Source organism: Phoxinus phoxinus (assembly GCF_949152265.1).
Source record: "Phoxinus phoxinus genome assembly, chromosome: 1".
NCBI lineage: Eukaryota > Metazoa > Chordata > Actinopteri > Cypriniformes > Leuciscidae > Phoxinus > Phoxinus phoxinus.
Window position 1 is genome coordinate 36,026,600 of NC_136876.1, and position 114,910 is coordinate 36,141,509.

Sequence of the window (114,910 nt, forward strand, 5' to 3'; positions counted from 1 at the left end):
CAACAAAAACAAAGCGGTCTCAATTTTATAGGCTATCAGCATGCATGGCGATCATGACAGTGCACCGACAAACTCCCTGCTTCATATCATAACTAAAGCCACGATTCAACAGCCTCCTCTGGTGGATGAAACGAATCCGATGTAACGAGGATGATCTGGATGAGCAGCCTTTAGAAGTTCGATTCATTTCAGCGAATCGGTTCAAGCTGTTCAAAACAGCGATTCACTGATACATCCGACTCATCATCAACAGTGTTCACAAAGTAAATAAGTGCTAAATACTGTCTCTGTGTATTATTTGTATACTTACATGTGTCAAAAGTTTGTTGTATAGCCTATAATTTCAATGTCACAGAGACCTGACTTTGACAGAGTAAATAACGCTTTGCGAATTGGTTCGAACGATGATCGGAAATTAACTTTTTACACGGACTCATTTAACACGATAGCTAAACACCAACAGCATTAAAATAGTCTAACAAATCATACCATTTAAACACATTTTCATCTGGATGCTCATACTCCAATTTCCTGAGGAAACTGGAGGAACTGAGGAAATCAGATATGTAACGTTAACCTTATCCCGCTAAAATCAAAGAAGACCCATTGTTCCCGTAATATCTGAACAGTTATGTGTGCCTTGACGAATGTATATCTAGAGTTGAAATACGGAAAATAATGACATCAGAGCGCAGGCGCGGTGGCCAAGTGGTAAGGCGTCGGTCTCGTAAACCGAAGATCGCGGGTTCGAACCCCGTCCGTGCCTTTTAAGTCCATTACAGTCCAACAACTAGACTCAGAATGTATGACCTTGGTGAACAAAATATCTCAAAATATTGTAAAGCCCTGTTGGTTTGGCTCAAGATCTTGGGAACGAAACTCACTATCACTGTACTTCTGACTTGGTTACCTGACAATTAAGGGTAAATTGATGGAGCGCAGGTCCCTTTCAAGATTTGCTCCCATCGCTACAGAAGTTTTTTTTTTTTTTACATATTACATTTTTCCATTACAAGCAATGAACATAACAATAGTAATTTCCAACAGTATAAAAAAGATTGAACAATAGATGACGTTACACACACAACAGTCAGTGTATAACAAACTCGGCGGCGTCACTTCCGGATTGTTCGCAGAATTTGTTTTAGAGCTTCAAATGAAGCTGGAGATGACATGTGACAGACTGAAGCCATCCATTTCCTATACTTTTTTGGAGCTTTAAATTCGGCACACACACACACACACACACACACACACACACACACACACACACACTAAGAAAACTATTACGATTGTTTGCTCTTTCTTTGATGAATGCTCTTCTTCTGTAAGTCCCGTTGGATAAAAGTGTCTGCTAAAATGCACACATGTAGGCTGAATGTAGGCTAATGTCAATTATAATTGAAATGGTTCAGTTGCTGAACCTGAAATAAAAAGCGCTGTTATTACATCTGACCAGTGCCTACTCTTATAATGCAGTAAAATGTTTATTAAACAATGAAACTACATCTTGTAGTTCTGTTGAGTATGTTCAATTTTCTTTCTTTCTTAATTTTTTAAAAAAAACTTGTATAGGCCCTTTGTTATTTATTTTAAGGCATGTTGCATTATTCAACAACATACCACGTTAGAAAAAAATGTAAATGCTGAATAAAAAAAAAAATGATAAAAAATATTACAAACAGCAAGTATCCCTAATAATTCTCGTTAACATTAACAACAAATGCTTATATTATACATCATCATCAGTACCACTTGTCTGAGGAACCCGGAAGCGCGGTTGTATGTTGTGTGACGTCACTGAAATGTCATCACTGTCACGAGCTCGGCAAAAGAGGGCGACAGAGAGCAACAAAGCAGTGCACTAATCCTACAGGTTTGATTGCAGATTAATAAATCACATATATCCATGTTTTTAAAGACGTTCGTTTAAATCACGTCTGACATATTTAGGATGTTCGGCGCAGAGCAAGACGGCAATATCGCTAGCTATCAAGTTCTTCCGTTTAACTGACGTGACATCACGGTCAAAACGACACTATTAGATGGATGCTATGACGAATAGCTGACAAAACAGCGAAAAGACTCGGTCATAGCAACTCAGGGGTTTCTAAGAACGTCCCTTCCTTGTTTCTATATTTGGAAATGACTTCAAGGAAAACAGAAAGTGCCAGCTCCATATCCAGTTCCACGTGTTTGACTCCGCTCCCTTTTAAAGCAAAAGAAAAGCATCGGGCAGCATGACACTCGCATGTGAGCGATTTTACATACTGCCACCCATTGATGATCATTAGACTCGAGAATGTCCGCGCGGAATTTTGCGCACAATCGGCGTGTGTTGCTGAAAATGGCATCTCCCCCCTGCACGGCCCCTGCTTTATAGTAGCGTGAGAGCGATCTTAACATGCACAGAGTCAGTCTGCTCCTCTAGACGCTTGCTCATCTCACCAGCAGGAGCACGTATAGCGCGCACTTAAAGAAACGAGGTCTGATTCAAATCAGACAGATGTTTCTTTCAATCCCTCAGTGCTTTATTCGTTCGAGGTAAGTTTCAAGCGATATTGCATCGATATGCATTTGCGCGTGTTTTTTAATGGCAGGTGTGATCGGAATTGGGGCATCGGGCAGAATACTTATTAATTCCATTGATGATGTCATAATAGACATTCTGCTTCTAACCGTTACAATGGGGATTTGCGTTTGCATTTAAAAGGGGACAGATAGGCTAGAGATGTCGCATGTGATGTGTCTTTTTAAGCAACAGCATGACATATGTGTGCATATCGCTTCTTTTCGCGGATGTTGCTTCCCGACAGAGGCAGACAGATTGTGTCTGAGAGAGTACCTGAACTCTCCAGGGAGTCGAACACACTGTCTGGGACTCAAATGACGCCCAGTTGTCTCCTAACAAAAAGCTCTTAATAGGTCGGATAGGGTTTTAAAAAGCTTTTTAATGTTTTCCTTAAACCATATGCTTGAAAGAACTGAAGTTCATGCGATAGCTCTTGTAGCCACTGTAATTACTGCACATGTGTGTTTTTCAATTGAAGCCATGACTCAAGAAGGTCACTTGCTTGTTATTTGTGATCAAATGTCTTAAAAACAAGCCTGAAAATGTCAAATTAATAACCATGCATGGGATTTGTCATATTCCATTTAATTCGATAGTTTAGTGCTTCTTACAATAGATTTTGTTTCAAAGCAGCGCCACTGAAAAGCATGTTTCACTGATATAATCAGGAAGTACATGTATTGTTATCAGTCTGTAAGTTATGCATATGGCAGTGATGTAAGATAATATAAGTTATGTGGTTAGTATTTGTCACATCAACCAGATGATCAGAGATTGTAAGTTATAGAGAAAATTAATGCTTTAGTCTTATCGTTTAATAGTGGTGTTGTATGTGTTAAAGTTATTAGCTGTTGATGTTTGAATACACTGTAAAAAAATCCTGTAAAAATACGGGAGATTTTGTACAGTAATTTACCGTTATTCAAAAATACAGCTGAATACTGTAAATTATGCTGAATTTTACAAGCAAAATAATAACGGCAAGCTACTGTTCAGTATTACGGAATAATACAGTATTTTTTGTAGTCTGGTCACATGCTTGAGCCAGCTTGAGCCCGCTCGCTCACAACTCGGGGAAAAAACATCAGGACTCATCAATCGCCATCAACAGATGTGCATTCAAAAATGATTAACATTACATTACAGGTTTAAAATTACATTTCTTAAAAATTGTATTATGTGAGAAAGACGAGTAAGAAAACGATTATATATTCAGAAAGAGGATTTTCACTCCGTCTGTGACCCTGCCAGCACAGATCAGTGGACACCTGCATTCAGCTTTTCTCTTCGTCAATATATCAAGGTAAGTGCAAACTGATAAAAGTGTTACCCTGTGATATTGACTTGATTACCAAAACTACGTCGAAGATTGGGATATTTTACCATTTTTTTTTTTTTTTTTTTAAATGTGCTCTAAATCAAGGCTAACAGTTAGCCTATTAACTTTCTGCATCTGTTTTATGCAAAACTTTTACTATCCCTAGAGAGAGTATAGCTTAAAGATTTTCTGAGTTAATATTGTGCGATTATTTCGTAGGGGAGGTCTTTGGATTTTATTATAAAAATGATAACTTGCAACATTTGTGCTAAAACATGCAGCAACACATTTGCATATGTCAGGCACATGCGAGCTCACAGTTTTGCGCCGAATGCATCATTTAAGTGTGGTTTCTCTGAATGCACAAGAAGTTTTCAGCCTTCAAGTGTCACACATATGGCCATAGATATGGAACGAATAGGACTAAACTAGATTGTCTAGGTGATTTAACATGTCATATTGACTTGTGTAGCTATACGTGTGAGGATATCCGTGGCCTTCTTTTACATCTGAAAAGTCATTTTACTGAAGGCAAGACAGTTACATGCCCTTTCAAACAATGTGACAAAAAATGTACAGTGAAGTCTACATGCACAGCACATGTGTCAAGAAAGCATAAAGATAGCTCTAAAGAAAGTCTAGTTGACTCAATTGCACATTCAATCAGCAGTGATTGTAATGATGAGAGTGATATGCAACTTGGCAGTCCCAGTCAGGAAAGTTATGAAGAAATGGAGATCTGCCCAGAAAAAGCAGACGAAGAACAATTTCTCAAAAATATAGCATTGTTTTATCTGAAACTACAAGCTAAATTGCTCCTTCCATCATCTACAATTCAAACAATTATTGAAGACTGTCAGGAAATACATGACATAAATCAGTCACACCTAATTTCCAAACTACAAGAAAAATAGAAATCACTTGGACTTCCTGAAGGTGACATAAACACTGTGATGGATACTATGAAAAGTGAGGATCTCCACAGGGCTTGCAATACCAACAAACTCAAAACTGACCATAAGAGAAAAATGTTTTTTAAAAGTAATTTCAATTATGTTGAGCCAGTGCCCATTTGTCTCGGTAAAAATGTGCTGATGTAAGTTTTGCTTAGTATTATTTTATTTGGTTTAATATTTACTTCATGCCTGCTATGACTCTAAACATATTTTCATTACATTATGGTACACTACATACCATTTTTCTGTTCTACAGATATCTGCCACTGCAGCAGATGTTCAGCACACCCTGACCCTCCCTGCCAGCCCACGACTGATACTGCTGGGTAAGTGTCACATAAGCAAGGCATGGACTATAAAAAAATAAGACAGCTTATAACCTACTGTGTAATTGCTCTCTTTCTGTATTAACCTCATTAAAGGGTTAGTTCACTCAAAAATGAAAATGATCCAATACTTAACTCAACCCTCAAGCCATCCTAGGTCTATATATATATATATTTATAATTTATTTGGCTGAAAGAAGAAAGTCATATAGATCTAGGATAGCTTGAGAGTAAGTAAAGTATGGAAAACATTTTTGGGTGAACTAACCCTATAACTTATGTTTTGTTGTGCTCTTAGATGTAACTTGTTGTTTTAGCCTTCACAGGTCATTGGGAAAGTACTGATTTGCAGCGGTTATAATAGTGTAAATAGAGAAAAAAATATATATATACTGCTCAATTTAATTGTGTGTTTTAGCTAGTACCTTGAAAATGCATGGATAGGGCACTCATACCAATATTTGATACTGTTTCAGGACATTAACTATATTTTTTGTCTGAATCAGTTGGATGGACAACGTCACAAACAAAACAACGTCATCTGTGAAGGCATCCAACAGAATTTCATCACTGGCCTTGCAGCAGTTTTCGCCACCTACTATGTCTTCAATTTGCAGTACCAAGAAGAAGCTGCAAAAACATTGGAGTTTGTTCAAAGGTAAATCCTCTGCTTAAGTCTGTTTTATCAGCTCTGTTCAGGAATGTTAAATTGATGACTTTCTCTTGTTTTGATAGTGACTTGAAGTTTATGCTTGCACATTTATGTAGCACAAAATGTAGCACTAGGTTCAGGCAAAATGTGTTGTCATGCTGTATGTTTTGAATAGAGAGAATAATTCTCTCTCATTTCTATGTCAACAATGGAGGAAAAAACAGCGCAAGCGCATAAACACAGCGTGCATGTAAATTACAACAGTGTGAGCACCCTGACAAAGCTCGCAAGTAAAACGTAAACACAAATCCAACACTCGAGAACAAAACCTTCCTGTTAACAAATGCTATTGGCTGTTGGCCTCTTATTTTGATTAGCTGCAATTGGCTGTTGTTGTCCTTCAAAACAGAAAGCGGGATCCGGGCTGACAGACTGTAAGAAGGTACGTTTTCTTTACAACTTCATACATGTTTATCTATAGTTTGTTTACAGTATATGTAATGGGTATACAAATAATAATTTTAAATGTATGTATTATTTGGGTAGAATTAACACAAAATTTATCAATTACATATGTTTGATATTTTTTAAACTTTTTCATCAATACAATGATGTCTTTAGACCTGATTTTTCTAAAATGGCATACCCAAGTTTGCATGTATTTATTTAAATATTAAGAACATTTTTACATAATTGACTTGTGTAACATAGATAAGGTAACACAGACAACTCTTGATATTATAAAAAGCTAGACATGTAGACATTAACATTTTCCTTCAGGTCAGTTTGATCTGTTTTCAGTTGTTACATTTTACGTAAAGAAAAATAAAAACATGCACGTGTCTAGCTATTTTATTTATATTTATAGTTGTTGGTGTTACCTTATCTATGTAACACAAGTCAATTATGTAAAAATGTCCTAAATCACTTACATGCCAACTTGGGTCAGCCATTGTAGAAGAATCAGGTCAAAAGACAACCTTGTATCAATGGAAGTATTATTATTGATTAAATACATCAGACATATGTAAATGAAAATTTTGTGTTAATTCTACCCAAATTCTACATAAATTGAACAGTATAATTGTTATACCTGTTGCATATAAACACCAAAGATAAACACATGTATGAAATTCTAAAGAAAACTAACTTCTTACAGTCTGTCATCCCGGATCTTGCTTTCTGTTTTGAGGGCCAACCTCAACAGGAGGACCACATTCACGGCATACAAGCAGACAATCAAAATAAGATGAGCTCCGATTTGGCCAGCAGCCAATAGCATTTGTTAACTGGAAGGTTCGGGCTCCGGCCCCGAGTGTCAAATCTGACTTGTGTGCAAAGATTTCAGCTGTGCCCGAATGTAGAAGAGTACTTGTCCGTATGTTCAAATCTGCATGTACAATAAGAACTTGTGGGTGTGGAACCTGTCATGACTTGCGGATTTGTTATTTCTGCTCGCAACTTGTAATTATGAGCGCATCATATTTTCTGTCCTTTGAATGTTCTGCATGTTTACATTTTACGTGCCAGCTTTTCATGGTGTTCACACTGTTGAAATGCACTTGTGTGCTGTGTTTACGTGCTTGCGCTGTTAGTCCACCATTTGATGCCATACACTATTGTTGCACCAGCCATTAGTAGAGATCCATGCCACAGCTTAGTCTGAACAATCCAGTCGACTAAAATAGTTATTTGCTTTGAAGGACTTGCGTGTTTTGGAGACATAATTTTATTTTACATTTAAAATACAGTTCTGAGCTCATTTAAGGGTAGCATTACCATTTATTTTTATCTTAAAATGCTCCAACCAAAGTCATAAAAATCAATCTGCGTAAAGGGATATTACCCCAAAATTTTAATTTGGTAATTTACTCACCCTCATGTTCCTCCAAAACTGTATGAGTTTATTTTTTTTGTAAAAGAATGTTGGTAACCAACATTCTTTAACATATCTTCTTTTGTGTTCAACAGAAGAAAGAAATGATTTCTCTTTTTGATGACACAATTTAAATTTTTGGGTTAACTATCCTTTTAACACTACTGACAAATCTATATAAAGCTATCTACATTACTCTAAAATGCTCAGGTCTTCAAATGCCTCAGAAAAAACTTAAACAAATACTGCCATAATGGGTAACAACCTAGAATATTCATATTGAGAATGCAATGGGTTTTGTATGATTAAAGTTAAATTAATCTTTACTTGCCTCACTTAATGTATTATATTTCTCTGTAATTACATTGTAGACGCTTTGTAGGTGTGAACCCCGAGAGAGGAACCAAAGCAAGCCAGGCAAAGGTGGTGTCCAAGAAGACGGGGAAGCTTGTCCAGAAAAAGGCAACCACTGTGAATTTGCATGTGGCCACCCTCTTAAAAAAACTCATAGACTTCGAGTGGGGCTTTATTTAATAAGGTGAAGTCGGAGCATTGTGCTGGTGTGCCAGATGTTTACTTAATCACAGCATTGAGTTCTATAATGTTTGTGACAGTACGGAGTTCAGTAAGTATTGAGTTCTGTCATGTTTACAGTTGCAGCATTGATTTCTGCAATCAGATGTTTCTGACATCACATCATTCTGTTCTGCTCACATATGTTTATGTGAAGTCAAAGCATTGAGTTACCCAGTTTCTCTAGTGAAGCAGAAATAATTTAATTCATTGAATATTTTGTATATTGTTGCTTTAATAAAAGCATGTTTTAAGGTCATCTTTTGTTTTGAGTCACTTGTTTGCAAGCATATTTCAACGAGTTTTTAATTAATTTTAGAGTACTTAAATAGACTTTATATTAATGCAGTTTATGAAGATTACAGCAAGAACACTAATGTAAAAATAACGACCCAAACACCTGACAGTGCTGTATACTGTGCAGCCTATATTTTCTACAGCACAGTACTGTAATCTTTTTTACAGTAATAAACTGTTGTTTCAGATTACAGCATTCTACAGGTAAATCTAGCTGCCTGTAGTTTACTGTAAATTAACAGGGATTTTTTTACAGTAATAAACTGTTGTTTCAGATTACAGCAGGTCCACTGTAAAATTACAGCATTCTACAGGTAAATCTAGCTGCCTGTAGTTTACTGTAAATTAACAGGGAATTTTTTTACAGTGTATAAATGCATTGTGAATTCAGTGACGGGACTTTGAGGGCAAGATGAGTATTGATGTCAATTCAACTGGCCCGTAAAGTCCCGCTTCTGGGACACACACTCACAGCGTGACGAGTTAAAGTTATTTAAGTTATTTCTTCATCCACTGTATCAATTACAGGTTCTCAATTTAATTACATTATGTCATGTTGACATGTTTGTGCCTGATGATAGTGAGGCAAATGGTTTTATTGCATTAGTCACAAAATCAACTCTGTGTGTTTGCAAACGCACATGATCCGAAATTGCACTGTACATTGCTCTGAATTGCAATGTAATGCCGCAGGGAGAATGAGGGGCTTTTGGGGGCACTTGTGTTTCAGTTTCACCATCATAATGCCCCTAAAAATCCTTATTGCTCTTGCACTGATCACCATTTAGAAATGAGATGTTTGCATGCATATGTTGTCATAGAAAGAGTTGTGCGTTCCAAACGCCTGTTGGCCACAGAACACGTCTGCCTACACTTGTGTATGATATACATAAATGGACATTGCTAAAGCCACCTCTTCCATTCATTTGGGAATATCCCATATTATGTTTGGTGCTCAATTAGGTGGTGCTGCACCGAAAGCAGCTCACTAAATGCCTTTAGCATCTGCTCCATTTACTCAAGCAGCTGATGGTGGCAACAATCTTGTTTCATTTTCGGTCTCCATTTTCTGTCATGTTTGATCTTCTTGCTAAAACTTATAGAACGGGCCCGTCCCCCGAGGGTCGCTCAAACAGACAGAACAGTCAAGCACCAAAGGAATTTCTAAAGTCCAAGTAAATCTCTATGGAAATGATTTGTCTGTCGTAACGAAGAATGCTGCTCATGATGCTAGGAGTTTGACACTCCGCAGCATTCATTCACGTCAATCATGATTTAATTATGAGACGCTGCCCAGAGCTAATGCTGACAAAAATGAACAAATAGATAGGAGTAATGCTGGTATGTAAATAATATGGGAATTTATATGACAAGAAGCAACGACTCAGATATTTTCGTGTCAAATCAAAAGAGTGATCGTCAAAACCAAGTGTGAAAAAGCAAAAGCAACTCCCCTTTAGTGATCTTTTAGCGCACTACAAAACATATCATGCCATGTTATTATAAGAACAAGGGGTCTATTGCTAGGTGAGGGAACAGGATGTGATTCCAAGAATGTGAAGAGCCTAATGCCACATGTGAGTTGGGGATAGTTTTGTTACACTTTGCCAAACTGCAATACCTGGGAATATTAAGTAGTAAACTTTGTCTATTTTTAGTCATTTTTATTAGGATTAAATGCTTTATGGTTCATAATCACTGTATAGTAACATTACATTGCCAGGCATTTTGGCTTTAAAATCTCTGGGCATTGGGCACAAGTCCTGCTGGAATTAGCTGTGGTGCTTTCTCTGTTCTGTGGCTCTGTTACGGCTCAACTCATGGTAATAGGAGAAAGGGAGAGTTTCAGATGGGAAAGTAATTATTGACACCCCACAGAGCCAACAGTTCATCCTTCCTCACTGAACTCCCTTCACATGACAAAAGTTGTGGTGTCTGTAACCGTAATAGACTTCAGTGGCACACATTTCTGTATGTTAATGTAGATTGATAATTAGAAAGCAAACAGTGAAAGCAACAAATGATTTCCTGCTACTTTTTAGAGAATACTCTTAGAAATAAAGATTCCAAAAGGGGATTTTCACTGTGATAGCGAAATCATTTTGGGTTCCCCAAAGAACCTTTTAGTGCTAATTCCCTTTTTTTTTTTTTTTTTGTGGGACGTTTTTAAAAATCTAAAGAACCCCTTTTTTCACTAAGAACATTTTGTGTAATTTTGTTCCATGATTGATCAAAATTCTTCTTGTCACCATAAATGCCAAAAAAAATTTAAGAGTGTATTTAAACTAATAAAATCTCTTGAAATCTCTCTTAAACATAGGGTTAAATTTCTTGCAAAGTCACTTGCTCATTGTTCCTTTTGACGTCATTAAGGCCTCTGAATCAGTTTTAAAGAATGCACTGGAGAGCCATTTGTGCTGAGTTGGCAGTTCACATTAAGTCTTGCATGCAATGGTTTGGGTTGTCAAAAACCCCATGTACAATCCTGCCCTGACAAAAAGAGCTTTCACACTTCTTAAAATGGAGAATCTGTCAAAATTCCTGCAAATATGTGTTTTTCCCCCTCGCCCTCCATGTTTGTGCTTGTTTTATGTATTGTACACAAATAGAAGTTAAGCTTGTTAGCAGTAAAGTCATTGTTTCTGCATGGATCTGTCACCGCTGTCAGTTTCAATTATTTGATAAAAGTAGAAAAGTCCATTTATATCTTATTATCAACTAAGCCATTATATTAGCTTAATTTTAAAAGACCGTGAACTCATTAAAAGATCGTATCATTTGCTCAATCAAGTGAACCTCTTAAGAAGTGTTGGTTTAGAGAATAATGAACTCACAGCTTGTGCCTGTTATTCCATGAATTTATGATTTTTATTATGCTTGTTACTTTGGAAACAGGCAGCAAAAAGTGTTCCTCTCTTCTGTAATCTATCTCTCACTCTTTTGCAGGGTTATACCAAAAAAGATTTATGTTTTGTAAACATCACCTGTCTATAGTTTCAGCACTATGTAATATTTAATTTAATGGATTAAAAAAGCATATTTATTAATATGATAGACTATATAGAGTGAATGCTATTTTGAAATGTATCAATATACACTCTAATATACACGAAATTGATGCTAAATCACTTGGTGCCTTTAAGCAATTTTAGACAACTTATTTATGCTTTAAAGGATGATTTAATGATTTGCAAATGCTTCTGAGATTGTATTTTTAATGCCAGTTCATTGTGTGTTGTATTGTTTTAATGTTATATGTGGTTTGAATAACTGGGCCGCTTATCTTGGCCAGGACACTCCTGTAAAAGAGATTTTAATCTCAGTGAGGTTTTCTCCTGGCTAAATAAAGGTAAAAAAAAAAAAAAATGGTGGGTTGTTTTAACCCAATTTTGGGTCAAATATGGACAAACCCAAAAGTTGGGTTAAAAATGTAATTTAAAATTTTGTTTGTCCATATTTGACCCAAAGTTGGGTTGAAAGAATTCAGCATTTTTAGAGTGTAGTTTGTCACATCTGTTAGTTAACAGAAAACCAGACATAGAGAGGTTTGAACAAAATTAACCGAATCCATTGGGAAATAAACTTGTCTCGAAACGATGATATGAGAATGCAATTATTACATTTATTTAAAAACTAATGTAAACAACCAAATCATCAGTATGGCTCACAATAGTACTGTAAAACATTTATGTACTGTTCACACAGAACAGCATTCATGCATGCAGATTTCTTCATAAAAACAAAAAACAATAAGGAGGAAATATACACCATTAAATATGACTGTTGCACTGCTTGTAAATGCTAATAGTATATATTAAACGTCAAGATATGAACATGCAATAATTCTTCTGCTGGTGCACCAACTGGTTTGTAGAAATATACCATCCCGAGCAATGATTCTCACAGGTCTCAGCAGGGTAAGATATATAGAAAAAGCACACGTGACAAGTTGCCCTTGCGTAACGCAAGAGTTATATTTAGAAATCAGCAGAAAGTTCATCAGAGAGCATGATACATCCCCTGGAGGATATCTATATCTGAAACTGATCAATCTGCAGCTTAAGTCTTTCAATTTCAGTTTTATGTAATTTAGCTGATTATTCAGAATATGTCATGGGTGTGTGTGTTCATTTTGTCTTATTTTGTTTCCCTCTTTGGCCTGGTTGGTCGTCACCGTTGCTAGGGCAACTCATTGCACTGATGAGCTAATCAGGTCAATCGTACCAGTTTGTCATTCTTCATCACATATACTTCCAGTCATTCTATTTGCTCCTGTCCTGGCTTTTCTTTGTTTGCCCAAAGTTTGTTTCAGTTTTTTTCAGTTTTGCTTTCCTTGTTTGTGTTTTGGATTACCTGTTGCCTTCTCTGCTCCTCGATTTCTCTCTGGCTCTACCGGTCTGCAGTTTGCTTCTCCAGTCCATTGCAGTTTGCATCGTGCTGCCAAAGCCTGTTACCTCGTCATCGTTTCTCTACAATGTCTGACCATTCTGTGTTCTGTTCCCTGTGTTTAGTTTATGTTAATAAGCACCTTATTGATTGCACTTTCAATTGGATCTTGCTCGTGATTTTCCCTGACATAACGATCTGACCAGGATGGATCCAGTGAGTGCTTCTGAATTGAGAGACATTTTGCAATAACGCTCATATTGAACGCCAAGAGGAACAAATCATGGCTGCGGGTCTAACTGTTCTGGCTTTGGTAGCGCAGGTTGCCGAGTTGTCCGCCCAGTTCCAGCAACTAAAGACCGGGACTGTGAACCTGCCCACTTCGCCTAACCCACCGCCAGTTTCCCCCACTGGAGACCTCCCAGCTCATCACAGCGAACCTCGACTACCACCACCAGCAGCCTATTCTGGTGGGCCACATTCGTGCTCTCTGTTTTCTTTTCTCCAGCCATCTGCATTTCCCTCGGATGAGTCTAAAGTGGCTCTAGTTATTACACTGCTGGCTGGTTGAGCAGGTCAATGGGTAACGGGAGTGTGTGAACAGAAACATCAGTGCTGCTCCTCATTACAGTCTTTCTCAGAGGAACTCAAGATGGTTTTTGACCGCACTGTCTCCGGTAGAGAAGCGTGCTGGCAGAGCTACGCAAAGGGAATCAATCTGTGATGGATTATTCCATTGAGATTTGCATGCTGGCTGCAGAGAGCAACTGGAAAGAGGAAACACGGTGGGACATGGCCCTGCATGGGTTGTTCTAGGCAAGGATTCGCTCCAGAGACTGCGGACTCCTTTCAGCCCATCCCCAATGCTATGGTCAGCCCGACTCAGATCTGGAACCCATGCAGGTGGGTAGTCTTCAGAGTAGCCAGACTGCAATGGACTGAATCTCACCACTCCTTTTATGCTGGTCCCACAGGACATTTTTGGGACTTAACATTAATCCACTAACTCAAGATCCCCATTGTTTCTTTAATTCAACCTATTTTAGTCAATCACTACCCTCCCTATTCCATTTTACTGCGCCATGAGTCTAACCATCTCTGTCAATCATACAGAACAGGTCCGAGTTATGCTTGACTCTCCTCTTGTCCTTGTGGTTCTTGGACATCCCTGGCTCATGCTCCATATTCCTCACATAATTCTGGTCTCAGAATACTGTATTATCCTGGAGCGATTATGGTCAGGCTTCTTATCTGTTGTCTGTGTGCTCCCCTGTGTCTTGTTCTGTGTTGCAGGATGAATCTTTGGGCCTATCTGATGTGCCCAAGGAGTACCTTGACCTGAAGGTACGTCAATAACCTGTTCAGTAAGTCAAGAGCTGCTTCTCTTACGCCACACTGTCCCTATGACTGTGCTATAGACTTATTTCCAGGTATGTATCCGCCGAAGAGCAGGTTATATTCGCTCTCCACTTCAGAGAGGGAGGACATGGAGAAATATTTCTGATTCTCTGGTAGCCAAACTCATATGCCCTTCCTCTTCCCCTGCAGATCTGGGGTTCTTTTTCATGGAAAAGATGGTTGGTTCCCTGCGACCTTAAATAGACTATCGGGGGCTGAATACTTATCCTTTGCCATTGACGTCCTTGGCTTTCGAAGATGTCTGCTGTGAGTCACTTTTTTCATGAGGTTAGGCCTGGGCGATATGGGCAAAAAAAATGATCACGATAATTTTTTTATATCAGTCGATATCGATAATTATCACGATAAATGTCAAATCTTTATTTATTTCAAGTTTAAAGGCAGATTTTTGCTCCTAAGTGAAAGTTGTAGAAACCAGAGCGTTAATTGTGGTTTTAAACTACTATTTATTGTCAGAACATATCACTTGCCAAACAGGTGAACATTCACAAATCTGTCATTTTTCCTTATCAAAATAAAAAATATATTTCTTAATGTGCTCATTTTTATTTGGTAAAATGTAATATTCTGACTGTTTGAGTTTTATTAAAATGAACAATTGTCCAGCATCATGCATTTAGATCATGCATTTAGCACCTCACTATCATGGCAAAATGAAACTTTATGGTCTATGGTATTTGTATGAACAGTAGCCTAAATACATGATTAAATGCTGTAATTATATTCCATAAGTCCTTTAATACATTGTCTACATTAATAATATAATACAATTCAATATGTATAGCCCACATTTCATGGTGCAGTTAATATTACTAGGCTAACATTACAGTAAATGATGGGAAATTGTAGACTGAAAAGCCTTCTGACCGTATCGTTGCGCACAGTGTTTCTCCTGTTCGTCAGCGCTGTTTCATAAACTAGTTTAAATCACTGAGACATTTGTGTTCTTCGCTGAATTCAAGTGCTTCTCACTGGATCTCGTGACCGAGACCGATCAGAGTAAACGCATCTGCTAGTGAGCTCGTGCTGCGCTGCCGTTTGGAATTTGAGCCGAGCGGATAAACGGTCCGTGAGGCACGCGCGGTTCAAATGAGTTTCGTTCCGCTTTTGGCGTATAAATATTATCTAACATTTATCGAACTCTTGATACTGTTTTATCGAGAAAAATTATATCGCAATAATTATCGTTATCGTTTTATCGCCCAGCCCTAGGTTGGACCTTTGCAGCGCCTATAATTTGGTCTGCATCCGGGAAGGGGATGAGTGCAAAACTGCGTTTAATACGCCCAGGGCGCATTTTGAATATTTGGTTGTGCCGTTTGGGTTATCCAACGTCCAGTCTTCCAAGCACTAGTCAATGACATGCTGAGAGACATGAGCCGCTTTTCCACCGTCGGGCCGAACGGTTCTCATTGCGAAACTGTTCCATTCCGTGCTGATCCACGCAAGCAGGTACGGTGACGGTTACGAATGATTCCACTGTGGGTTCCACTGTGGGGCTGATTGCGGCCACTCTTTGGAATGTAATACAAACGCGTCAGTCGCTGCCTTGGTAACTCGACAGTTTCCTGATGATATAAGATTTAAATAGTGACTGAGTTATGGAGAATGATCAGCTATTACTTTTATTTTTATTATTGCTCACTTCACTCAAATAGCGTGTTTAACCAGCTACAGAGAAACTGGTAGCCAGGCAACAGACAAGTGACCAATCCTGAGTGGTGACATCACTTCACGGATTCTACCAACACGGTTCGGCACGGTTAGCTAACCGATTTTGCTGAGAATTCCGGGCCGAGAACGGTTTGTAATCGTGTTGTACCCGGCTCAAGTGGAAATACAACTGGAACTGTTCCTTATCATTCTAAGAACCGTTCGGCCCGGCGGTGGAAAAGTGGCTATGGTCAATCAGTTAATTTATGTCTACCTGGATGACATATTGATATTTTCTCCTTAATATTGATACTTTCTTCTTCTGACTGCCATGACATCCACAAAGACGATGTTCATTTGGTCCAGTGCAGCCAAAGCTGCCTTTTCTAACCTCAAAAGTTGTTGCCCCCTCTCATCAGTTTGTGGTGGAGGTCGACGTGTTGGTGCGGTTCTCTCAGAGACAAGGTTGCCTTGGAGACATGGTGCCATTGGTTGGAGGGCTCGGGGGGGTCTTTTATCATCTGGACGGATGACAAGAACCTTGAATGCATTAGATCTGTTAAACGCTAAAAGCAGAGGTGGGCCTTATTTTTCAGTTGTTTTAAAAAATAAGGTGGATACAGAGAATTAGAATTAGAAAAATGTTATGCCTAATAAAACTTTATAGTTTCGAAAGGGTCGTTCTCTGTTTTCTGACTTCACTAAACAGCCCAAAGCGAATACTGAAAAGACGTCTTCATTGCTGAAATGTTATCAAGAAAAATGTGGCGTTCTAATCATATGCTACCGCTACTTAGCTTTGTTATGAAAAACGATTTTGAAAATAGCGATGCTGCCATCTCACTACTGAGAAATAAAGCTAAACTAATAGCTTTTAGCAACAATGCTGGCCATATTAAAACATCTTCTCTGTTTTTAGTGTGTCTTGTTTGTTAATGGCAAGTCTAAAAGTTAGTTTGCCACCACAACAGAGATAACATGACCATAATGCAACAGTATGAAGCATTAAAGACAAGGATTTCAGAAATGTGTATCTTTTACCAAACAAAGCTATTAAAGTTGCCTTGCCATCTGGTGAGCATTTAAAAGAGATTACAGACCTGACAATGCTGGTTTTGTTGTTTTGATTTGCCAGTGGGCTCAGTAATGGATCATGCTCTTTGGCTGGCTACACCGCCTTTGTGGTTATCACGAGCCCATCACACACTGGCTACATGCTCCTGTGATACAGCTAATTGGCTTCTGACTGCTGCTGCAAACATCTTATTTCACTACAGTCAATGGCTGCAGTTTTTATTCACAGTGGAGCATTATTGCAAGATAAATATTAAAGGAATATTCCAGGTTCAGGACCATCTACAGCATTTGTGGCTGTAACAAGGTTTGTTGTTATGGGAAGAAGGAGGCGGGAACCGGCGAACATTTAAATATTTTAATAAATAAATAAACCAATACATAAATGAAAGTATAAGGCAGCAGCCCCTCGCGGACGACTGCTGGCCACACAAAACAGAAACAAAACACAACATAAAATCAGGCCTGTTCCTCTCTCGATCTTCACAGTCGTCGCTCTTTCTTTATGCCTCCGCTCCACCGTGAGAGATACGAGACCGGTGCGCCTCACTGGTGTCGTTCGTCATTAATCACGCCACCGGTCTCGCGCCGTTCTCTCGCGTCCCTCGACCTCGTCCTGCTCGCCACAGTGGCATAATAAATTCACTTCAATTTGTTCCTCCTTTTCTTATATGGCAAAAATCTGTGTCACGGTGTTATAGTGGAAGTGAATGGGGCCAAAAACATTAAAATAGAAATACCACAAGACATTAACAATTTGAGTGTTAACATAATATTAGTGAAAAAATAGCTTATTAATTTCTTCTGTGTAAATAAGTTTTATCCAATTGTATAGCTTCATTGCCATCCATAGAGGGTTTTCACTACACGTCATAAATCCGGAAGTCGGCCATTTTGGAGGGACTGAACGTAAACAATGCCACTGAACTGAATGGACTCGCAAATTTGGCTGATTATTGCTGCTGAAAAATGGTCGAGTTTTGGTCTGTACTAATCGGCCGCACCGGGAAAAAACATTTCGAGTTCAATAGACTGTCAAAAGTTAAATAGAAGAGTGCAAAAAACTAATGAAAGAAGGCGTTTGTGGTTGAGAGAGGTAACGTTACAGCATCATTGTAAGTAAAGCGTTGACTATGGCTAAAATGTTGACGTAATTAACTGTGGCTACATTCACACTGTCAGTCCAAATCCGATTATCTTGATCTAAAATTATGTCCATGTATCGCAACTGTTCAGATCCAATTTGTGTGTCCATGCATCTCTTTGGCAATAACGTTGCGTTGATGGAGGGGTTTGTATTTGCAATAGAGATGTTGTCATATTTAATTTTTACAACATGGAAATGTGTAGCCGCCGCGCTGGACTAACGTTACTGTGTCTTGAGCCTGCGGCAGAACTGTAGGAGGCTGGTATGTAAGTTACAGCTTTTTTCCGCGCTCTTGTCTGCGCCGGTTTAAAAAATAATAATTTTCTGCTCGTCCGGAACTTTGCAACAACACAGCATTGTTTCGGCAGCGACTTTCAGCATGTTCCTATAACAACGTCTGACGTTTACTTTTTACGCGGCGTGAGAGTCACATACCACGCGAAATCCGATCAGAGCGCTCAGACTGAAGCTGATGTCCTGATATGTGATTTTAATAGGATTTCAAACCACATATGGATGTAGCTTGAAACGTATTTCATGTGCTTTGTTGGACCGACAATCTGAACATAGCCTATGTCAAGATAATAAATAGAAGGAAGAATTGCAGTAAGGGCTAGAGAAGCTAGCTCGTTCGGATCTTTACCACATATTAACTTTAGTTTGTCAAAATTTCGCGCTCTTTCCTGCTTACTAAGTCCTTCTCTATATGATTTCGCAGATTCCACGTTTTTTTTCTGTGGTTTATTAGTGCAAAAATGTGTTCAGTCGTACATACACAGTGCAATCCATGCTGTTGTTTACATTCGAGTGCCTCCATAATGGCCGCGCATCCGGGTGACCGCCCAGACGTTGGTGAAAAAAATTATCTTTCAAACAGCTTTACAAGTTTTAACAGTAGAATTAAAGTAAGTGCTCTTACAAAAAGTATAACCATTACATTTAAAAGGTGCTTTTACTGCTTTCAAATTCTCAAAGAAAATTGGCTTCATTTAGACCTTCATTGTAAGAGCCTACATTTTTGCCTCTTTTTTTAAAGAAAATGATGGACGAGAGGAAATGATGGTTGTTGAATGCTGTTGATTGAGCTTAATTTGTACTGTTTCCTTTAAAGACATTTCAAAATGCAGTGGGGAAAATGGCATCCCGATTGATCTCCTCACCTCACTATATTACATAAAGAAGTACATGTCAACTGCAGTACAAGTGAAGTTATCTACTGAGAGGTGTTTTGATTCCCTTGATCTATTAAAGAGATCAGGGGGGTGGTGAGGAAAATGCTGACTGGCTCTATTGTCAACCATTGCCTTTCAAGACTCAAATTTTATGATCCATGCATCCTCTTCCTGCAGGGGTATTACCGCGTGGCAAACCATTAGTCTGCATGCTTAGTATCTGTAATGCTCCTGTTGTGCTGGAGAGGAGCGTAGCATGCTGTCATGAGTCATGGGGTCAGCGAGAAGCAAGAGAGAGACACACACACTCACACATTAGACAAAGCTGTAGCGAGCGGTCCAAGCAGTTCAGCTCTTAACTAAAACCACATGCCACCCCCTCACAGCCAAACCAAATGAATGAATGTCTATTCTGAACAAAAGCTGAGCCTAGCTTCATGCATTAAGGTGGCTGGCAGTCATCTGATATTCATTTGCTAGCATGTTTGTCTCATCTCTGCCATTTTTCTTGTCTGCGTTCGCAGCTAGGAGCTGTTGGAAGTCTTCGGGTTTCAGGGGAATCTCGCTGCGATGATTCCCAAGTGCAGTCCTTGAAGATTTACTTCCTGTGTGCTCTTGTGGCTGCTGTGTCTTGGGCCTTTTTCAAGGGGAAATGAGAAAGGAAGCCAGTGCACATGGCTTTTATTTCTGAGTCACATCCTCAGTGTTTTAGCCCACCAAATGGATTTAAAGGTTCAAAGTGAAGGACAAGATGCGCATAAATTACATGGCAGTGTGTGCAATATTTGTAAAGACATAGGGCAGTTATGGATCAGTTGTAGTGCTTCCCTGTCTTTCATTTACATGTTTATATAACAGGGCCAGTGAAGACTTTTTAGACTGAAACAGATGAGGCAGGTTAAGACTTGAGTCAATGCTCCCAGAGAAACAGCCTCTTGTTAAAAAAAAGATTCACTGTACAAGTCCAGACATTACTCTCAACAGTCAAATCAAACGAAAGAATCAATCAGATACAAGTCATTTTTACGTCTGTCTGTCTTTCTACAATGTCAGATATAGGTAATAAATGAACATTTTCTTTACAAATTTCTTTGAGTGTCTTTATGTCTTTATAAATATTTTTTTCTAATTTGCAGATTAGGGGTAAGTTGATCCATCTGGGTGTAAACTGACCATCTAAATGAATCCCATAAGGTCAAATCAAACCCATGTTACATTTTTATACTTTAACTATTTTAAAAATTACTTTAAAAATCAAATGTCCTTTTAGAAATAATATTTATTTTCTTAAAGTTAAATTAAAAACATTAAACCAACCAAATTAAGTTTCAATATCTTTAATTGTTTGAATTTCTTAAACAATATGTTGAACACCGCAAAAATTGCAACCATCCTCAAAAACAGAGTGTTTCTACAGTCAATTTTAGTCAAAAGGTTCTTGGCATTGCTAAATCACCTATATGGATCATGTCTATTTTTAGACCTGGACAAATTTCCTTTGATGTAACAGCTAAAATTTTTACTTTGACAAGCCAAAAACAGTTTTTAAAATAAATGGGTAGGTACCTTTCACTCCTCCCATGCATGCGTTTCTCCTTTTCGTCTGGTAGAAATTATTTTTTTCCAAAATACATGGTCACATGACAAGAAAAGTATAGTTGCCAAGATAAAGGGGGTGGGTCAACTTATCCACTGGCTCATCTTACCCCACTCTCCCCCAGTGTAGTTGTTTTTACAATCATTAAATATTGTAGTACAAAATATACACATTACCTCAAGCTACCTCAATCTTTTCAGTGTTTTTGTGAAAAATTTGCTTCCGAAGGCATTTGTGGCAAAAAGGCAACAATTAATTGAATAAAAGCTCATTTAGTAAATGGCTTCTCTGAGCAGTAGCATGTTGGACCAACAGCAAACCAAAACAAACGTTCATTCACACAAACCATTCTAACAGTCTTGCACTTTTAACAAAATGGATGGAAAACCCATGAAAAAAAATAAAATTATAATTGAAATGTTGACTTTACTGGCTACTGGCAAATAATCGCAGGGGGGGGGAAAGGAAAATGTTAACTAAAGTCATGAGACTACAGGTCAGCTGATACACACACCATACTCATTGGGCTGTTGCTTAGGATCTGGGACCAAAAAAAGCTAGAGATTCTTTCCCTCTGCCGGTTGCCAGGTGGGAAACAGTTAGAGGAGCTCCGAATGCTTGCTGGGTTCTCCAGAGACTTCAATTAGATCCATCTCTCAGGGTGTGAAAGCCACAGCAATATGCTATCATGTTACACCAATTAAGCTCTGGTAAACCTTATCGTGTGATCATAATGCTTTCTAGACAGCCAAAAGTAGAGTTTAAAGCCCTTTTCTGGAAGGATATGAGGAATGCTGAATTTTTTTTGAGTGTTTTTTTTTTAAAGAGTATATATCAATGCCAAGCTCCAAATAAACCCACTGATACAATTTGAGCTGTTCGAGTGCAGGTCATTAAACCTTGAGAGTAATTATATGGCTTGCTATTATGAAGGTGATCATCTAGACTGGATTACACATGGGAACTAAATTATATAGTGCTTTTCGAAGAGAAGCAATTACACCCCTGGTGAAACTGTGGTAATATTACAGCGTTTTATACCATCTTAAAGATCATGGTCACCACTCATGTCCTGTATACTGGATGTTTCTAAATGTTTCGTTTATTATCTGTTGGAAGACATTAACAAAATCTTTGTGATCTCTTGATTCCAAGTGTTCCAAGTGAAGAGAGACCTTCCTGTTTTCCTCTCAGCGGCTACAGGTTATAAAGGGTCAGATTGTAATATTTATGTAAAAAGTGATCAGTGGACTTAACTTTAAAAAAGTGATGAAACCCATTGTTATGAAACCCAATCAGTTATGTGGAATTGTCAAGTTCACATAACTTGATTATTTCAATTACGCATGGTCTATTTACTTAATTCAAAAGCACAAAGCTGCTGTGCACATCCCAAACACCCAGTTTGGGCTCAGGTGCAGGACAACTAAGTGATATAAACAAAAATAAAGAAGTGTGAAGTCCGCACACTGATATTAACTGCTTCCAAAATGGATTTTATTTTTTAAAAAAGGCAACGTTTCGATCCTCAGGTCTTCATCAGGCAAAAAAAAAATCCATTTTGGAAGCAGTTAATATCAGTGTGCATTTATTTTATGCCTGATGAAGACCTGAGGATCGAAACGTTGCCTTTTAAAAAAAAAAAAATCCATTTTGGAAGCAGTGTGCGGACTTCACACTTCTTTATTTCTATTTACTTAATTCATCACTTTTTTAAGTTACCGGTAAGTCAACTGATCACTTTATTAAATCCAGGTGAATGAGACAATTGCACAATTGTACTAATTTATGGTCATCTTTGCATGTGGCCTTTACCGTGTGTTGTTCTGTATGGGAACATATACAGAAGCCGACCAATATTTAAAAATGAAGTTTGTTGGGTTAAAAAATGTAGACTACTTTTTCTTTTTCTAATTTGATACTTTCCTATTGACATAAGTGCAACATTTCCATGGTGTTATTGAGTTATTCTGTGTGAATTTGAGGGGAACTGGCTTAATTCATGTTTTCAAAATATTTTTTTAAAGAATTTAATACCTTTATTCAGCAAAGATCCATTAAATTGATCAAAAGTGACAGTAAAGAGATTTATTGCATTACAAAATATTTCTATTTCAAATAAATGCTGTTCTTTTGAACTTTCGTCAAAAAAAATCCTGGAAAAATGTATTACGGTTTCCACAAAAATATCCAGCACAACTGTTTTCAACATTGATAATAATAATAAATGTTTCTTGAGCAGCAAATCAACATATTAGAATGATTTCTGAAGGATCATGTGACACTGAAGACTGATGCTGAAAATTCAGTTATGACATTTTAAAATATATTAACATTTATTTTAAACAAATTCAGTGTTGACATCACACACACAGGAATAAATACCATTTTAAAACATATTAACATTTATTTTAAAATGTAAAAAAAAATCATACTGACCCCAAACTTTTGAGTGGTATAGTGTAGATTCACTAAATACAAAGTGGGGACCGCATGCTGCAAAGAAAAGAACAGTTGAGAGAAAAGACGGTTTCTTTTTATCAAACATTCACTGTATTTTGAGATATTTGTGTAAATTCTATCAATATACTGACTTATATTGTGTCAGACTACAAAAAGTTATGCAAAGATGATTGATTTACAAGTGGTAAAACAAAGGTATCATGGTTCAAGCATGTTTAGATACCCCTTTCCGTCATTAGTATTATCTTTACCCGGCCAGTACAAATACATAAGTTGAAGTTACAGTTTTTTGTTTTTCAGGCTCCAGCAGCCACTATAGTGATAGATAAAGAACACCTCATGCTCAAGGAGTTAAAAAAAAAACTCAAACAAGTAAGAGCATTGTCTACAATTTCAAGATGCTCTCAGTAAAAAGCTGACATGCAGACGTGAAATTAAAACCCCTCTTCTTTCCCTCCTTCCATGTGACTAGAGAAGCATATGACTTCCATAACTTCATCTCTCATTAACCGCTGACGGCAGGACACAATTGAGTGAGTGTTTGTGGAACTTGCCCCAGATATTCAGGTCTCAGTCCCCGGCTCTGCTGTTGGGCAGATCTTCTCCTGTTTCAGAAAGCTTCACCCTGCCTGACAACAGACCGTGAGGAACTTCACATGAGAGTCCCATGTAAGGAGTGAACTATGGGATACAAAGGCCAGTTATGTCCATTTAAATCCCTTAACAAGCACCCCAACAAACAAAAAGACCATTCAGATTTACCATGCTGGTTTTATTAAATTACCTCATCTACACATGAGCCAACAATTGAGTTACTTTTGTGCAGACAGCGGAATAGAAGAAGCACTTAATATTAATCTTCATTAATATGGTTTTGTACAGCATATGAGTCAGAGAGGTATCTTTAAAAGACGATTTTCTCTATTAGCATTAAGAGCATGCATGAAAAACGACTTTAGGCTAGTCATAGTCGAGGCTTGACTGGAATCTCATTTAAAAAGCAATGTATTGTATATAATAGAATTAAAATATTGATAAGGCCTATTATGGTGTATATTTAGTTATGACGCTGATAACGATAAAACAATAAAGTGAAAAGGACCAAAATCCTTTTGTTGTCTGTGGTTTGTGTGTAAAAGAAAACTGATGCTATAGTGCCACCTAGAGGTAAGTTTCATGCGACCAATAACCATCAGTCATTGCCTGTGATTCCCTCCACTGCTCTAGTTTTTCATTCAGCTCATACATTCACACAAAAGACAACAAGCTATTAATGAACTTGATGTCATTTCTGTGTAATGCTGGGAATGAGAGCGAGGATAAGCAAAGGACGCACACCATTTATGAGGAGACTTTTAAGGACACAGGGTGGGGGAGCTAGATTTCCTCTTTGGCTTAGAAAAGACAACACAAGCTTTGCCAGCTTCGGAATTCTCATCATTCCCTGGATATTAACACATTCATCTTAAAAGAAACTGCACACCAGACCAGCTATGGTCATATTTGAAGCTCCAGCATGATCCATTCATCTTGTTCTGTAGGCCTATATGCTGGATCATGCCATAACTCTCTAACATTACACTGAACTCATATGGAGTCCAGTTTATGAGTTAAGTTAACTTTATTAACTATAGAAGTACTGGCATTGTACACCGTAATATTTTTAACTTTTACAATGTAATCCAAATAATTTCTTGTACAAAAACAAAACAAAAAACACAGACATCATGAATCAGCCTGTGAATCTCAACAATGGTGACATTTATAAAGCATGTTGCAGTGCATTCTGGGTTGCACCAATCAAAACTCATTCATGGCTCCCATCATGCATTGCTGCATGAATAAATAATGAGCTTATGATCAGAGGTTGTCACCATTGCTGAGATTCATACGCTACATCTTGATATCTGTGTGCGCCTAAAAAAAACCCACATATATATTTTTTATTATTATTGATTTGATCATTTGGATTTCATTGAAAAGGCTAATCATATTATGCAGCTAGAATTAATAAAATAAATCTAACTCATAAATTGGACTCTACATGAGCTCAGTGATTCAAGTCAATGATTGTGAAATTGTGAAACACAACCAACACCATCAGATCAACATTTCTATTTGTTCTTCTGGCTGATATAACTCATGTACAGCAGCCAAACAAAACTTAAAGTTATTAATTTAAGGGTGAAGAGCCCAACTAAAACACACACTCATCTCCATAATGGTGACTTTAATTATGGTTTTCTCCTTCAGTGATTCTGCTTGTTAACATCAGGTGTCTTTAATGTTGGCAATAACATATATTTTGTAATTTTTACTCATTTTAAATGGTTAACATTTAAGGAATTAATTTGATTAATTATTACTCAATTCTAATTTGTTAAATTTAATTAATAATATTGCTTGTAATCTGTTGCCTCATTTTAATTAATTAAATATAAATAAAATCTATGTTTTATTTTTTTACAGTGTACATAGAAGTTCTCTTAGACATAAACTGTGTTATTGCTTAATGTTAATTGCATTAATGTTAAATATGTTCCTATTTTCTATGACTTGTAATGAGAGTTTGAACATATCCAGGTCAATTATATGTTATAAGTTACATTTAAAAGTTAAGTCAGAGGTTCAGAACAATATTTTTTAAGTCCGAATGACTTTTCCAGTTGTTCATGATCTACAAAATGTATATAAACAATATATACATGTATATTAGTCACAAGTTCTACCTGATAAAGTATTTTAGGGCTTGGGATAACTAGAAAAATGCATGACTTTTCCAGGTTTAGAAATCATTAGCTCACACCTCATTTACACAGGTTTTTCAAGACAGTGGAAATCCAGGTTCTTCAAAGGAAAAAAAAAGTTGCTCAGCTGAAGTTTTGTGTGACTTTGGCTTATTTTAATGATTGTTTTGTCCATTTGAAATCATATTATGTCCCCTTTGGGAGTTTGCAGAGGACCCCTATTGGGCCCCAGTCCCCTGGTTGAGAACCACTGAATGAAGTGTTATCTGTATAACAAATCCTGCACAATCAATATCAAATCTGTGATATTTATTTATTAATTCATTTATGAAATACACTACAGGGAAGATCAGGGATATAGCTGTAACGTTAATATTGTACAACATTTATTGTTGTTCCATTTTTTTGGGTGAAGTCAACTAAAATGGCCTATCAGGTAAAATGGGCCAAATAAGGTTGTAGCGCCATATCTCTTTATTTGTTTACAGCCAATCACAATAACTGATCTTGCATTGTTGTTTCAACACTTGTTAACATGTAACAATAGTTTTAATTGGTCTGAGTTTTTTAAGGCATGCAGGGCAGTGTTACATGAAGCTTGTCAGAGAAGTTGTAAGGTAAGTGAGCCTGACATAGTATCATTCATCACTAATAAGGGTACTAAAGTAATTATAAGTACGCTTGCCAACAAAGAAAAGGTTTATGAACAATATTTTTGACATGCTCTTTCAAATAAAAAAAGAGTTTTGTAAAAAAAAAAGAGGCAATTTTAGGTAGAAAGGTCATGTTAAGCTAAAATGGGCAGATACACAAACACACACACTTTTACACAGATGTTACACAGAAATTGAGGGTGAAAATAGGTTTATATGTCTAGATATCTTTTTTTTAAATGATTGCATAGACAGTATGGCAGACAGACAAGCAAAGAAAGGAAACATATATAAGAAGAGAAGAAAAAGGGAAAGAAAGGAAGATGTCAGTGGCAAAATGGCAGAATGAGGGGTGCTACATGAAATATTAGTGGGTTTTTGTGCTTTTTTAGTCAAAGATGTTCTAATCTTTAACAAAATGTTTGACAAACATACACATACATGCACACAAAAGACACTAATGCACAGAAACACACACAACATGATCAGGTCATTTTTAATTGCATTTTTTAATGAAATATATTTGCTCAACTTTCTATTTAATGAAATACGCAGGCATGGTGTTGCTATGGCACACTAAAGACAATAGTGTCAATTTACTCTCATCATTTTAAAACAATTATACTTTTTCACAGTTAAGAAAGATATACATATAGGCCTATATTTAGGAGACCCATGCTAATTTATAAAACAAATATATCATTATATATGTAATTTACCAAAACGTGGCCCATTTTAGCTGACTTCACCATAGTTGTTTTGCTGTTGAATTTGTCTAAAAAGCCATTAAAGGTGCTATATGTAAGAATTCCCATGTATTCATCGCTTTTTTGTTGTCAATGTGTGAACAGCTTGTAACAAAACTTTAAAAAACAGGATCGCTGAGTCTCTTTAGCCTCTTTAGCACCCTCTGCTGTAAACAGACATCTGTTGAGCAGTTACCGCCAAAATGAAGAATCATCATGTGATAACTTCTAACTCTAATGAGATTGTGGAGACGTAAATTTGATTGGATTCATTCATTTATTTACAAAATAACAATTCAAAATGTATACATTAAAGGCATATTTACTTTCAAGTTGAAAATATCATTTACTTGTAAAACTAGTAGAATCTTTCAGTCGCTATAAGCCCCCGCATGCTACGCCCAGACACACACGCACACACACACACACACACACTTCTCAGCATTTCTACTCTTCTCTAGCTTTCTTCCTAATCCAGTCGTCAAATAAACCTGCATTGAGTATATAAAATACAGGTGGCTCCTCGACGTTCTGTTTGTTAAAATGTCGCTTTGGATAAAAAATTGCAAAATGCATTATGTAAAAGTGAATATCAGATTGAATTACACTGAATCTGCCCCAGATGCAATCAACTGCTTCTGTCTGTAAAGCTGTGAACCAAAAGGGTCCATACAATTGGAACATCAAAGGGACATTGTTTCTCAGGAGATGCAAAACCTGTATATGTCTTGTGTATTGAAGCTGTCTTGTGTATTGTGGGGTCTGCATGAAGAGGTCCTAACAGTACGGTACTTATTGTTTGTGACACATTTGTCTAAACTAAACCTATCCTGAGAAATACACACAACAACTAGTGTGACAACAAGCCCCGGTCGCCCCCTACAGGCCAAAATGGTGAAGTCATGACTGTAATTTGGCTTTATATATAAAGGATGAGTAAAATTGTGAATATTTTGCACATACTTTAATCCATTCACTTCTTTTGAAAGTCAACTATGCAAATATAAAATACATATATATGTAGAAAATGGAAATCCTTTTAACAATATAAATTTAAACTAATATTCATCAAACATACAATACAAGCTCTACAAGATTTTTTTGATTTTTTTACCAAATGATGTCCCGACATTAGTAAATGTTGCAGGTGGGATGAACACATCCACAGAGGAAATCCGGCCACAGAGCGTACTTTCGGTTGAACGGTGCCCTTCTGAGGCATCTGGCCGCTTCCCTGTCACATCGGCAGAGGATTTTCGCACATCTGTCATTAAGCGCGTCTGCGTTGAAGACACAAAAATGTAAATTGTTGGCTGTGTAAAATGAGTAGTTTGCATATAGAGTGAAGCAACCCATATTTTAACCATAAATTAAGCCCGTCACTTAAACAATGTCCTGTAAATCTCACGAGTGTTGCCTATTGCACATTATGGTGTTTACTGCAAGAACAAGATCTTAAAATATCCCGTGGTTTGGTTAGTCTTTTTAGCCTGAAGTGTCCCGTCTGCTATAATAAACACCCTGTATTACTACTACTTCCTCAAGCTGAAGAAAAAACAAACATTCCCACCCAGTTTCCTCTTTACTGACTTGTTCTGTGTCTCATTTAGATCCCATCTTATAATGTAAAAAGTGATTTCACTGTAAAAAAAAGAAAAAGTTTTTGCTTCACATTTTTGAGTACAATCAACTTGGATGTTTAAGTCATTTCACCTTAAATTACAATAAACTGACTTTAAAAATGAGTTGAATCTTGTAAAAGTTGCAACTTTTTTGGTGAGTTAAAGCAACATATGTTCTCCTAACTTAACTTAAACATAATTTTTACAGTGTAAAAGAATGTAAATATTGATCTAAATAGCCTATCATACCACAGTCAGCCTGCTTGTCATCGCACGTCCACTGATACCTGTCCGTTTTTGTTTGGCAGCCAGCGAATTCTGCGTCCCCGTAACAGCAGTCATGCTTGTGACAACACCTATAGAGAAGAACGCATGCCTTTAATGAAACGACACAGAGGACCGAGCCCAGTTCTGTCTGCTTTTGAATTGTTTCTTCATTATGTAACGTATAATTCAAGTAGACTTGCAGAAATACAACGTGATCTCATACACAGAGTGCCGCTGAGTATGTCGGCCAGATAAACTGCTGACTCTGTAAGATTAGATTGAACAATACCGCTGTGGAATGTGGTGCAATAATATTAGCAGGTTTGTTTATTCTTTTTCATCTCGCTGTCTACTTCCCAAAAGCAGCGAAATTGGTCTCTGCATCCGAAACTGAGGTTAAGGGAAACTGTTATTTTGTGTGTGGGAGAGCTGGGAGTATTCCTTTTTCCAGATGGAAAATGCCACAGAAATGGACACACTGTGACCAAGACGCATGGAGTGAATTTAAAAAGACGGAGCAAATCGAACCATTGCAAAGAGAAGTGCTTGCAATCACAGCTTATTTGTTGCTGGCTTTACACATATACTTGTAGGTGTCTTACCAGTCTGCTCTGTCTCTGGGCCACCCTTGACCCCCAACACCGCAGTAACATCCGTACATCACATAGGATAAAGCTGACCGTCCCGTGCTGCACTTGATGACCCCAGCTAGTTCCAGCAGACCCCTTTTACTCCTTGGAGACCTCTGCGGCTGCAGGGAAGCCATACTGACTGTAAAGAGCCAAAGCGGGAATTTATTTATTCATTCAATTTTCTAGATCCCCACATTTCTTTTACATGCATTCATTTAGCAGACACTTTTATCCAATTACTTTACAACACTTTTGACATATTATGCTGTATCCTTTTTTAATATATTGCCATATTCTGACATATAATGCTATTTGTTATGATACCACTTTTACTTTGATAGGTTAGGGTTATTATAAACAAACAGTTTAAATTCATGTAGTTTATTGTCTAGAGTTTCCCAGGGAAAGAATAGGGCCATTTTTCACCAATGCAGTGTCAGATTCCACCGATTAAGTGTTAGATTCCAGTTGTGGATTTCTTAAGTCGAAATGACCAGTGTTTCACTCTTAGTCATACGAATATTTTTATATGATCTGAATTTTTACTTTGTTTTGTCCACTCTGCATAAATACAAACATATTATGATTATATCATACTTTGTATCTTCAAAGTCATTTTACGTTTAATTTTTTTTTAATGCATTTTAAAAATACAAAAAATACTTTCATATTTTAAAAATAGCTATTAAATGCATTTGTTCAGCAATTTTATTCTTAATAATATATAGAAATAAAAATTATGTAGGCTATTATAAATTTAAATAATATATAGTTTTTCACTGATTTGAATAATAGCCTATATATTAATAACATTACTTTTTTTGTGGACACATCAATGTTTTTAGATTTGTGGAGTAAAAGTTATAGCTTTTAAAAATATCAAATTAGACCCTCGGGGTAAGATGGGCCGCCAGAATTGGCACAGAAGGCGGCAAGTGGCATGTTGTTTGTTATAGTGTCATTATTTTTAAATTGAATAATTATTGTAATTAATGGTTATTAATCAGTATTTCCATAAATTAGATGTACATTTCAGAAATCTTCACTTTCATTAAAACTTAGATAAGTAAAATCATTCAATTTGCATTCATTGTGTTGCTATTATGACATATCTTGAATTAAAATATGGGCAATTAAATATGTAAATATTCATATTCTATCACTAGAATAATTTTACCTTTCAGATTAATCTCTTTTACTAGGATTCTGCTTTGTCTGTCTTTTTTTATTAGATTATTCAGATACATTGTCAAAATTCAATTTTAAATAGAATAGTTGATTTAGTATTTTACATTAACAACTCTAACAACACAAAATATTTTTTTATAAGAATTATATCAAAAGTCATACATTCTGTAAAAGTTTGGCCAGTGGAGGCTTCTTACCCCAGTAAAATGACCTTTTTGACTAATAATTAAAAAAAAATTCTAACAACTAAATAAGCAAATATTTATATATGCATCATCATCCTGCACATGCAAAACTTATTTCTAAATATGTTATAGATTAAAAGTAAATGCACATTGTTTTTAAGGGGCATCTCTCTCACACACACACACACACACACACACACACACACACACACACACACACACACACACACACACACACACACACACACACACACACACACACACACACACACACACACACACACACACACACACACACACACACACACACTCTCTCTCTCTCTCTCTCTACAGGTGTCCAGTGCCACCCTAATCTCACTTCTTTAATAGCTAAATGACTAAATGTAGATTATATAAGAAGAAAGCAGCGTGAGAAGGAATGGTTAAATGAGATGTGAGCCTCACCTGTAAAGAGCAGGAATGTGTGATACAGCGCAGTCATTGTGCTCACAGTGGGTAATAGTCCAGTCTCTGTTCTTCAGTCTCGGATAAACAGACTTCCTCAGTGCTGGGCTTATTTTAGATGCTGAGTAATCTCAGGACATCACTCCTACTGTAATCCTCACACTCTCTCTCTCTCTCTCTCTGCTGGAGGCTGATGTTTCCTCAGGGTTAAAATTAAGTCAAAAGTTAAAGTCTGAGACTGTTGGATAATGTGCCCCCTCTGTCTGATGACTGGTTGGGTGTTCAGCTCAGTCAGGGACCGCCCTATGATGGCTGGTTGGCTTTTCCATACAAACAGCTTGAGCTGGATGAGCTGCCAAAATCATGATCGAACACGCCAGCAGCAGCAGCACGAGGCTATATTTACCTTCTCCATCTGTAAACAATCTATTCATAAACTGATTCAGGCCACAAGTCTGGATAAATGAAACAATTTTGAAAATTTGAACTCTTTAACTCAACTTAATTTTGCACATTGTGTACGTTAGTATGACTATAGGCAATGGAGGATTCTGATTGGTCAGTGGTAACAATATATTAGGGTGAATGCAGGTAATGGGCCACTTTTTGTTAAACGTGTAATTTAGATACCTATGTTTTTTTCCAAGGTCCAGCTATAATATTTAATTTGTAATACAGGTAATATAATGTGTTTTTTTGCAAGGTATATATATATATATACCAATAAACATTTTGAGATCATGCACTCCAGACAAATTTATTTTCAGGTAAAGAGGGCCATCCCTGATTTATTAAAAATGATCCTGTATCTTAATTAAAAACACATAATTCATTAACACGTATTATCAAAAAACATATTCCACAAAATATTTAACAAACCCAAAAGCATATGAGTGAAATTCATCAGTTCACTCAATGCATGTGTAAAATTCAAAGCAACTGATTGAACATTGAATGAAATCTGAATATCAGAATATTCAGAAATCAGAATATGGAAAATTTAAAATTAACTCTGCAACACCCTCTACAACACTCTGCAACAAAGAATGGGACTACAACACATGTATCAACAAATAGGCTAACACAATCTCAATTAGAGGAACATTTAAAATGGTAACAATATTGTAAAACTTATTTTCTGTCTGTTTTCTCTAAACACTTTAAATTAACTTAAATGTTTCCATATTTTAAAGTGTCATATTCTGCATCTACATTTTGCTCCTCTCATCCTTTCTTCACTCCACAGATTCAACATAATACCTTGTCTTATTTTCTGCTCTTACTTTCCTTTCTTGAATTTCCTAACGGCACAATCCTTAATTTTGTAATAATGTAAAACGCTTTTCTGAAGCATACAACCTAGGCGGAGCAATACAGCTCACCCATTGGCTGCTCTGCCAGAAAAGCACAGCCTATGCGAGGCCTTCTGCGTCACCTCCCGCCCAAACAGGCGTGGCCTAGGCCTATAAATACGAGCATAGCTGTCTAACACGCCGATTTTCTTAAATTCAACGAAGCTGCACGCATCGCTGGATTGATTCGAGCCGCCACAGCCGTTTGGAACAAGCACCTCAGCAGGACGAGCCCTTACCTGAAGCCGCTGGTCATCGCCGCCTTCAGCCGCCGTTCCCTGCTGCGCTTCTCCGGCGTGGAATATCCTTTCAGTTTTGTGTGTGTTTTGTGTGTGTGTTCGCCTACCGCGGCACACATTTTTTCCTCACAAAAGAGCAACGAGTGTCTTTTTAAAGATGTCTCGCGTTTCCTGCGGCTCCTGCCGAGCCGCGCTCATCGACGGGGACCACCACGAACTGTGTGTTTCCTGCTTGGGCGAGGAACATGCAGCTCTCGCTCTCGGTGATGGCGGCTGCCATCACTGCGACATGATGCCAATCGCGACTCTGCGGACTCGCCTTGCATCTTTCGCCGAGACTGCTCAACCGCCCCCTGTAGCGCCGCGCCGTAAGAAGCGCCGCGCTCAGCGGGTCCCGGAACCTCCCTCCACGAGGAGCTCGCCGCCGCCACCGCCGCTAGCTCCTCTCAACGTGTCGCTTGAGTCGCTCACCGACGGACAACAGCCGCAGCACGCCGCTTTGTCCGTTATGGAGGACGACCAGCAAGCCGTATCAGAGGGGGATGACGATTGCTGTTCGCTTCTCGCTTCGGAGAGCGAGGGATGGGCGAGCTCTGTGGACCTCCCCTCCCCCGCCGTTCCGGAACGTCGAGGAGGGAAGATCAGCATCGAAGCAGAGCTGATGCGTCTGCTCACACAGGCCGTATCGAGCCTCGGCCTCGAGTGGTCGACGCCCGAACAACCTGCACTCAACCGGCTGGATGGCCGCTTCCTCGCTGGAGACCGCGCTGCGCCCCCCTCCAGACACGCACCCTTTCTTCCTGAGCTTCACGAAGAGGTAGCGAAATCGTGGAAGGCGCCATTTTCAGCCAGAGTACGTACTTCTGCCTCGCCAGCATTCTCCGTAGTGGACGGTGCTCGAGACAGAGGCTACCACGCTCTCCCTCCGGTCGAGGAGGCTGTAGCGACTCACCTTTGCCCACCCTCTGCTGGACGGCGGGCTAAGGGAGTCCTACCATCTAAAGCTTGCCGCACTTCGTCAGCTCTGAACGGCCGCGTGTATTCCGCCGCCGGACAAGCTGCATCGGCGCTGCACACCATGGCGGTGCTCCAAATCCACCAGGCTAACCTCCTCTGCAAGCTAGACGAGGAAGGCCCGGGCGCGATCAGTGTTCCGGACTTACGTAGCGCCACAGACCTCGCTCTTCGCGCTACAAAGTCCGCCGCACACGCCATCGGCAGGATTATGGCCTCAGCTACTGTTTCCGAGAGACATTTGTGGCTGACTCTCTCCGAAATGGCGGAGTCGGAGCGCTCTGCGTTCCTCGACGCTCCCATTTCACCGACTGGCCTCTTCGGATCCTCCGTGAAGGACTTCGCGGACCGATTCGCCGAGGTACAGAAGACTTCGCAGGCCATGAGACATTTCCTGCCAAAGCGCTCCAGTTCCGCAACAGGCCGCCCTAAACAGCCGCCTGCCCGAACTCAGCAGCGCCCCGCGCCCGCCGCACCGGCCCAGCAGCAACAGGCCCGAGAGAGACCACGGTCTCGCTCCGCCGGACGCCGCCCGCCACCGCGTGGTCCTCGGCCCAAGATCTCACTCAAGCCCGAGGCCTCGGCGCCATCCTAGCCCTGCTAGGAAAAAGACGGTGTTCGGGTCCCGCTGCGGCCGGACTTCCACCAAAGATTTTCGCTTGTACAGCCCTAAGTTCCGTGTTTGTACCAGTGTATTTAGCAGCCAACAAACCGGCCGTAAAGCCCGTTTGCCTGCACACAAACGCCGTTTTCACGGCGACCCAGATAAATCTAAAAAAGAGTTTAATTTCTGGTGTTCCGGCCAAGGCCGATGGTGTAATGTGTGTAACTGCAATGCCCACCCAGTGCCCATTCATTCACACAAGCACAGCCCCGTTCAACACAGGGTTTGCACACATAAAATCGGCTCATGCCGGTTGTGCTTTACATGTAGTGAGCGTGCCCACTATCCAGTGCCCACAACCACTACACACTGCACGTTCCGCGGTTTCTGTAAAAACGAAACTAACGAACGGTCAGTCAGTACACGAACACAGTGTCCCCGGTGTTATAAATGTGCCCGCTACCAAGCGCCCACGTTTATTCACAAACATAACGAGCCCCGTAAGGCTCGCCCCGCGTGCTCTCTCTCAACTCAGAGAGTCGAGCGCGCGCGGGACGCATACTGTGTTAAACATGTCCCCCGCCTCAGACGCCACGGCGTCCATGTTACAGCACACGGTTGCTCTCGTGTCGCCGCCATTTCGCGACCAGGGCCCAGATTACATTCAACCCCTAGTCACACGTGCACATGCATGGGAAAGACTTCCCGGGGTCTCAGAATGGGTGCTAGAGACTATAAAAAGAGGCTATTCGCTACAGTTTCATCGACGCCCTCCCCGTTTCACGGGAAAAGTCGAAACCACGGTAAAAACAGAAGTAGCACATCTACTTCGAGCCGAAATAGCGAAGCTATTGAGCAAAGGGGCCATAGAGCCTTTATCTCAAGCTCAGAGCGAAGGGGGTCTGTACAGCAGATATTTCCTGGTACCGAAGAAAGACGGGGGTCTCAGACCCATTTTAGATCTAAGGCGTCTGAACAAAACGCTAACAAAGCGGAAGTTCAGAATGCTCACGACCAGAAAAATCCTCGCGCAAATTCGCCGAGGAGACTGGTTTATGGCGATAGATCTGAAAGACGCGTATTTTCACATACAAATTGCGTCACGTCACAGGCGATTTTTGAGATTCGCCTTCGAGGGCCGGGCATATCAGTACACAGTCCTGCCATTCGGCCTGTCTCTAGCACCTCGTACATTTACAGTGTGCATGGACGCGGCGCTGGCACCCCTGAGACTCCGAGGCGTTCGAATTCTGAACTATTTGGACGATTGGCTGATTCTAGCTCAATCGCCGTCAGAACTCGCTCACCACAAGACACTAATACTCGATCACCTCGAGTGCTTAGGTCTGAGAGTCAATTGGGAGAAAAGTTCACTGTTTCCCAGTCAAAGGATCTCCTTTTTAGGACTGGATCTGAACTCACTGTCTATGACAGCACGCCTGTCATCACAGCGCAGGCGAAATACCCTGCAAATGGCGAAATCCTTCCGCAGCGGCCACATAGTGCCGCTCAGGAGATTTCAGAAAATGCTGGGCCTCATGGCCTCAGCCTCTACAGTACTGCAGTTGGGCCTGCTGCGCATGCGCCCACTACAGTTCTGGTTGAGAACGCGCGTACCGCGCCGAGCATGGTTACACGGTCGTTATCGCCTCAAGGTCACTCAGGAATGCATTTCAGCCCTGACACCATGGAGAGCGTCAGACTGGTACCGGTCAGGTGTAAGCCTGGGGACTTCCTCGAGCCTGAAGGTGGTGTCCACGGACGCGTCCACCTCAGGCTGGGGAGCACTGCTCGACGGCAGACCGCTCTTTGGCCAATGGGCAGAGCGAGCCAAACTACCGCACATAAACTACCTGGAAATGATGGCGGTGGACTTTGCGCTGAGGCGTTTCTGTCCCCGGATAAAAGGACACCACGTCCTGGTCCGCTCGGACAACGTGTCGGTAGTAGCCTACATAAACCACCAGGGTGGCCTGAGGTCCCGAAACCTATTCAGGTTAGCGGAACGCATACTGGTGTGGGCCCAGCACAACCTGCGCTCGTTAAGAGCAATACACGTGCCAGGCCACTTGAACGTAGGCCCGGACAGACTCTCACGGAACAATGTTCCTACGGGAGAGTGGTCCCTACACACACAGACAGTGCGTCTGCTGTGGAAAAGGTTCGGCAGAGCGGAAATAGACCTGTTTGCAAACCAGGAAAACGCTCACTGCCCAGAATTCTTTTCGAAGAGCGCGAACGCGCTGGCCAGAGTCTGGCCCCGCCGTCCGCTCTATGCTTTTCCTCCTGTCTCACTCCTGCCTCAAGTGCTGGAGCGTATCAAGGAGAGCGGATGCTCGGTACTACTGGTTGCTCCATACTGGACGAATCAGACCTGGTTCCCAGCTTTGATGCGACTGAAAAGTACTGCCCCGTGGCCGATTCCAGTGAGGAGAGACCTCCTCTCACAGGCCAAGGGCGCGATTCTGCATCCTCACCCCGAGCTTTGGTCCCTACACGTATGGGCCATAAACGGGTACCCGCTAACCTCCCAAGAGGAGTGTTAGACACGATCGAGCAAGCTAGGGCTCCGTCTACTAGACGGCTCTACGCTTCCAAATGGTCGGTGTTCTCTGGATGGTGTTCAGATCAAGGTCTGTCACCACTTCAGTGTGGAGAACCGGAGATTCTCTCCTTCTTGCAAGAGCTATTGGATAAGGGAAGAACCCCATCCACGCTCAAAGTCTATGTGGCTGCCATATCAGCGTTCGTTAATCCAACGCTTGGCCGTTCACTAGGCAGGAACGACCTGGTGGTCCGCTTCCTTAGAGGCGCCAGGAGGTTAAACCCTCCAAGGCCCCCCTCAGTCCCCGTTTGGGACCTTTCTACAGTGTTGAACGCTATGAAAGGGGCCCCTTTCGAGCCTATTCACTCAGTTGACATGAAACACCTGTCCTTCAAGACCGTGTTTCTTTTGGCTCTCGCTTCAGTGAAGCGTGTGGGAGACTTGCAAGCGCTCTCAGTGAGAGCTTCTTGTATGGAGTTCGGGCCAAACGACTCTGTAGTCGTATTGAAACCGAAGCATGGGTACGTGCCTAAGTCCCTCAACACACCGTTCAGGGCTCAGGTCATCTCCCTGTCGGCCCTGCCGGCTTCAGAGGACGGAAATAGCTCCCTTTGCCCGGTCAGGGCATTAAGAGCTTACGTGTCCCGCTCCGCTGTTTTTCGACAGACGGAGCAGCTCTTTGTTTCGTTCAGCGGACGCTCCAAGGGGCGAGCCGCGACGAAACAGAGTCTGTCTCGATGGGTAGTGGACGCCATTGCGCTAGCCTACGCATCTAGAGGTTTGGAATGCCCTTTGGGCATCAGAGCACATTCCACGAGAGGCATGGCCTCTTCATGGGCTTGGTATAGCGGAATCTCGTTACAAGATATCTGTATGGCGGCAGGCTGGGCCTCCCCGTCTACATTTATTAGGTTCTATAACCTAGAGGTTCCTGCGTTGCAGGCTAAACTGCTTTCGGTCTAGAAGACTATGTATTAGTGTCCTGCCCCGCGCTGCGGCCCAGGTCACTTCAATGTTAATATGTATAAGTGTTCCTGCCCCGCTATGCGGCCCAGGTCACTTCAACGTTTAATGTGTATAAGTGTTCCTGCCCCGCGCTGCGGCCCAGGTCACTTCAATGTTTAAGCATCACTCACTGACAATGTGTCCCATGAGCATGCTATTACCCCTCATATATATCTATATTTACATATATATGCTGTTATGCCTTAAGAGGCGCTATTATAAAGGGATGATGCTAATTTAGCCGCTCTCCCTATACTTCTTGGGGTAGGCACTTGTATACCAGGGCGAGCGCGCCCTTAGGTGTCTGTGTCGGTCCAAGAGCACGCACGGCGTTTTACATGGGGTTCCCGTAGCGTTCTTCGACGCAGTACGAGAGAACTCTACGTAAGAGAACGTACTCGGTTACTAACGTAACCTCGGTTCTCTCTAGAAGTGGGAACGAGTACTGCGTCTCATGGCCGTGCGTGTCCGCGCTGCGTCGCTTCATTGACGAAAATCGGCGTGTTAGACAGCTATGCTCGTATTTATAGGCCTAGGCCACGCCTGTTTGGGCAGCGTCCTGGCCTCGCATAGGCTGTGCTTTTCTGGCAGAGCAGCCAATGGGTGAGCTGTATTGCTCCGCCTAGGTTGTATGCTTCAGAAAAGCGTTTTACATTATTACAAAATTAAGGATTAATTTTAGGCTTCAATCTCGACAAAGAAATATCTTTCCCGTAGCGTTCTTCGACGCAGTACGAGAGAACTCTACGTAAGAGAACTACTTTGTTTTTCAACGCGGAAGTGAGTTTTTTTCCTGTAAATGTGGTCCGGTAAATAACATAGTTACTTAATAGCAGATTAAATAAATGTTCAAAATACCATCTTTCTAGTAAGCATGTCATCTCATCTGTAGATCAATGTTTGAAAATGAACGCAGGAGGTGGAGAACGCAGATCACGCACGCCGCCGGCTGGTTTCGACTGTGTCCGAAAGAGGGCGCTGTAACCACCATCTTCAACTAACGTTACTAACCGAAAAAGTGAACAAGACGTCATGAAGATCACGTTGCCCAAAGAAGAGGCAGGATTGACGAACACATGAAAACATTAGCGATTGTATGGAACAGTGTCTTTCCTGCTGGTCATTTGTCTATTTAAGGTGAGTGTTGTTAAAGTAGTATTAAATAGGTTTGTCCGCCTACATACATATGCTTGGGCGGCCGCTGTTCAGCCGAGTGAGTGGGCAGAGGTGCGCGGTAAAATGCTATCATGCTAGTTTACCTAGCGACTCTTCACACAAGAGTTTGAACGACCAACCGTTTGGCTAGCACACAAGATATACGTGTTCTTAACTTTACGGGAAAAACAGGTCAGAGCTTCGGTGGTCGTTTTACAGCAAAAATACCATTTGGAATTTCCAGTTTGTGAAAAAATTTGGTCATACAATGGTTGTGTTTCAATACCGAGTGGGCTACCTATCTAGACTGTACATTTGGACGTCGATGGCGCGTTTGGAGAAACCTTATGGACCGCGGTGAAGTTAGGCGGCTCACTTGCCTTTGAGACACAGCCAAAGTTTCTTTATTGCGAGAGCTTTGTAATGAGACTTTTTATGACCTATGCGAGAAGTTTCAATGAGGTGGAATCAACCAATATCAGACGCCACTTTTCTGTGAATCCCCATTGTCTTCCGCCAAGTGGGTTAAGATTTGAGAAGTATGTTATGTTTTATACTGAATTCCTTACTGATTTTTCTTTTGAGTAAGGTGTTTGAATGAATCCTTTTGCAAAACCGGACTGAACCGAGTCAACAATCGACACATCTTTGAACTGTTAATTATATCCGTGGGTCATAGGCCGAGGACATTTCAGTTATCGCCCTAATATTTAATTTAATTTCAGCATCGTTTGTATTATTAATACACTATAGTTAGTTCTAAACGAGTTTTTATTCATGCAACTAACAATCGAAGAAAAATGCATTAAAGTTCACCCAAAAATGAATATTTTCACCTAACTTAGTTTACTCCCCCTCAAGCCATCCTAGGTGTTCATGACTTTATTTTTTCAACTGAACACAGTTATATTAAATAATATTCTGGCTCTTCCCAGCTTTGTAATGGCTTTTGAGTAGTTTTTGAATACTTCAAAAAGTGCATCATCCATCATAAAAGTAATTAATAATATGGCTCCGGTTTAATAAATGCCTTCCAAAGCAAAACGATGGGTTTTTGTCTGAAAAATATCCATATTTAAAACTTTATATATACTATAATCACTGGTTTCCGGCAACGGCTGTATGCAAGTTCATGAGAGAAGTCGAGTTCCGGTGGAAGACCTGACCATTGACCTCTGACCCGACGTAGGATGTGGACGTAGCATAAGCTTGGATGAGAATTGACAAGCGCAGAGGATAGCACATAACAAAATGCTGGTCATGAATTAGAAGTCAAAAACAAGATGTTTTAAAGAAAAATGTAGGATTACGAGGGGCTACGTCATATGTCGGGTCAGAGGTTACCCTTCCGCCAGGACTCGACTCTCGTGAATGCGTGTACAGCCATTGCCGGGAAGCCAGTGATAAATTATGGGAGAATTTTCATATTTTGGTGAACTATTCCTTTAAACAACAATGTGTGTTGTGTATATCTTTTGGAGCTTGCACATGTATAATACCTCTAAAATGCCTTTCAAGAGCTTGTTGTATGTCATGTAACTAAGCCATCGTTCAATTGCTTAATCGGTTCATTGAAACAAACTGTTCTAAAGAATCAATTTGCGCTAATAAGGCAACAATAATGTGCTGGGTGTGACTAGTGGCTCTTAACAGAGAGCAGAACGGAAATGCGTTTCCATTACTGTACTGTTGCTCTATAACAGGGATAGGCAACTTCGGTCCTGGTGGTCCACTGTCCTGCAGAGTTTAGCTTCAGCCCTGATAACTCACCTGCCTGTATCTATCGAGTAAACCTGAAAACATTGGTTGCCTTGTTCAGGTGTGTTTAATTAGGGTTGGAGCTAAACTCTGCTGGACAGTGGCCCTCCAGGACCGGTGTTGCCTATCCCTGCACTATAAGATATATTTCAATGCATGATACTACTAAAAATCAGCCTTAAATCAATGTATCTCTGTATAAAACCTTAGGTGTTGTTGACCATAGTTGAGTCCTGCATGCGTATGGGAAGATGTCAGCCACATGCCAGGACCGAAGCAGCCGGTGGCAGGACATTCAGAAAGGCCTACAATTCATTCAGTAAGTGTTTTTTGCTTAACTATTAGTATAAACCTGTGAACGTTAGAGAGCTTTGATCATGAAGAAAAAGTCTTCCGTTTTTGTTATGGAGGAAAAGCGAGAGAACTAGTTTGAGAGAGACTTCATCCACTGATGGTTATTTCTGTCCTATGAAAAGAATTTGGTTGCAAGTTCAAACAATTTATGGAATGCAAATTACACACAGCTTTATGACACCTAACCCTCACTGATTCATAATGACATGTTTTTTTTTCTCTCAGCAAATCTATCATTGCTCATGCACCTTGCACCTTTGTTTAAATGTTTTCTTTATCTTCTGCTTAATTGTAGATCTACCCTGCCTTTTCCTGGTTCTCAGGAGCAGTATGAGGTATGCGTGTCTCATTCACAGTCAATCCAGCACTGATTGCAGTTGTTTATATTAAGCATTGATTCATTCCTTTAGGTATTCATTCAGAGTTTGGTGAGGAATCTGTATGGCGAGGCAAATGATGTGTTCCTTGAAGGCGAATGGGCACGATCTGTTGAATTATACACCGAGGCCTTAAACATAGCAGAGTATGCAGAATCAGAGGACATCCTCATCCCTCAAGAGATAAAGGAGAGGCTTCATGCGAACCGTGCTGCGTCCTACTTGAACATTGTAAGAATCTGCATTCGCTTGCATGTATACACATATACAACTTTAATTAGCAAGGATTCATTAAATTGTTTGATAGTGACTGTAGTCATTTATGAAGTTACTAAAGATTTCTGTTTCAAATAAAATCTGTTCAATTGAACTTTTCTAATCATGAAAGGATTGTGAGAAAAAGTATCACTGTTTCCACAAAAATCGGTTTGAATGAGTGATTAAATGACTCGCTCATGTAGGAATCTTTTGAATGAATGATTCAATGGCAAATAAATTTAACTGTCACTTGTCGCATGTAACGACGAAATTGTAACAATGTATTTGATACATTCTTTATTTAAACCCATCAAGTTACTTTCAAAAGGTGATTTAGTCTGTTTTGATCACTACTGTAGACATCAGTGTTTATATCCTGTGTTTTTGTTGTTGTTGAGCTGTTTCATACCTATACATGATAACTGTATTCTTGATCAGTGGCAGGTCAAAGCAGATTTGAATGTTCGCTTGTCAAAGATGATCTATTAGATATAGCTGAATCGTGGGCATTTCAGAATGAGATCGCGATCTTTTAACGATGAATCATGCAGCTCTATTTCATTAGTATATAATAGTAAAATGTTTTGAATGGTAGAATACAAACAGTGTATTATTTCCATTAGTGTTTGACAACTGCTTATGCTGCAAAGATAATTGGTCCAGTTGTTTTTTTATTTTTATTGACTGTAATGTGTTTGTGGTTATTGATGCAGGGACTGCACGATCAAGCCTTAGAGGACTCTGAAAAAGCTCTTCAACTCAATGAAAGCAACTACAAAGCACTTTACCGGAAAGCTCGTTGTCTGAAAGAAATGGGAAGACATCAAGAGGCTTACGAGGCGGTTGCTAAATGCTCCATGGCAGTGCCTCAGGTCAGAGCACTTTACATTGAGGTTTTAATCAAGTCGTTTGTGTATTACTTGGTTCCTCATGTTTCATTTGCTTTACAGGACACTCATGTGATTGAAATGACCCAAGAGCTTGCCAAAATGTTGGGATTGAAAATCCGTAAGGCTTATGTGAGACTAAAGGTAAAATATAGTTTTTTTCCTGAAGGCAGGGGGGAAATGGTAACCAAAATAATCTGAGGCGTGTCTATGTTCTAGCTAATTAGGGGGGCAAATAATTTAATTGTTTAGAATTATGGTGAAAAAAATGAAAGCTCATAATCTGAAAATATTTGGCCCTGATCAGTCTTTTTTTTCTTTCTTTTGTTTTGAAATCAGCCTGCCTTAAATGTTTTGCCTGGTGCAAGTCTATCTGGTGCGGTTAATGATAAGGTAAGATGCTGAATGTGTATGTGTGTTTTTAAAATGATCAATTTCAGCAACCCTACTGAGCTGCTTTGTTTCCTATCAGCATTCTCAAAGTTCTGCCTCTGTGGAGGATATTCAAATGGGTAAGTCAGTGTATGTCATATACTGCCATTAAAAAGTTTGGGGTCAGTAAGATTTGTTTGTTAAAGAAGTTAATACTTTTATTTAGCAAGAATGCATTAAATTGATCAAAAGTGACAGACTTTATAGTGTAACAAAATATTTCGGTTTCAAATAAATGCTGCTCTTTTGAACTTTCTATTCATCAAAGAATCTTTTTCCACAAAAGTGTGGGAAAAAAACAACATACAAAAAAGTGCCATCAAAAGAATAAATTGCATTTGTAATCTTCGAAAAATTTCACTGTTGCATATTTGATCAAATAAATGCAGCCTTGGTGAGCAAAAGATAATTATTTCAAAAACATTAAAACATCTTGCATACACCAAACGGAAGTTTATATCATAAATTAGTGAATCAGTTGTAGTCGGCTCATCACTGTCTCCTTGTCTCCATAGAAGAGGGCCAGTCAATGCAGGGTATGGATGGCCCAGTACCAGTCAGCATGCCAGTGTGTTCTACTGTAAATGAGAAGGAAGAAGTCGAGTCTAAGCCTCTCGTCGGCGTCATCTCTCCACCGCTAGTCCCAGTTGAGACCCATCACCGAGAGCCTATTCATATGCCATTACATATGCCTCTGGTTAATGGAACCAGGCCCAATGACTCTTATGTATTACCAGACTCCCGCTTGGACTATGATACAGATATTATTGGGGATGATCTGGATGAGCTGTTGGACAGAGCAAGTCCTTCTAATTCTTTGGTAAGATGGAGTAACGCATTTTTGCTCAACATAAGTTTTGAGTGCATGTGAGAAGTCATGTTGATGTTTGCCTTTTTGTCCCCACTCAGGATATTCCTACAGTGGACGGACCTATTCCTTTACCGACCAGTATTTCCGTCAGTAGTTCATTACGAAGTCCTTTACTCATGCCTTCTCATCTGAGCCATTCGTTTTTGAGTATGGCTCCACAGTGCACAATAAATTTGCCCGCACCGTACCACAAGCCAATTTCATCGTATTCTCTTGGTCTGGATACGTTTTCCTCAGCGCTGGATTCATTGGATAGTTTGTCGATTTCAGATTCTCAGACAGGTGTGTTGCTCTGCTTTCTCAATTTAAAAAAGGGGTCAAAAATGACAATTTTCCCTCGCCTGCAAATGCTGAGTGAATTCAGATAATTTACCAGCCTAAATTATTTCTTACCTGCAATTGAACTGTAAACAGTCATTATAGAGTGCTGCAGGAATGAGTCAGCATTTTTGCACTTCCAGTTCTATCGTCCCAAAGTCAATGGGTGTTTGGCTAAATGCCTGAAATAAGGTCGGTTGAACGTAAGCTCAAAATATTGTCATGGCTTTTTCTACAACTAAAGTATATTAGTAATACCTCACTCAAGGTTTTAAGCTTCTGTGTCTTGAAAGTGTCTAAATGGGACTACAGGGATTGTCGTCTTGTCGGACGGTAAACATAACATCGAGCAGGTGAACTCACCTACTAACTAGTTCGCTTTTACGGCCTCGTTGGGATTATAAATGCACTCTAACAATTCTAACTCAAACTTTCAAATAACTTACCGTACTTGAGATTGAAAGAGTTGTTGGAAGCGACTGGTGTAGCCTAGTTCGTTTATAGTTTTTTACTTTAATCGATTGTATTTAAATTTCTAAATTCATAAAAGTTTGTTTGTGAAGATTATTGTGATGAACAAGTATGCAAGAATCAAGCTGATGTTGGTCACAGAGTTTATTTTCTGTAATCCTAAAAGCCAGTGGAAAAATCCAATTGACTGTCACTTGATAATCACGTCCGGATTGACCTATAAAAATGTCATCACTGCAGCACTCCATGATAGTGGAATTATTATTGAGCACATTTCCTGGTTTATTTGTAATAAGCACTGTTGATCATTGTCACTCACTGAAACTTTAATAACGCAATATTGCAGTTTCTAGTAAAGTGCTATCTTATTTAATCACTAAAGCCCATAGTTAACTTCTATTTGGTGTCCTGACAAGTGTTCATTTTGGACCCTGCTGTCAGTGTCTGCTGAAACTATTATTTATTTGTTTGTTTTTACTTATAATTTCTGATTTTCTTTTCCTGTTTTTATTTTTTTTAATCCTTATGGACCAGATAAAGTCTTTAGCCAGCATCATTTTATGTCGGTAAGAGTTGAATTTTTTTCAATATTTTCCTGAATATTCAGCTTTTTGGTTCTCTTTAGTTAATCTCCCATTATTTACTCTTTCAGATGGGAAATAGCGACATGACAGTGCCAACCATTCCACCCATTGGGATGGGTTTCAGTACATCCGATGGGACATTCGCACAGGATTATCCACCGCAGTTAGACCTTGCCAAGAACCCACTTGCTGATACACATGATTTTAAACAGGCCTGTTCATCATGCTACATTAAAACCGGTAAGCGTCAGTCATGCAGGAAGTGTTACTAGGCAGCATTTGCAGTGCATGACCTTTTAAAAATGCAAACAATGACGTTTTGCATAAGGTTTTTTTTATGATTGTATTCACAGGACCTGGAGTGCTGGATTACGCTTACCATTCAGAGGATCACAAATGCAAAAAAGATTTGCTTTTGGGTAGAACCAAACATGCAGAACTTCCAACGTGGAAGCTTATTCGCCCGAGACCCACTAAAAACCAGTACATGGGGCCTTATTATATTTGCAAAGGTGCTTGCATTGTTCTCATTTGTGGCATTATCTTGCCGTTTTGCAGATTATAAAATTTTTTTACTAACAATCCTCAAATTGTGCTTTATAGATGTGGCGATAGGACAAGAATGCCGGTATCTTGGCCACTGTACCTTTGCTTATTGCCAAGAAGAAATTGATGTGTGGACGCTAGAACGCAAAGGCTTCATCTGCAGGGATAATCTATGTGATCCTTACGGATATAGACCTAAGATCAATGTGACAGTGCCCAAAATCCTACAGGAGCACCATGGGATATTTATGTTCCTCTGTGAGGTAAAGTGTGCCATTGTAAGGCTTGCTCATTGTAGCTGTAATTATGGACTAATCCACGATACACCTGAAAGTAAGCAGACTAAAATTAATTACGTTTTTTATGTTCGAGTTCGGCCGTTCTTGTTGGAGTTTTTTTTTTTTTTTTTTTAGCAGCTGACTGTCTGTCTTTAACACACCCTCTCATTTCATCATTGAACTGGAATGACCGGTTTTCAAAAGAATGGATTTTCGGTTTCAGTGTTTGTTTTTCCATCATTGCTGAAATTTGCATTGGTTTAAACTTTGAAGGAGCTGTAAAAATAACATGTGTGACTTGGTCTGTAGGTGTGCTTTGATCACAAACCCAGAATAATCAGCAAAACCAATAAGGACAACCCCGGTCTATGCTCTCACCCAGTGACAAAGCATGCGTTTGAGGAAAAGAAGTAAGCATCTCTTCTTGTGAAGACATGTACAGACACTAAATGTGCAGATTCATGCTTTGCAGTGAATGCAGTTGGTCTGGAAATAATGAATGCATCTGATCAGGGCTGGGCGATATATTCAGTGTATATGTATTTAATATTATTTTTTTGGTGAAAATGAAACAACATTTTGTAACTTTGTCCGTAGGTCAGCTTCACACCCACACTTCTTCATGAGTGTCATGACAAAGATTTAATTGTCTGATTTAAACATCAATAGAGTTCAAAAGTTTAATTCATTTTGGCAAACGTTCTCAGTGAATCAGCATGAATCACGGATTCATCATGACTCCGGAAACCTAGTGTTTCGCATGCTTTAAGATGTTTTATTTATGTCTATTATGGTTTTAATTTATATATATATATATATATATATAATGATGAAAATGGCAACTGTTAAAACTATAATTTGTAGTATAATATATTAGTATATCCAGAGAGCCAGGAAGTGATGACATTTTTGTTGTTGTCTATATTGCCTGGCCCTAGGTGAGATCTTTTATTTGTATAGAATTTTGAAACTAACTTTTATTTAATTTTTTTTATTTAAGGTGCCTTGTACACTATTTAAGGGACAAAACCATCAGATACTCCAAAGTTCGTCCATACATCCCTCTTTGCCAGATGGATCTGTGTAGGCATGAGGTACGATACGGCTGCCAGCGTGAGGATTCCTGCTTTTACGCCCACAGCCTTATCGAGCTCAAAGTATGGATGATGCAGAGTGAACGAGGTGAGCAGCTACTTAAGTCTCATACATTCTCAGACATCGAGGTTGATGAGGAAACGCTAACTGTTGTTTTGTTTTGATCTGTTTCAGGTATCTCACCCGAAGGTATTGTTCAGGAGTCACAGAAATATTGGAATATGGATGCTGCTGTTCAAGCCCAGGTAGAATTTATACATGCGTAGTTGAATAGAATGTAAATTACCCATGTTTCTGTGAGAGATTTCTTATATTGTTCTTGTGAAAAAATTCTGTAGGAGCTCCCACCAGCCCTGCGCAGATTTGGGCCAGTTAACCTGAAGATGCAGTTTGTATGTGCTCAGTGTTGGAGGAACGGCCAAGTCAGCGAGCCGGACAAAAACAAGAAGTACTGCAGTGCCAAGGCCAGGCATCCGTGAGTCCTGCTCCTACATTCATTAAAAAATGGAAAATCTGTCATCATTCACTGGAATTTTGTATCGAACCCTGACAACTTTCTTTTGTGGAACTGGAAAAATAAATGTTTAATGAACTGCTCTTTTCCATGTAATGAAAGTGAATGTAAATCACCATGCACTTTCATTTCATGTGAAAAAATAGCTTGTACATTTAACACATTTCCTGTTTCAATGAAAAAATAGTCATGCAAGTAAAGTATAATTTTTTTTGGTGGCCTTAACTTTAATTCACAAAACTGCCGTCTTAAATTTAAAGGGGTCATAATACGTTTTTTTCTTTACATTTCTTGTCCAATGTTGCTGTTAAAGCATGGAAAATGTCTGCAAAAGGTAGCCATTCTCTATATCACTTGCTATGTTTCCATCACCCTGTTTTTATGCACCGTTTGAAGTATCGCATCAGAAATGAGTGATGGAAGAAACAGCTAATTTTCAAAAACAAGTTTATGCTCGCTTGAGGTGGTTTTTGACTTGTGCGAATAATGGGAGATGGATACGCATTTGCGAATACATTTTGACGTAGTGAACATTAAACCCACATGACTAATCGGCTGTTTAGTGAGCCAAGTTGATCGTAGAGACTATTGGTGACAAAACCAGTGCTGCAGCAATTTAAAATGAGAAAAATTATGGGATTTTTTAAAAATATTTAATATTCTTTAATATTTTGCCAGTGTCTGATTACTCATGACTTCTCACTTTCTGTTAACTAGTTGGTCTAAAGAGAGACGGGTGGTTCTGGTTAGTTCTATTGAACGGAAAAAGTGGACTACAGTTCGATCTCTCCCAACAAAAAAACCTGTTCCTGCTCAGTTTGAAGTAAGTGTTGTATCGTTTTTTCATCAAGTTATTTTTCTTCAATATGAACAGAAATGGATTGTTCATACATTTTCACTGTCTCTTGAATAATTATTCATGCATGTTTTTAGATTTGCTTGCATGTGGCAGCAGGCAAAAAGTGTCAGTACATTGGAAACTGCACATTTGCTCACAGCACAGAAGAAAGAGATCTATGGACCTTCATGAAAGAAAACAATAGTAAGTTCATTATGCGTTTGAGTGCTAAAGTTGCATGACTTGCATTTAGGGACACACTTGTATAGAATTTATTTTTGTTTTAGTTTAGCTTCATTGGTCATTATTTCCAGATGATGACAACTAATACAGTGGTTGGTAGTGTTGAACAATATACCAGTACAGGGAACTACACTAGAGTTCTCAACGGGCCTGAAAATTACAACCCGACCCGACCCGGCCCGTGGCTTTTAAAGCCCGGACCCGAACAAACCCGACACATCAACATGAATTATCTGCCCGAACCCGGCCCGCGTCCCGACGGCCGTGTATTTTTTATTTTTTTTTCTCATACACGTTATGACCAGCAGACGGGAATTCAAATCAACCTTTAATGTTCACGCCTTTTAACAATACAAACAACTGAAACAATAAACTTTAAATATATAAATAGGCTATATAAATATGCCTTAGTCTAAATAAAAATCTTCAAACAATAATAAATAAAAATAACTCAAACATGTACCCAGCCAGCGGGCGGGCTGTACAACATAAAATTTCCATCAGAATCCAGCACCAGTCCAAACACTTTCCAGACCTCTGATTTCACACTCCTGTAGTAGCGACGGTGAATTCACCTGCGGCAAGTTCACTTTTCACCAACTCCATCTTCTCAGGCTAAAGGCGTGCACGCAGCGCGTCAGGTCTACCCCCACCCCTCTCCATGATGCACGCCACGTTACACGCAGCAGCCAGACTTTCTTTACGGTGTACAGCAGCGATGATTAATAAATGATTATATATTTTTTTTCACTGAGCGGAATAGATTAAGCCCGAGGTCCGACCCGACCCGAGTCATTTGCTTATATTTTCGACCCGAACCCGGCCCGACCCCGCGGGTCCCGTCGGGTTTGTCGGGCCGACCCGACCCGTTGAGAACTCTAAACTACACTTTTTCCACTGGTGGCACTTGCGCTACTAACTTTTTCAGTTACTGGCGCAAAACATGATTTGGTCGCACAAATGATTTATAGTAAGCCGCTCTGGATAATAATTAACAATAATGAAACTGTTGCATACAGATGTGCTTTTTATTTTACTTGCCATCTTTTAAACCACATGCCTTCTTGTTTTCTTTAACATTGGTTGGGATAGATATACTGCAATAGAAAATACAGTACACAATAAAGTGCAAAATGAATTTCTTTTGGATTTCAACATGCTATGATTGGCACAGATGGGCAGACTCCTGAACTCTTAAGGTAAAATAAATATAATCCATAAAATAATATAATAGATTTTCAGCAGCTATTGACTTTTACAGTTCGCATGCTTCATACTGTCATAGCTAAGTTTACATGGACACCTTTTGGTTCAATCGGAATTAAATCAATAAGATTGATGAATCCGAACACGGTGTTTACATGAACGATAAAATAAAGTAATCGGGTGGATGTGCGCGTTTATATGTCACAAGTTTCAAATCGGAATTAATTTTTTGACATGTGAACACTGCACAAATATACAGTTTCCCGCTGTTCGCGCATAACTATTCTCCTCTATTGGCTCTTTATTTGTTTTAAACAGCAGACGTAATATTAATCCGTCTCTGGTCATGATTTGGAGACAATAAGCGTTGAACCGTTTTGCCGTGCTGCTTATATTTATCACGCAGTAAAAATGCCCGTCCCCGCGGCCAAAACCAGTCGTCTGTGGATGAGAATCCAAAGCAAGGACTGGTGGGAGTCCAACCGTGGGACGTTGTCCTGCTTCATTTCACAGACGCTGAGTGAAAGGAGAATTTTAGAATGAAGGGTAACGGTACACTTATATATGACACTTTATTTATTCAACAGGAAGAACAGCTCGTTCCGTGCGTCATACATCATTGCGCTATTTAACGTCATTGGACATGCGCAGTCCTTTCAGTTTCGGTTTTCAGTCCGATCAAGTGTTTACATGTTCTCTCGATCGCATTACAAAAGGAATAAACCACCCCTTTCAATCTGATCGAAATTTCATTCGGATCGAGTAAGGTGTTTATGAAGGTTTTTTAGTCCGATTGAGCCTCAATGATTCGTGTTTGAATTGTTTTGACGCAGTTACAAATTTGGACAGTCCTGCAATTGAAGGCCCACAGAATTTAAAGTAACGTTACACACAGTGCATTGCTCTGCCTTGGTACCTTAACCACTGGTATTCTTCGAGCCACTGGTGTCAATTCATATGTCCGTATCGTTTTTCCCGCGTGTGCTTTTCCTGACGAATCCTTCTACGCCTCATCATTCTCACTCACAGGCTCCGTTTGACATATAGAATCGACATCAAGTGATGGTTCTGTTACACTTGAACTTCCCTTCTTAAAGGAGTCAATTGTCCGCTTCATTTCAACACGTGCAGATTGTAGGCTATGTTGAGATATATACGATTGCTGCGTGTCTTTTTTTTTTTTTTTTTTTTTTTGCTGGACACACCCCATCTGGTTGCCAACCGTCATTGTTGCTTGTGTCTCCGGAAATCGCACACTCTCAATTGAAATGAATCGGATCCTGTCTCTGGTAGTGTGAATGCACCTTTTCACTGATTATTAGAAATAATTGCATTATTGATGCACATATAAATGTAGTCACAGAACGATAAAGGCAAAATACATATTTTTTTCTGTCTGCATCATTGTCTTCTGTGTATCAGAATAATTAATTGTCATCGCGTTCATGATCAGACGTACGGCTGTATCAGTGTCCTTATTTGCACATATATTTCATTTTAAGACGACGTGGTGAAATGTGTGCATACACTGTGCTGGTTCATGTTTAGAGCAGTGGATGATCCGTGTTGTTAAACTCATCGCGGCTTTCCTTGCAGAAACCGCTCTCATGCACGCTCCATATGTTACATACTAAATATTGTTAGTCTTATTTTCCATGTGTTGGTAGTCAAACTCCAGCTCTGACCGCATCGTGGGGGAAATTAAACAACACTTTTGTGCTACTGTGCTGATGAAACATACACTTTTGGCACATGTCCGGACTGTAATGCGTTTTCATGCATACTACGACACCGTGATAGGATTGAATGAGGTCTTTCTCATGAAAAATTGCAGAGAAGCATTCAGAACTGCTCTCAAAAATAACCAATTTTCACTTGTTGATAAAACGCTTTGTGTTTTCAGTGATGTGCAGCCTTTACTAGGGATGTTAACCGATGACCGTTTGACCGATGGTTGACCGTGTCAACGTTAACCGATCAAAGTTGTTGGTAGTCGGTAAAAAAAAGAAAAAAAAAAGAAAAGTGATCTCTAAATTAGTCTATTATAGACAGTGGATTAAACGCTACTACAGTTAGCCGTCACATTCCAAGATATTTTTGTGTGAAGTGAACAAATCCCTCTCACTCAATTTTTCATAACTCGCCCGTTTGTACTTAATAAACCAATAAAAACATTCGGCGCGAGGTCACAGCGTTTGGGTTCGCGCGCTCACAAGGTTTGCTAAAATTAAAGGCTACAGGCTAACACACTCGAGGATAGAGCCAGAGCAGACGACAGGAGGAAGCGTGCAGAGAAGAGTAGTGTGTGTGGGACCATTTCACCAAACAGAATGACACAGATGTGAGTTGCAACTTGTAATGTATTTTCATATTTAAGCACTGTATCACACATCTACATTTCAGTGGTAACAGATAAGGTGATGATGATCACCTCATCATCATGAATTATTATTGTTAGCACTACCTCAAACTAAAGCGCGCGTCTCTTCGGTTCGGAGCTGTCATTTTCTTAGATGAGCCGCGGCAATGTTTCAAATGAGCTTCTAATGCTAGACAAACGCCTTTATTTTCAACGCGATCACCTTGTACCCAAACCATTTCGAAACTAAGGAGCCATTTGTCCGCCGATTACATACAAGCTCCTCGGCGCCGTGTTTGCGGGACTCATGTTTCGCGCTGTTGGGGATTTTAAAAAAGTGACGTGAGTGGAAAGGCGACGCTGGAGTTTTCGCTGCAAAGAACGTCACCTGGATCTTTGGTCGGATTGGTTGGACTATCCAATTGCGTACAGACTCAGTCATTTGAACTATGCCCATTGATCACGCATGCCTCTTGTGCAGGAGAAAATACAGAGCAGACTCCCCAGACTAATGTTCAATCTGAAAAGATTGAGCTTCGTCTGGTCATGATAGCCAGACTTAGTAGCCTGTCTGAAAAATTTAAAGCACTTTATTTTATTTGTATCTTTCTTATATTGTATTTGTTCTTATTGTTAGTCATTTGCATCTTTGCTTAGTTTTAATAAGGATAAAATAAAATTATACTATATTGTGATTAGTAAAATTATATTTAAAAAATATATAATAAATTACTTGTGATGATAAATAAATTACTTATCATGAAAAAATATTTTTGTCATCACCCACCCCTATCCCAACCTGTTCAGAACTGTGAAAGATTAGCGAATATGATTGATTGACTTGATTGATAATGTGATCATTGCAAACATCTCTGTAAGGAGATGTTCACACTGTGGCATGTAATTGTTTTTAAATAAAGGAGAGGGAATGGTCAAAAAGCAGGGCAGGAACATGCTGGTCAAGTGAGTTTTTAATTTTAAGTTCTGTTATATTCAGTTACTTTTGCTGTGTTTTAGTTTTTTGCCGTGGTATTGATTCAGTATTTGTATTGAGATATTTAAGATGGGTATCGTATCGAAGTCATAATGTAGCAACAAAAGTGAGTGGTTTTATGTACCAATTGTTTATTTAAAGTTGGGTTCTCAGCTCTGGCCCTTGAGATACACTTTCCTGCAACGTTTTATTTTTCAAACCCACCTGAACAAGCTGATCAAACTCTTCAGGATTACTAGAAAGTTACAGGCAGGTTTGATCAGGGAGCAAAACGCTGCAGGAGAGTGGACCTTGAGGGCCAGAGTTCAGAGCCCCTTGGTTTAAAGGTACACTATGTAACTTTTGGCCCTTTATCGGTTAAGAAATAAAACCATGCATTTTGCGGAAGAACATTGTTTTGGTTGAGCTTTGGCTCTGCGTGACTGTGAAGATGGTTTTCCTACTGCTTATAAAACATTCACTTACTAGGCTTAAGAAATATAATAATACGTTTACATGGAAAGGATCTCAAGCTGACTAGCTGAAGACTTTACCATAATTATCAATGGATAAAGCTACAGTACTTCCTGGAAAATAAATTCTAGCACAGCGCTACAACAAACCATAATGAAATGACTCCTTCACAATAGATGCTTTATGATGAACTACATATGGAAATGTATCTGTTCAATAAAATGCCTTACTCGCCTGTTGAGTAATAAAAACGCCATCTCCCAACGCCAATAAAAACGCCACTTTTACATTTCAAATCCCTCAGTTCATGCCATCTCAGAAAAGCCAAGGTGATGTTGATTCTTGTTTTATTACGAGCTCCGTCATATTCTCACCCTCCACTGTTTGGTGTTTTTTTTAAAACGGGTGATTCTAACCTCTGCCACTCCCACATCATACACGCCTCAAAGTAGCTACTTTTCTCTATTTACGGTCATGACACACACAGACACACACACGGGCGAGTGACGCATGTACGCAATTTCCCGTGAAAACCATTCTAAAAGGTCTAAAATTTAAACGCCTATAATAGGCTTACCACAGTTAATAAGGGAAATACAAAAAAACCTTTTGGAAAAGAAGTTAAAAAGTTACGTAGTGTACCACACCTTTTAAAAACTTTCTCTCAAACAACTTCCCTGTTCTGCAGACGTCAGTCAGGCCAGTGTTAATCATTAGCCAAATAGCTGTAAGCTTATACATGCGCTTTCATACAGGCTGCATATGTAAAACGGTAAGATTGTGAAATATTATTACATTTTAAAATAACCATTTTCTATTGTAATATATTTAAAAATGTAATTTAATTTTTTAGCATAATTTCTCCAGTCTTTAGTATCACATGATCTTTCAGAAATCATTCTAATAGGAATGAACTGACGCCCAAAAAAACATTTATTATCATCAATGCTGAAAACAATTGTGCAGCTTAATATTGTATTTGTAACATAAATGTCTTTAGTGTCACTTTTTGTCCTTTTTAAAGCATCCTTTCAGAATATAAGTATTTCAGAAAATCCCAAGACATTCTACTGGACCCAAACTTTTGAATTGTGGTCTTGCTATGATAGATTGACTCATACTATCAGCCAGTGTTGACAGACTTGCATCTCTTATAATGATCGTGTGTATGCAGTTGCAGACATGGAGCAGCTGTATGAAATGTGGCTGCAGTCTCAGAAGCCGGGCTGGAGCGAGGAGAGCGCCAACATTGCAACCCGAGAGAACGGCAAACAGATTCACATGCCCACGGACTACGCTGAGGACGTGGTATGGAAACTTCAGAAGCATACATATTTGCAAACATTATTATCACACCTCTGCCTGACACAACCTTGGTCTATCTTAGAGTGTCCTGTACACAAAAGCAAGGAAATTAACGCTGAAAAAAATGCTGACTGTCAAGGATGGCACTCTCTATTACGGCACATACACTCAGGGCTCTATTATGCTTTGCCTGCTCTGCTGTCTCTCTGTTTTCACCTTCTTGGACCACAGTTTGCCGTGTCAGGTCAAAATTTGTTTTTTCAAACTTTTAAAAATGCATCTCGACCCCTGCAATCTGTTCCAGTCCATTGTGCTCCTCCTGTTTTTGAACACTAAACTAGTGTTGTCAAAAATATCGATATTTCGATAAATATCGATACTGAAATATCTGAACGGTACCAATACTAATTTCCCGAAGTATCGATAATAGCCGAGCGGTCACTTTCACTTCTCTCCAAAGGCGCGTTGACAAACACCACACGTGACGCACTCGTCTCATTCGCTCTGGTTAAGTAGCAAAAGTGAAGTGAATGGAAAGATGGCGAGGGCGGCGCCCCCGCGACCGGCTTTGGTTGATTGATAAAGAACACCGCGAGCGGGCATGTCGGAGAATAGCGCGGACACGCGTAAAAACACACCGCGAGCGGGCATATCGGAGTCGGAGAATAGCGTGGACACGCGCTACACACCGCGAGCAGGCATGTCAGAGAATAGCGCGGACACACGCTACACACTGCGAGCGGGCTGCGGGCACCCAAAAGATTGTTTGACAATCAATAATCCCTCACATCACTCATTTTTTTAAATTATTTTATAGGTGAAAACAGACTTAAGGAACAGGCTCCAGGGGTACCATTTAGCAAGCATAGCTTGCTAAATCAGGGGTGTTTGTTGTTTGGACAGACCTTTCCCCACTGCTAAAAAAATTCTAAAGGAAACACTGTAACTCTTCTCATTTTAACTTTTCTGAAACATTAACCTAGATGGCCTAGTATTGTTGTTGATATGAGTGTTGTCTCGTTTTTTCACCGTAATTCTTAAAGTTAACATAATCTGACTGAGGAATCTTAGACAAGTAAATATTTTAACTGTGGTCAAATGTAAATTAACTTGTGCCTATTTAACTTTATTCAGAAAATTATTATTTAATTCTGCAATTTGCCTTCATTAGCGATTATCATCAATTTGATTACACAGATATTAATTAAACTAGACAGCTAGACAATGGCATCTCTGAATTCAATAATGAAATGCCTTTAACTGAAAATGTAATGTTTAATCTTATTATTATAAATTACTGACACTCTATCCTCCAATTTGATACTGTTAAGTGCTTTTTTGTTACAGTAGGCTATATTTTAATCTTTGATAACAGTAGGTTATACAAATACAACGGGTCATGTTAGCCCTGGCCCAATTAAAAAATATTAACAGATAGAACTCAGGACATTTTTGTTCATGTAAAATATACCTCATTGTCATGTTCTAGACTTATATTTAGCTTTAAATAAATAAAAAAATACCCCCTTAATATTGTGGCAGTTTTTTTCTCTGTGGTATCGAAAATGGTATCGAATATCGATATTTTTCAAGGTATCGTATCGAAGTTAGAAATTCTAGTATCGTGACAACACTACACTAAACACGTCCTGTATGTACACCTCATGTGAAATTTATTTGGTAAGGTATTGTGAATGAATATTAGTTGTCATATAGCTTGGTAGTCTTATGGGAGCGCTGTGTCTCTATATATATTCATGAATCGTGTTAAGTCACCAACTGATTAGCACACACTCTCACGACAGCATCTGTTTTGCAGCCTACTGGCCAAATGTCACACTGCAATTAATATTCATGCGCAAATCCTTTACCTATTAAGACTTAAAATACAGCATGCAGACTTAAAGGGTTAGTAGTTCACCCAAAAATGATCGGTCTATTTACTCACAGATTTGGAACGACGTATGAGGGTAAGTCTTTAGTTCATCTTCAAAACAGTCTACGTAACTACCACTTTCAAGTAGAGATGCACCGATTGATCGGCTGGTGACCGGAATTGGTCGATTTTCACGTGATCGCCCACGACCGGCCGGGCAGTCTGACATGCCGATTTTATGCCGGTCAAATGCACTCGGGCGCTGCATGATTAATCTTTAGAGCGGTTCGGTCTCGTTTAAGGGATTTTTATTTCTGTGCCCCTGAGAGTACGGTGCCACATTTAGAGTGTTCAGTGACCGTCCCATAACTGCAGATTCAAACTGTGCTTTTTGCGCGTTGGCTGGCGCTGAACCAGAGTTGGACGCCTTCAGCGCTGTCATATATCACAACTATGCAGTGTTTTCAACTTCATAATGTTTCTTTTAGGTTTCAAGACATTTAAATACACAAGCACGAATAAAACAATACATTTGGAGTTTGTAAAATACACACTGATGTCGAAACAGCAACAACAATCTATTCAAATATAATTTGCCGACGTGTGTTATTCATATCAGACAAACGTCATAGTGGAAGTAACTATAAAGTTGACCATATTCCTCTCCCAGTTCACCGACCACCACTTTCTTGCATGTATTTCGGGAGGAACTGATGAATTCACGTGCTGTAAATCCGACTGACACGACATTGCGGCGCGCCGCGCTAATCTCACGTTATAGATCAAGATTATTTATAAAGGTTTTTAAATGACCAAACACACTTTACACGTATTTGAGAATCGGAATATCAGATAGTTAATGACATTGTAAGCAAGTTTGTGAATATTTTGAATATTTTCGTCGCCATAGAAACATTAAAGGGAATGTTCTAAAATAACGGTCGCCTTGAAAAAACTCACACTGGAGGGTCAGTTAGAATATTTTAAACTTACGCGTGAAAGGGTTAAAGAAAAGATAGAAAATAAATATTTGTTTGTGCTGTAAAGCGGTTTGTGCTGTAAAGCGAAAAAATTTTATCGGAGTCGGCTAAAATCGGTATCGGCAGGTCAAACTCAATGAAAAATCGAAATCGGAATCTGCCTTGAAAATTGTAATCGGTGCATCTCTACTTTCAAGCCCCAAAAACATAGTAAAGACATCATTAAAGTAATCCATAATGTGACGCGCGTGGTTTAAACAGAATTTTATGATGCAATGCTTAGTTTGTGTGAGAAACTTTATTTACCACTTTATTTACAAAATATGAATCTCCAAAGTGTTCACGAGAGCACCATGGCGTATGTTGTGTTGACGAGAGAGTGGACGTTGTTGCTTGAACGTGCATTGGAGATTACTTAAGCACTCTTAGCTTCATAAAAAAAAAAAAAACTTGGTTTAACCTCAATTTTATGATGTCTTTAATGTGGCTTGAAAGCGATAGTCTTTTGAGATTTATATCTGATTAAAAAGGCTTCTGGACTGGGGAAAAAAAGGTAGGGCAGGATTATTTTTTTTGTCCATCGGGAATTGATCATAGGAAGTTGGGTGTTGGCAGATCCGAATGCTAATTTGCAGACAGTTGTTGAGGATATTTAGGGGCTTTTTACACGACACCGTTTTCTACAAAAAACGGAAAATCCTGAAAATGCAAACTTTTGAAAACGTTATCATTAGCCTCTCCGTGTAAACTACAAAAAGCTATTTTGTGAAACCGGTGACCTCTATAGTAATTTAGTGCACATTTCCTTTCATGAAAAATAACTGAACTCATTTCTTCATACAAACGTTTCTTCATGAATGCATGAATCCTCGTAACCTCTAAATGCTGTCTCGTCAGGCTGGCAACCATTGTTGGTTGTGTGGGAAGAATTGCAACAGTGATAAGCAGTGGCAGCAACACATCACCTCCGAGAAGCACAAAGAGCGAGTGTTCAACTCCGAGGACGATCAGAACTGCTGGCAGTATCGCTTCCCCACGGGCACCTTCAAAGTTTGCGAGCGGTGAGCCTAATGCTAATGTGTAACGCCACTCAGATCACGGTAACAGTTAACCGTTGTCCCTAACGGATTGCTTCCATCCCCCCAGGTTCCTCAAGGGCACCTGCACAGAGGAAGAGCTTTGTAAACTGGCACATGGAGATGAAGAGCTGAAGGAATGGATGGACCGAAGAGAATTCCTTTTGATGAAACTCGCCAAAGCCAGAAAAGATCACTTGATAGCACCAAATGATAATGACTTTGGCAAATATAGTTTTCTGCTTAAAGATATTAAGTAATGTTTTAATGAATCTGAATCTGTTGATGCCGGGTCTTCTGGAACTATGATGTCTTGAGTTCAGTATTGAATCAGGCGAGTCCGTGGAGAGGGAGGACATCCTCCTTCTGGGTTTTCACGGAAAGCACAGAGCTGGCCTTGTGTTCTGAGTAATCACGGCTTTGTTGCTTTTATCACCGGTTAAAAGTAAACGCACCATCGCCTTTTTATTTTTCTCTTATTAAATAGCACACAGCGGATCACCTTTCAGGAACTGGATTTTGTTAATGAAACCCAAAGCAGAAGTGCAGTATAGGCATGGCATATAGTGAGAGGAGCCCTCTGAGAATCCCTTTGAATGTTTCTGAGACAAATTCCCGCCTTTTTTTATTATTTGTTTTGGAATGTTCGGTCCTGTATCTGTTATTCTACATCCGCACCAAATACTGTGTTGTCTGCTTGCTGTGTTAATGCCTGTTGGTATTATATGGACTGACATAAACACAATAAAGTCTTCATCTTTTCGGCGTCCGTAGTTCCTGAAAGCAAAGCGGTGAGGGAAGTCATACCACATCTCAGTGTATTATTAATAATTGAAGAGGGGAAGCACTATACGTGACTTAGGGCAATGTCAAGACATGTTTTAGCCACTAGGGGGAGATCATAGATAGGCGATATCCTGCCTGCTGCACCTGACGGGTTATGGGGTTGGATCTGCTGTGTATTTCTGTAATAATAATTTAATTTTACTTGAATTTAACTGCTTGCTTTTGTGCTAATGAAAGTGCTATATGCTAGTGAACTTTTTAAAATTAATTAATACTTTGATTCAGCAAGGACGCATTAATTTGTTCAAATGTGGCATTACAATGTTGCAAAACATTTATATTTCGAATAAATGCTGTTCTTTTAAAGAATCCTGAAAAATAATTCTTGAGGTTTCCATATTATTAACATTACAACTAGTTATAAATGTTTCTTGAGCAGCAAATCAGGATGATTTCTGAAGGATCATGTGACACTGAAGACGAGTGATGATGCTGAAAATTCAGCTTTGCATTACAGGAATGTGTGGATAGAATAAATAATAACGAATCCATCACAAATACATTACAGTTTAACACTGTATATTGAAATGGAACAGTTATTTAAAATTCACTGTAAACCCTAACGCTCAAAATAATTAATTGGTTTGAGTAGAGCCAAATTATACAAATGAGTTCAATAAAATTAACGAGTATTTAGAAGATTCTTTTTCTTTTGAGTTCCCAAGTTTTATGAACTGGTTTTAAATTTAACTGAAACTGGGCTGGGATTTCTATTTCCCAGCATGCTTTGCCATTACATTCAAAAGGGAGAGTAAATGCTAAAATTATATAATATTTTAATTATACATTTTAATTAATGTTTATAATACACTTATATATATATATATATATGTATTTATTTTTTGCTAGATTAATTTTAAGTGGGGGATTTACTGCTATGTTGGGTTTTTTGGGGGGTTACCATCATGGTGAGGAGTGGAGCATGAGCTTCGTTTGAGAACAGTGTATGATACCTTTTTATACTGTACTCATTCATCATGCACTATATTATGCTAGTGCTGTCAAAGCATTGGGTTACCAATTAGCAATTAACATTTATTGAATCAGCTGGTTAAACCAAGCCAAGTTTTTCCTCCATAGAAGTATATAAATTGTGAGTAATTCTTACTCAATTTGAGATTATTATGCAGTTTACATTTGCATTGCTTTTAACTTGAAATATTTGAGTACAAAATAAAAAAATATGAAAGTTATGCTATACTTAAAAGTAACATTTCTTAACTTAAAAAATAAATGTAACTGATTACCTCAAATGATTTGAGTTTTGATAACTTATTCGGGTTTACAGTGTTGTAATAATTTGACGTTACTGTTTTACTGTATTTTAGATTAAATAAATGCAGCCGTGGTGAGCAGAAGAGACTTCTTTTAAAAAGAAGGATCCGATATTTTAATTGTTTGTCTTTTCAGATAAAACACTGAGCTGAGAGTAAAAACTATTTGTCAACTAAACTTCAGACAATAATGAATAGAGTGTATAATGCTCACTGTCATAGAGATGTGTGGTATTTCTTTCCAGTGCTGGGTTGAAATGCGGTTTGCTTTCAGCTGATGCATGTGAACTTTCAACTGTCTTGTATTGTTATATTAGTAGCAAGTGATTTCAGTAAATTACTGTGGTCATCTTAATCTTTGAACATGCATATTATATCACACATCTTTAATCAATGATCTTTGTGCTAAATCTGATGATTGTGAAGTGTATCCAGTTTAACATTGGGTCTAAATGGATGCATGACGCAGGTCATCATTTTTTTGTTGGTCTTGCACCAAAAACAGGAAGTGTTTCCAACACGGACCATTATGACTAATATATGAAATTAAAACCATGGAAATTATCTTTTGATGTTAAAAGAAAACCACCCATGGTCATCACTCATGCAAAGTATCACAAGAGAAAAGATTTACATTTAGAACAAACACACACAACTCACGAGCAGACATTTCCCCAGTAACAGCGGTGGTTTATTGTTCAGTACAGTCAAACACTGGACAGACACACAGGCTGGAGTGATATAAGCGATATATAAGCGCTTTACTGATGAAAAGTAGCTTCTTTTTCTCAAGTTAAATTAACATGCATGTACTGTCCTTGTTTTTTCTGTATATTGAACAGCACATAATTCAGAAAAAAACCTGTCGACTTCAAATGTGTGACAGAACCCTAAAGATTTGATATAAGTAGGCTAACATCTATTAAATCATAGTTGCTGCTTTTTTCAGTTTTCATCTTTCTTTCTAAATGCCTGACTGGCATTTGCATGAATATTGTATAAAAATAAATCATTTGTCTCGCTTTCATCTTACATGGACAAACAGCAAACATGACGGTATCACAAACATATTTGGAATTGAATAATACTGTGAAGAAACGGATTAAAAACTCAAGACAATGACTTTTCAGTATCCAGCTGCGCATCCAACCATCTATAAAAATTATATTTACACTTTCAAATGATCCTTTCACTATGTGCTCAACCACACACACACAAACGAACGCCTCTGGGGCCACGACAGTATTCAAGTATATACTGACAAACCTCAGTCATTGGCTTTTCGTTCTTTTAGTGGTTTCCTAGCAGTTTTAGACCGGAACCAGCTGATATAAAATCACATGAAAGATAAAAAGAGCTAATGAAATCATGATCCTAATATAATGTAAGAGCTTTCAAAAGTCAATTTACATAATTTGGCAAGTCATGGTATCCTGAAGTGCTTATTAGTAATGAAAAACGACATTCCTTTTTTTTTATTGCAATTCAATAAAGTATTTCTTTCTAATGGCATTCGAAAATATTTCCCCCCGAAAAAAACAAAAATAACATTTAAAGCTTAGACATCAGTCCATTGAAATGTTGAATTTCCTAATACCAGAGCCAGCTCTGGATGAAATGGTACAGTAAAAATACAACTAAAGAAAATGAATGAATCTTGATTTAGCTTCAGAACTCGGCTACAGCTTTACAAATAAACAGCATTGCACGAAACGCTTATAGTCGTTGATTTCACATTATAACAGGGCTCTACCACCACAAAATGGGCAAACAAATCAACAGTCAAAGCAACTAGACAACTGCATGCACTAGGTTTGCCTTCGTTTATCAGCTTGTTTAAAACACGGAGTGGTTTCATTTCAGTGTTGAGTGATATTGTAAGGGTTGAAATTCCTCGAGACTGACGGAGTTTAAAAACTGGACCCACTACATAGGATGCGTTGCGAAGGCAGATGAGGGGAACTAGGTGTGGCTCTCGGTGCCATTAGGAGTGAGCTTGGTCTTGTGCTCCACCCGCGGGCCTCTGGCCGAATACTGGACCAGCAGGAAGGGCTCCTTGGTTTCGCCTTCTCCGACAATGCTTTCCTCATCTTCAGACTGACCGATGCGCTGCAGCCGCAAGTAACACCAACAGCCAAGAATTAAAGCCCCCAGTGCGGCGACGGCGATGAGTATTACAATAATGGTGACGACCCCAGTGGTGGGGCTATGATCCATGATAGACATCCTGTCAGTCGAGGGAAATTCAGCCGGTGGCCTTCACAAGTCCACCAGAGGCAGTTCTGCAGGGTTCGTGTAGGTTTGGCTGATCGCTACTCCCACATCTGAAAGACAAAAGAGGACTGACAAACTTAGGATCATTCTACGCTGTAAACTAATTTTTTTTTTTTTTTTGCTGTAAAAGACTAAAAATGCAACAGTAAAAACCTGGTTGATGGAAAGTTCCCTTACTACATTTGGGGCAAAACTATTAAATCTAACATTACTGGTTATTTAATTTCACAGTAAAATAGGCTACTGTTAAATGCACCATTTTTGAGATTTCATCTCCAAATCTCCAGTAATGGCTTCTTTCTATTTCTTCGGATCTTCTCATTTTGGAGATCGCGGGTCGGCAGCTATACCTACTTCCCTCTTTTGGATGTAAAATAACAAATAATCGTATTATTTGCAGTGAAAAGCCATAAAACTGACATTCCCAGAATTCCCTGTGTGACTATACATTTGGTTTGTTTTTTTAAAGAATTATGTTAAATAATTATAATAATGTTTCATAGTTTATTTTAAAATCATTATGTACAGTATGGGGTTGTTACATGTTATGTTGTTAAATGGATGTTTATTGCATTATTTTAGAGTCATTTGAGTTACCATGATGGTGTTTTGTATGTAGGCTATACATGACAACTTAAGACACATTTGCAACTTCCGTAATTAAGTGTTCATAGCCTGTGTAGGCTACTTGCGATTAAAGGTATAAAACAGATTTGAGTAATTCAGCAAAAAAGAGCATAACATTTTCCAGTCAAAACATGTAATCTTTTGTTTTAAATTGTAAAATGCACAGACTGTTCTGTAGCTAAATGTGTTGTCCTTTTTACAGAAACATTCCGGAAAGCGCAGCTACTTTTTTTTTTTGTGTGTGTGTGTGTGTGTGTGTGTGTGTGTGTGTGTGTGTGTGTGTGTGTGTGTGTGTGTGTGTGTGTGTGTGTGTGTGTGTGTGTGTGTGTGTGTGTAAGTTATAGGCTACAAATCACATATTCCAAGAAACCTCCTGAAAATGTTCTGCTTCTTGAGAAAAATGGGACAAACATTTAATGTTTCAACTTTACCTGCGTCACAGTTCATTAAACGCCATGGTGCCTTAAAGCCACAGGTTATGCAACGCATTTGATACGAGCAGCATCTTGGCGAAGACTTTCCATTTTGCCCACGCGCCAGTGTTAAATGCGCTCGTGCTTGAATTAATAAGAGTGGCACGAGGCCTTTCCGGTGTCACTAACTGAGAAGCACCATACAACATTCATGCAGCAGAGCTATAGTATCAACAAATATGACAGCAGCAAGTATCGCTGCCGCCTTTGTTGTATTTTTTTGCCCAAACAATGCTTTTGAAAGGAAGAAAATTAGACATTTGCCACAAAACAGCGATATGTTATGCGATCTAAACAAGCCCTGGACGTAGGTTAATGCACAGCTTTTATCGAGTACAATCACCAATATTAAAAGAAGAACAGAAGGTAATTTAAAGTCAAGCTTACCTAAAGTAGGCCAATTTTATATCAAAGAATAACACTTATGTGCGTTTTGCGAACCATTTCGTGCAATCACTAGTTCACGCTCGCGCGCGCTGACAGCTAACGTTACACAAACACACAGTCCGCGTCCAGTGACCCAGAGGTTATGTTATATATACAGCAACATCTAAAACCAGTCGCTTACATCTCCAGTCCGAGCAGTTAAATAAATAAATAAAGAAATAAAGAAATGCACACAGCAGCTTGTCACTGTGCAGGAAATGAGATCACGGCTGCAAAAAGGCAAATATCCAATCAAATGAAAGGAATGGTGCTCATACTCGCAGTAGCAGGACATGGGTGATGATCGTTTTGCATTCACAGATAAATGGAAAGAGACTTACTAATGTATTTATGTATCTGTGAACACGAAACACTGCATCTTTCTACACCTTTACCTAAAGATTCACTATAAATGTTTTCACATGTGGACTATCTCTGAAGTCCTTTGGATGAGGAAGAGAAAAATAGAAAAAGAAAAACAACATAGAGACACCATAATGTAAAAAATAAAATAGTGCTGTCAAATCGATTAATCGTGAGTGTGTGTGTGTGTGTGTGTGTGCGTGCGTGTGTGTGTGTGGGTGTAGCCATACATGGGACATTCCACCAAATCTTGAGGGAAAAAATATCTTATTCTTAAATCTGAAACTAAGTTAAACTATGAGAAATATATCATGCCATCTTCGCATGTTTTTATGATTGAATAAAATAACTTTTTACACGCATTTCCCCCCTAAAATGTCAGGCCCTGTCACAGACAAATTTGTATGTTAGAATGGTTTCATAATGAATTTCTTTGATACAAATAGCATTTGATTATTGATCACATATCCCTGATTGTATCTAACATGGTTTTGAAATTCCTTTAAGAAATATAAGTAACTTTTCAGTCAACTGTAGTACACAAAATTACAGAATACCCACCTGGCACTCATATAGTTGTAAATTAACTACCTTTACATAGGAGATTTTTACAAAAACATAGTAGAGGATATATACCCCCACCTTCATCTACACAGTTAAAGAGATTAATTCATCAATATTTACTCAAATAGTACACTTTTATGTCATAATCTCCTGTTTGACAGGACTGACGTTGCTGTGACAGGAAGGACTTTATGGATTTTGATGATGCAGAAAAAGTTATGTTTTGTGTTCTTTATTTAAGTTTTGATAAGCATTCCTATTTTAAATTATATTATAATCCTAATTTGAATGCTAATGTAATATTACCCCCATTTCCACCAACTGTGTAACGGCTGCGGATCCCGTCCGGAACAGCGGCAGAGTTAATAGGTTTCATTAAAGTCAATGTGTGTATTTTCACTGCGGAACGACTGCGTTCCGACTCCATCTCAGCTCCGGTGATCCGCAGCCCTCCGGAGCAGATACGCAGACCTTCCATTTTTGCCGGATCCCGGAGAGCTCCACAGCAATTCAGCACAGGGCAGATTGTTATATCGCGCAATCATATGTGAATTCGCGAGATCCCCGTGGGTCCTCGTGACTTCAGCTGTCAGTCATGGCCGCAGCCGTTCCGCAACAAATCCGGACCTGGTGTGTATTGAAGGACGGCGGAGCACGGAGCCGACATGCAGCGGAGCCGATCCGCAGCCGGTGGAAATCCGGGGATATACTATAGTAAAATTCAGCCAAGGACATACACAATATTGCCAAAAGTATTGAGACAGCCCTCCAAATCATTGAATTCAGGTGTTCCAATCACTTCCATGGCCACAGCTGTATAAAATCAAGCACCTAGGCCTCCAGACTGCTTCTACAAACATTTGTAAAACAATGGGTCGTTCTAAGGAGCTCAGTGAAATCAAGCGTGGTACGTGATAGGTTGCCACCTGTGCAATAAGTCTTCTTCCCTACTAAATATTCCACAGTCAACTGATAGTGATATTATAACAAAGTGGAAGCAATTGGGAACAACAGCAACTCGGTCACAAATTGGTAGGCCACGTAAAATCACAGAGCGGGGTCAGTGCATGCTGAGGCGACTGCAGAGTCAATAGCTGCTACAGACCTCCAAACTTCATGTGGCCTTCAGATTAGCTCAAGAACAGTGTGTAGAGAGCTTCATGAAATGGGTTTCCGTGGCCGAGCAGCTGCATGCAAGCTTCACATCACCAAGAGCAATGCAAAGTGTCGGATGCAGTGGTGTAAAGCAGCCGCCACTGGACTCTAGAGCAGTGGATACGTGTTCTCTGGAGTGACGAATCACACTTATCTGTCTGGCAATCCGACGAACGAGTCGGGGTTTGGTGGTTGCCAGGAGAACGATAGTTGCCTGACTGCATTGTGCCAAGTGTAAAGTTTGGTGGAGGGGGGATTATGGTGTGGGGTTGTTTTTCAGGGCTCGGCCCCTTAGTTCCAGTGAAAGGAACTCTTAATGCTTCAGCATACCAAGACATTTTAGACAATTTCATGCTCCCAACTTGTTGTGAAGAGTTTGGGGATGTTCCTGTTCCAGCATGACTGCGCACCAGTGCACAAAGCAGGTCCATAAACACATGGATGAGGAGTTTGGTGTGGAGGAACTGGACTGGCCTGCACAGAGTCCTGACCTCAACCCGATAGAACAGCTTTGGGATAAATTAGAGCGGAGACCGCGAGACAGGCCTTCTCATCCAACATCAGAGTCTGACCCCACAAATGTGCTTCAAGAGGAATGGTAAAATTCCCATAAACACACTCCTAAACCTTGTGGAAAGCCTTCACAGAAGAGTTGGAGCTATAGCTGCAAAGGGTGGAGCAACTCCATATTAAACCCTACAGATTAGGGATGTAATTAAAATTCATGTGCATGTAAAGGCAGACATCCCAAAATGTTTGCCAATATAGTGTATAATATAGACCTAATTCATTATAATATATTTACAGTGTAATGTCTATTTTCAAATAACGTTTTACTATGGCATGTGTTAAACGCATATTATATGCAATAAAGGTAATAAAACAGAACAGTAACATTCTTTTGTAAGGCCGTGTCAGGACTGTCAGGCCGTCACACAGGAATGTGACAGGGCCTGAGGGTCGGCCATTTTTAACTGCCATTACTCAGCCTGCTAGCATGCTAGCATAAAAACTATATAAATATATAACATGTAAGCAAGGAATTTCAGTAACCTTTTTAGACATGTTTTGGATTTAAAACATTTTCATTATTTTCTGGGATGTTTTACCGTGACAGGGCCTGACCCTTTAGCTCGTCTTCCTAAAAAAAAAAAAAATTCAAAAAGATGACAGAATTCAGCCTTAATCAATGTCACCTTCACCTGGGTCAAATGATGTCACTTCCTCTGAGTCATACCCTTAAAGGCATATTTCACTCATTTTATGTGTTTTGAGTAAACATGACAGGACTGACCGAAAACATGGGGACAGTTGTAAAATAGTTTATTTAATTTATATATAATTTCATGTTTTTGATCAATTGATGCGAATGATAACAGCTTAAACTTGTTATTGTTGGAGTTTTTTTTTCTAAATAACACTTTTTAGCATAACAAAACTATGAAATCTGTAGCTCCAATTTGGCTGGACGAGGATATGGACAGGATTTGTAAATTTCAAACGTGTTTTTTATAAAGAAAAGAAAAAATCTGAGAACCTAATGGATGACATATTCCTTTACACGCCAGTTTTAGAATTTTTTGGATGAAATACTTTTTTATTCACTGTAACAAGTCAATGACAGATAATGTACGTTTCTGGTAGAATGTCTACCAGAATGACTGTATTTAAATAAAATTAATTCTAGCCCTATACTTAGGCTACATATAATTAAATGCACGTTTTACTTTTTTAATTCTGTGTCTTTCAAAGAAAGGATGTAAATACACTTTTTATATATTATATATTCATGCAAATAAATAGCCTATGTTTAGATAAATAGAAATAATGGAAACAATCATAGGCGTCGATTTCGGTGGGGACGCGTAGGTTTCGTCATGAGTCAATTTGTACCCACCACTTTTTTTTCTGTCTTTTTTTTTTTTTACCTCGAGCTCAATTTAGGCTAACATCATGCAAATAAATATGTTTAGATAAATAGAAATAATGGAAACAATGCTAGCCAAACCAAAAGCTATATCATTCTTATCAATTGGCATTTAACCAAGAGTATAGCTCCTATATTTTCCCCCAAGGTAAAAAGATATACGAGAACACATAAAGCTGTACTGAACCGAGTAACACTAATAAACAATAGTCTGACGGACGCGCTGCCTGGAACACATGTGACCAAATACGGAACTTGGGGGAACGTCGAAACATCTCGTTTTTGTAAAAATCCTCAATTGCTTCTTGTCTTTACCTATATTATATGTATAGATATTGACTTCGCATAAAACATATAATCGACACTTTCCAGTGTTAGTCAGATCTTGAACAGAGCTCAGCCCACCCATCTGTATTGCGGAAATACAGCAAGTAGGCTACGTAACAGAACTAACAAACAGGAAACGTTTCCTTATCGCTCGAGTCTGTTGCTGTTCACAAGAAAACGAAACAAACAGTAAGTGTGTATTCCTTGGATTCTAAGTGAGTGTTTCGATCTTCTGAACGATCGTCGCTTTATTGTTTTGATGTTACAACTCTCACAACTTTCTTGCTATTTGTAAGCTTAGTTTTTTTAGATTATGTAGGTATGGCTATTCTCTGAAAAGTGAAGCTTGCGCTGATCCGTCAGGAATTAAGCAAAGCTCAGAATAACGTGACATTACAATAACCACTGACTGTTCTTATTTACCAAAAAGCTTTTGTTGATTTGAATTTGAAGCAGTAGTCGAGACGATGGCCAGCGCACCCCCACTGGAGACGGGAACACTTGTGGGATACCCGCCTCCTCCATCATATGATGAGGCATTGGGATCAAACCCAATGTACCCAGCAGGGCCCTATGCTCCAGCTGACATGAAGGCACCTGTGCCTCCATATCCACCACAAGACTACAGCCAGATGTATCCACCAACACCAGCCCAACAAGGTCAACCTGTCACCACCCCTGTTGGTAATGCCCTTCACTTTTTTCCCCCCCACCACGACTTGATCTGACCACACATTTTTAAAGAAAGTATTTACAAGATACAGGTTGTATACATCACTCAGAAGGTAACAATAATTGTCTTAAGACAGATCTATTTCGGTTGACTTCTGCTGTTGATGAACCACATAAACCGACTTGGACCAGCTGGTTGTACAGAAACTGAAGCTGGTTGTATCTGGATTTTCTAATTAAACACTTTCATATTTAGGATTTTTTTTTTTTTTCCTATCAGCAACTATTTCAGGGGGGGGGGGGGGGGGGGGGGGGGGTAATTCCAGAACACTTCCAGCTTGTGTGATTTGTATGTTTACTCAGAAGCCGATAACCTCAACTTATGGTTCCAAAACCTGAGGTAACTTTTAGGGTATTTAAGTTGCCAAAGCAACTTATTTTCTTACTTGCTTATTTGCTCCAGAGCAGGTTATGTTCCAGGGTTAGTTTACTTCAGGTATTCAGCAAATGCGTGACCTATTGATGAGGCTTCCTATTTTGCACAGCATTATAAATTTCAAGTTTGATGTTGATATCTAAGTGGCTGTGTTGTTTACTTACTTTTTAATTAGTCTTCCCAGACCGATTCATGAACGCAGGAAAACAAGAGGTGGGATTTATCGCACAAACCAATCATATTCAACCATAAAAAATTGTATTGCGATGGAGGCATTGCCTTCTCTTAGTGACTTTCCCACATTTATTCTCAATTACCCCCATCCTCATCAAAAACTGGCAGCTTCAGTAGTAACATGAAAAGATTTATCTTGAACTCTGTCATGGAAACTAGCAAATATAAACCTTATTTAAACAATTTAATAATCAATTCAATAGGAATTTATAGCGATTTGGAAAATGGATTCATCTGCATGCGCCGTCTTCCGGCCAAACGTGGAATTAATTTCGACCTCTTGGAATTATAAGGTTCTGTCTGCATTCTGACTGGTTTTGAGATCTTGAGCTTTAAAGTTTTTGCATTCCATTCGACTGTGTAGAAAGAACCTTTTTATTTTCTAAATAAAAAGTTCCAAAATGTATACAACTTAAAAAACATCACATAATGTAAAGAAGTGGTCACAGAATAAGAATATGTGAATAACAATTTTTTTACAAAAATGTCAGATAGAACCTTATAACGACTTGGGGACGATTTGGCATGAACATTATGAGTATTCTCAGTATATATCAGTTGTAAACTCATTATTGCGGTGCATTGTGGGATTAAATGAGTGAACTCAATGTCCACAATGGTTTCGGACACAACAAATGGCTTTTCCTTCGAATAGTGCCCTATTTAAGGGTAAAGGGGGCGATTTTGGACACAGCCGCCTTCTTAGGGTCGGTTTTCATGCTGACTCCTGAATATGGCACACGGTTGAGAATGTCTTTGTGTGGTCACCGTTAACTCTGAGTTTCATACTCCGGGTTGACTGAACTAACTTCAGACATCGGATTTTTAACCTGCTGACCTTGAGTAAGCAAGGTTTTGGTTAATCAACTGAGAGTTTAGGGTATGTTAACCTTGCTTTCAAGAATATCAACAGAGATTTGTGCTTGTCCTGCTGACCCCACAAGTTTGTTCATAATTTCTTTTAAATATATATATTTATTTACAATTTGATTCATATAAGAAATTATGTTTAATGTAAAATCTTTAAATAAAAAATTAACTATTTTTAAATATTTGATTATAATTTTTATTATAAGCATCCGAAAGCTTAGGCAGTGACTTGTTGCCCGATCGCTGCCCTATCAGGAAATGACTTTGCAGGCAGTGTTTGCGCACAAAAGCACCTCAAGAAACTGATTTCAGACAGACTTCTGAGGCAGTGTAACAGTTTAATGATCTACAACTAACCAGATAGAGCTTTGGTGAAAACTAAGTGAATATTGAATTACTACTACAGTTGCCATTTCTAGCTAGAAATAACATCAAGGGTGGAAAAAGTTTACCAGTCAAACTGACCACCAACCAACTTTCAGATCTTTATTTTTAGCTTCACTTTCACAGAATGTAAAGCACAGTATTGTGAAATATCATTTAGAGCAAAGGATACATCTATGCTGCCTTCAAAAATCAATCAGATGAATGTATCTCAGGAGACAGGAAGTGAAGCTAACATTGGATTCGGACCTACCTTGGAACGCGTCCTCCGAAGGCAGCATTTTTCTGCTTTCGGACGCAGCCATGATAAATACCTGAGGCATTTTCACTAGCCGTCCTGTTACTGACCATGTTAATGTGTTTTTTTATTTATTCTCTCACACTGTTCCCAGTACATCTATTTTTAGTAAGCCCCTGATATTTGAACTGTTAATGTATAAGACATCTTTCACTTTGAATAATATTAAATACACACAGCATTTCTAAGCATTCTTCTTGTTGTCCTTTAGTATCGGTTCAGACCGTGTATGTTCAGCCTGGTTTGCTTTTCGGGGATGTTGCAGTGCAGGCACACTGTCCAGTATGCCAACAGAACGTGATAACCCGTTTGGAGCATACATCAGGAGCATTAGTCTGGCTCTCTTGTGCGGGCCTGGCCATTTTTGGGTAAGATAAAGCATTGCATGATATGCAGTTTTGGTCTTTAGCACAAGGACATTCCCCTGACTGTTCTGCTCGTGTCTCTTGTGTTGTAGATGTATCTACGGCTGCTGCCTGATTCCCTTCTGTCTAGACAACCTGAAGGATGTGACACACTACTGTCCGAACTGCAGCAGCGTTTTAGGATCCCACAGGAGACTGTGAAGCGGTCGTGAAACACACCTACGGTGTATTTACAAAGGAAAAAAGGTTACAGTGCATCAATTCTTTAGCAAGAGGCGTTTCAGTATCTGGGCCGCCGACACTGACATGTATTCAAACATATACGCACACCTTAACATACTCGTCTTTTCTTTGTTAACTGATTTAATTTTATCTTTTTTTTACAATTGTATAACTGTTACAATTATAAAGAAATCTCTGTAACACGCTGTATGTGATTTGTGCATAATTACAGTGCAATTATACTCAGTTAATCAAACTGGCATAACAAAAATATCATATATACATGTATATAAATAAATAAACAAACATCTATGCTTTTATCACTTAAGACGCCTGCTGTGTCTTGTAACGTACATTTGCTCACTCAGTTTGCTTAGCAAATACTGTGAGAGCACAGAGCTGCACAAAGAAAACACAACAGTGAAACAAAAGATTTAGGGCAAAATCTGCTGGAGATCTTCTACTTCATAGATCCAGTTTTTCCGGTGAATCAACGCATTTTCAGAAAGATCTGCCATCTTCACAGCACGCAACACTGGCTCTGGAATGTGAGACTGGATGACACCCATAACCATGACGTATTTACCTGTGGACAAAAACAATCTATTGGTTTTCATTGGAAAGATAGTCTGAGAACACTATGCAAATGCAAAAATACAAATAGCCTAGCTCAATGGTGAAAAGGTCTTCTCTGTGGAGTGTAACCCAATTAATATTCACGAGTCATGATACAGGACATGTAAATTTGCACAAAGTAACAGTATTGTTGTGGTCCAAATGAGATATGCACTATGAACTCATCCGTGTAATGTATGATATTTATACGGTTGTTTTGTTCTTGGAGTCTACTGGCTTCGCTCTCTCTCTAGATCGTAGGAAGTCTGTGACATGAAGTGTCCAATAAGGTGCAATTTTGGTTGGATTTTCAGGGTGAAAACACTATTCACACTGTAACTACAAAATGGCATCGAATAGTGTATAAGAATGCCTTATATTTTATATTCACTTTATATATACAGTAGCCTACCAGTCAAAAGTTTGGAAACATTAATATTTAAAATGTTTTTGAAAGAAGTCTCTTATGCTCATCAAGCCTCCATTTAATTGACGGTAATATTGTGAAATATTATTATTACAATTTAATAATGGTTTTCTATTTTTAATATACTTAAATAAAATATTGTTTATTTCGGTGATGCAAAGCTGAATTTTCAGCATCATTACTCAGTGTCAAATGATTCCTCATAAATCATTCTACTATGATTTATTATCAATGTTGGAAACACCAATGCTGGCTGCAATTTATTTTAATACAACCCGTGATACTTTTCAGGATTCTTTGATGAATAAAAGTTAAAAATCAGCATTTATTTAAAATATAAATATTTTGTAAACAATATGCACTATAAATCAAAAGTTTGGGGAGTCTTTTTTTTTTTAAAGAAATTAATAATTGTATGTAGCAACTATATGTGTTAAATTGATAAAACGTGACAGTAAAGACTTATATTGGTAATATTATTTAGTTAAATGTAACTTTTTTTCTGATATTCATCTTTTCACTGACTCAGTAACGTTAGAAGTTTTTTTAGAAGCCGTCTTAAAAACATTTGAAAACTACGTTAAGCGACTAACCAGGACTCAGGCAGGGTTTTCCTCTCGGCACGCTGTTGATGCCGCTGACAAGGAAGTTTCCGGTCTCGTCCAGAATGACCACTGTGTTGTGATCGGGCTGCACCTCCAGCACTGTCCCCTGCATCCAGACCATTGACACCTGTAACGAGCTCTGCTCACCCGCTCCCAGTCGCCGAATAACATACTCTGACCTCCCGCTGGATGTTTGGCACTCTTTCCCTTCACGCAGCTGGCTGGATAACACTTTCACTGGAGGACTTCGAGTTTTTTCTGCACAAAGAACGCTTGCTCCCATCATCTTTTATCCTTGCTGATGCTGGTGGTGAATAGCCATACTGTCTATGTGAATAGCGCGCTATTTTATTTTCAAATGAACCGGACGTGACGACTTTATTTCAAAATAAAGGCTCAGAGTATTTATTAGAATAAGTTCTCTCAAAATATAACAAAAACATTGATATTAGTACTATGTATTAATGTTACTATATCGTAACATTGATGTATTATATTGCTGGGTAGATTACTGCTTCCAATTAACATTACATTCTTTCCAGATTCTTTTCATCTCGTTTATTTTCAGTTTGTTCACCAAAATAATTACTTCAGATTTGTTCACTGATTCGTTCAGTGAACAGTTCTTCATATTACACAAATACGTCAGCAGGTGGCGAAAAAGAGTGTATTCTGTGCTATGTCTCAAAGAATGTATTTGTTACAAAATAATTTCATTAAATTAATAAAGAAAGTCTAAATATGTCGTTCAGATGACCAACGCACAAGGTTTTCGTGCATTTCTGTCTTTCTTTCTTTCTTTTAATTGTTTGGTCAGACATTTACACATTGACATTCATAAATTTGGGATTATATTAAACGTTGAGTTATGTTCTGTATGTTAAATAAACAATCGTATGTGCGCACACCCATAACTGCGATTTACATCCGCTTTCTGCTGATCGCTGAATGAATCACATGGTAAATGACCGATCTTACAGGTGTTGTGCCGAATTTCGACCCCCACCAAATTATTACCCCCTACCATTGTTTTGTCTCAAAATGCAGAAGAAAATTTAAAATACACTCCATTATCAACAACATGAAGCGCATTACATTTTATGGAACTGCAGGGGGGTTGTGCAGTTTAATGAAAAGCTATTAGGCTAATTAAAATAAATAATTTGAAATAATTGATGTTTACTTGCATGTCATATGACCATTAACTGACATCAGAGAACTGTGAACTTTGATTATTTTTTTATTATTGATCTAACCTTTTACCTTAAAATCTTTACTTCAAGTAAAAATATTATACCAAAGAGGTTCAGATGACAAAACAAGTTGAGGTATCCCTCCCTGCATTGCATGTAAATATGAAATGGCGTGAATTTGTACATTTGGATGTTTTAAAGACAATAGCCTTGCAAAGACAGTAATAAGTGGTTAAATGACTCAGAGTGATAATTCATATAACTAATGTGTTCCAGTGATCACATGTGTGGATCTCTGTTTTCATTGATCAGCACATGACTTGTGGCTGGGTCTGTGTGTGCGATTCCACAAACCTGGAAAACCTTCTGAACTTATATAAGCAGTAGGCTTTATATGAATATTTGCGAGTGAGAATAACGTGATCATGTTATCAATAAAAAGGTTACTGTAGATTTCTGTAGTTTTTTATATAATCTAATTTACTTAACTTAATTTTTGTAACCTTCATGTAAACAGCTAATACTATATTCATTTATTAGTTAATATGTATATTAAGCTCATCTTGATTTTAAAGTTAGGAATAAACATACTTATAGCAACCTATACATTCTGATTTATTTGGTTCTTTACAATCTACTGTAAAAACTTTCGAAGAAAGAATAAAACCGAATAGCTGTAATTTTGTTCATCATAGAATACCATTTATTAATTTCAGTATGATTACATTTTACATTATCATAAATAAATAGGCACCAGTCATAGAACATGTAATTGTTTTGTGATGTTAAAGTAAAGAAAAGGGATTTATATAACAATTCTAAAGATTTGAAGCACTTAAATATAGAAGCTTTATTGTGTAAGAGTTGTACAAGCATTTCAATCAAAAGGTTGTATATTCTTTGCTTGGACTATTAGTAAAACATTAATCTGTCCATTTATGTCAATTACAATATATATAGGACAATTATGAATAGGATGAATTATAGAATAAGACAAATGACCAACCAAAAAAAAGTGTGATTTTAAACAGATTAAGAAGACTGGATTGTAATAATTCTATATATTTAGTCCATTGGAGAGTCTCATAGTTGCATTATTTGGTCAAATTCATGTGTGGCTGATTTGGGGTCAGTGTATAATCTCCACTTTGATGATGGTAAAAATGAGTACAAGTATGCTGAGTGAAACTGACCATCCACTGCGTCCAATTCCTTGAAAAACAACAACATAAAGTTATGATTTCTAATAGGCTTCAGCATTTTAAAACTTGTCGGGTTAGTTCAGTCAAAAAGGAAAATTCTGTCATTAATTTCTCACCTCATGTGATACCAAAACAATAAGACTTGTTTTACAAATGAAGATCTTTTAATGAAATCTGAGAGATTTCTGTCCCTCCACTGAAAGCCTATTCACCCTGAACTCTGATGCTTGAAAACGTTCATAAAGACATCTTATCTTAAAACGAACAGTTTATAAGAAACATGGTCACTTTATATGATGATTTAATTTAGGCTTTTATTCACATATAAACATTTCTGTCTGGAGGGACAGAAATCTCTCAGATTTAATTAAAAATATCTTTGTGTTTGGAACGACATGAGGGTGAGTAAATGATGGCAGGGTTTAAGTTTTTTTTTGACACCTCACCTGGAGCGCCTGAAGTGGTAGCAGCCGTGGTCGGGGTTATGTCTGCTTTTCCTCCAGTCAAACCGATACCCAGTTTGTCCAGCTCCGATTGGAACTGCTGTGAGATCCAGTTGCGCACGGCCGAATCAGTTTCATATGTTTTCAGATCCGCCAAATTGTTGCCAAGAAGACCCTTGACCTCTGACACATTGAGGCTCTGTAACATAAAACAAGTGGACGTCGTGATGAGGTGTATACATGATGAAAACAGAGGAAGAAATGACAAAATACAAAATGCTTTTCTTTGCTCACCGAGATCACGCTTGTATCCAGATTTTTGAAAGTGGACACGCTCATGCTGATATTATATGTTGTCAGATTCTTAATGTAACCTAGATCTGCACCACCTACAAAAAAAAAACAATAAAAGCTTAAAGTGAACTGATTGTTTGTCAATCTGTGTGCACACCAGAGCTGGTATTTTAAAAGTGGCATGACGATACGTCAAGGTGCATGTGCATTCGGTGGGATTAAATTGACAATTGAAGGGCTCACTTACCAAGAAAGGGTTCAACTAACTGGAAAACTGACAGAATTCCACCCTGGTTTGCAGGTATGGGAAATGCTTTGTTAGCAATGCTGAAGAGGGCCTTCTTGTTGTCAGGTAAACATGTAGACACATTCAAAGCATCGGCTTCCCTGTTATTGAGGATAATACAGAGAAATCTTGTGATTAAGCATTAAATGCAATACAGATATATAACTATGTATTGTCAGGAAATATATATATTCACACACACTACCATTCAAAAGTTTGGGATTCTGCAAGGATGCATTACATTCATCAAAAGTGACAGTACAGACATTTTAATGTTACAATAGATTTCTATTGTGAAGAATTGCTGTCCCCCCCCCTCCCCCCAATCTGTATTCACCAAACAATCCTGAAAAATTCAACATGGTTTCCACAAAAATATGAATCAACAGTTTTAAACATTGATGATAATAATAAATGTTTCTTGAGTGGCAAATCATCATATTAGACTGATCCTGATTCCTGAAGGATCATGTGACACTGAAGACTGGAGTAATGATTCTGAAAATTCAGCTTTGCATCACAGGAACAAATTACATTTTAAAATATTACAACAGTTACTTTGAATTGTAATAATATTTCATAATATTGCTGTTATATTGCTATATTTTGATCAAATAATTGCTGCCATGGTGAGCATAAGAGACTTCTTTCAAAAACATGAAGAAATCTAACTTAACCCCAAACTTTTGAAAAATAGCACGTGTGTGTGTGTGTATTAAGTACCAATAATAAACATTTAAGAGTACTACATCTGGCTTATGTCTTTACCGCATGCTTTGAGGCGATATAGTTGACAATGTCTTGGCATCCAGAGAGCAGAGATTTGGTCCTTGCACTACATTCAGCTCAGTGGCAGTCAGATTATTGTTAGCGATTAGGTATTTGGTAATGATTTGTTTGCTCTGGAAGATAAATTAATATATTAACACAAAACCATATAGTTGGCATCTGTAAAAGAAGTAAGATTCATCTGAAAATTCATGTCAAAATCTGCACCTTTGCAGAGGTCCAATCGCCATCGCTGGGATTCATCAGCGCAGCCAGAGTGTCGACTTTAGTGATGTTCCACTTGCTTATTTCAGTTTCTGTTGCGCTCCTGGACACTGACTTCAGCACCTGGACCTGATCCTCTGAAAGGCCATTTGGTGATATCTGATGGACAAGAGCAATGCATATACATCACAACTGTCCTGGAAATCCTGGATGATTTGATCAGATCTTAATATATGACATATTACCTCATTGAGTTTGTCCAGAATGATTCTCTGGAAGTCACTATCCACAATCTTTTCACACAGGCTAGCGAGGTTGTCCTTCACTACAGTAGCATTCAGACATTCGGTGAACTGCGACGCATCATATCCATAGGGGAAGGCTTCATCGCTGATGATAGCACTAGTGATATTGCCCTTGGTACAGGCAGCTTGAAACACAAGTGAACAAATTATTTAGGTGGCTATGTGGTAAAAAGTTACTCTATTATGGAAGCTTGTTTCCACCACAGAATAAAAAATAAAAAGGTAATTGAGACTTTTTATCACACAATTATGACTTTTTTCTGTGAGATATATATTGTGTGATATAAACTCGCAATTGCAAGAAAAAAAGTCATAATTGTGAGATAAAGTCACAATTACCTTTTTATTTTTTGTTCCGTGGTGGAAACAAGCTTTCATACTCTATTGTCTTTATTTTAAACATAAGAGTGGGCGCCATTTGTAACTTGAACCCGATCCCGATCAAATGATAATGCAAACTGGTGTTTGTTTGTTGGTATTATTGAAAGCATAAACTGGTTTCAAACACAAATCACGTAACCAATTACCGTACAATGGTAAATAGATTTACTGTTTACTGCACTTTGTTATTCTTCTAGTTATTTACCTATAGCAGCTAATAAATCTGAAATCTTGCACATTTACAGGAAATAGATTACTTTCACATTGAAAAACAAGGTGGATATGGAGTTTATCGAGCAATATCACACTCGCAATCGTCCTGTAGTGCTGAATCTCATTTCCAGAGGCTGAATCACAGCCATTTCATTCAGTATTCAGGACAACATTGTTTAATTGTAAAAAGATGAGAATATATATAAAAAAAGATGGCGTACCTGATCTCTTGGGTCTTCTGGGTATGATTGCATTAAAGAGTTTTTTCAGTAGAGGGTTTGGAGTGTTTCGTCCACGCACAAATTTAAAGAAGGTTTTGAAGAACTTGCTCAAATCACTCTGTTTAAAACAAGAGGGACATTTAAAAGATTACAGGTTTAGTCAGTGTTTACTGAAATCTGGTGTTTTCACCAATAATTACAAAGAAATGACAGGTAACATTGAATTAAATGTACAATTTTGGCTAAAACGGTATGTTCTTGTAAAACATAATCCAAGTTTTACTTAACAAATTTAGTTTTACAGTGAAGCTCAACTGTGTATGTTTTTCATATGTATTGTACCTCTTTTAATGTTCCCCACAATGTATTCGAGAAGTACAAGGGCAGAATTCCCAGATCACCAAGCGTTTTCTGATTCCAACTGCCTGGTGTTCTAAATAATACAATCATAATCTTTCATTACCAGCCAATCATAACCAGTGCACTTTTATTTATATATTTTTTTTACTAATGAACAGAATCAGGACTGAAAAAAATATTCTCTGCATATAATGATAAGTTGACTCCAAATCCTTTAATATCAAGATAACTTGCCCATATTTTGAATTTCCCTTCTGAAGAACAGATTCCACGGCTGATTTTTGTGCATCTGAGAGATCATTGCAGTTCTTCAAGTTCTCAAGGATTTCTGGGTCTGAGTTTGTAATGAAGTCACTGCCCGCAGCACATGCCAAGTTGCCCAGCACTGCCAAATCCGGTTTCTGGATGCTTTTAGTTCCTTGAATGCCCTGAATTGAATAATATGTAAATTTTTAATAAAAATATTAAATCATAATATCTTCAGGCCTTGACACACCAAGCCAACAATCGGACACCGTCGGGCCGTCGTTGAGCAAATTTTTGTTTTTTTGACAATTACACAACAGTGTTGGTGGATTTTCGGCTGATTGAGCATGTTGAATCTGCGGCTGAGCCCTTTGGTGAGAGAGATCACTCTGATTGGCTGTTTAGCTTAATGAACCAGTGCACACAAAAAGAAAAACAGAAGTGACGGTTTCACTTTTTGGAATGACTACTGCCATCTGCTGGTATGGAGAGTTATTTCCTCTCAACATGCTAGTTTGCAGTGTATTCAAGCACAACATTTTGACCTAGATGCAGGCTATCTGTCGGGTTTCGTCATTGTTCTCCGATGTCAGTTTGGTGTGTCTGGGCCTTAAATAATCAACATCATTGGACGATACTTACTAAGCAATTTAAAGCATTAGTCCACAAGATGTCCCTTCTTCCACTCAGCGTGCTTGAAAAGATTGAGAGATCTGATGCTCCGACCTCAGTAAAATATGCCTTGCAGATGGTTTTGTTGATCGTTTCATAACTGAGGAGGACAACAGACAACTTTAACAGAATAGTTCATTGAAAAATGTCTGAGCATTAATAAAATTACAGATAAAACTTACTTGGCGTACAGCAACATTTCAGGAGGATAGCTGGTAAAATCCACAATTGAATCCTTTTTAACAAGGTTGTACATGCAAGTCAGCTAGGAAAACAATTAGCAACAAAGCATGTTAATTTGCTCACGTTTTGACTAAGCTCAACTGAACACATTTTTGAATGCAGTTTTTGTCAGCTCTCACCTGAGTCTCACTCAGTACAACTTTAGGTCTGCCTGCTCTCCGTCGGCAGGCTTTGATCAGGCCTTTGGTTTTATCTTGGGAAAGTGCCTGTACACGCGAGCATGTAAATCCTTGCAAAACGTCCACTGATAGGCTGTAGAAAAGTCATGCATTTACCATTGTTACTTTCAAAGCATACTCATAATGTATTTTTGCATAAACCAGTTAAAAAAAAAGTTTGCAAAGATCCTTACTCATCAGGTTGGTCAAAAAGTTTCACAACAGTATCAAAGAACAGAACTGCCTAAAAATAACAATATGCCATTAGAATAAAAATAATATACATGTAAAAACTATATAATGGATATTTTTATTTTTGTAAGCTTGTAAGTACCTGTTCAGGTTTCCATTTCTTATTGTTAAACTTTTTCACAACTTCTACATCTAAAGTGGAGGGAATATTCACAAAGCTTCTTGGAATCTGAACAGCCAAATCATCGGGAATGTTTTTCACTAGGTCAGCTGGTGTCGAACTCACTTTGATTATCTAGAGATAGAAAAGACGTAAAAGTCCCAACTTTATATGGTTTGCACTCGAAATGTCTCTAAATACGCATGAATGTTGTTCGCATACCTGGGTCACAAAGGTCTTCTGAACAATATCTGGGGCACTCAGTATGTTTTTTACAAATGCAATATTTGTAGATGTAGCAAGAATTTCTTGCGGCTGAATTAATGTCAGGAATGTTGAAGGAATCCCTCCAATCAGGGATCCAATATTCAGCAAGCTGCTGGAACTGTTGAACTGCAGAAAGTACAAACGTTTATTTATTTTGTAGGATTTTGAGGTTTTGTTGAAGAGGCTATCTTGAAGAAAAAAAATGCTTAAATGTATCATAAAATATCCTATGTAATGGAATTTTTAATCTTTCCTAATGATTTAACAGATTAATGCTGTATGTTCTCTGTCTGTATTCTGAGTTTCCTGATGTAACGTTGGTTCAGCTGGAGGGAGGTGTGAGCCCGAGAATGATCTGTATCTTAAGTTTCCATGCTGGGGGAAGATGTTCCTTCTTGTGTAAACGGTGGGGGTTGATAGATTCCCTTGCATTATAAAGTAGCAGGCCAAGCTCTCTTGAGGAGAAGTCCCAGTATCTGTCTGTCTCTGACTCTGGCCTGCAGCCTGGCTGCAAGGCTGGGGTCAGGGAACCATTTCTTGCATGAATAAATTACTTTTCTTTTTAAATACAATTTGGATCTTGACGTCTCTTTTGCCGTGATGCAATTTTTGTTTAAGTAATTGTTTTTTGCCACAACATCCTACTATATCAAGAATGTTCAAATGGTAATTTCAACAACTTTTAAGGGAAGTTTCTTCCATTGGAGACTTAAATATTACCTGATACGATCCACTGAGAAGCACTTTTATGATTGCCTGGGCTTGTCCAAAGCTCCATCCAGACACATTGCTCAGTGTTGAGAGCCCACTGATAAGAACCGATGGAGGTGCTGAGTTCAATTGTACAGTTGTTAAGCCAACGACTTCATTTCCCAAGTTGCTAATAGCATTAGCATTTATGGTTTTGATGTTTCCCGCAAGGGTTGTAGATATCTGAAGACGTGTAAAAGGAATATCAGTCAGTTACAACACAGTTACATGAAGAAATGACTTGACTTTGGGTTTTAATGGAATACTTACTGCAGGATCCACATTGGAGCAAGATGTCTTAAAGTTTTCAAGAATAATATTAGTTTGATTCTCGTTTAGTGCTGCAAAGGTTGGTACTGGGGCATCGCACTGCAAAACTGAAGGCAAGCTAGAGCACAGAGAACATGGTTAAAGCTTTGACAACTGAACTCGGAGAACGCTCTGAGACTTTGATCGGGTCTCCGTTCAAACTTACTCAAACAAACTAAAGCTGGGGTTTTGCAGAAAGATGAGTTCAGTGTAGCGGCTGAGCACATTCTTTGGAAGTGTCTTTTGATTGAACAGTTTTATGTTTTCAGGGTTCACAGCGAAGGTTTTTATCTGCAAACAACAAAATGGGACAGAAATAACGCAATATGTATTCATTCGCTTTCACCAGTATAATAATGTCACACAAACCATGGTCTGATGATAAATTAAGTATTGATGGTCTATCTATGTGAACAAGTGGATATAGTTCATACCGTGCTCTCAGAACCAAAAGAGTAGAGATCGTCCAGACTCAGGAAAGTTATGAATATACCAATGTGGTTTACAAACCACGCCGTTGAGTTAAGTGTTGCGTCAGAGAGGTTGTAGCATTTTGGGGCAGAGGCTGAAATGTATGAAAATAAATCAACATCTTGTTATTGTCTATTATATACATATTACAGTGAAACAAGTTATATTGTGAAATAGTATTAAAAGATACTTTAATGAATAGAGTTATTCATTTATTTGAAATAAAAATATTTTTCAATATTATAAATGTCTTTGGGTCAATTTAATGAATCTTTTGGGATTTATTTTAATATATATATATATATATACTTAAGAAAAGAACAATTTTGAAAATAATTTTTGAAGAGAAAAAAAGACTAATTCACCTGATTTCAGATAGGTCTTAATGGTGGTGGTGTACACATCTGCACTGGAAATCTGGGAACCATTATAGGTGAAATTGTACCCTAAAACATTGACTCTAGAAGAACAGAGAAAGCACTTAATACAATGTTACAGAAGACTTTGCATACAAACTTCTGAGCAAACAAATTTGACTGTAGCCATTTGCACCCACATTTTCCTGTATGACAGGCAAGATGCATTCAGTGTGTCTTTTGACCCTAGTATATCTTTGTTCAGGAACTTCAAGTAGAGCCTCAATCTACGGTTAAACCACACATCAATGTCCGTCTGATTGTCACTTGTCAGTGCCAGAGGCCAGACACAGGGAAGGATGGCGCTTTTAAGATTATCTGGAACATCTTCCTGCAAAAACGAAGAAAGCAATTACAACGATGAACTGAAATATTATTATATGCAAGTGTCCCTACATAAAATGTGTTTTGTACATTGTAATATGTGCAAATAAAGCAAAACTCACGGTGTCCAAGAACTCAGGGGTTCTGACAAAGTTGTTAAAGATGACACAGATTTGTGAATTATTGTTCACCACTGCCAGCTGTTTGAGGTAGGTTCCCAGCTCAGAAGGTGATACAGAGTTTACGAGCTGAAATACATGAATAATACACAAGTTAGAGTTACATCATCTACGTTGAGCATCAGAACTGTAGAGTTGATATGGAGCGTACCGCAGATATCCGAGGTTGTGGTATCAGAGAGAGGAAGATGGTCAGATTTGGAAGCGGCCCAAAGCCGAACAGGCTTTCGTTTAGGAACGTGATAAAGCTGTTGTTTGTGTAGCACCTCAGAGGCTGTGGCCCTGCAAGAAAAAACAACATCAAATGGTGTATCGTATCCGATGTTACGTGAATAAAACAAGATACTGATAAAATAAATAGGTAACACTTTACAATAAGGTTCATTAGTTAATGTATTAACTAACATGAACTAACCATGAGCAATACATTTGTTACTGTATTTATTAATCTTTGTTAACGTTAGTTAATAGAAATACTGCTGTTCATTGTTTGTTCATGTTAGTTCACAGTGCATGAACTAATGTGCACAAGATTTTAATAATGTATTAGTAAATGTTGAAATTAACATTAACAAAGATGAATAAATGCTGTATATGTGCAATTCATTATTAGTTCATGTTAACTAATGTAGTTAACTAATGTTAACTAACGAACCTTATTGTAAAGTGTTACCAATAAATAAAATAATGTCTAAATATTATAGTATAAAATTATATATAATATTTTTTTATATTTATAAAACTACTAAGTTTTTTTAGTTTTTAGTTTTTTTTTAGTTGTATCATCACACAGGGACAAAGGAATTTATTTTTAAATGACTTTTATGTGATGTTTAATGAAGAAATACCTCTGAAGGACTGAATAATGCTGGTGTAGATCGCATTTTTGGTATTATTGGGTATTGAAGATTCTGAGTTTAACAGATTCAGTCTGTAAAGTGAAAATAAACAGTGTATAATGTCTTCTCTCAACATGTTCCAATGTATACTCACATAAATGCAATGTACAGATCCAAAAATGGCTTTTAAGTCCTTTGTTCTTACGCAGATTGAGTGATATTGCAGTCCCTTGTGCTGAGGATGGTAAAAAACTGAGGCACGATGCTTTCTGAAAGGTTGGCTAACAGAGGTTTTAGTCTAGTCTGGAACCAGTCTAGAACGTCCTTATTAGTGACATTTATATTAGACAGGTTGGCTCTGTCAAATATCTGTTTTATCAGTGCTGCATTTACATCTGGTGTGAGGTGGACGTCCTGGACAGGAGACAATAATATCATTGCACCATTAGCATAGTTATACTCTGTTTAAAAAAAAAAAAAAAGTTTTATTAACATGAACATTGTTTTCACACCTTCACTTTCAGGGAAAGGAGGTCAAAGAAAGCAGAGAGCTGGCAATCTTTAACAAGCTGCGTGACATTGTTGACACTTGGAGGATCCTTAAGCGCACCAGGAGTGACTGAAAACTCAACTAGTTGTATTAGACCCAAAAGAGGTAGAACGTCCACCTAAATTGACAAACAAATTGACCGTCACAATGGTTGTTGTTTTTTTACCATGAGGAATTTTGCATAAATTCCAACATTTAACACTCACCGCTGTGAAGTTTCTGTTCAGTTCCCCAAGCTCTTTTAGGGTAGCTGACTGAACGAACGGCCCAAAGTTTCTGTTGACCCACTGCGTACTGTTGGTTGAATTTCTAAGGCATCCGGGATCTAATGGAGCCACAATAACTTTTTCAGTATTTATTTATTTTACATGTACAAACAATTACATTGGACGAACCATATGCATTTGTTTAAGTGTTATGATTCATTATATTAGTTTAATGTAAACCAAAAATGAGTAAGTTGTCTAAACTTACACTTAAATGGGCCATGACACAATATTTGTGCAAATGATTTCATATTGTGAACGTTTGCATACTTTTACGTTGAATTCAAAGAGGGTTAAAATATTTCAAACCAACCGCCACGGTCATTGCGAGAGAGGAAAGCTTTCATGAACTCTTTGTAGACCAGATCCTGTCTTTGAGTGTTATTAGATTGCAGTGAATTGCAAACGTCTTGTCCATCTCGTAGAGGAGCATTCACAAAAGCCTCAGTGCTGAAAGATAACAAACACCGTATTTAATTTTATATGTTAGTATCTGAAAATTACATTGTCACTTTATACAATGTAACTAAGACCAACTTACATTGTGCTGTAGCTTTCACAGGTGAAGTTTTTGTTGCTGAGACAGGACAGGACTCTTTGAGATACTGATGGTAAGAAGGGCTTTAGTCGCCCCTGAAACCATGAGCGAATGAAGACAGGATCTGTCAGTCTCTGAGGACTAAAGCGATCGACCCGGACGTCAACAAGCGCATCCAGAGCATCAGACAAAGACACATTGCTGGGACTCATTGTCTGGAAAATAAACATTTTAGATATCACATTAAATATGACATAACATAACATAATATTTTTGGTAACTTTCTTTTAATATTTTATATATACATTGCATTTCAAAAGTCTGGGGTAAGTAAGATAAGATTTTCTTTAAAAATATCTACTTTTATTCAACAAGGACACATTAAATTGAGCAAAAGTGACAGTAAATACATTTATAATGTTAGAAAATATTCGTCAAACGAATGCTATTTGATCACAGTTTCCACAAAAATATTAAGCAGCACATCTGTTTTCAACATTATTAATAATCAGAAATGTTTCTTAAGCATAAAATCAGCATATTAGAATGATTTCTGGAGGATCATGTGACACTGAAGACGAGTAATAATGATGAGTATAATGGTGAGCATAAGAGACTTCTTTCCAAATTATTATAAAATCTTACTTACCCCAGACTTTTGACCAGTAGTGTGATATTTAAAAAATAGGCTTATTACCATGTTGGAAAATTTCAGCAGTGCATCATCAAGGTTTGTGCTGGTCTTGGTGAAGAAAAGCTTCCAGGTCTCTTTTCCCACATTGCCGGACTGTCTGCAAGCCAACACGTCGGCCACTTGTTGAGAGTTTAACCGTGACAACTGATGACACAAATGAGCTTTTATTAAAACTAAATCAATGACTAAAAAGATAAGTGTTTTTCTTTTGTGCAATATTACCGTTGGTAGACAGGCAAACTGCAACACAGTGAAGTTGCACGGATTCAGTGGGCCTGTTGCATTTGGAGCCGTTACGTTCAAGAACTGATCCAAAGCAGAGCTGCAAACCAGAAGAACATGCAACATGTATTACAGACCATTGTGTCCTCAGTGCTTTGACTCATTTGAGTGCAGACAGAAAAGCTCACCTGTTGACACTTGCACAGATGGACAACTCTGGAAAAGGACAAGACAACAAAGACTTTGAGTTTTAGAAATATCACTGACATCTCAAATCAAGTAGGATATAATCAGTCACTTACCATTTACAGGAGTTGTTGTGCACTGCAAGAGTGAGAACAAATGTTGCGTTACAATTGATTTTTCATTGAAACATAAAAACAGACACAGTCTACTGAACATGAAATGTTTCTTTTTGTTCATCAGTACTTACTTGACTCGCTCTCTCAATGCAATCTGGAGGGAAATAAAACACAATTCACACTTTAATTCGAAAGAATTTTGCATTCAGGTATTTTGATGTGATCAACGTATTTAGGAGCAAGTGTTATTACTGGATTCTGCCTCACCATCGGGAGGAATCATCATCACCGAGTCTCTGATCGTCAGCAGGGCTTCAGACTGGTTAGGAGCGACTGATAATAATGTCTGGTCCATCTTGTCAAAGCTGATTCACAGAGAAAAGACAAAACAAACGTGATCTTATTCAATACCAATACATCCAGATCACTATTAGTTTTGGTTTTTAAAAGTCACTTACAAGATTTTGTAGTTTTCACAACTGAAGTTTGCCTGCAAAAGAGACAAAAGAGAAAACATTACATTGTTGGACAGGAACAAAATGGATAATAAAGGTGATACATAAACCAACAACATCAATAATAGTAATAATAATAATTTTGTTTGAAATATTTTAAAACAATATTATTAAAAACATTAACAATAATTGTTCCTGTTTTTAAAACAACATTCATTATTATTATTACAATGTTTAAAAAAAGTAATACATAATAACAATAATTAATATTATTATTAAATGAAGTATTTCTACACAGGTTACATCTAAATTGTGGCATTATGCACCTTTCTGGCCTGAGTCCGAAGAGAGGGGAGGAAGTTGTTTAGTTTGTCTCTGTTAGGGGCTTGAAGAAGGAAGTCAAAGACTCTTGTGAGGATGATCGTTCGGTCTGCTGGTGAAGCAGGAGGACTGAACACCAGTTCATCCAGTTGCTCCAGTGTGAGAAAAGGAAGCACTTCCACCTGCAGATGACATGAGACACAAACTTCACTGACACACATTTCCAGGGCTTTTATAGATGTGTTCAGTCAGACTTTACTCGAATCATCACTGACAGCAAAAACGTTTGACTCACAGCTGAAAAATTGCGGCTCAATTTTGAAACAACTTGAAGCTGTGCATATTGAAAGAAACTGCCAAAGTTTCGCTGGATGAAGTCCAAACTGTTGTTAAATGGCAACGTGCAATCGACACCTGAAACGACAACATGAACAACTTTGTTCATTACTGGTCATTTATATGTCCTGTAAAGTATTATGTGTCAAATTAAATAATGAATAGTCTAACATTACTCTTAATGTGTCAGTTAAATTGAATGATAAATAACATCTACTTGTGTTTTGACGTTGTGACAGGAAAGGAAGAATGACGTCGCTGAGGACCCATCTCTGTGTTGCAGTGTTCATCAATCCAGAATTATTATTTAGCTCCACAAAACTGCAGAAATAAAACAGTTAGAGATGTAAGAGGATAGCGATTACAAAAGTATTTTTGACAAGCACATTTCTCAGGGGCAGCACTAGATCCTTTTTACAAGTCCCGGTGAAATACTGCGGTTCCCTAGTAAAATATTATGTCAATGGAGATTACCGTTCACTGACCTGAGAATAATTTTCATAGATAAAATTATGTCATGTGTGTTTTCCATCAGCTGTTTATAATGAGTACTACTGTTGCCAGATTTGCAAATTAATTAAATCAATTTGATTCACTCAGTTCACTCACAAACTGAATCAGTTTTAGCCACACCGAAATAGTAATAAGATATTTTAGAAGGCAGAAATCAAGCAATACCTTGTTTGTAATAGGTTCATTTAATAATCATTTCTGTCGTCACTATTGCTATTATCTTTTTTGTTATTTTTTTTTATTAGGTTTTTATTTATATTCATTATTTAAAATGTTGGTTTCTGGATCCGCATTCAAGCAGGATTTGAGATTTAACTTATCGTCTGCAAATATCGTCTGGTTTGTGATAAGATGAACGATAAGCCTAATGAACAGATATCATATTTCAGATATCAGTTGAACGGAATGTGAGGAACATACAGCGCGTTGTAGGCCTGACAGCTGAAGCTACGGGTGGCGAGGCAAGACAGGAACTCTCTTGATATTTTGGGCAGCAGAGGCTTCATCTTGATTTGGAACCAGAATCTCATGAACTCCACATCTCCAAGATTATCAGATGTGAAGCTTTCAGCTGGAAGTTCAGCAAACAAGGCTGTGAGGTTGCTCTGAGATGAGTTTGTTGCCTGAATAAAAAATAAACGTCTTGTCAAAAAAGGCAGTCCTTTGAATATAACACACACACACACAATTTTTATTTGTATCCTTACGGATTGCTCCATCTGTGTCTGCAGTGGTCTGGAGAGTTCAGTGATCAGAAGTCGCAGGTTATCCTCAGTGAAGCTCAGATTTGATTGAGCAACACAATTAATCGCCTTTGCCAGACTCTCTCCAGTCTGCGATATCTGCAAATGACCAGAAAGTAGCTTTATACCAAAACTGAAGTCCGCTGATATGTGGGCTGTAAATCTGTTTGAGATATTTGCTGTACTAGGCGTTCCAGTGCGAACAACAAAAACAACATTGTTCGGTAGTTTATTTTTCACATTCTCTAGATTTGTGACATTGTTGGACCTGATCAGGGTGTGGATAACACAGGGTGTGGTATATGCATAAGAATGAAAACTTGTGGTTTATGAAAGACTCACAAGACAGGAACTATTATAGCTGGAGACTTTACAAATGTCGACAGGATCTGCAATTTGAGGTTCTGGAGCACTGAAAATGTATAAAGAGCACAGCATTAGTTGAAACAAATACTGTACAAATACTATGTTGGTATCCTGTGTAGCCTTTTAAAGTGGTCAAAAATATTCTGCAATCATTTTAAACTTTTACCTCCTGTTTCTTCTGAGTGCTCTAATTTAATAATGCAGACAGAAGTGCTACTCACAGAACAAAGCTGGATATTGTTGTGACGTCGCCAGGCAAAGTCTGGTTAGTTTGCAGATATTTCTTCATCACAGGAATAACCACAATCTGGAACCATGCACTGACGTCACTGATGTTAAAAGTATCTATTACGGTTTGGTTGGAGTCAAAGCTCATCGTCCAGTTCACCAGAAGACTTATCGTATTGTTTCTGATGCTTATATCTGTCTGAAAGAGAACAAACCCAGAAAATCAGTCAAACAGGCGTATACATATTAGGGCAATTAAGTTAAAGGCATCTTAAAAATGTGATGCTCCTGGCACAAGCAAAACTGAGAGGCAATTAATAGGATTATTAGGTGATGTATATAATGGTATGGAAATAAAATAAACATTATATTGACTCTAAAGCCACCTTTTTTAACGTCTATTCCTTGGTTTCATCTGCCACAATAATGTAATGTCTTTGAATTATTCATTTGGGAGTATTTATTTAATAGCGAATCTTTACACAGATAATTTGATTAATCATTCGCCATTTCAAACTATTCATATGTTCAAAAATCTAAGGACTGACATCACACACACACACACACTTACTGTCGGAGCAATGGTCGCACATGATCTGATGAATCTTCCCAGTGGTCTCAAATATTCCTGGAAGTCTGTGAGATTCTGCACAGATGTGACAAGAATTAGCACCATCTTCTTCATTCATGTTTCATCACTGGACGTCATAATCATATACAAAACTCTTATCTAACCTTGTTCAATCCAACTGAAGTGACATTGGTAATGTCAAGTGTTAGGTTTGTGAGCGGCAGCAGGAAACTCTGGATGGTCTTACTGATGGCATCAATATTTAGACTAACGTTAGCAGTTGTATTCAACTGAAAGATCAGCTCAGCTTTCTGCTCTGGACTGAGTTTATCTACGACATCCAGCTGCAAAGAAACACAAAGATTCAAATGTATGACCTCAGCAGTAAAGACCAATAACATTCAGTTTATTCTAAACGTCTAAACCTCGTCTGCCTCTTGATTAAAATCAAGTTTTTAATGTTGTCTTATACGACAATTCACCATGACGTCACAACAGTAATAGACGTTCTTCCGGGTGGAAGAGTTCCTATGGCAACGCTAGTAAATTCGCCTTTGGTTAAGCCACACCCTACAACCTAGATTGACCAATCACACCGCAGCCAAGAACGAGCTCCAACAGAGGTCCGACACTTTTTCACAGCGCTTCATTGACTTTAACACAGGCGTCTCATATTTTTGGTCTTGGCAGGCAATTCACCTTTGGCTAAGCCCCGCCCCCCTTAGTTACTGTTGCTACCTCCGACAACTTCATCTGGGCTCTGGTTTGGTATCAACATGGCTTATGCTGTGACAGCTCTTCCTGCTGAAATTTTATAAAGCAGCAAATAAAGTGTCCGATAGAAGTAGGCAAAAGGGGCTCAGTGTGCGTTCGAAGGCTATATTCAAGACATACCGGTGAAACGCAAGCAACAACAAGGCATCCAAATAGAGGCAAAAGCATAACGGTCACAGTTAAAAAATGAACCACCGCATATCCTAATGGAGACGGAGGCTGGGACTAACAATATCAGGAGAAACACTGTTCATGCAAAGCTGGGTAGGTCTCTTCACTTCTATAATCGTTATTACAAAGCAAACGGACTACGCGAGTATAAAGTTGTATTTATTAGCAGCGTGTGCTAGCGTATCAACAATTAGGGCAGAGAACCGAAATCATAACCTAACCAGCATAAACCTGTCTAACTAGCATAACTTCACAGTAAGGTTAAAAGCAAAAATAGAGCACACAAAAGTGTGCTTGTTGATCTTGAGGGGTTTCGCTGACTGAGGACGTCCACACAGTTTAATCCAAAGACGACACTTGTCAGTATTTGACTTCGGTTTTGGGAAGGGGAAAAACGGACACCCCCCTCCAACCTCTCTGGGAAACGCGTATCTGTGTTACAAATGCCCCAGGCACAACGTTTAACCATATTTTTGATAAAACTACGACGGTAATAGCCTGCCGAGACCAAAAATATGAGATGCCTGTGTTAAAGTCAATGGAGCGCTGTGAAAAAGTGTCGGACCCTCTGTGGAAGCTCGTTCTTGGCTGCGCTGTGATTGGTCAATCTACATTCTAGGGTGTGGCTTAGCCAAAGGCGAATTACCGTTGTAGTTTTATCAAAAATATGTTTAAACGTTGTGCCTGGGGCATTTGTAACACAGACACGCGTTTCCCAGAGAGGTTGGAGGGGGGTGTCCTTTTTTCCCCTTCCCAAAACCGAAGTCAAATCCTGACAAGTGTCGGTTTTGGATTAAACTGTGTGGACGTCCTCAGTCAGCTAAACCCCTCGAGGATCAACAAGCATACTTTTGTGTGAGATAAATTTAGCTTTTAACCTTACTGTGAAGTTATACTAGTTAGACAGGTTTATGCTGGTTAGGTTATGATTTCGGTTCTCTACCCTAATTGTTGATACGCTAGCACACGCTGCTAATAAATACAACTTTATACTCGCGTAGTCCGTTTGCTTTGTAATAACGATTATAGAAGTGAATAGAGACCGACCCAGCTTTGAATGAACAGTGTTGCTCCTGATATTGTTAGTCTCAGCCTCCGTCTCGATTACCGGTAGTAGCCTATGCGGTGGTACATTTTTTGACTGTGACTGTTATGCTTTTGCCTCTATTTGGATGCCTTGTTGTTGTTTGCGTTTCACCGGTATGTCTTGAATATAGCCTTCGAACGCATACTCAGCCCCTTTTGCCTACTTCTATCGGACACTTTAATATCTGCTTTATACAAGTTTGATAAAATTTCAGCTGGAAGAGCTGTCACAGCATAAGCCATGTTGTTGATACCAAACCAGAGCCCAGATGAAGTTGTCGGACGTAGCAACAGTATAAGGGGGGCGGGGCTTAGCCGAAGGGAGACCCACCGCCGGCAGTAAAAAATAAATAAATAAATAAATATAATGCGTTTTTTATCATAATAACAACTGTATTTAATTATATAAGTAAATAAATATGTAATATAGTAGACCTACACATAATTAGCAAAATACTCTCAATAGCTCTTTTTTCTAGCCAAAATAACGTGCTATATATCATGGATGGTCATTAAACGGCTTTCCTGAAGTAAATGTTATGTGACATAATTGTTCTCCAGCTGTTATATTGACCTCTTTGCGCGGTTGAAAAACACTGATTGGACGATATGAGGAATATACATTTCGGTATTTGCGTGAATGGATGTGTGGCGTGAGAGCGTATGGGGGAGGATATCTAGGCTATAGGCCTATCTAGCATTTAAACATATTAATTGTCAGAACGTCGTCTCTCAGTTGCGTAACAACCCTGTCGCGTTGTTACAATGTTGCGAGCACGTAGACAAAGCCATAGCTGAAATGCAACTTGCCACAGACGTTGCCACAACGCAAATGTGTTTGCTGGGTACAGGCTGTTGCTAAGTCTACAATTCTATATTGTTACAATGTTGCGAGGACGTATACAGCGACGTTGCCATAGCAGAGATGCAACGTCCCACAGAAGTTGCCACAACTTAAATGTGTTTGCTGGGTTACCATTATGATACATCGACTTGTGTAGAGGACCCTTTATAATCCTCTCGTCCTCCTCTTCTATTTCCGACTAAACTTCTTGCTCGATCATTTTCGTTAATCCAGAAAGGATTTGATTCTAATGTTTTTCTCGTTCCTCAGCTGGAATTTGTGTGCTTGTGTGTGTGTGTGTGTGTGTGTGTGTGTGAAAGTGATTCTAAATATATATTCTACCACTGTGCCGTTATATAGGCTATATATATATATTTTTTTTTTCTTTTCTTTTTTCTTTACCATTATAATTACTGTCTTTGGAGTGAACAGGCTTTAATGCTATGATTCAACTGCTCAGTTGTATCTACTTACCCCATTAAAGTCAGTTTTCAGAGCTTTGAAATCTCCCAGACTTGCACTAGCAGAGAATCTTTGGAAGTTCTGCATAAACCAGTCCATGGTGCTGTTTGCACTTTTCACACATCCAGCTTTAAAACAAACTCAAAGTCAGCAAACTCATAGCCAGAACCTCGCCTTTTAACTGTAGCCTATAGCTGGCATCTAAAAAAGTATATATTAGGCTATTGCACAAAATACAGTAGGCCTACCGTCAGATGTATTTCTTGCCAGAAAAGGTTTTATGAAGTTCTGATACACCATCCTTTGTCTTTCAGGGCCGATTTGCGAGCTTAGATCCTGTACCCTGTAAAATGTCAATTAAGTTGATTTTCTTCGTCACCAAATAGATAAAATATCTGAGAATATTAGCATGATTTATGTAGCCTAGGGATATACACACAGTGCATGGAAGCTCTGGCAGGTGAGGTTGCTTTGACTCAGGCAGGAGAGACTCTCTCTGGACAGAGACGACAGGTATGGACTGAGCTTCACTTGGAACCAGAGCCTGGCAAAACCCACATCACTCAGTGCTCCCACTATTGACCCATTGGACCTGGCGTTATTGATGGAGCTCACCACAAGACTAATGTCAAGTTTAGATCTCTGTTTGGATGATTAAAAAGGCACTGGATAGGTGACTTCATTTTAACAAGCAGTTTTAATATGTTTGAAATATGTTGATATTCAGATTTACTGTACCAGCAATGTGTACAAATCAAAGGCAGAGTCAGCAAATGCTTTGAGATTATTGAGATTCCCCTGCGATACGCCTGAAAGTTGTATCCCTGAACAGGTGAGGATGTTGTTGAGCGTTCCATTTGAGAACTGCAAGAGGAATGGGGAAACAAGTGAGGAATGATTCACATAATATGGAAACTTAATATTGCCCACATTATATTGCATCAAAAGATAAAAACTCACTGAAGAGCATGTTGAACCAGTATTAGAAACGGTGCCTGTAAAAATAAATACATAAAAAAATACATATGAAGGGGGAAATGTAGCCTATGTAAGAAAAGAGTTCACTGGAATATTCAGTTTTGTGGCAAAAAATTATTCAAAACGCACCATTTTGAAAGTTCACCACACACTGAAGAAACAGAAAAAAAATCAAATCCATAAAACTGTTCATTGTTAATGGTAAATCACAATCGAGCAAGTTTTCTTTTTATCAAAGTTAGTGTGCAAAACAGTCATTTATAATTTCAATCAAGCAAAACTTGGAAAATGATTGAATAAATATTTACCAAGGATACAATTTTAATTGATTCTAACATTTAACAAGTATCATCCACAAAATAGTGTTGTGCAGAAAGTGCTAAATACCTCTCCGTTTATCAGTGTGACGAATCCTATAAAAGAGACAGTGTGACTCATGAACATGTCTCTTTAAAGATATATATATATATTTGAAAAAAATTCTCGCACTGGTGAATAAGATCATAAAAAAAAAACAGCTCCTCTTACCTAAAGCAAACAGCACAGAAAGCTGGAAGTTTGCCATTTTCACACCGACACCCCAGATCTTAAACAAATACAATGCAACAATGGCATTATTTCAAACAAACTGAACTTGCATTGGAAAAAGTTGCATTACGATCAATGTGATGAATAATTATCATCTTCTTTATTCTAAATATAATGTATTTTTTTAAACACAGGAATGTGAGGAGGACACAAGCACTTACCTTTAGCAGGAGTATCTGTGTGTGTGTGACAGTCAGCAGCCTAGCAGGTCCACTATTAACTGAGGTATCAAAAGGGTGTGGGACAATTTACCCACGTCAGCAAATGCAAAACAAGACCAACAACTACTTCTTTGAAATGGGGAAAACAAGATGCATGATTACATTCCTTGGGTATCAAATATACAAAAAAAAAAAAAGTCTCCTTTAACTGTTAACTGAGATTCATCAATTATACACAGTATATGTTTTTTTAGAAGAGCAATGTTTTCTTTGGAAATTAATCGGACGCCCTTTAATCAGAATCTTTAACTATGTACTAACATTTAAATGGATAAAATGCACTTATTGTGTATACATGTTTTTTTTTTTACACTGTATTATATTGTTTAATTACAGCTGTAATTTCTGTAATTAGGTCTATAATTACACTGTTGACACTTGGATATAGTCAAATATCATGGATACAGTGCTCATACAAATTTAACTTTTGATTTTAATAATGCACGAGTAAATGTTAAAAAAATAGCATGAACTGAGAATAATACATAAAGTATGTTTCCTTTATAGTTCATGTTAACTAATGGTTTTACCAATAAAATAAACATAAACAATTCTGGTTTGGACATTGCCGACATAATTGTGAATGTTTCGTTGTTTAAAACATTATGTTTAAAACATTAACACGCAGTGTAATGCCTTTTGAGGTCATCTACTGCAACACGAATATTCTTAACAGGTCAATCCTAGACATTTACAGTAGCTAATAAAACAACTGAACCCTGCTTTGCATCAGTATACACAATGCATAATTACATGAAGTACTCTATTAAATGTGTATTTGTATGCGGTTTAATTTTAATTTGACACTTATAGACACAATGGCATCTGGATGTATTCCAATGAGGCAGGCACATTTATTGTAGCCTACAACAATCATAATTACCAGACTAAACCAGTTTCGATTGTCAAACCTGCTTTCAGTTGTTTACAATAGTTCAACTTTTGCCTTTAGAAACCAGTGGAGGAGAAGTGTTGATGTGTTCGCTGACATATCTGGCATAGTTGTTTGAGCACAAGATTATAACTGAGGACATTGCTTTGGTTGTTTGGAAAGTTGTCCCAGGATTAACAGTTGTACTTGGTGAAATTATGTAAATCAAGCATGGACTACATAATTGACAGCAGTGTAACAAGCGTGAAAATATCAGAGAAACTATTAAACAAGCAAGAAACATTTTTATTCAAACTATCTGTGATGGAATTTTTGTTTAAGCACTAAAATGAATAATCTTTAAACATTGAGCTATTATATTAAGACTGTCAAGATCTACCAAATAGTAGTTTGCCAAGGGGCAAGCAGTCTTTCTTTTTGTTATCAAATTAGACCAATCTATGTTTTTATGTATCTGATTTCAAAAAGTTATGAACCGTCTTCAAGAAAAAACATTTGATGACTAACTTGTAAGACAATTGCAACCATGGTTTCACAGGCAGGGCTTATAGAGTACGCCAGGATTAGGCCTTAGTTCAATTATGACTCTGAGCTTTAATAAACGTCCGTCCATCCATCCATCCATCTTCTTCCGCTTATCCGGGGCCGGGTCGCGGGGGCAGCAGTCTAAGCAGAGACACCCAGACTTCCCTCTCCCTAGACACTTCCTCCAGACATAGTCTCTCCAGCGTGTCCTAGGTCTTCCTCGGTGTCTCCTCCCGGTGGGACGTGCCCGGAACACCTTCCCAGGAATAAACGTGCCTTAGAAAAAAAAAACATTGGCGTTCATCTTGAGACAAAACAATGACACTGACATATTTTAAGATTGGTCAGTGGAGATTGCTTTTAATTAAAAGAAGTCTGGGAATAAGCAGAAGTCTCGTCTTTCATAAAAAGTAGAAAAAAAAAAATCTGTCAATGGATTTTCCAGATTCTTTGAACACAATAAATGTGCACCTGTGCAGAAAAAAACTTGTCAGAGTGACAAACAGAATCAGTAATTATAGGTAACATCAAACCACCAAATCATCTTAGAAATGTCAGGAATCACTACTGCATTGAGTGTCAGTGACCCAGTTTAAAGAAAACGATACCATACGTGCGGAACATTAATGGTGAAAGAAACTATAACTTAGAAACTTTACAAACCTGCTTATCATTGAAGGAAACTCAGCATTCACGTGTCTTAGGGGTGAGCGGGGTCAAACTAACGCAGGGCTATAGTGGTACCATACATGGTTTAATTTCCACACATGCCAGCATGACGAAACCTAGTGTATTTAGTTGCCATATCAACACTATAGAGAAAACAATTGTGCCAAAATGTAAGAAAGAAAAAATCTTTGGAAGATCTCACTGAAAATTTTATTTACCCATGGCAAAAGTAAATTTCTTATTGAAGTAAATTTTTCATCTCTGTTTTCTGTGTTTATTTAAAATTAGACACACCTGATATTATTTGAGTATTATACTGTGTTTAGATCGTTCTTCAATGATTATCTAACCAGCAGAAATACACTTTAAATCCCAGTTGCACAGGTGAACTATTAGAACTATGCTATTCTATTCTATACTTTTATGAATTCTATTGAGAACCCTTGAAAAAGGGTGAATAAAGACTGAGAGTCAATGTTCAGAAATGATTAATTGTTATTGTTTTGAACTATGCTGTATAGTTGTGTTTTGTGGTGTTTGTTGTCAAACTCAAAAATGTGTTTATTTTTAAATTATTAAAAATGGCATTATTTAATATGAAAAGCCTAGGTTAATAATTGTATTTTATTGACAAAATATTTTAGTTTGTCTTGTATATTTTTTTATTATATCACATAACATTTTAGTCTGTCACATAATCATGTTTCAACGTGCCCCACCTTCACACTTCTTTCGGGTTAAATCAAGAAAAAAGTATACACTGAAACAAAACCAGATAATTGTACTAGACATGTGGGAAATTAATGTGGGAAAAATAAATTCTCTGAACCCCAAGTGGATTTACTCAAACTGAGAAAGTCAAAAAGTGTTAGGTTGTGCCCCGCTCTCCCCTATATAATAATCATTCGGTGGAGTATTCATTTTTTCAAATGCTTATTTATCTCCTTGTACTGTAGCTGTTGATGCTATGTAGTGAATCACACAAATATCAAAATAAAAAGTAAAGTGAATTGATCTGGGTCTGTGACTAGATTCAGTTTAACTTGATAAGTGGACATTTGCATATAGAAAATAATGACTTTAGGCAATCAAAACCTGTTCAACTTGATGGTTGACTTCGTTCAAGATGCCAGTTTGAGTTGACTGCCATCTGAAAATTCTCGATTCTTGTGTTTTAATGCCAGTATTTTTTTGATGTTCACTTGTAGTGTGCTTCAAATCTTAAAGGTATGTTTAAAAAAAACAACAACTGTATTTGTAGATGGTGTAATATTACAACCCGAATACAATGCCACTTACACTTTCATGGCTGTCTTTTTTCTTTCACTTTAGAAAGTTAACTTTGTAATGATAAATTAAAAGTTTTAGGTTACATTTTAAACCATTGTGTTAACAGTCTTTTGTCGTGCTTTATAGAAGTGCACTTATTATGATGTGCTGACTAACACTAAAGTACATGTAAAGTAGCCTACTTGATTATGAGTTTAGTGTTAAAGTTAATGTATTCTAAATGTACAACATTTTCAACTTTATTATTGCAAATGTGTAACTACAAATAAATTGAAATGTGTTCGGCATTACACCTTAACCATATTTCAACAGAATTATGAAGATGCACTTCAGCTCTGAAGGAGTAGGCTATAAGCTTTATATGTCTCTTCATGATCCCCTGTGGTAATAAACACATTGTGTGTTCCTTTTCTTTATCGTTCTTTGTTAAAAGCCAAAACTGGTTAAATACAAACAATGTAAAACAAATCTTAAATCTTACTTTGGGGACATTTAATTCAATATTAAATGAAATTAAGGTTAACTTAGCTGAAATTATAAATTGTTCTGACATTATTAACAAAAAAAATATCTTAGGGTATCATGACAAAGTTCTTAAAGCAAATTATATTCTTTAAATCCTTAGTGTTTCTCGAGCACAGGTGACAACATTGTCAAAACAATCCCTGTCCACAAGTTCACATTAAAAATGCTGTATTATTTATGCCAGACCAGTCAGTAGTTGGCAAAGTCACTTTGTAAAGAAACACTACACGTCTAGACTGAACACGTAATACACGACGTCACCGTTTTCCCTAATTCGACGATAACGGTATCATTTTCAAAAACTTGCACTTTGAAAACTTTTCAAAAATGTGCGTTTTTGAACCCCAAAATACCTTTGTCGTGTAAATGAAAGGCCAAAACACATAAAAAGTTTTTATTTGAAAACAGTGTCATATAAACGGCCCCTTACTTGAACTGAATTACAAAACAATCATTATAACACTTTTAATTTTTAAGTGGCTTTGGGTAGAAGCAAAAACTGTATAGATCTAGGGGGCGTTTACACGACACTTTTTTCCACTACAAACGAAGAAAGGCACTTCAAGAGAGTCCACACACTCCACCAAAGACAAGAGTCATCAAAAAAGCAAGATAAAATCAATGCTTTACTAAAGGGCATTGTAAGCTTGGCATTGATAAAGGTCACATCTGACCAAAACGTTTGCCCCTTCTTTCAGACAAATTTTAATGCGCTGTGAGTTCCTAACTATTCTTCAACAACAAACGAAGAAAATGTTATGCGTTTTGCCCATTCATTTACATGAGGACTGCGTTTTAAGGGCCTAAAACGCAAACTTTTGAAAATAGTTTCAAAGTTTTTGAAAACGATTTTATCTTGAAATTTCTGAAAATGGAGATGTCATGTGCATGTGTATTACATGGTTAATCTATAGGTGCGTAGTGTTTCTTTACAAAGTGACATCGCTAACTACTGGCCTGAATAATACAGCGTTTTTAGTCGCTTTCGTGGATTCGTGTGAACGGGATCGTTTTGACAATGTCGTTTGTGCGTGGAAAAATGGGAACAATTTTTTAGTACATCGTTGTTGTGTAAAGGTATGAAAACATGACAAAAACATCCCTGTAATTATGGCCTCACACGGTTACTGTCAAACAAGATTTTTTCAGAAAGTACACTATTTTTACGACACAGATCTTTTTTTTAACCATCAGCTGTAGCCTACTACTATGTAATAAACAGGTGCATCTTGTGATGCATGTTTAAGGTATTTTAGGGTGGGTATCACATGGTTACGGTTCATTTGGACAATTCTTTGAAGATAAACTTGTACTACCACTCACAGATTGAAAACATTCCTACCATTACACAGCAACGGTGTTTTCATAAAACTGCACAACTTATACATAGAAACTGTTATTTAAAAAAATAGGTTGAGGTAAAAACAAAAAAAACAAAGTCAAATAAATGACAAATTGCTTATGATCCTCCTTTGCAAGTCGCTCTAGATTAAATTAATTGCATATCAAATTACATAAAATTAATATATGTAAACATAATATAAATATAAAAGTTTATTTTGTTTCTAACAAATTGATAGTTTAGATCTTCTGATCAGTCAATACAGAATTCCATCTGTGCTAAAGTCTATGTTGTAGCAACAGTTATGATGTAAAAACACTGAATTGCTGTAAAAAAAGAAAGAAAAAGATTTGGCATCCTCATCCAGAGCGATGGTCTCTGCATGCATGGATAATCAACGGGTACCCGTTGCTTTGCCAGAAGGGGTCGTGAACACGACCACGCAGTCTAGAGCCCCCTCTACCAGGCGGCCTTATGCGTCTAAATGGTCTGTGTTTACCAAGTGGTGCACGGGCAAAAGCCTAGAACCACAAACGTGCGGAGTTTCGTGGGTGCTTTGCCTCCTTCAAGAGCTGTTGGACAGGGGCAGGTCCCCCTCCACGCTCAAAGTATGTCGCGGCCATCGCAGCGTTCGCCGAGTCGTCGCGCGGCCAGGTGATAGGAAGGAATGAGCTCATCATCCGCTTCCTTAGAGGAGCCAGGAGGATGAATCCCCCACGGCCCTCCTCGGTTCCTATCTGGGATCTTTCCTTGGTCTTAGAGGCCCTGAAAGCACATCCCTTTGAACCGTTACACTCTGTGGATCTGAAGTACCTCGCGTTCAAAACCGCGTTTCTGATTGCTCTGGCATCAGTTAAACGTGTGGGTGACTTACACGCGCTCTCTGTGAGCGCTGCGTGCCTCGAGTTTGGACCTAATGACTCTAAAGTCATCCTTAAACCGAGACATGGCTATGTCCCCAAAGCGATCGGCACCCCGTTCAGAGCACAGATCATTTCACTCTCAGCTTTGCCGGCATCAGGCAGCGAGGTCGATGCGAACCTCCTTTGCCCTGTCAGAGCGCTGAGAATTTACGTCAGGCGCTCCGCCGCCTTCAGGCGCTCGGAGCAGCTTTTTGTTTCGTTCGGTGGGTGCACCAAGGGTCTCGCCGCCTCGAAACACAGTCTGTCCAGATGGATAGTGGACGCTATTGCTGCGGCTTACGCGTCAAAAGACCTGCAATGCCCCTTGGGCGTTAGAGCTCACTCCACCAGAGGCATGGCCTCTTCGTGGGCTTGGTCCAGCGGGATTTCTATTCATGACATTTGTACGGCGGCAGGCTGGGCCTCCCCGTCTACATTTGATAGGTTTTACAAACTAGAAGTCCCCGCCCTGCAGGCTAGACTTCTTTCAGTCTAAAAAAGTCCTAAACGACTTACTTGGTGAACTGCGCTACAAGGGTAGATGTGTTCAATATAAGACCGGCGGTGCCGCTCTGTATGTGTATCCCCTTATAAAGTGCTTATGTACATGTGCGAGCCCACTCTGTTGGCCGCCTATTTCTCACTTATCTTAACACAGTCTCACCCCAAAACGTCACATACTGACGGGTCTTGACCATACGGCAACATACGACGAAAAGGGTACCCTTTAACGTCCATGTGTGACGATTCGGGTATGGTTGGGTTTAGGTATGCGTTAAGGTACCGCTAGGAGGCGCTGCTGGTGCGCTTATGTCTGCGTCTAATATTGACGTTATAGGGGTACCCTTTTCGTCGTATGTTGACGTATGGTCAAGACCCGTCAGTATATGACGTTTTGGGGTGAGACCGGGCTGCTTATCTATGTCCCCTGGGGCGTCCCCCCCTGGGATTCATGTAGTGACTGCTTAGCACACACGGCGTTGACCAGGGGTTCCCGGTGCGTACTTTCAGTACGCAGTACGAGAGAACCTCTCGTAAGAGAACGTACTCGGTTACCTAACGTAACCTCGGTTCTCTCTAGAAGAGGGAACGAGTACTGCGTTCCCTGCCGTGTTGCGCAACGAGCTCATTTTGCTTCAAGCGATGAAAAACACTGTTTTGCAGCCTCGAGCTTCCTTTTATACGCTAAGCCACCCCCATTTTGGCGGGCTTTTACGCGTGAGGGCGCGAAGCGCACTCATTGGGCGTGACGTCACGCCAGGAGCTCAGTGGTAGGCTGCAGCAGTTGCTGCGGGGCAGCCAATGAGCGTGCGAGACAGCCCGCTCTAGGTCTGACTGCTGCTGCACTGCGTTGACAATGTATACAAATTTAAAAAGACATTTTTGGCTTCAATATCTCGAGCAAAGAGACTTTACCCGGTGCGTACTTTCAGTACGCAGTACTCGTCCCTCTTCTAGAGAGAACCGAGGTTACGTTAGGTAACCGAGTACGTTTTCAGCCGCGGCATTTATCAAGAGGCAGGTATTGCGTAAACCTGAATTTCAAAGGTACGCATAAATCAGGCGGTGAGAGGAGCGTAAGCATAATCTTACGTCAACATATACGCCCGTTTCGACGCAAGATTGATAAATGAGGGCCATTGTGTGTTCCTTTTCTTTATCGTTCTTTGTTAAAAGCCAAAGCTGGTTAAATACAAACAATGTAAAAAAAAAAATCTTAAATCTTACTTTGGGGACATTTAATTCAATATTAAATGAAATTAAGGTTAACTTAGCTGAAATTATAAATTGTTCTGACATTATTTACAAAAAAATATAAACACTGCAATCTTAGGGTATCATGACAAAGTTCTTAAAGCAAATTATATTCTTTAAATCCTTAGTGTTTCTCGAGCACAGGTGACAACATTGTCAAAACAATCCCTGTCCACAAGTTCACATTAAAAATGCTGTATTATTTATGCCAGACCAGTCAGTAGTTGGCACAGTCACTTTGTAAAGAAACACTACACGTCTAGACTGAACACGTAATACACGACGTCACCGTTTTCCCTAATTCGACGATAACGGTATCATTTTCAAAAACTTGCACTTTGAAAACTTTTCAAAAATGTGCGTTTTTGAACCCCAAAATACCTTTGTCGTGTAAATGAAAGGCCAAAACACATAAAAAGTTTTTATTTGAAAACAGTGTCATAGAAACGGCCCCTTACTTGAACTTAATTACAAAACAATCATTATAACACTTTTTATTTTTAAGTGGCTTTGGGTAGAAGCAAAAACTGTATACAAAAACACTTCAAGAGAGTCCGCACACTCCAAGTCATCAAAAAAGTAAGATAAAATCAATGCTTTACTAAAGGGCATTGTAAGCTTGGCATTGATAAAGGTCAATTTATACATGATTAACTAACTGTATTTTTGTATGTACATTTCTGAAATGCATTTTCTGTAAAGCTGCTTTGAAACAATATGTATTGTGAAAAGCGCTATACAAATAAATTTGAATTTAATTGAATAAAGGTCACATGTGACCAAAACGTTTGCCCCTTCATTCGCTTTTTTGATATCTCTCTACTTGGATTTTTTTTCTATGCACCTCATTCAGACAAATTTTAATGCGCTGTGAGTTCCTAACTATTCTTCAACAACAAACGAAGAAAATGTTATGCGTTTTGCCCATTCATTTACATGAGGACTGTGTTTTAAGGGCCTAAAACGCAAACTTTTGAAAATAGTTTCAAAGTTTTTGAAAACGATTTTATCTTGAAATTTGTGAAAATGGAGATGTCATGTGCTTGTGTATTACATGGTTAATCTATAGGTGCGTAGTGTTTCTTTACAAAGTGACATCGCTAACTACTGGCCTAGCATGAATAATACAGCGTTTTTAGTCGCTTTCGTGGATTCGTGTGAACGGGATCGTTTTGACAATGTCGTTTGTGCGTGGAAAAATGGGAAAACTCTTCTATTTTTTTAGTACATCGTTGTTGTGTAAAGGTATGAAAACATGACAAAAACATCCCTGTAATTATGGCCGCACACAGTTACTGTCAAACAAGATTTTTTCAGAAAGTACACTATTTTTACGACACAGATCTTTTTTTTAACCATCAGCTGTAGCCTACTACTATGTAATAAACAGGTGCATCTTGTGATGCATGTTTAAGGTATTTTAGGGTGGGTATCACATGGTTACGGTTCATTTGGACAATTCTTTGAAGATAAACTTGTACTACCACTCACAGATTGAAAACATTCCTACCATTACACAGCAACGGTGTTTTCATAAAACTGCACAACTTATACATAGAAACTGTTATTTAAAAAAATAGGTTGCGGTAAAAACAAAACAAAGTCAAATAAATGACAAATTGCTTATGATCCTCCTTTGCAAGTCACTCTTAAAATTAATTGCATATCAAATTACATAAAATTAATATATGTAAACATAATATAAATATAAAAGTTTATTTTGTTTCTAACAAATTGATAGTTTAGATCTTCTGATCAGTCAATACAGAATTCCATCTGTGCTAAAGTCTATGTTGTAGCAACAGTTATGATGTAAAAACACTGAATTGCTGTAAAAAAAGAAAGAAAAAGTTTTTGAATTAATTTTAAAATCAAACAATCATCTCTGGGTATTTTTTACATGCTCACTAGATCACATGGTGATAATTATGAGTCTTTTTCACTGCTAGTGCAGTGCTTTTGTATCTTGAAAAACAAACTAAATAGATAATAGAATGAACATTAGTTAAGTTGACAGTGAAATGGATTCTCGAACAAGAAAAATGGTTGGGGCTTGATTTTGTCCATTGGGAATTGATTGGATGGCTGTAGTTTGCCATTGCTGTGATGTCATGTGAGGAACAGGGTGTCCCGCCCTCGCGTCAGTAAACAGATCTTCAGAGAAAAGAAAAGGCCCCGTCCTGTTCCCTAAGCCCTCGTGATCTTCCTCTGAGTCCACACTTTCGTTACGTAACGCCACTTTGACTGTCAGGTAGAAGTCGACCACGGAGCTTGCTTCAGTGCAGGCCCGGCAAAAGTGCGCATCGAGGGTGGATATTGGCCACAAAGGGGGTGGTCGCAAACACCCTTCTGAAACCTAAAATACACACACGGCAGCAACAAGACACCAAGTGCATATGAAGTGTGCCATTTGGGACAGGACCAAGAGATGTTGTTGCAAGAGGGAGGGGAAGTTAACTTGTTTAAAGATCACGAGGGCACATACATTTAAAAACAACAACAATAATGTCAATGTCAATTTTATTTCTATAGCACTACTAAACAACACCAGTTGACCAATGTGCTTTACATCAATACAAAAGGTAGTAAAAACACACAAACAGAACACAATGCAATACACTTTATCCTTGACCATATGCTAAAAAAGAAAAGAAAAAGTTTTTAGCCTAGATTTAAAGGGACAATGTGTAGTTTTTTTAAAAGTATTTTATTAACTAAAATCAATGTCTTTATTCATAAATATGCCCTCAATGGTGTACAATTACCTCTCCCAATGATCCGACTTTATTTACATGGAACAGGCAACTCCACGGAGGCTTTCATGTCGTTCCTCCATCTTGAAAAACTATAATAGCAGAGAGGGACAAAAAGCACTAGGCTACCTCAACGCGTTTCCTCAACGTGCTTTCGTCCAGAGCCAGCGTCACGTGACTGACACCAGCTGAAGCGGACAATGAGAGAGGCGTAATGCGTGTCACTGCCCCGGAAAATTTGAAAGGTTGCACTGCACGGTACTTCATAATTCAGGATCATACTTATGCCGAGCCACAGGAGAAATGCCAAAGTTTAATTTAAAAGGAAACGAGACCGGCGAATTCAAAAACCGATGGTAAATAACGGGATAGCTTTACCCAGTTGGAAAGAGCTAATGAAGGAGAAAGACTTTGAAAGGGACTCTGAAGTTGCCTGCTTTCTTCTCGACGGGTAAGTCAATGTTACGGTCTAAATTACAAGCTTTTTTTTCATTGCTTGGTTGTGTAATTCATTATATAGGCAGCAAAACAGTAGAACATAACGTATAGTTAAACTCGACGAAGGGCTATTGTTGTCATAGCTTCTTGGTACATGTAATGGCTACCAGTTGCAACACGCATTTGAAAAAGCAAGGAGCTAAAGAGCACTATTCGTTTGAATATAAAATACAATTTCACCGCTAGATGGGAGTAATTCCTACACACTGTCCCTTTAAAAACAGACAAGGACGGAGCAAATCTAACACTACGCATTCCACAGTCTGGGAGCAGCCACTGAAAACGCGCGGTCACCCCTACTTTTCAACTTTGATTTCTGAATACGTAATAATCTCCAATTAGACAACCAGAGAGACATAACTGGAAGATGTTCTGTCAGCCGATCCGAAAGGTAAGGAGGGGCCAAACCATTTAAGGATTTAAATACCAAAAGAAGAATTTTAAAATCAACATGATATCGTACAGGCAGCCAGTGCAAATAATGTAACACTGGAGTAATATGGTCCCGTTTTCTAGTACATGTCAGAAGTTTTGCCGCCGCATTTTGTACCATCTGTAACCGGGATAAAGCTGATTGGCTGATCCCGTTATACAGTGAATTGCGATAGTCTAGCCTCAATGTTAAAAATGCATGAATTATTCTTTCAAAGTTATTAAAAGATAAAACAGGTTTTACTTTAGCTAAAAGACGGAGCTGGAAAAAGCAGGATTTTACCCTTGACCTTCTCTGCTTGTCAAATTTCAGATCATCATCGAAAACAACACCCAAATTCTTTACCCAAGGCTTTGCAGAAAGTGTTAAATTACCTAGGGTTATTTGACTGAGAGAATCAGATGAGCCAAAAACTATAATTTCAGTTTTATTTTCATTAAATATAAAATTGAGAAAATTTAAAAAGATAACCAAGTTTTCACATTAGATAGGCTAAGTGTTAAACTAAAAGTGTTAAACTACCTAGTCTAAACTAAGTGTTTCCAGTCCATCAATAATTGGTTTTAGGGGTAAATAAACTTGTGTCATCCGCATAGCAGTGGAATGACAACCCATGTTTCCTGAAAATAGACTCTAATGGAAGCATATATAACGTAAAAAGAATGGGAGCTAAAATGGATCCCTGAGGAACACCACAAGACAGAACAGCAGCCTCCGATGAATATTCCCCAATATTAACACTAAACTTCCTTTTTGACAGATAAAAATTAAACCATTCTAGGGCAGCTCCTTTGATACCAACCCAATGCTCCAAGCGAGCAAGAAGAATAGAATAATCTACCAAATCAAAAGCCGCACTCAGATCTAGCAGTACAAGTATGGTAGAAACCCCAGAATCGGCAGCTATTAAAGGGGTGGTAAAATGCCATTTTCACAGGATGTAAAATAAATCTCTGATGTCCCCTGAGTGTGTGTGTGTGAAGTTTTAGCACAAAATACCCCACTGATATTTTTATATAGCATGTTAAAGTTGTCACTTTTTGTTTTGTGCCTGGCCCTTTAAATGCAAATGAGCTGCTGCAGAGGGCGGGGTTTCAAGAGCTTGTGTGTGTTAGCAGCTGCGATTACCTCAGCCAGACACACTAAAATTACAGAAACTGTTCTGCCTTTAATGTTAAAACGGAGTCAGACAAAGATGGAGAGACTCAAGAAGAAGTGACAACGTAGAATGCAACATGACGTCTCTGAATGGTTAGTTGAATTTATGTTGCTGATGTGGAGTTAACTAGGATATACTGTCATGGTAATCTATAAATCGCTCGTATAGGAACGGTTGTGAGATGCACACAGAGTGACTTTCTATTGCATGTGAAAAGATGGATGCTAAAGTTTGAGCTGACTCACAAATGTACTCTTATACAACAACATTTCCTCTTCTCAACATGGACTGTGTGTTCCCGGGGGCGGGGTTTATGTACATTTTAGGCTTGCTGATGTCACTAACCTTTCCTATCCTTTTCTTTAAAAGCAAATATCTTCCTTTGCTTGGAACTTTGAGCGTTGTAACTTTGCAGATGTTGTTTATGCTCAAACAGCAACATTTCACACTAATGCTTGGCTCACACTACAGGAGTTTTGAAATCCTAACCGATTTTTAAATCTGGTTGCAGCACACACTTTAGGAGAATCTTTGCAGATTTTCTTACCTCAAATCTTAAACATGCTCATACTACAAGATTTGAAAATCACGGCGCATTACACACTACAAAATGTTACTAAGATTACCGTGCCAGAGGAAACGCATCACGTAATCTACGCAGCAGATCGGAAGCGGGAAAGCGGATGTAAACAAAATGGATACTGTAACACGAAAACTTGCTGTATCAATAATGATCGTTTGTTGTGAGAAAAAGCGGAAGAATAAACGAGTGTGGATGAGAAAATGGTTGGGGAGAAGGACTGAACATGGATTGTCAGTTCTTCAGCGAGAAATGCAGGTAAGAAATGTCTGTCACTTCCGTCTCGTCATAGACTTGTTTCCTATTGGCTATTGTGACAGTACTGACGTAATCACAATCTTGCTCATCCCGATAAATATCAAACATGTTTGATATGATCGGGGCGAGCCCGATTTGTGTGAGAGCAGATCGGGTGGGGCAAGATTCGATCTGTGAACGCCTCACATTACCAGATAATCTGTGCCGAACATCGCAACCGATCGAGGTCCTCGACAAGATTTTTTCTCCGATTCTCGGGAGGGGCAAATCGGGTATAAATCGGCCCACATCACTTAGAACTTTCAGGAGTGTCTCTGTCAAGTGATATTTTTTAATACCTGATTGAAAAAGGAGAGCAAAGACACCAGTGACCCCTGTTTCAATCCAGGGGGTCCCTGTGGACATTGTGGAGGATTACAAATACCTGGGAGTGCACATGGACAATAAACTGGACTAGGCTAAGAACACTCAAGCCCTCTACAGGAAGGGCCAAAGCCGTCTCTATTTTCTGAAGAGGCTGAGGTCCTTCAACATTTGCAGGACGATTCTGAGGATGTTTTATGAGTCTGTGGTGGCCAGTGCTATCCTGTTTGCTGTTGCATGCTGGGGCAACAGGCTGAGGGTAGCAGACGCTAACAGACTCAACAAACTGATCCGTAAGGCTAGTAACGTTGTGGGGTTTGAGCTCGACTCTCTGCCAGTGGTGTCAGAGAGGAGGATGCTGTCCGAACTACAATTCATCTTGGACAGTGTCTCCCACCCACTCCATGATGTACTGCTCAAACACATGGAGCACTTTTCTCCCAAAATGCACCATAGAGCGTCACAGGAAGTCATTTCTGCCTGTGGCCATCAAGCTTTATAACTCCTCACTCTAAGTGCCCGACACACGGACACTTAGTTAGTTTTTAAACTGACAATATCTCTGTTTCTGTGCAACATTATCCGTTTAATAATTAATGTGCAAATATTCTTTGCTGCTATTTGTTCCTCTAATCCTTTTTGGTTCACCATTATAATTCTAAATAATGCAGATGTTCACCATAACAATTCTCTAATAATGTAAATATTGTACATACATCCTCATATTTTTCTTTATATTTATACTCTTTATTTATCTACTTTTTATTTTCCTTATGCCTTGACGGTTGTGCAATTGTGACAAAGAAAAGTTTTTCTGATTCTGATCAATGATTGGTTTCAGCAACTTGTTTTTGGACTAATCTGTTCATTTAATGGTTCAATTGTTCACTCATTAAGACAAACACTTGTCGCCACCTACTGGTTTAATGATGCAAGTTGCGCAAACACTCCCAATGCTGATACTGGTAAAATATAACATATTCGAGGACCATATACAAATATGAATATTTATACAATACTACTATTATGGCATTTTAATTAATAGGTGCTTGTGTTATATTGAGCTTATATTTTCCATAATTAGCAAAGAACATTTATATACGTTAAATAGGAATACATTGTAATAATGTTAATTTCATGGGCACAGTATGCAATACCTGCTCTTCCTCTCTCATCTCTATCACATTCACTCTTTCTTCTCGCAGTCTCCTAATCTTTACCTTATCCTTTACCTTACATCTTATCTTCCCAAAGCTGAGCTTTGATTGATAGTCCTTGCAAACTGATTATTTCTGTTACTCGTTTAATACTTTTATCGTAAACAGTTGTGACCGTTAACTGAAAGTCTGTCGTGAAGCGTCACACTGGAATTCGCAGTCGGCTCGCACCTTCTGTGAACATAAAGCCCTAAAGCCTACTTTGATTTGATTTTTGATTTTTTTTCTGGGCATGAGTAAGATGGGATCATTAGATGCGCAATATATCGGGAGACTTATGGAGTGGGTCAGACATGATTTTGACCACTTCATTAAGTTTTGTTTTTTATAAAGCCTTTAAAGAAAGTGAATTTAGTTTTGTATAAATTGTATCTTAATTTTAATCAAAGTTTCATCAACCAATTGACTAGATTTGATAAATGAGATGCAAATATAGCAGACAATACAATCAGGACATGGAGGCGCCAGTGCGATAGTGCATTGCACCATCTTTCCTTAATTTAAGACCTATTCAAACTGAAATTAAGACATTTATTACACAATTTGAGAAATGTAAGCATATTTACGGCCTTGCAATGATGAAAAGTGAATTTAAGACATAAGGACAGGCGGAAACCCTGCAATGGACGGGAATCCATTGTTGCGGCGGAGAACTTTAACAGGCTTGGTTTTTTTAACAACAAAAAAAGTACTAGTTTTGTCAATTGTAAAGGCTCTTTCACACCAAAAGTGAAATGAATAAGCCTCAGGCTGAAGGAAATGCAAATTCACGCCTGTTCAGTAGAGGGCGCAGCTCAAACAAACCTTTCAGCTAGGCTGCCATTTTGAATAGCAAAAGAATACGAGGCCGAAGAAAGTTCAACACTCTTACTTTAGCAAATGTGCGAACAAATGTGATGTTTTTAAAAGTAATTTTTGCTTATTAGTGTGGTTGAATTGGATTATCGAAGGTCAGCAGCAAAGACATTGGTTAATAAAGTGAGATTAAATGCATACAGTATATTTGCATTATTTAATTTAGTTCTATACTAAGGAACATCAAAAGGGACAGCCAGAATAAAGGACTCGCACTTAATGCGAAGAAAATCAAAACACTGACAATGGACAAAATTATCATGATATATTAGAACTGGATGGTGATGAAATACAAGTTGTCAAAGACTTTAATCTACTGGGATCACTAGTCAATTCGGATGCAACAACAACGCAAGCAATTAAAAGAATAATCATTATGGGAAAGTCTACAATGAAGTCAGTAGACAAGAAGTTCAAGTCTAAAGACATCTCCCTAAAGACAAAAATACGACTCACAAACAGCCAGATTTTGGATGTGAGAGCTGGACAGTAAAGTAAGATGACAGAAGACGTGCGGAAGAAGAATCCTGTCAATTCCATGGACAGCGAGAATTACAAACAAATTAATGCTGGACAAAAATCAAGCCAGCTATGTCACTACTACGGATGATCAAATTATGCCTTGCCTACTTTGGTCACACGATTAAGAGGGAACAATCACTGGAGAAGGACATTGTGATTGGAAAGACAGATGAATCAAGACTAGGGGGAAGACCAGCAATTTGATGGATTTACAATCTTACAATAGAGAAGACACTGCCCCACTTGTTCAAATTGCACACGATCGATCTCTCTATAGATAATTTATCCATCAAGTTGTCATGGATCGGGATCGAACCGAAGGCTCATAATCATCATTATTTATTTCCTACTTCTCACTTCTGAAGTCGTGATTACGAGCTCATAGCATTACAAGTTTGACTTGAGAAGTGCATTCAAATTTTTGAACTAGGAAACTAGAATGTACTGTATAATTCCGATAGCACGTGGAGGCAGCAAAGCACTTGCGTTACTTATTTAAAGAAGCAACTTCGATATTTTGTTATTATATTGCAAGACTGGAGAATATGGAAAATGCCGGGTCGTCTGGTTGAGGAACGACTACTCCCCGAGAAGACAAAGGACGTTTCTGGAAATTAACATTTAAACTCTCTCTTGCGAAATTAGCATCCCCATCTGAGATGCAAGTCTCTCCTCACTATTCCCAAAAGG

The 114,910-nt window shown here is 38.5% G+C and overlaps 6 protein-coding genes and 1 long non-coding RNA gene across 16 annotated transcripts; 3 read left to right on the top strand and 4 right to left on the bottom strand.

Annotated features, from left to right (window-relative positions):
* Positions 1 to 2,198: 2,198 nt before the first annotated feature.
* LOC307002082 lies at positions 2,199 to 8,531 on the top strand. Its single transcript, XR_013798417.1, has 3 exons — positions 2,199 to 5,172; positions 5,679 to 5,830; positions 8,072 to 8,531. It is a non-coding gene; the product is annotated as an uncharacterized lncRNA (long non-coding RNA).
* Positions 8,532 to 23,092: 14,561 nt separating this feature from the next.
* On the bottom strand, positions 23,093 to 39,723 carry pla2g10 (phospholipase A2 group X). 7 transcript variants are annotated; one of them, XM_079619347.1, is made up of 6 exons: positions 39,583 to 39,695; positions 31,966 to 32,391; positions 30,119 to 30,287; positions 29,499 to 29,605; positions 28,742 to 28,907; positions 23,093 to 24,162 (listed from the first exon to the last, which is right to left on the bottom strand). In XM_079619347.1, exons 2-5 carry the CDS (start codon positions 32,000 to 32,002, stop codon positions 28,759 to 28,761), a joined length of 462 nt encoding a protein of 153 aa, XP_079475473.1. In that variant the 5' UTR covers positions 32,003 to 32,391; positions 39,583 to 39,695; the 3' UTR covers positions 23,093 to 24,162; positions 28,742 to 28,758. The 7 variants fall into 7 exon arrangements, with proteins under 7 accessions (XP_079475473.1, XP_079475471.1, XP_079475475.1 ...); XM_079619345.1 differs by lacking the exon at positions 23,093 to 24,162 and having other exon boundaries at positions 27,380 to 28,907; positions 31,966 to 32,380; positions 39,583 to 39,723; XM_079619349.1 differs by lacking the exon at positions 23,093 to 24,162 and having other exon boundaries at positions 27,380 to 28,907; positions 31,966 to 32,155; positions 39,583 to 39,692.
* zc3h7a (zinc finger CCCH-type containing 7A) lies at positions 39,617 to 61,120 on the top strand. Its single transcript, XM_079619334.1, has 23 exons — positions 39,617 to 39,861; positions 41,848 to 41,956; positions 42,287 to 42,326; positions 42,402 to 42,599; positions 43,340 to 43,498; positions 43,577 to 43,657; positions 43,853 to 43,906; positions 43,986 to 44,025; positions 44,461 to 44,765; positions 44,855 to 45,098; positions 46,140 to 46,171; positions 46,258 to 46,429; positions 46,543 to 46,701; positions 46,793 to 46,998; positions 47,323 to 47,423; positions 48,014 to 48,195; positions 48,283 to 48,353; positions 48,447 to 48,583; positions 49,340 to 49,445; positions 49,556 to 49,664; positions 55,890 to 56,023; positions 59,774 to 59,937; positions 60,023 to 61,120. The coding sequence occupies exons 2-23, from the start codon at positions 41,889 to 41,891 to the stop codon at positions 60,210 to 60,212; spliced, it is 2,952 nt and encodes a 983-aa protein (XP_079475460.1). The 5' UTR covers positions 39,617 to 39,861; positions 41,848 to 41,888; the 3' UTR covers positions 60,213 to 61,120.
* A 1,617-nt stretch (positions 61,121 to 62,737) lies between these two features.
* On the bottom strand, positions 62,738 to 66,087 carry snn (stannin). 3 transcript variants are annotated; one of them, XM_079619412.1, is made up of 2 exons: positions 66,015 to 66,087; positions 62,738 to 64,396 (listed from the first exon to the last, which is right to left on the bottom strand). In XM_079619412.1, the coding sequence occupies exon 2, from the start codon at positions 64,296 to 64,298 to the stop codon at positions 64,035 to 64,037; it is 264 nt and encodes an 87-aa protein (XP_079475538.1). In that variant the 5' UTR covers positions 64,299 to 64,396; positions 66,015 to 66,087; the 3' UTR covers positions 62,738 to 64,034. The 3 variants fall into 3 exon arrangements, with proteins under 3 accessions (XP_079475538.1, XP_079475536.1, XP_079475537.1); XM_079619410.1 differs by lacking the exon at positions 66,015 to 66,087 and adding an exon at positions 65,834 to 65,972; XM_079619411.1 differs by lacking the exon at positions 66,015 to 66,087 and adding an exon at positions 65,405 to 65,522.
* A 3,992-nt stretch (positions 66,088 to 70,079) lies between these two features.
* litaf (lipopolysaccharide-induced TNF factor) lies at positions 70,080 to 73,699 on the top strand. Of its 2 annotated transcripts, none has more exons than XM_079631128.1 (4): positions 70,080 to 70,397; positions 70,662 to 70,892; positions 73,314 to 73,470; positions 73,560 to 73,699. In XM_079631128.1, exons 2-4 carry the CDS (start codon positions 70,676 to 70,678, stop codon positions 73,666 to 73,668), a joined length of 483 nt encoding a protein of 160 aa, XP_079487254.1. In that variant the 5' UTR covers positions 70,080 to 70,397; positions 70,662 to 70,675; the 3' UTR covers positions 73,669 to 73,699. The 2 variants fall into 2 exon arrangements, with proteins under 2 accessions (XP_079487254.1, XP_079487255.1); XM_079631129.1 differs by having other exon boundaries at positions 70,257 to 70,397; positions 70,665 to 70,892.
* rmi2 (RecQ mediated genome instability 2) lies at positions 73,672 to 75,698 on the bottom strand. The gene is made up of 2 exons (XM_079631141.1): positions 75,325 to 75,698; positions 73,672 to 74,275 (listed from the first exon to the last, which is right to left on the bottom strand). The coding sequence occupies exons 1-2, from the start codon at positions 75,620 to 75,622 to the stop codon at positions 74,124 to 74,126; spliced, it is 450 nt and encodes a 149-aa protein (XP_079487267.1). The 5' UTR covers positions 75,623 to 75,698; the 3' UTR covers positions 73,672 to 74,123.
* Positions 75,699 to 77,201: 1,503 nt separating this feature from the next.
* Positions 77,202 to 97,668, bottom strand: mslna (mesothelin a). The gene is made up of 55 exons (XM_079625959.1): positions 97,623 to 97,668; positions 97,402 to 97,459; positions 97,261 to 97,286; positions 97,003 to 97,024; positions 96,856 to 96,890; positions 96,634 to 96,759; positions 96,335 to 96,537; positions 96,144 to 96,238; positions 95,908 to 96,023; positions 92,723 to 92,902; positions 92,559 to 92,633; positions 91,981 to 92,186; positions 91,736 to 91,805; positions 91,358 to 91,492; positions 91,071 to 91,273; positions 90,355 to 90,458; positions 90,097 to 90,215; positions 89,807 to 89,983; positions 89,484 to 89,515; positions 89,293 to 89,390; positions 89,157 to 89,179; positions 89,026 to 89,047; positions 88,912 to 88,939; positions 88,724 to 88,823; positions 88,505 to 88,645; positions 87,811 to 88,022; positions 87,583 to 87,719; positions 87,210 to 87,328; positions 86,966 to 87,121; positions 86,659 to 86,867; positions 86,463 to 86,545; positions 85,766 to 85,896; positions 85,558 to 85,683; positions 85,252 to 85,442; positions 85,061 to 85,155; positions 84,659 to 84,789; positions 84,391 to 84,515; positions 84,186 to 84,303; positions 83,886 to 84,098; positions 83,121 to 83,291; positions 82,881 to 83,033; positions 82,741 to 82,790; positions 82,508 to 82,640; positions 82,328 to 82,410; positions 82,116 to 82,245; positions 81,462 to 81,655; positions 81,210 to 81,300; positions 80,868 to 80,985; positions 79,993 to 80,177; positions 79,751 to 79,906; positions 79,523 to 79,656; positions 78,716 to 78,855; positions 78,469 to 78,563; positions 78,178 to 78,373; positions 77,202 to 77,741 (listed from the first exon to the last, which is right to left on the bottom strand). Exons 2-55 carry the CDS (start codon positions 97,436 to 97,438, stop codon positions 77,659 to 77,661), a joined length of 6,531 nt encoding a protein of 2,176 aa, XP_079482085.1. The 5' UTR covers positions 97,439 to 97,459; positions 97,623 to 97,668; the 3' UTR covers positions 77,202 to 77,658.
* Positions 97,669 to 114,910: the final 17,242 nt, after the last annotated feature.

What these genes read in the sequence shown, in the direction of transcription:
- pla2g10 (XM_079619347.1), bottom strand. Translation starts at nt 32,002, where the DNA reads ATGACTGCGCTGTATCACACATTCCTGCTCTTTACAG. An exon ending in CACATTCCTGCTCTTTACAG is followed by an intron (nt 30,288 to 31,965) that starts GTGAGGCTCACA and finishes GGCTCTTTACAG; the next exon opens with TCAGTATGGCTTCCCTGCAG. An exon ending in CCCAGAGACAGAGCAGACTG is followed by an intron (nt 29,606 to 30,118) that starts GTAAGACACCTA and finishes TCTTCTCTATAG; the next exon opens with GTGTTGTCACAAGCATGACT.
- zc3h7a (XM_079619334.1), top strand. Translation starts at nt 41,889, where the DNA reads ATGTCAGCCACATGCCAGGACCGAAGCAGCCGGTGGCAGGACATTCAG. An exon ending in CTGGTGCGGTTAATGATAAG is followed by an intron (nt 43,907 to 43,985) that starts GTAAGATGCTGA and finishes GTTTCCTATCAG; the next exon opens with CATTCTCAAAGTTCTGCCTC. An exon ending in CGGACTACGCTGAGGACGTG is followed by an intron (nt 56,024 to 59,773) that starts GTATGGAAACTT and finishes CTGTCTCGTCAG; the next exon opens with GCTGGCAACCATTGTTGGTT.
- snn (XM_079619412.1), bottom strand. Translation starts at nt 64,298, where the DNA reads ATGTCTATCATGGATCATAGCCCCACCACTGGGGTCGTCACCATTATT.
- litaf (XM_079631128.1), top strand. Translation starts at nt 70,676, where the DNA reads ATGGCCAGCGCACCCCCACTGGAGACGGGAACACTTGTGGGATACCCG. An exon ending in ACCTGTCACCACCCCTGTTG is followed by an intron (nt 70,893 to 73,313) that starts GTAATGCCCTTC and finishes GTTGTCCTTTAG; the next exon opens with TATCGGTTCAGACCGTGTAT. An exon ending in GCGGGCCTGGCCATTTTTGG is followed by an intron (nt 73,471 to 73,559) that starts GTAAGATAAAGC and finishes CTTGTGTTGTAG; the next exon opens with ATGTATCTACGGCTGCTGCC.
- rmi2 (XM_079631141.1), bottom strand. Translation starts at nt 75,622, where the DNA reads ATGATGGGAGCAAGCGTTCTTTGTGCAGAAAAAACTCGAAGTCCTCCA. An exon ending in AAAACCCTGCCTGAGTCCTG is followed by an intron (nt 74,276 to 75,324) that starts GTTAGTCGCTTA and finishes TTTTGTCCACAG; the next exon opens with GTAAATACGTCATGGTTATG.
- mslna (XM_079625959.1), bottom strand. Translation starts at nt 97,438, where the DNA reads ATGGCAAACTTCCAGCTTTCTGTGCTGTTTGCTTTAG. An exon ending in GCATTGAGAGAGCGAGTCAA is followed by an intron (nt 89,048 to 89,156) that starts GTAAGTACTGAT and finishes TCACTCTTGCAG; the next exon opens with TGCACAACAACTCCTGTAAA. An exon ending in GCTCCAATGTGGATCCTGCA is followed by an intron (nt 84,099 to 84,185) that starts GTAAGTATTCCA and finishes ACACGTCTTCAG; the next exon opens with ATATCTACAACCCTTGCGGG.